Source organism: Dermacentor albipictus, chromosome 5, assembly GCF_038994185.2.
Source record: "Dermacentor albipictus isolate Rhodes 1998 colony chromosome 5, USDA_Dalb.pri_finalv2, whole genome shotgun sequence".
In the NCBI taxonomy this organism is placed as follows: domain Eukaryota; kingdom Metazoa; phylum Arthropoda; class Arachnida; order Ixodida; family Ixodidae; genus Dermacentor; species Dermacentor albipictus.
Window position 1 is genome coordinate 103414434 of NC_091825.1, and position 126210 is coordinate 103540643.

Sequence of the window (126210 nt, forward strand, 5' to 3'; positions counted from 1 at the left end):
GCAGCAATACTGTGAAAGGCAAAACTAGCTCTTATTGGGCGAACCTGTGCCCACAAAACAGGCTACACTTAAAGCACAACGAGAGCGGCGAACACAGTCGGCGATCGTCGAAAATTTGATCAGCGGGTCAAGCGCGTCGGCTTTTATACAGCAGTCGTCGAATGTTCCAGACTAACCGTTCGGACCCGCGTGCCTTCCACAAAGTTTTACACCATTCGCGTCGGGTGATCAAATCAGATAACATAAGGTTCGGCGACAACAGACAGCGGATAGAAGCATCGATAACTTTCCAGAAACTTCGGATACATGCAGGCGCGTCCCACGCTGTGCGATTACATTTGCTAGGCGGCGAAACGTGGTTGCCCGATAAAGATAAGTACACGTGTCAATATGGTCCGTGGTCCATCGTATGGCATGGTTCATGGCATGGAATGAGCGCCGTAAGCGGGGCAAGAGACCAGTCAGAAGTTACTGGGAGATAGAATAAAAAAATATATGATTTCCAATCGGGAAGCATGTGTGTCATGAAGGGTCGTCGGAAGTGTGCTGGTGAACAGGATGCACGGGGTGAGGTGGGGTCGGTGGGTGATGCGAGACGCACGAGAAGGCGCTCACCTGCTGGCCATTCTGCGGCCTCTACTGTCCGATAGGAGTATCCACGATGACGCGCATTTCGCCAACAATGTGGTGACGAGAGAACAAATGGCCATGTGATAAATCATCGCAGCAAAGGGCGACCAAGGAATAGCTAGAATTGTAAAGGACAAAAAAAACCTGCACGAGTGCCTTTAGATTTAATGGGCGTCCATTGCGGCCCTGCGATGTGATCGTGAAATCCAAAAGTGAAGAACATTGGGCTTGCTGGTTATTCATAACTGTGTGCTTGAGGTGCACAGTACTTGAGGTGCACCGGTACGTTTGAGAGAACGTTTACGGTGCCCCTGTGCCTCCTCCCCCATACATGTGCTCACTCTCTTGATATTTTCTTCTTTCTATTCCCCCTTTCCCTTCGCCCACCGTGGTGGCTTAGCGGCTACGGTGTTGCGCTGCTAAGCACGAGGTCGCAGGATCAAATCCTGGCTACGGCGGCCGCATTTAGATGGGGGCGAAAACGCCCGTGTTCTGTGCATTGGGGGCACGTTAATGATCCCCGAGTGAGTAGTAGATCCCCAGGGAGTAGGAGATCTTCAGGGGGCGCGCAGTAAAGGTGAGACCCTCACTACGGCGTGCCTCATAATCAGATGGTGGTTCGGGCACGTAAAATCCCATCATTTATTTTCCCCTTAGCCCTTGCCCCTAGTGTAGGGTAGCAATTACCGGATGCTCATCTGGTTGACCTTCCTCCCTTTTCTCTCTTTCTCATAACTGTATGTAAAGCAACATTCATGATCGTGAACGGCTGTAATTGTGTGCTCTCAATCTCTCTCTTTTTTTTTATTTCTTCCTCCGCCTCCTCCAGCCTAGGGTAGCAAAGCAGATATTCTGTTCTTGTTAATATGCTTTATTCTCCCTTTCTAAGGCTGCTGGAAGTTGTGGTGCTGGGGAGGTCACACTGCGATCCATCTTTCTTCCGACGCTATATATACCAGTGTCCCAGCATTCTATGAGACGTATAGCGCAGAACTCGAGGGCGGTTGTTCGCGCAGAAGCTCCGTTCGACCACGCGCTTCGAGCACTCGTTCAAAAATCCATGCAGAGGTAACTGCGTGCGGCACACACGGAGTTCGCATACGAAGATGCTGTCGTTCTCTCTCTCTCTCTCTCTCTCTCTCTCTCTCTGCGTGCGTTCGCTTTGTTTTATAGGAAGCCCACACCGTACACGTCTGTAGCCCTGGCTCACTTACGTGCCCTTCAGAAAGGGACCTGCGATCTTCTCGCCGTTCCCCGACTTTCAGGGAACCTTCATTGACCTACAAGCTGAGTATAGGAATTAGAGCTGATTAGTCGGCAAGCTGTCGTCATGGCTCGTTATTCTCTAAATATCGATCGCATAAAACGGGCGACACTGTCAGGCGGCTCGATCGAGTGTGCAGTGCTCGGACGTTTTTGGCGTCTTGCAACGAAGCCACCTGGATACGAATCTCGCGAGCCCGCAGGAAGTTCTTGCGTACTTTTTCCTTGCGTTACGTCTGCACCGATGGACCGTCATCTACGGTAGGGCGCAGGGAGGCTTGACGCAATGCCTACAACAGCAAGAGGGAGAAAGGTAGGACGGTTGGCGAGTGACAAAACTGAAATTGTCAAATAACTGCACAAATTCAATTAGGTGTAGAATTATTGCACACTTTGATGTATACACTAACGCACCACTGGCGCTGTAAAGCAATAACGTGCGAATGACCGCAATGAAGTTATTGCTTGGTAAAGCCATTGCGTAGAGTAATGCGTGTCTGTTCCAAGATATTTGAAAAACGGTTTTGCGGTTCTGGGTCCTTTGTTTCTCGCACAAATATTGCAGGAAGAACTTTTCGTCCACATTCTTAGTTAGAGATACTCGACAACCTTGGCAAATCAGTTCTGCGGAAATCCGCAATGTGGGGGAATATTCACGGAGGGGGACAAATATTCATCCACCGGACAGTAAGTAGCCTGAAGCTACAAGGGAAACCCGGGATTCTCAGAAAGAAAGCTTTCGCAGTTGAAGAAAAAAATTCCTCCGGGTCGACGCGCAACGAACTTCTTTCCAGGGCGGCGGCTCTACCACCTGAGTAAACCCAGGGGCCAGCAGCTGGATGGCGACGTGACGATAAATTAATCGGCGATTCGAAGCTCGGGAGCACCGAACATGGCGGATCACGTTTCTGGCTGAAATCGGCACCCAATGAGAACGTTTCATGAGCTGAAAAACAATTGTCACTCAGAAAAAACAAAAGATAGGCGAATAACAATAGTTTCTTCTCCTTCGCAAATTTTCACCCACCTTGAGATCTGTCCTGCAAAGTGAGCGATTGTGGTGACTGTCCACTTCCTTGGTTACGCGTGGTAAATTGAACCCTCGGAGTTTTAGTCAGCGACACTCAGGCCCAAATGTGCGGTGTGGCACATCCTTTCAACTGCAGACGTCAGGTAGTGTACGTGCACTTTCCTAGGAGCAAGTAACTAATGACTATACCCTTGCGTGCAATCTCAAAACACCCAAGCCAGTCACAGTCGAGAACCTCGCAATGCAAGAGCGAGACTGAAGAATCATCGAAACCAGAGGGCTTTGTTTAGCAGCGTTCAACCATATGAAGCCAGTAACCTATACGACATTATGCGGCGAGGCAAGGCACTGCATTCCAGCGCACAGCTAAATACCGCTGATTGCACGGATGTGGAGGCCCTCCCACTGCCGATCAGATAACGACTTCACTTCTACCGACGCGCGTTACGTAATTGGAGCCGCTGTACGCGCAAGCCAAATGGAACGCTTTCCGTGCACCAGATACCATTGTTCACGCGTCTGGCGCCTCATATCGAATACACGCGACTCCTGACATTTCTCGTCGCCACGCACTGATGCAGAAAAGCATTCACCAACGTCCCTGACTCGCCAACGAGCGCGCGAGTGTCTATCAATAAGCTCTGACCTATAGATAACATCTCTCCGTTTATCATTTCACTTATCCCCGGACGCGGCCTCAGTGCATGACGCACACTTCCCTTCTGCGGATACTGACAAGTGCACAGGAAGCGGGTGCGCAGATGCATGAACGGTAATTCCAGTGGCACGCAGCTAAGTGCAACTCGTAGGTATACGCACCTTGTGAAATGGCTGACTTGCGCAAAGACGCTCTTGTGGCGAACGCCCTTGTCGGAATCCGATCCAAACAACCGCTATATATAGCGGGCCCAGAAATGAACGGAATATATGAAGATGACTGCTATATGCAGGGGTGGCCATTTCTAAGTTTTATGGAATTCTGAGAAATCGCTTGTACCAGGGTAGCCTACTATTCTTGGGATTCTTTGAAGGGGCAGACATTACGAGCACGAGAAATAGAAACACATATTCAACTAATTAACAAAAAAATAAATAACTTCTTAATTAATTACGGTACGGCACATATTGCAATTTACGAATTGTAGCCAGTGAGCTTGCAAGGCGTATCCACTTGAATTTCCAGGATGACACCAATTTCGAGATGATATTACCCAAAGTTTGGGACGTTCCATGGGCGTTCCAATTACTTTTGGCGTCATTCTGGAAATTAATTCCAAGTGGTAACTTGCAAGCTCACGGGGTACAATTCATAAATTGAAATATGTGCCGTAAAGTAATTAAGTCGAAATATAATTAGCGGACTTTTGTTAATTATGTGAATATGTGTTTCGATTTCTCGTGCAAGTAATGTCCGCTTGTGAATAATCCAGCTCAAGAGACAGAATTATGTTATCTGTAACAGGCTATTTTTCTTTAATTTCATAAAACTTAAAAATGATCACTCTGTATACTCTAATTATAATTGATGCGCAAAAGAAACGAGCACCCAAATATTGATTGATTGATTGATTGATTGATTGATTGATTGATTGATTGATTGATTGATTGATTGATTGATTGATTGATTGGGAACATTTGGGCTTTGACAAAACCCTCAGTTGGGGAACCGGACTAAATTCAACCAGTTGAGCTTCATTACAGCGCACGTATTTCCTAAATAAACAAGGTGTTTTCGCATTCTGCCTCCACCGGAATTTGGAGAGTGCGGTGGCAAATCAAGCCTGCCAGAGCCATAGCCACTGCATGGGCAACAGCGGATAGACGATGCGAAATAAACTTACGGAAAACCGAAGATGACTTGAACGGGCACGTGGCTGTCGAAATTTGTCGCCTTAAACACAAATAAAGCCACTACGCTCCGCAATGGGGGCACTACAGCCCACGCAAGACCACGTTCTTCTCCCTTTCCGGCTAATCTAAGCAGCACTCGGCAGAACATTTTCAAAGGAGGAACAACAAATCTCGACTCCGATCTGGCAAGGGTCAGAGATTGATCAAAAACGTAGCAGTTTGGGCGAGTTGGTATGTCATGACTGTTTTAGGCTTGTAGCGCAGCTCGGAAGAGCAAAAAAGGAATAAGGTAGGGGTAATCAAAGGGAACGGGAAACAGGTAGCGCTCACTCTGTTTCCCGTTCCCTTTGATTACCCCTACCTTATTCCTTTTTTGCTCTTCCGAGCTGCGCTACAAGCCTAAAAAAGTCAGAGATTGACTTGCACGTAACCCTCCAACAGGCATACAACGATCGCTGTTAGCGCGCCGAACAAAGAGACGGATTCTGGCACAACGCGTCAAGCAGGAATGCTCTCGCGCTCAAAGCCGTCAGGGGCACTGACGTGGCCATTACGTTATACGCGCTCCTGGGGCGTGCTCCTTCGTTCCGGATCCTCCGATGACCTCGCGCCGGGGGTGGCTAATCTCTTTGTCTTTTCGGAAGCGCGGGACGCACTACATACACGGGAGAAGACGGCTATAACTCGCGAATCGCTCCAGTACACAATGGGGGTCAAGCGGCTATGCCGGCACCAGGCAAGCCCGCCTCCCCCAGGTCTATCATCGTTACGCATCTCCTTATTCCGTGCCCTCTATACGTCGGCCACGGCGCGCTGTCTGCGCCGTACACAACGGGCTACTTGAAAGGTCGCCACTCCGCTCCGACCAGCTGACCCCCTTTGTCCATCCACGACGCGGCCCGGCTCTGCCTCGAGCGTGGCTATGGTGGCTCTTGTATTTTTGCTGCTATAAAGCTGTAGCGTCTCGTCACCTAACGACCGTCGAGTAGAGCGGCGTGTCGCAGCAGCGGAGCTCCCGTTCCTCCACGGGGACTGACCCGCCTCGAGAGGTCGCTCCTCTTAAAGTACTGCATACCGTGACACGCTTTCGAGCCAACCGGCACAATGGATGGACGGCCGTGTCCAGGATAAGTCGTCCCCGGCCAGCCGGACGGAAGTCATTGTAGGCGCACACTTCGAGACGGTTAACGAGAACGCGCGCGGGCGCACTTTATTGCTAACACTTGTGGGTTATATACTCAGGTCGTGCTTACTTTATCTATGCGCTGCCTAATAAGTAAATCGTGCATCTCGCCCCCATGCATAAATATATAAATAAATGAACTATAGTTAATAAAGGGAAAATGAGACATCCACCAACTTCGCACTGCCGTCTGCTGGCCGCCTGCTAAGCTCAGACGGTAGAGCGGCTGCCCCGGAAAGGCGGTGGTCCCGGGTTCGAGTATCACAAATATCACAAATAAATACTCTCTCTCTCTCTCTTTCTGCATCAGCTTAAAAGTCACTTCCCTGACGACACGAATTAAGTTCAAACTTCCCTTTCTTTAAATTTTGTGCTCTATGCGCTATGTCTATGACGTCACGCAGGACATCACGTTCTTCGCGCTATTTTCACCTGTTATTCCGGACACCTTCTGAGGGCATGGAAAAAAAGAACTCTTACAAATTCCGCTTTCGTTTTATCTTCTAACGCAGTGCAATCCCTATTCTGAAGAGATAAAAGCCCCCCACCAAGCTCTGTCGAAATTTATGACATCACGCAACGTATATGCATGTAGTGCAGACACTTCGACGTGGTGTCGCCGTTTAGCATTCTCATAAATAATTACTGGCACACGACGGCTCTTCCTTGTGTGTAGTTAACGTAATGCAGCTTTAGATGCAGCAAACAAACTTTCTGTAACTATTTATCCATAACAAGGTCCCACACCTGTCGTCGATGCGCCAAGTTACACGGTAGGCGGAGTTACACGTCAGGTAGCAACGCATGGACAGGTAACGACGGTGATCCCGTTGGTTTTGCGAAGCGTTGATCTAAGACGCTGCACTCACAATTCAAGGGCAGTTGCGCGAGGAAATTAACGGGTACTTATTTTACGTCTGATGCCACCAGCTAGTATAAATGGCGGGCATAATCTTTAGGCGTCAACGAAATGTCGAAGCAACTTGGATCGGCTCCGCACACTCCGGAATGCCTTTGAAGACTTTGGAGGATGATCGCTAGACAGCCTTCACGTTTTACACACACCTGATTTCCTCCAATGCATGCAACGCGATGTCATGGTCTTTCTTTCTTTCTTTCTTTCTTTCTTTCTTTCTTTCTTTCTTTCTTTCTTTCTTTCTTTCTTTCTTTCTTTCTTTCTTTCTTTCTGTAATATGTGCCCCGCATTGCCGATGTAAGCCCGATGCCACAGGTACAATTCGTTAAGAAATACCAAAAGTGACAGCAGCAGTAGCTTGGGCTCTCTGTCAAGTGACTATTACCGAACGTGGTTATTTTTTAATAATTTTTCATCTACGGCCACTATAATTTTTCTCAGATTTGGTTCCCATTGGCTCCACATATGAAAACGACAGCAAAAGAAACAACAAAATAAAGACAAGAAAGAAAGAACGGGTCGCTAAATTCGAGAAAACGCGGCATTCTCTGGACCCATCCATTACTCACTTCGTTTTTGGTAAGTTATTCCGCATATAGCCCTCTCACCTTTCTGGGCCCCCACCCGCCCTTTTTTTAAATGAGTGAATGAATTAACTAATTTTTTTTTTCTCAATGCGAGATACGATGATACCATACAAACAAGGCATGACGAGAGAGAGAGAGAGACGACTAGACTAAAGTCATCCGGCGGCGACAACCCCAACTGGCTTCCGAAAGATGCCCTTAATGATCGCTTCCACCGCGCACTGTGCACGAACTAGTCAAAGAATTAACGCAGCAGGACGTTAGATACGCAGCACATAGCCGTTAGCTATGCACTTAATTATCGCTTCGCTCAGCCAAGGCTATCATTGTTGAACGCCTTGAGTGAGACGCCGTCCAAACGGCGCACAAGCGGCAGTCGCTCCCCTGTATGCTAATCACCCACGGCAAACTGTTTCGCGCGTGGCTCATTATTGGAATGACTTCCAGCCTTAGCGAAGTCTTTCTTTATTTCACTGGAAAAAAGAAATGTAGAAAGCCGGTGGTTCGGCATATCTAAATCTCGCCTCAAAAAACGAATAAAGCGTGTTATTGCTTCTTTTTCTCAATTCAACAGATTTCCCCCTTGAATCGTGCACCAATACTCTATATACGTGTCCCTGCAGTCTTAGGATCAGACTCATCGACTTACCTGTTCTACTGCGCTTACGCCCAAGTTCTTCAAGTCGCGCTTAGTAATTTTTTCGTGGGCATCGAGCCAATATTCGAAAACGAACCGGTCTTCTGTTTCGTGCCGAAGTGTTAGATTCAAGAATTCGATATTTGATAATGACCGAATATGCGTGCTCACTACGTTATGCTCTACGTAGGAACATGTCATTTGACATTCTGACCACTGACATTTTTTTTTTGCTTCTTTAATATACCAAGTTATAACGGAGTTCTACATATTATTGCACGTACTGATCAAAATATTTAGTGATATTTTTACTTTCTCCATCACGCCAATTCTTTCTACATTCAGAACCTTAATAATAATAATAATAATAATAATAATAATAATAATAATAATAATAATAATAATAATAATAATAATAATAATAATAATAATTGACGTCTCAAGCCTTTGTCCATCGAAAATTCGCGTTTCATTCGACGACTTAATCTTTTTCGAGCTCCCGTGATTGTAGCAAACGTGCCGTTAATTCCCTTGTGCCTACCTGTCGGTAAGCACAAGCACGTCTATAGGAGATAACCCGCAGGCTGTAGGTGCGAAACATTGTGTCCAAGTTCACGATAGCTTCAGGGTGCAAACCAAATGCGGCTCCTTACGGAGTTGAAGGTTGCTGGGCGCAGGAGATTCGGTAAGACATTTAGACGAACATCTGCACTCTGTATACGATGGATGTTTCACCTTTCAGGTCTCGTCTCCGAACGATAATCGTCATAAATCTTGTCTGCATTTCCATTCTTTAATCAACCCTCTGCTCTCGGTAAATTCAGGTCACGAACGACAGGCGCCTGGGAACATAGCATTCCTAACAGGAAACTAGCTAATGCAGATACATTTATATAACGGCACATTTTTTGTTCTCGATTTTTGTTTGCTAGACTATTCGGACATGTCTGCGTGTATAAGCTCTCGCTCACGCAATTTTATCGCTCCCTGATGCGTATACTACTGGGTTAAACTTGCGTGCCTTACAGATCTATAACGCGCATACACGTTGCGTAATATCGTCTTGGGGATCGACCAACGGCGTACACGCGAGCCAAGAACGAGCGAGTGAAAAAAAAAAAAAGACGGCTGTTCTGGCGTGGGCCAAGCAGGGCCAAGTCCTGTTGGAGGCAAACTTTTCACTTTCGTTTCGACAGCGCGAAGACGTCCCCGCGATAAGTGGCATAAGAACGAAACTATGCGCAGATACCGATCAGAGAAGCCATGCTCCCGCTTATCTCATCTTTGTCGAAGGCCACTGCGCCTGCGCGGGATGTAATCAGCTGCTCGCAAGGTCGTTCATTCGCACCGGTCTCCCCCGCGCGCCAGGAAAATAAACGGATAGATAAAATTCGCCGCCGGGAGTTTGGGCGCGACCCATTCGAGAATCGGACGACGGTCTCTCAGGTGGACAGTAAGATTCGCGTTTTATTGCAGTGACCTTTCTTAAATTTATGCATGCCCATTTTTGGACGAAGGGTAAAGGCCCATTGTATCTTTATTATTTAGCCTGGCATAGGCTCTGTATGCATGTGTGCGTGTATATGACCGCTTCAAGCACAGTCCCATGTCGAAGGGACGGTTATTCATACCGAGGTATCTCCGGCAACGACCTCGCTGACGACGCTGCTAAGAAAGCACACGAAGGAGCAACCCTTGTTTCTATACCTTTATCGCGTACTGACGCAGCCCAACACTTAGGCAAGCTAGCGCACCGTATGACATTGGAGAAGTGGCACACACCTGATTTCACTCAACATCGATTGCATTCCCTCGATCCATCTATGCAACTGCGGCTGTTACCAGGGCTTCCGCGTAATGAGGAAACAATGTTGTGCCGCTTACGCTTGGGCGTCGCATTCACGAATGCATATACGTTTTTGATTGGCATGGCTGATAGCGCCGAGTGCAATGCCTGCGGTGTCGAAGAAACTATCGACCATCTACTGTGCTACTGCCCATCATTTGAAAATGAAAGACAAGATCTCTGCACAGCTCTCAACAAGTTAGATAGCAAACCGTTCACCTTGAACAAGATCTTGGGACCATGGCCTCGTATATCGCAGCTACAAAAGGCCACAAAAGCGCTGCTGCGATATTTGAAAGATACAGGATTGAGTGAGCGTCTGTAATCCGGACTGAGTGACTGGACGATATCCCCGGTGGACTTTCTCTTCTTTCTTTCATCTTTCCGTCCCCATTTCCCTTTCCCCAGTGTAGGGTAGCCAACCGGGCTCAGTCCTGGTTAACCTCCCTACCTTTCATTTATCATTTGCTCTCTCTCTCTCTATTCATACCGAAGGCGTAGAAGTGCAGCGAAAACTGCATTAATTATGCGCCTAGCTAACACCCCAGTTACGTTGTCATTAACATTTTCTACTATTAGCCCTTTTCTATCATGCCTTTGCTTTGCGTGTGTGTGTGTGTATGTTTGTGACATCCCACATTGTAGGTTCTTTCTTTTCATTGCTAGTGTCGTTTGTATTCCGAAGTGTAGAAAACGCCACTGCCCCCGCTTACTTATTCAAAATTAAACCTGATGATAAAATTATCGAATCAGCAGCCATAAGATAAGCGTTCCCATCGAAAAAAAAAATTTTATTAGAGCGTAGGGTTGAGGAATGATATGGTGAAAAATTTCCGACGATTCTGCAAGTCACAACGGAATGCAACCGTCGTAGCATCACACATGACAACGACTAAGCTAGCTTATTTCCTTTTAACTTACCGATAACGGCGTCTTGCCTTAAAAGCGAGTTAGAACGCCTCAAGCTTGTGCAGAAAGCGTTGGTTGAAGCCTCAACAGCTTATGAAATACAAAAATATGATTTAGTTTGTACTTTCTGTATACTGAGTGTGTGAAGTATCGTCAGATGTGCAATACTCGTGCTTTTCAAGAAGCCTTCCGAAATTTCTGCACGTAATCGGTGCTGTGGGTCTGCGTAAGGCAAGTAACAAGATACAATACCGTGAGAGGCGCTGCTCACAGCTCGCCTGCAACGAGTGTGGTCTTCTCCGGCAACCATTAAACTATTTTGCATTTTTTCCCCTTCCTCGTTCTCCTCAGTTACCTTCCTCGTTTTTGGTAGTTCCTTTGCAAAACTCGCGCCGTTCAACGACGCATCCTCCAAACGTCAGTCGCAACGGCGCTCCGCTTGACACGAGAAAACGCGAGACAAAACAGAGAGGTGTGTCGTCTGCTCACCTCGTGCGAGGCATCCCACACGGGCCGGCGTTGGTGAATCCGTGCGCTTTGTTTCCTCGATGCTTCCGCCGAAGCCTCCTTTGGTTGCAAAAGAAGAACGAAGCACTAGCCGCAGGCTCTGTTTCTTCCGCGTGAAAGAAAACAACGACTTGCGCCCACCCGGCGAAAGAAACACGGCAGCACAACTTCACGCACAGGCAGTGGCCGGCGGAATACCAGGAGGAAGGTAGCAGACGAAAACAGCAAGCACCGGTTCAAAAGCAGAAGCGGCCGAGAAAAGCCGGCCGTATCCTACGAAGAGTGAAGGAAGAAGCTCGCACGCGCACACGACCAAGACTTCCTCGTCGCCTAAACGTCGGAGAGGCGCGAGGCAACCGGCACGAGCGAAGTCCGCTAGTGGACTGATCCGAGGCGGTGGCTAAGCCGAGGCTGAGCGGCGAGCACTCGTACCTACTCTCGCCGAACGCGATCGCTCTCCACGCGTCGGCTCCTCCGCCGGTCGGCGCTCCCGGAGAGGCGTTTTCGTGACGTCGGGTCACATGCTGTGACGTCACGTAGCGGCCTGGAGCGAGAAGGTGCCTCGCTGGCTGGCGCTGCCTTGGCTTTCCTTTCGACGCCTAGCGCTCGGTTCCGTTTCAAGGTTGGGTCACCGGTCACACACTTCCTGCTCGGTTCTGCGCGCTGCCAAAGGCTTTCTCTTCCTGCGCTGGGGTGGGCTTTATGGTGGAGGAGGTTTCTCCCATCTTCGTCTGGGAGGTGGCGGAGGTGGAGGTGTTCGTCAGGGCAGCTGTGACCAGGCGTTCGGTGCTGTCATTTTCTTTCGCATACTTTTTGTGTTCATTCCGGGTACCATGTATGTACATTATGATATTTCCATAAGACAAAGTTCAAATTCTGCTTGAATTAGCTTATTGCTTTCCATTATTATTGCGCCAACATAGCCACGTTAATGAACCTTATGGCCAAGCTCTGCGTACAGCAATCCCATGTGAGCACATGGGAGCTCATAACCCCTTCCCCGGTCTTAGGGTAGCCAATCGGGCTCAGTTTTCGTTAACCTTCCTTCCTTTCATTTATCATTCTCCCTCTCTCTCTCTCTCTCTCTCTCTCTCTCTCTCATAACCACCAGCATCGTATAACACACATGTTCCCCGTTCTTACTGCACACGAGCGTGCGCACCGAATTTTAGAAAACTCACATTTCCGCTGCTTCGTCTTCCGCTTATCATCGTTTACTTAGGAACGGTTGCTGCAACGCACGGGCAGCGCATGACGCCATGCATTCGACGCTCAGCTGCGGCAGTACGCGCTTCTCGCTGCGGAGGGCACCAACATGGCGCGCTACCCACGATGCGCCTGGACATCGCTGCTTGTGCACGCCCTACAGGCGCTTCAGAGTCGTTTGGGGTACATATTGAGCTTGAGAGACGGGTGACGTAAAATAAAGGGTGCAAACAAAGTTACGCCAGTATTTAGCCTCCTAAATATATCATTCTGTCTGCGTGACTCAAGAATCGCAAACAAAATGAAAGCGGACACGCAATGTCTACCGAGACGCCATTGTATGGGCACTTCGTCTGAACGTTATTCGCAAGTTTAGTAGAGTACTATAGGATGAGCTAGTTGACGGATGACTTAAGAGGAAGCTTTCGCTCGGGTGCTCCTATCTAAATACATGTAAAAGGAGAATTCGTATTTCTCGGCAACCACTGCACCAAATTTGACGCGGTTTGTTGCATTTAAAAGGAAGCCTTAAAATCTAGTGATGCTTGGTTTCGAATTTTCGATTTAGATTGTCAATTTTTTACTGAAAATAGGCGAAAATCAAAATTTTTCGGAAAACGAAGTCATCAAGTTTGAAACCCTGTAACTCTGGAATCAAAAATGATATCCCGATTCCGTGAATTGAATTTAATAGTACATCTAAAGCCGACAAAATTGACATGCCACACGTGAATCTCCAAAAATTTGGTGATATGGAAATACAGCTTTTGCAGAGCCCTTGTAAACGACGAAACAAATTCACGTAATATATGAAATGACATATTCAATTTGTCCGCTTTTAATGATCTAATGGGTGCTGTTTACAGAACAGCGATATCTGTTTTTGCTGCAGAGCTAACCATTTGTAAACTTCGTGTTTCTATCATTTTCAAACCTGATAATTTTTTAATATCTCTTTAACAAAATTCAGGACCTAAATCAAAACTGCGTTTCCAACAGTCACTAGAATTTAACTTTCTCTCTCAAATGCGACAAATTTTATTGAAATTGGTCCGGGGGTTCTCTCAGAAAAAAGTTTTTGCGTTTTACATGTATTTGAATAGGCCGCGTCGGGGTTGGGCCCGATCAAGGTTCAGTGGAACAGGGTCACACAAGCCCTTCCACTGTAACTCATGCGGCTGCGTGCTGCAGTTTGATAGCACGCGACTGCTGGGAAAGAGCCGGGTATGCGGTGGCTCGAGAATTGCTAGAAACCTTTCACACAAAGAAGGAAAGGCGATTCCTACCTTAGCCTTCCTTCGCTTTCACTTCGCAAGAGCGAGTTTCAAATTTTAGATTCGGGTTGCCGACAGTTTTTTTCTGGCTTTGGATAGCTATCTTGTCATTTCAACTATCTTGTCAGCATCCTTGCGCGTGCGGCGAGTGTAATTATTGTGTCTGTGCATATAATGCAATTAGCTGCGAGTATGGCGCTCTTTCTGCCTCCTTCTATTTCTTCCAGTAATATTAAACTTGCGTAATTCAATTATTAAGTCATTCGCGAGACATTCCTTTGAATGAGGGTCACTGAGCCCTATTAGAACAAAGCGCAGTTTTCCAAATGCAGTTTGCGATAACATATTATGATACGATGTTTGCGGAGAGTCGCTGAACTCGTATCATGTGTTTGTCAAATGCCGCATCAGCTTAGATCACATACAACAACAACATCCTTAAGTCCATTGTTTAGTAGCCTCACGCATCACTGCCATTCTTTGTCTACATTGCTCCGACCTGGATCCCGCAATCGTACGTCAACCGCGCATCCTCTTCGGGCGAGAGCGGCCCCTTCCTCCTTCTCTCATGACGGAGCCTGTCGTGAAGTCATGGCAAGCGTAAAGTTCGCGTTTACGGTTACGCTATGAAAAACGTTTCTATTTCGACGCCGCAGTACACGGTAAGTTCAGCTACCCTCAGTAACAAGAGCATTACAGTACATATTTATGATCTCACTCAGGGAAAAATGAAAGAGGAACCCATTTCTTTTACCTCAATCGCTCTGTTTTGCGTTCAAATGTCACGTATACAAACCGGTTGTAAGTTTACAATGAAGACGCGTGTCGGAGAGTAAGAGAGGGTGCTGACACGAGTTCAGTTGTAGGAGGATGGCGTTGGGCTAATAACTTAACTGGAGCACTTCCACGTCGACACTTTTTATTTAGTGCCAGGGGCCCGACGCGCGGAAATACATGCTATGCTGTGAAAATTGCTTGGTGAGCCTGTTTGAACACTTCGAGCGTAAGTCGGTAGCTGTGACCACCAACCGCAGCGAACCATCAAGGCCCGTGTTCACAAAAGGCTCGTGCGCTACAATTGTTCGTAAGAGCAAATTACAGCCAATCCTGATGGATAATGAATATGTATAGCCTTAGGCGGCGGGCCATCGACAAATAACCCTCACGAACGAAAAGCTTTGCGAATGCGGCCCCAATTCTTCTGTGACTTGGGAGAACTTACAATCAGATGGCGGGGGTCGACAAGACAGGAACTGGCAATGATGAACGAATCGAAATCGCAACCGTCATCAGAGGCATTGTCACGTCTACAACCGCGAATGACTTGTCCGGTACGTCGGAGACGCCCACAAAGGACACTTTATCTGTGATGGCACGAAGAGATTGCCGTCCTCCCTTGGTTTACGCCTTGCTTGGTTAAACATCCTCACTGGGTTTACTTTCACCTTGGAAGCGAAAGTAAACGAGGGGAGAATGTCAACGAAGTGACGTAACGAACAAAGGAAAGACGAACGCGGTGGCGCAGTAAACACTCGTTTGTCATTTGTTTACGGAGTGGCTGAGAAAAATAACTCACTGTTCAGGAAATAAATAATATGTGTGCGCCTAAGTAAACGTGGCATAGGTAGAGGAATAATAGCCCCTCTCAACACGTTCACTATAGGTGCCGTTGTCGATCGTGCGGTATCGAGCTTGTCTTTATTGACACTGTATTATGTTGGAAAGGCGCAAATGTATTGCGCTACGGGGATAGCTATAGATGCTCTTACGTCACAAATGTGGAGATTCAGTGCACAATCCACACGTCAACTACGTACTATTCAACGCACAGCTATACCGCAATATACGGAGCACTTCGCTGAAACAAAAACACTTCGCTAAATGCAGTCTTGAATTAACGCAGACGTCCGGATCTCTGCTTCTGGGTTCCGAATTCGAAGATGAGCGCAACGTTGACGAGCTCCTCCTTATTACACTGCATAAGTATAACCGAACCGACAGCGGTGGAAGTTGGCTCCGCGAGCGGTGAATGAAGCGTGTAAAGAAAATACCGCTTCGAGAGTGTTCGTCGCAGACATTTTTACACTATAGCCAGCATCTTGCGAGACGCCTTTTTAGTACGAGGAGCTGAGGATGTCCTGCGCCAATCATAAGATGCCCTGCTATCAAAATGCTGAGTCGTGCTACAGCAAACAACCAACACTCGGATTTTTTCTGATTGCGCCGGAGCGTTCCTGCATGCGACAGTCATCTGTAGATTCGAAACCACATATTAGGAATATATTACAGACACTTCAGGCACTGCACGACGAATTCTACGTGCGCTACGAAACTTCGTATAATGCAATAATACAAAGGTGACATTCTCAGATTGTGGTCCACGAAAAAAACCAGGAGTGATCGAGAAAGTTCAAGGTATACCAACAATGACCGCTCTGTATAGACGTTGGTGGGTGTTGGCCGTAAAAGACCTGACAAGGCATTTATTACAATGTTTCGGTAGACGCACTCTCCACACTGGCACAGATCAAATAAAAGACAAAAAGCAGGGCTTATGTTAAACTGCGCTTGCAAGCGCATTTCAACATAAGCCCTGCTTATGTTGGCAAGAAATAGCGTGATATTTCTTGTCTTCAACTGATAGTCGCACCAGGGCTCTAATTTCTAACACGCAGGGTTTCCTCTCGCACTGACCTCAGATTGCGTCACATACATAAAAGTCTTAGATGTGATTCAGAAAGCAGATAGCACGTGTTTCCAGCTTAGGAAATTATGCTTCGCAACACGTACGAAGACGAGAAGGCGGAGACGCGGACTGTCGCAAACTTGCAACTAATTTTATTTCATTCAGAAACCGTCAACTTAAGAAGCTAGGTTACTACATTAGCGCAGTATGGCAGCAGCATATCTAAAGTATGCTGCAATATTCTCAGTGCATGTGAAAGTACGATTAAGACGCGTGTCTTCTCTTTCTCTCTTTCAGTCTCTCATACCCCTCCCCACGTTTAGGTTGGCAAACTGGGCAAAGTCTTGTTAACTTCCCTGCCTTTCCTTACTCCCTTCTCTTTCTTATGGCAGCACAAAACAAATATCACACAATAAAGAAGAAGAAGAAGAAGAAGAAGAAGAAGAAGAAGAAAAGAAGAAGCTCTAAGCATTGTGAGTCAGCTAGCCAAGTAACAAGCTTTATAGATGTGCTTTCGCTTATCACCCAAGCTTTTACTCCACATCCAACAAACAAAAATGAACACCTGGGTAGCCTTAAACGACTTGCTATAGAAATAGCTTTGAGGGGTCCTTCGCGACTAAGAAGTCGGGGAAATATTGTCGACCAACTCAAATAATGCCTACGACCCCGTAATGCTACCCATTTGAAAATTATTTTGAATGAAAAGTTCAATCGTTCGAATAGGTAGGCGAGCGCACTACTTGCAGGTATACAGTTGCCAGTATATGACGACGATTTGCGTGTGTGTGCGTGCGCGCGCGCGCGCGCGTGTGTGTGTGTTTGTGTGTGTGTGGTGGGGGGGGGAAACTTTATTGAAGAAGAGAGAAAATAACGAAAAGGGAAGGGCTGCCTAAGGTTGGGGCACTTGGTCCAGAGCGCCACTGGCGCGGGCTGCCCGCTGGGCCTGATCTAGGAGAGCTGTTTGCCCCCTCTAGATCGTAATCCGCGAGTCGCGTCTCCCATGGCAGCGAGATGTTTGAGGTTACGGTGCAGTATACCGAAACAAACAGCGCGGGTCATTGACACGAAGCTATGGGAGAGGCGCGGCCTGAGAGCCACTTAGCATCTTTTGGGTCGAAAGCACGAGACTGCTATCTGTCGTAAACCGCCGACACATAACGCGGTTTCTTTCCTTTGTTAAGGTAACAATAGTTGTGTTGACAGACCCAGCTCTCGACAAAGTGAGTCAAAGGTACTTTTCCGCATGTAGGTGGTCTGTTAAGGAATCATTGAATAATGAATGCGGAGTCAGTGAGTAGGCTAAAGTCCGTTAATCAAAACAAATATCAGTAATAACTGTTATTCATTTTACCTTTGTTTGCTGTAGTTTACAATACGCCGTACGTTATTCTCTCAGTGACCATGTGCACTTCTTCAACAGGTCGTGCTGGTTCCTGTAAAGCCTGTTTCACATGATGCGATTTTCGTCGCACCGGAAGTGCGATTTCCGTCGTTTGCGATGAAAATCGCAGTCGCAGTGCCGACCCCCCGATTTTCGGCTGCGACCAACCGGTTGGTCGCACAGTCGCACCGTCGCACCGATCGCTGCGATTTTCCGTCGAAATTGCGCGGAGAGCTGTCAACGGAGCTATTTCGCCCGTTTGTTTTGGAAAATGGCGTCTCGCCCGACAAGTGCAATGCGCGGAGACGTGGATCGTCGAATTCGGTACGTACGCGAAGGGAGAATAAAAGACTTGTACCGCAGATTGCATTCTCCGATTGTTATGCGTTTGTTGACACGCTACACAGCAAATGAAGTGCATTTTCACGTTTGCTTCGTACGCCTTTGCGAGTTGTCAGTGCTAGGAGGTGTTCGATCCCCAGCAGACGACGAGGTCGTCACAATTTTCTTTTGTTGAGTAGCATGCAAAAATCGCGCTTATGGAGCAGCTTGAATTATTTCAACCTCGGCAAGGGCAAATGACAAGACAGCAAAGTAGCCGAAGTTTCAACGTTGCGCTGAAGGCGGTACCGTTCAGTTGCATTTTCTTGTCGGTTTTCAAGCACGAATTTCCCGATGCATCTTGAAAGCTTATCTTGCCTCTTATTAAATTTGACAGAGCAAAAGTGTAGGCTATCGTAATGAATTTGCTACGACAGCATTAAATCCGTGGCTTTAAAATATTACATGCACGTTAAGTTGCACCTCTTCTATGGAGAATTTTTTTTTCTTGCACAGAAACCAATTAACATTGACTATGTTGCGGACTTTGTATCCTTACTGCATCTGTATGAACACTTGCTCTGCAAGGTAATTAACTGTACAGCTAGTAGATTAAGTAAATTGCTTGCTATAGTGGCACAGTAACAACGTACCCCCCTGCACAATTATGTAGAACTCGTGCAACAATGCGAAAAGCAGGCAAACGGCCTGTTCTTGTGGGGATAAAACAGTATAAAACGACACGCTGAAGAAAAGTAAATCAAAACTGTGCAGTGAAATCAGCCAGTACAAGCAGTACTTGCACGTTCACAGCTGATCACGTGTGCAGAAACATTCATGCCTTACATGTTTCTAGTAAGTTTCTAATAAGTTTGTGATCACATATATTAGTGTGTAAACCCATATAGCGATATCCGCTGCGATTACTATCTTTATAAGTAATGAAATACGATGCTACTTGCAAGAACATATATCACCTGAGGATGTTAGAACAAATTTCTGCATTTCAACTATACAAAATATGTGGTTTATTCAATAAAAGACCACAAACTGGGCTTTTTTGCAATGACAAACTTATTCCAAACTTTACTTACATACAGGCAAGAAAAAGAATTATAGACAGAAATATTGTTCTTCAATTTGTTCACCTGCCACTGTGGCTATAGCATTCTGCGGCTAACACAAGGCGGGGGATTGATCTGCCAGCCATGGAAGTTGCATTTTGATGGGAGTCATAGGTGAGAAAAAAAGCTCTTGCACTTAGGTTTCGTTCATCACCTTTTATTGAACCCTTACACTTCAAAATACTATTGCATAGGGGGGCATGCTTATGCAAAAGCTAACAGCAATAGAAAGCAAAGGGCAGGAATGTAAAACAACCATCTTTCGTGATAATTCGAGTGTGTAAATATTCATTGCATCAATATGTATTGTTCAACAGCAATGCACAAATAAGCATGATCAGGTATAGCAAGTACTCTGTCAGGAAGCTGGTTCTACAGATGTATAAATGTCAAGGCATGAATGCTCATACTACGTCGCACACATATCACAAAGAAAACCTTTTTCAAGAGTTGACCCTTCTGGCAGATATGAGTGGGCCATAAGCAGCAGAACCTTTATTGCAGGACATTGTGTAATACCACTTATGAAAGAATGAAGAGAGTGAAGAGGCTTTTAACAGCAGTACCTCATGCTGCTCTAATAAGAGGAACGATGAGCAAAAACATTTCTGGTAGAGCACTTACACAGCAACTTTCTGAAAGACAGAAAATTCCAGGTGAGAGTTGGAGGTACATTTGGCCCACACACACCAACAACACGGGCATACTACAAGAAACACTACAGCCTATGGTATATTACAGTCTATGGGAAAGCTATCTTATACAGAAATCAAGAATGATGCAACAAGCACTTGACAACACTGCAGACTTTCTTGGCCAGTCTGGCCTCTCGCTTTCTGATAAGTCAGCTCATATCGACGTCGGAAAAGAAAGAAAGACTAGAATCAAGAACTACCCCAGATTGCACGTTGTGATCCACATAGCTGGACAAATATGCCCGCAAGTCAACATCCACAAATCCTCAGCTAGTGTAAGCCCATGACGGCAGAGCCAGCATGTGGGTGAAAAAATTACGCAATGCCTGGACGCAACTTCCACACCTGGTGAAAAGAATAATCTCGAAATAATGGGGGTGGACGAGTGGATACTATAGAAAATCGCAGATGATGTGCTTGTGTCCAAGGTATGGTACGGTATGAATTACCAGCAGCACACAAAAAAGACAACTCATCGAATACAGGCATCGGGTGGTAATAACAGGTCTTACCAACTGTACCATGCTTGAAGACCTCTATGAGAAAGAGCTAACGAACAAACACCTAGACAGGGTAGAGTTGCAGCCTGCAGCACAAATTCTTTTTCTCAAGAGGTCAGAACCTCGTCCCAAGATACTATGCCAGCTAGCATATGAGATGCAAAGACGACTACCCCTCCCTTCAGAAACACAACCTCGGGAGTACCTGTACTTGAAACACAACAGGCCCATACTGTGGAATATGGGGGCAAACAATTAGGCCAGGAGACTATATGCAACTGCCAAACACACAGAGGAGGTTGCTAATCATGAAGATGCAAGCAAACATAAGGCACATATAGTACACTCATCTGGCAATAGCAGTGTAACAGTAGTATGACACTACATAAAACTAAACACCATATAAGTGAGTACCATTCCAGGTCATCCTACACCTACAAAAGCTGAACTGAAAGCAATCAAAGCAGCACTTGTAGTGCAGATTACACCCTGCACAACACCCTGCATGGATTCACCAGAAACTGTCTGGGCCTGCACATCACACAAGATTGTCAGGAAAATCAGGAGATAGACTTGCAAGCACATGGCCAGAAATTAAATTACAGGATACATAGCCATGCAGATATTCCAGGACACAAGCGGGCTTATAAGCCTGACATAATAACTGAAAACTAGATGAGTTTGTGTGTATTCATTTTTAACTAAAGTGCAACAGATAGACAACAGACAAGAACAAAGCGCTCTGTGTGTTCACTTCGTTCCTGTCCATCGCATTTCTGTTGCACTATAGTTAATGAATTCATAAGGCTGCACAGGAGAAGGATGATACCTCTGCCCAAGGGCCCGATCTCGCATCCAAATCCACGCGTGTGCACACACACACACGTTGCAAGAGTGCATAGCATGAAGCAGTATCAACACGATGACACTAGATATAGATGAGGACTAACTTTCAACTGAGGTTCATTTGTAAAAATGTGGCGAGTTATATAAATTACCAGAAAAAAAAAAGGACGATGAGCAAAACGAGAACAAGGTAAAAGCAGGAGCCAACGTTTCGACAAATGGACTTGTCTTCTTCAAGGTCCACGTGTGGAAACGTTGGCTCCTACTTTCACCTTGTTCTCATGTTGCTCATCGTCTTGAATTCCCATGTCCTGCCTTCCCCGAGTTTCCCCCAGAAAAAGAAAGACATCTTTGAAAGATAGATAAAAATTGGTGCTTGATGCAGCCAAGCATAAATAAAAATGCTACAGAAATAAAATAGAGAAAAATTCCAAGTGCAGGAAAAAATCATTACAATTGCCAATCCTGCATGCCAGCACTTTTCAAGAAACACTGTTGTTATTGCAATAGACAGACTGACAGCTTGCTTATGCAAGCACATTCTTCCAGTTCCATGCCATTGGGAAAAAAAATGAGTTTCCTGGAAGGTAGCCGCATGCACACTTGGTGATCACAATGTTTTTTTCCCTGGACTTGTATTTCTATATGTATTTTCTCCCTTTCCTGCTTTTATGTTTGGTTTCATCAAGCACTAGTCTTTTTCAGGTTCTATTGCTATACTACTTTGTGGTAACCTTTATAGATGACTGCATTTTCGCAATAAACCTTTTAATTAGAAGTTAGCATACCCTGTTCTTACTGCTTCACACTGTACATTCTTGCTACATTGGCCAAAGAATAGATTTTATAAGGTATCATGAGGGCCATTAAAGTGACTTGTTGCAGTCTAAAAAAAAACGAATAGCCTGGCTGCAAATGGCACCAGAGAACACATAGGACAAACAAGAAAACCAAGATGATCTAACAATCAAAAGTTTAATGTACACACCGAGTAAATGCTCGCTGACAAGCAATAGACTGAACATACACAAAAATGAGAAGCAAAAATTCATGTGCGTTTACTGACAGGAAATGCATCCATTTCTAACGGAGGCCGTGATGACAAGATTAATCCAGCATGTTTAGATCTACAGCTTCCGTAATTTCTCTAGGCAGCCGATCTGCACAGAATGCTAGCTTCTTCCTCTACAATGCACGCTCAGATGTGGAGAGTGCATTGTAGAGGAAGAAGCTAGCATTCTATGGAGATCGGCTGCCTAGAGAAATATGGATGCTGTAGATTCAAATACACTGGGAGAATTTTGTGTCAGCATGGACGCTGTTACACTTTCAGAGATGGATGCGTTTCCTGTTGGGATCTGTATGGACACACATCAGATCTTGCTTCTGCTTTTTGTGTAAATTCGATTTATTGCTTGTCGAACAGCATTTACTCGGCATGCTCAATAAACTTTCATTTGTTAATACACCTCATGATTGTCTTGGTCTCTAGCAGAAAGGTGTTCATTCTTTTTACAGTGATGCTGTGTATGCCTAGGCGAAACACTCATGGTCCGATACCAAAAACCCTAGTGTAGGGGTATGAGCCATTGCATTCCACTTGCATGATGGACGGAGACATTTCTTGTTGGGTAGACATATAAATGCTTATGCATTTCAAACATACATTTATCTGCATATTATTGCAGGGAAGGGACACAGAGGGGGATGGGGTTAAGACAAGATCATGATGTCATTATTATCTCACAGCAAAGTTGTGGTGGGCCATTGGCTAGACCGACAGTGACGTCTTTTCTCTTTAGCAGCAGAGCGCGCGTGCAGCAGTCTCTCTCCGACTTCCCAATTGGTTCAAAAATGTGTCCCTGTATTTAAATAAATGAAATGTGCAGCCCCGGTGTGTCACTTCGTAACTACAGTGCATAACTGAGTCATAAACATTATGATTAACGCATTACAAAACACAAGTGCGTAACATAATTCAGAAAGACTTTGATGGACCTGCGGGATTAACACAATGAACCACTCATTGCACTTTCCATGATGGTGATCTTGCAAAGTGCAATGTGTGGCATTCCAAATAAACAATGTGATAAACCCAAGCCAAACATGTGCATAATCTCATTAAGAAACACAGACATAACCAATAATATAGAAAGACTTGAATAAACCATTGGAATTAACCCAGTGATAAACACCGGGGCTGCACATTTCAGCTTCGCTGGTTTAGCATCTGTACAGGGTGCATGGGCAGTAACTTTTTCTGTTATTGTTTGTTAAGTGTTGTATAATGCTGTGCCAGTAAAACACGTTGGGCTAGTTGATGCAATGTATTGGTACTGCCTTTTTTGCTGTTTTTTTTCTTAATGTTGTGCCCTTCTTCCTTTTGTAACAACTTTTTATTCCCCCTTGCATAATACTCCAACCTTGCAGCCTGCGAGGTATATAAATAAATAAGTACATAAGCACGTCATTCATTCATCTGCATACACCTCGCACCATTCCTTGCTCAACAAACATCACTGCGTTGATGTCTCGCAGCGTGCATCTACATTAACTGCCGTTTGCGTTTCGGTATGGTTTGTGAACAGTGTAATGCATAAAGATTACATGACATTAAGGTTGTGACCTATGCGGTGCATAAGCAAACCTTGCAAAAGATGACATGTTGGATTGTTGAATATAAGACAAATTGTATATATTGCAGTTACTTTAACAGCATTTAATTGACCACTTGACAAAAACTTCACTTCGCATAGTTTCCAACACGTACACTGAATGTGCAGTTTTCTTTTTTGCTTATTAATGCAGTCGTTACTGCATGGCCACATTGTAGATTTGAAAACAAAGTGAAATAAATTCGTTTGTTGCAATATAACAATATGTGTAGATCACTGCGATTGTAACACAAGAACTTGATACAAACATGCACACTATAGGATGCAGACAAATGCTCAGGACAAACTCCAGAATGTTTGCATTCTGATACTTATGAAAGTGAACGGTTTAATTCCCTGGCTGTCAGTGAGAGGGAGAGAGAAAACTTAATTGTGTTCGTGGAACAAAAACGCATTGATAAGCTTAGACATGTAGTCATTGCTTAACAATTTCGAAATGAATAATTATAGCTTGCTATTGACATTGAAGCAGCCATTCGGCAGCAAGAAAAGGAATTAGTTTTTCCAGCTCTGAACATTGAATTGCAGGAAATGCAAGCAGGCATAAAATTCTGCCAATATAATCTGTTTAGGAATACCAAATTCGAATAAACATTGAGGCTTGCATTTGTACTTTCTCTGGCTGAGCAATCTAGTTTGAAATGACTCCCGTAAGCAAGTCGTAACAATGTTTATCTAATACAGGTTAAAGAAATGACTAGCTTAAGAAATCTGGATGATTGCTATAAATTACAGTGAAGAAACTATAATATCTAATAACATTAATAATATAATAATAATGTTTATTTCCACAAAACAGGCTAACCGTGAGAGGCGTGCGAGGCTGAGCAGAAAGCTGAAAAATTCTACGGCAAGTGCGCCTGCCGTGGGCCTACGATCCTGTATTATGAATAGCGCGTATTGATATGGTCTTCTTGTTAGAAGTTCCGAGTATACTACCAGCGCGAGACACAGGACAACAAAGTGGACGAGAAGCGTGTCTTTTAGAATGCTATGTTACAACGTACAGGTTTCTACAAAAGTGACGGTAACTGTTCGAAACATTTGATGCGTCAGCTTTCGCGCCTTTAAAAATATTTAGAGAGGGCTCCCATATATATATTCGCAGCGCAAGCACGGCGATGGACGAACCAGGCTAGCGCTAAGGTTGAATTTCACAACACAATTTTCATTCCACGTCGTAATCACACAGATCGTTTGAGGCTTCGTTCAGGGGCATACGCGGGCGTTCGGGTTGGTGCTTCTTGTTGCGTTTGGTCTAAGAATATGGCTAGGAGCAGGCACCACACATACGCAATGACGGGCAATATACACGCATCATTTCTCCAGAAGCTGACGCCGAGCACGGGTAGCGCGAGGATCTTGTTGGGCTGACACGACAACTTCGTGGCAGCCGAATTCCGAATACTGCATATACGGTGAGGGTAGCTATATGAACTTGTCGATAGGTCATCTTATAGATTGTTGTAGCGCAGGCAGAACGAAACGGCCGTGGAAGGTAGATAAGACAGTTAGTTGACACACAGCGCTGAACCACCTGCGAACAGCTGTTTACGTGCGCGATGTCGCACTGAACTACAGAAACCGCCGTCGCGCACCCCAAGACAAATCTTAACTAACGTTTTTAAATTAGTAAACGTACATATTATTTGCTTCTAATCAAGAGAAGTCAATAATATTATACTGTAAACGTTTTATTCACTACAATAAAATAATTATGCAGCGTGTGCCACGAAACCTGGCACTAAGCAACCCTGGGCGTCGCACCAGTCGCATTGTTGAAATCGCAATCATGTGAAACGAGCCCTCTAAAAATCGCATTGCGACGCGTGCGACAGCACCGATTTTCGTCGTTGCAGTCGCAGCATGTGAAACAGCCTTAAAACGTTTGACTGCCCAAACCAGGACATCAGATACAGTGGTATTTACACTTCTGCCAGCAGGTGCGGCTGCTGTTTCAGATTCTTCGAGCAAGTGTTCGCAAAAGGCCAGCGCAGATTGTAAACGCCAGACCAATGCCAATTCTCGCGCACGCGTTTATGTGGGTTTGCGGCGCGCCACGCAGGACCCGGCCTTCAGTCAATGGAAGATGAATCCATTCGGCCACGAAATCCGGAGCCCTCTTGAGAGAAACTCGAAAAATTAAATTTCGGCGTCAGCGCTCCTTCTACATTATACTGTTCAGATTGCGTGCTTGCAAGCAGGAAGCGAGTGAGTGATGTTTATCTCGGCGCGAGCGGCAGCGGGAGCTCGCACGAGAGAGACAGCGCAGACGTCGCGAAAATCTCAAGCTTTGAGAGCGAGAAGCGCAAACAAAGCGCCAGCGGAGGGGAGCCGCTACCGCCGAGGATCGAGAACGGAAAGCGCTGGTGGAGGCAAGCCAACCCCAGTTTCAAGAGAAGGCATATCCAAGCCAAGTGCCAGCAGAGGCAAGCTAACTCCCAACTTCCAGAGGAGGAGACCGAGCAGAGACGTGGACGCAGAGAGATTCCTCCCACGGAAGGTGCCGATGGACGGTTCAAGAGAGAACTCCTCGACTGTGAGTGCGGCCACAGCTGCGAGGTGTGTGACAGACTGTGGTTCGATCACAACGTCGCGCAAGAGAAGAGCGTGCGCCATCCGGAACCGGAGCTCGAATTTAGCAAAACGACAACAACGAGACGAAAGACTTTCGTGACAATCGCAATGAACAACGAGTTGAAACTTGAGAAAGCGACCATCAGCTTCGCTGTTTTGACAGCTTTCAGCGTGTGCAACTGGCTTTACTTCTATTGCGATAGCAATTATATGGACACTCCAGGCGCATTTCTGCCGTCAGCGTCGCCATGAGGTTCCGTATAAAGTCAAAGGGCGATAAAACTGTCGCCATGCTCCGTATGCTGCTTGCGCGAGCGAAAGCGTGGGAGGGTGAGCCGGCGAATGCGATTCAATCTCGCGTGCGCGAGCGAGGAAAGCGGCCCGGATGCGTTTTTACAATGCGCCCTTTTCACGGCGCGACGAACCACGTAGTTGCCGCCTTGCATTGACGGCTGTCAAATTTATCGATAAACCCCTACGTGTTACACTTAGGCGACACTTCAAAAATGGCTGTGGCTTAGCTAAGGTTAAGCCCAGGATGCGAAGCATACTAGCCTTTATTTTAGTTGTTGAACCACTGTTTAGCCTGGTGAACTGCTGTTGCTTGGCTATATTTGGTTCGGCTAGACGAAGAAACAACTCATGCGTTACTCTGCTTCGCCTTCAAGAGTGGAACGCGACAGCGTTCCCGTCGACCCGCCAAGGAGTGTAAGACAATGGGCTACCGCGCAGCGACTACGCGCCCCGCATTGGACGCGGTGAGCGTCGAGCAACGCAGCGTTCGGCGCGGCAACGAAATGTGCGCCTGAGCAAGCGACGCACTCCTGAGCCTTAGAAACAGCTCGTTTCTAAGGCAACACCGCATTCACTAGAGGCGCTTTTGTACCGCTTTGAAGCATCGTACTCGTGGCTCAGTGGTAGCGTCTCCGTCCCACACTCCGGAGACCCTGGTTCGATTCCCACCCAGCCCATCTTGCAAGAGTTGAGCCAAATCCACATAGAAAATCAGTCTCTGTAGCACGCCGCAACCTTCGCTTGTCATTCCAACCAGCAGCTCTGCCTCCAGGAGGCATCTCACCTCGTGAGTGTCTAGCAGAGGCAAGCGCAGCTGCTTATATACCGCCGCGACGCCGCGAGCGACGGCGCGAGTTGGAGCCCCGTTTCTCCTCTGTCGTGACGTCACGGTGCCACGTGGTATTGAAGGCGACACCGCCGCGCCTGAGGAGCTGGGTTGAGCTCTCGTAATATGCTTCGCATAAAAACACGTTGTCGACGCAGTCTTCTTGCAGCGTCCGCCCACTCTTGCTGGTGGTGGCAGCAGCGTGCCTGACTTCACGTACTCGTTTAAGGCGAGGTAACACTGAGTCGATACGAGACCGACAAGACGCTGGCGCCGACGATTCAGCACTGTGTCACTGAGACCATTTGATCATAATAGGGCGACAATGACGCAACCGACGGGTGCGAGTTGTCATATAGCGCGACGGGCTTTCTTGTCAACGACGGCACCGACAAAATCAGCGTGCCGACTGTGATCGCTAGACCGAACCCTACGCGATCAGCCGTCCAACCGACAACCCGATAGCGCTGCAGCTCATTCACTTGTAAAAAACTGGCTGTGTCTTAGCTAAGGTTAAGCCCCGGATGCGAAGCATACTAGCCTTTATTTTAACGCGACAGCGTTAAGGAGCTCGTGTCGCAGAAAAGCCGGTGTCGTCGGCGTCGGCTCAGGCGTGCGGCGCTTGCTCAGGCGCACATTTCGTTGTCGCGCCGAACGCTGCGTTGCTCGACGCTCACCGCGTCCGATGCGGGGCGCGTAGTCGCTGCGCCGTAGCAAAGCCACCTAGAAACAATCTCTGTAGCACGCCGCAACCTTCGCTTCTCATTCCAACGAGCAGCTCTGTCTCCAGGAGGCATCTCACCTCGTGAGTGTCTATAGCAGAGGCAAGCGCAGCTGCTTATATACCGCCGCGACGCCGCGAGCGACGGCGCGAGTTGGAGCCCCGTTTCTCCTCTGTCGTGACGTCACGGTGTCACGTGGTATTGAAGGCGACACCGCCGCGCCTGAGGAGCTGGGTTGAGCTCTAGTAATATGCTTCTCATAATATAATTATTCGTGCTCAAAATGCGTCGACATGCCTTCGAAGTTGAAATGCACAAGAAGCTTCAGTCCTCTCAAGCCGTGCACTTGAAGTTTGAGCCAATGTTGATCCTGTTTAGCGAAGGTTGGGTTACGCCTGACCCCGTCGAGTTCGTGCATCTGCTACCGATGGATCTGAACTTAAAAATTAAGCAGTCAGGACGAAGGAAACCGCTCTTATAGTTCACTTGTGGCCCTATAGCGATTTGATAACTAGTCTTCAATTCGCACGGCACGTACACAATAAGCGGTAAGCGGCGGAACAGCGCTGCAGTGTGCCAACATCTTTGGTCACCGTTCCCGAACGCTGCCTTTCGCATTCCCGTAGATGGTGGGTCTGTGTGTGTTGGTATGCTGACACATTTCTTAACTGCACAGAAGCACTGTTTACCTCTGCGTCAAACGGGAAAGAAGAGTTAGGGCATTCGGCACAGCAGCATAAGCTCGCTCAGTAACCAACGGTGTCAGCGATGGCATCCGCGTTTTCGCGAGAGAACTACGCGGCCTATAAGTGGGGGCTTATGCCGCGCACAGTTTTCTCTAATAATACTTTATGGCACGCGCAAACTGTAAGTAGGATGATGTTAAAGAAAAGCGAGAATCAGTAGTAACATCCCACAATATATATGTGTCGGGATCACAGTTGTAGTTGTTTATGTAGCTCGGCCGCTCATGTTGACTCATCTCAGGGAGGAACAAAGCGGCTCATATGTGCATATATATATGTTTCACTACGTTTTGAGATTATTTCACACCAGCGATGGAGCGTGCCAGGGTTGTTCGCATAATTGGACAGCCGATCTTATACACAGCTGGCACGCACAGGCCTCGGCGAGCCCCAACCCATGGATCAGTCCGGGTTCTAGCTTTGGTGTCCCCGTTGCCACTTTCGTGTCCTGGAGGCGCCGCCAATAATGCGAAATTATGACGCGTTGTTTCAATTAGTAAAAAACCCGATTCAATAAATATAGTTACGTCCAGCCGCCAACCTGCGACGCTATATAAGTTCAGCACTATATACCGCGCCCTGCGACTTCTGCCGGCACGCCTAGGGACAAACGCATACAACACGTGCTAGGAAACTCCTCCGTAGTGCCTAGGCAGTCATATATTTCAAGTTTCCTGTCTCGCACCCGCTCTTCATCACGCATGCGCGCACAAGTCCAGTGCCTCCGCAAGTGCCACGCCCCGCTGTACCTACTAGCAATTGTAAATATGCGACCGGTATACCATATATGGAAACAAAGCACTGCATGAGTGGAGGTCTGTCTGCGGTGGCTACATGTGAATCGCGCCCACGCTTCACCCTCGCGCTGCCTCCCGCGATCTCTCGATTAGCGAGGCAGTCACGCCACACTTCGCTCTGTTTGCAATGGGCCGCACGAAACAGATTGTCCGCGCCAGCCAATATACCGCGAAATGAAAACGCCTATAAATTTCGCATTAGGGAGTATTGTAATCGTCGGCGAATTTTTTACTCCAGAAAGAAACGGTACAGCCTGGGCCGAACCCGAAGGCGGTACAATGTCTCGTAGCATCTTCGTAGCGTTCAGTTACGGGGAGAGGACTGAGAAATGAGAGCCGACCCGGAAGGTGGGGGGTGCAGTTTAACACAGTGTCCCCAAACCGCTAGCTGCCACGAGGCGAGAATGAGACAAACCACACACTCTCCCGATTGTGACGCAAGGAATAAATTCATTAATTCTGTAGTGGCCGAGTGGGAGGTAGAGCGCATACAAGTGCTCTACTTCGTGCTATGTGGGCCGCGACGTATACATGCCTATCATCTCAAAGAAGTGTAATACAGTCGAACGTCTTTATGACGAAGTGCTTTAGGCGTCCGAAATCATTCGTTATACAGATCATTTCATTTTAAAGGTAGCGCAGCGCACAGCTCACACAAGAACAGGGACAGGGTTATTCGTTCGTTATACAGGTCATTCCGTTCCGTAAAGAGGTGCTCAACTGTAGTTGGCGTCGGCATGAGTGAAGCAAGCGTATACGGTTCGAACATCGCGCAGTTGTGTGTGTGTTGCGTCAGTGGTTCGATCCCACGCTCCATGCGCGGATTTTCCGAATTGTGCGTGTTATCGCTCAGAACCATTGAAGTCACTCTGCCAATATTTGTAGTCTTCTGACACATACTTCTTGTGTGCTTAGAAAAAGTTTATTTCGACAAGAGACGATACGAACACTGAGTCCCAATCACGGCACAATTCCACCAGGACGATAACATGTATAAAAAAACAAAGCAATGTATACACAGCACGTTCTCAAAGTAGTGTCCGAGTCCTCACTCATCAACATATAACAACATAGACCCACGGGAAAGCACACTTAAACATAAACTAATTGTCACATGTGTAAAATGATGATCAATATATAGTGTACACAATTGTTATGTACAATGATGATATGACAGAGACACTTTACATAATTTTAAGTGATGCTATGAGTTGTGTACGAGGTCTGTTAGAAAAATATTCGACCTTTTTTTGCGAACACCTGATGGATATGAAACAAGCGCGCTTGCATCAATCGACCTTGAACCTTCATGCTCATGCACGAATTTTCCCCCGCCTGCCGTTAGCGTCAGTCGCTGGGACGCAGCGTTTGAATGAGGTAGTGCGCAGTGCTCTCGTCGGTTTTTTTTTTATTGCAAGGAAAATGGCAGAGCGACTGGAGCAGCGCTACTGCAACAAATTTTGCCACTCGGCGAACCCCAACCCATGGGCCAGTCCGGGTTCTAGCTTTGGTGTCCCCGTTGCCAGTTTCGTGTCCTGGAGGCGCCGCCAATAATGCGAAATAATGACACGTCGTTTCAATTAGTAAAAAACCCGATTCAATAAATATAGTTACGTCCAGCCGCCAACCTGCGAAGCTATATAAGTTCAACACTATACCGCGCCCTGCGACTTCTGCCGACGCGCCTAATAACAAATGCATACAACACGTGCTAAGAAACTACTCCGTAATGCCTAGGCAGAGTCATATGTTTCACATTTCCTGTCTTGCACCCGCTCTTCCTCACGCATGCGCGCACAAGTCCAGTGTCTCCGCAAGTGTCACGCCCCGCTGTACCTACTAGCAACTGTAAATACGCATACCGGTCGACGCGCTCTCCGCATGCCATCGGTGAACAGACGACGGCGCACTACTCTGGAGCCATCTCGTAGCGGCTGTCGCCGCAGAGCCCATCTTGCGCGGCACTACGCTTTTCTTCTGACGCTTTCCCCATACCCTCCTTCTCCGCTTTCCTCTTCGCCCTCTCTTCGCTATCGCCGTCATTTCATGCCCCGCTGTGCTCCGCATTCGCTCTTTCATCCTTCGCTGTGCTCGCTCGCTCGGTTAAGCCAACGCTGACGGTCAACTTAGCGGTCAGCTTAGAATCTAGCGCAATCTTCAGTCATGGTCCATTTCACACAGCTTAGCGCGACGAGAGCCGCCGGTGGCGGCAAGTGTGAACACACCGGCGCGTTTGCGTTCGCCGTCGATGCACAGCAAACAGTCGTGTACCTGACGCAACTAGAGTTGGGAAGCGCGAGGAAGGAAAATATACCCTGAAGGAAGACTGATGCACTGATAAGATGGCAAAATGACGACTGCAGATCTGAGTGTTCGCCTTCGTAGACCAAGCTCCGGAGCTGTTACAGCTGCGTAGGCGAAGACAGGTGATTCCCATGGGACACGAAACCCTTGTGTATTAACGGTTCCTTCAATAATGTCAAAACTACCAGACCATCGCAAAGCAGCGTCGGAAATTTACACTGTTCAGCGATTGAAGCGCAATATTCGGAGCGCGCGGCTGCCACCGTCTTACTTTACAGCGAAGCTGTTTACCGCAAACCCCCCCAACGGCACAATCGTGTCCGCGGACAGAAATATGCTTCAGAAGAACTTCAGTTTGTCCTAGTTCGTGTTTACTGCATATCATACTTACTGCATACCGCCCGTGTCGTTTATGTGTTCTCTTCCGCTGTCCCCGTCTATATTTGCGGTCAATATGATATGCGGACAGAAAAGTGAGAGCAAAAACTACCATAATCAGAAATGGCTCATATCTCCCTAAGCAAGCAAAAAATGCATCATAGAGAACATGTCCAAAACTGTGATCATCAATGGCTCGCACCCGCGGGAGCAATGGCTCGTACCCGCGGGAGCAATGGCTCATACCCCGTAAGCAAGCAAAAAATGGCTGTGGCTTAGCTAAGGTTAAGCCCAGGATGCGAAGCATACTAGCCTTTATTTTAACGCGACACCGTTAAGGAGCTCGTGTCGCAGAAAAGCCGGTGTCGTCGGCGTCGGCTCAGGCGTGCGTCGCTTGCTCAGGCGCACATTTCGTTGTCGCTCCGAACGCTGCGTTGCTCGACGCTCACCGCGTCCGATGCGGGGCGCGTAGTCGCTGCGCCGTAGCCGATTGTCTTACACCCCTTGGCGGGTCGACGGGAACGCTGTCGCGTTCCACTCTTGAAGGCGAAGCTTAAGCGTCCGCTTTGCAGCTGTTATGACGTCATATGGTAGCTATACGCGGCCGTGCGCGGCGCAGCAAGGAAGAGCGTGGTTGTGCGGCTAGTATGCTTCGCATAAAAATGCAATGGCCCATAGCCTCGTAAGGACACAATGTATGTACATCTCCCCTAACACGCCCAGATCGGACATCGAGTGTTTCATGCGAACGCGCTTCTCGGCAGCTGGCAAGTGACAGGCGATCATTGTCGGTGATATTAACGTGGACATTGCCAAGCCACAAAACGGGTGGTTTGTCCAGTTCGTTGCCGACGAGTTTAGCTTGATGTCCTTCACCGATGCCACTAAGCCAACAAGCACACATGGAACGCGTATTGACCTTACGTTCGCAAAGAACGTTTCTGCGGATAAAACTGAAAAATTTTATCCCTATATCATAGTGACCACTAGCAGTGGGGACGATTGCTATACAAAGTAAAATGTTAGCCAAAGTTAATGTTTGTCTAGTCGCCACATCGTAGGTGGTGGTCCCCCCACATGTAGCTTCGCTGTCCAATCACCTTCACAGGCTGGAATGGGTCCTGTCTTTTTTTTTCTTTTTTTTTTATATAGAGCGCAGCTCTCATACGCCCGTTCTGGCTTGAGCGTCGGCCTTCCTCGGCGTAACCGGGCGAACGTGCTCGTGCCACTGCTCGCTCGTTCGTTGTCTTCTTCCACAGCTGGCTTCGATGCCGCTCATCATGCCAGCGTTCCCGTATGTGCCCCTCCCTTTGGGAAGGAGCTGACGGCACTGGCCCACTGCCAGCCGGTGCGGTGATTTTGATGTCTAATTCTTTGCCTCAATATATCGCGAAACGGAAACACGTACACAGCTGCGCTCAAATTTCTCATTAGGGAGTATCGTAATCATTTGGGCTTTTTTTTTCCTAATGTGCCAACGCTTACTGCTTGTTTGCGCATGAATTGCTAATGTGAGCAGCTCACTCTTGACGATGTCGACATCCTCGCACAAAGTTTCCGTATCCGCGTTTAAAGGTAAAATAATTGAGGAAGAAAGAGTGCTAGCTGCATAGCAGCAATTCTAGCTTACAGTCGTTATCTCTTAGAGTGTACGACTGAGTTAAGCATCGGTGACTGCATTAATTACAAGTTTCGTCACCCTCTGCACCGCGTGGTCGATCACGCAAAAGCGTCGTCGCAACGATATTCATTCGCACAACTCCCCGACGCCTGTCACGTTCAATCGGTTTCCCAACGCCATGCGCGCCTAACATCACATACATATACCGTGGGAAGGTCAACGTAGCACTTGCACGGAACGTCACTGTTCGGAGAACTTGCCACCCGTTTCCACACAGTAAACGATCACCAACTTTCCGAGACTCGCAAACAAAGTTTGCGAATAGTATACAGAAAAATTGCGAGATGAATTTGAAACGTATAGTACTAGCAAGAATATCTCAGTCTGCTGCCGTTTCAAACGTATCAGCGTAAATGTAAGAAACAGCGCTCAGCGTCATGACACAAACCTGAAAAACAAATGCGTCTTCCTAGCCTGAGCGCCGAACAGCTGAACAAGCTTACACATAAACATTTAGTATCTATGAGCTTGTCATTGCATCAATCAATTCTTTGAACATGCCGTTCTGCACGAAGGCGTTAGCTAGGGCGCTGGGCGCTACGAGCTATAGTCGTTGGGCTTAGGTCCTGGGGCGGCTTGACTGAACATTTAATAACGAAAATAATAACGAATTTAAGAACGCGTTCTTAAAGCCCGATAGACAACGCCTATAGTCCGCAAAAGAACGCGTTCTTAAATTCGTTATTATTTTCGCTATTAAATGTTCGTGAAAGCCGCCCCTGGGCTTTCGAGTTTTTACCGGAATAAGACGACTACCATGGGCCGAGGTCAACGCATTCTACGGCTTACAGTGCTTGAGCAGCTTTCGAGCACCCGTCCTGAGCTTCAAGTCCATTATCATGCAAGAGAGAAATTGTTTTCTTAAAACGAACAATACTACCAATGGGTCGAAACTCATCTTCACTAGATGAACTTTGTTGGGCCGGGATAAATTGGTAATCGCAGGTATTAAAGTGACTGTTTCAGTACTTACGAGTATACTGTTCAGAATTGCACTTTCGGCAAAAGAATACTGGTCTTGTCTCCCAGTATACACCCACAGCCAAGAGGCCCGGTCGCTGACACGACAAATACCATACACGGTGTTTTGCGCGTACACACGATATCGGTGTGGAAAGCCCCAGGGCGGGAACCGCACTTAGACGTGCAGGAGTACCCTACTTCGGTCTGTGTCGGAACAAAAAATAAATAAATAAGAAACTCTCGGACACATACAGCGGGCGAGAAAAGCAACGTCCATGGGGTCGTTGGCATCAGGCTATGACTAAACACCGTGGCACCACACAGTGTATTTAAGCGGTCAGAAGCACAGGAGGGCATCCGTTATCTTCAGCATCCTATTGATAGGACGCAGCAAGCAATGTCTTTTCTTTTTTCAAGTAACAATATCGCTACAGCGACGTGCCTACTGCGAGTCAACCGTGGCGCGCCGCGTTATCGGAGGCTTTTACGAAATCCGTAAACATTATTGCGCGGGTATTGTCTGAAGCAATCGAGGCGTAAAAATCAAGATGCCACTCGTGAGTGAACTCCAAACAGTACGTATAGCCGTTGGAATTCGTCACCTTCGTTCCACTAAAAGGTCAGAATGTCTTGGTCATTCGCTTCTGCGCGGCTATATTATAGTCGGTGACACAGGTCAAGAATGCAATGGCAAGTGCCTTTCAGAGGAAACCCGTATGCATGACTTCGGGCTGGCTTACCATCCCTTCGTTACACACACACACACACACACACACACACACACACACACACACACACACACACACACACACACACACACACACACACACACACATATATATATATATATATACATATAACTCCGCACATGATCAACGTCACAAAGTAAATCGGCGCCTTCACTCCAACAAGAGTTCGATGTACTCTATGCTATGCATATACTGCCAGGAAGGTGCGCGCCCAATTGGCCCAGTGCGCTACACGGACTTTGTGTAATCGTACAGTTTCGTACAAGAACTGCTAAGAGGATATATGGCGCTAGTGTCTAGAAGAGCGCGGTCCAGTCAGCAAATGGGAATGACGGTTAGTGCACGTGGATTTGCCTATAACTGGCTTTAGATGGCTTTGTGAAGTTTGCAACGCGATCATTTTCGACAACTTGTTGCGCTATAAGTTCTATCGTTCGCAATGATTACGCATAGATTACGCATAGGATTAACAAAATAAGGATGCTCGGAAATTTCGAAAGACAAAACGAAGTAAATAACGTCACAAGAACAAGCTAAGGCCATAAGCATGAAGATTAGACAAATTCATGTATATGCTAACCATCATTCCCAAGATATACCTATACGGCTGAACGCGCTGAAAGATCGCAGCGTCAGTGTTTCTTCTGATAATGTTTGCAGGAAACTGTATACGACAAGCTTGCGGAAAAGCCGGCCCGGCAACTCTTATTATTTTATTTTTTTGTGGATATAGCGCTACTGTTCAATAAATGCATATGCAAATTACAAGCGCACAGATAGGCAATATTTACAATATCTCTAAAAAACATTTTTTTCCCTCAAATTATAAACATTGCATTTATTCAGAATTCTAGATGGTTTTCAAGGAATTGCTCGCCGAGATGCACAGCAGAGATATTCGCCGTTATTTTTGCGAGCGTTTCAGTGTCGATCTAAAATTGGAGTCCTCATTTAAGGGATAATATATGCTTGCTTTTTATCATTGAGGCATGAACCTCAACGAACATCTGTTCTAGGAATTAATCGCCGACAGTGAATGCTGAGCCTTTTTTTTTTTCCAACGGAGCCATACGACTTCCCTGGTGCACCTCGGCGGTAGACAGCAAGGGGTTAATGGTATTGTAAAAGAGGTACGTTTGTAGAATCGGTGAGATCACTCTCGAAATCATTTATTCAAACAATGCGTTTGTGCTGTAAGCTGCCTTCTTCGTCCCCATATACTTGACTTGATTTAGGCTGTCTGTGCAGGTATAGTGCCTAGAATATATTCTAGGCACTATAGTGCAGGTGGATGTGCCCGACCGCGGCATGGTCATTCTTGTCTTGTCTTGTATCCTAAACAGTGGCGCATAACCACTATGGGGTATTGGCCAAGAAGTAGGTGGTTTTCCGTATGCTTTGAAGTAAAGCAAAACTGGATTTTAATAGTAGAGCGTGGGACTATAGAACTGTAATTCAGAAGTCTAATGAAAATATTGTTAAGAATTTTGATAAGATAAGTTAGTGTAAAAAAATGAAATAATAGAAATTATTTATAATTTTAGAAATTTAGCAAGTTACTCTTTTTGTCTCTCTAATAAAATTATAATCTGCGAAAAAAGCACCCCTGTGGCTGGATCCCAGTGAAGTCGCCCCAAACGAGGTTGGCGCGTTTAGCGATATCCCAAATTTGAGAAATGAGTTTTTTAATAGTTTCCTTTGTCTTAGAAAGCGGCTTCTGAACAGCTAAATCTCAGACAAATATGATGATGTCCTCATATTAAGGAATCATATTCAGAATCGGGGATTGGCCGAAAATTTTGTGCTGAAACGTTTACTTAAAATTCGCAGGTATGACATATTCGATTAAAAAAGAACAATACAAAAAGAATATTCAAAACTTATTCGTTTAGTTGAATGTACGTAACCGCAAACGGCATCAAACACGTCCCTGTGGCTAAAATCTATAACTGACGCGCCGAAATATTATTTCTGATGATAAGATTAACCCTAATTTAGCAAGCGGCATTTCGACAACTCTTTTTCTCAATTACTTGTATCGGCGGCTTAACAAAATATAGTGATCTAGGGATTCTGTTTTTTTGGCAGTATGGACGCAGAGGCGACAACGTCAGACCAGTCCTGTGTAAATATAGTTTTAAAGGAGTTGAAAACTTGTCAACTTCTCCTTCCTTCCTTAGTCTTCTTCTTCTTCATCATCATCTTCTTCATACTACTTATGCCCACTGCAGGACGAAGACCTGTCCCAGCGATCGCCGATTCCACTGTTATGCGCAAGCTGACCATATCGTATGCCTGCAATTTCGTAATTTTATCGTACCGCCTACGTATAGTTTCATGCACTCCTCAACTGCATTTCCCTTCTTTTGGCACATATTCTCTAACTCTCACTGGTCGTCTGCCCTACGCATTACTAGGGATTGTCGATTAATATTTTTTTTACTCGAATAACGATTAATCATTCATCGTTTTAGCTGTTAATCGATTAATCGCTTTCGATGCAGGGTGTTTATGGGATTGATTGATTAATCGAAAATTTTGCACGCCACCTTAAAAAGGTTGAAACACAGTCATCCACTTTTGTATGAACCTATTTGCATGAACCTAATGTCTCAGAAGTGGAACCACGTTGAAAATACAAGTGTATAAAGTTTGGTACAGAGTAATCTTTACATTCCGAAAGACTAAATAGAATTGGCACAACAGTGGCCAGAAATTACAATATGCACAGGGGAAAAGAAAAATACTAGTTTAGGATGTTAAGACGCATGCTCTTTTCTATACAGAGCGAAGGAATGCCGACACCTTCTTTGAATGACCACACAACCAGAATGCGGGAATAGACACTCGGAAGCTATGTATTTGCTGGAATCAACATGTGAACTCCATCGCTAATGGCAAATAGATGCTCTAAACCAGCGGCAATGCTGTGCCAGGCGTCTTTAGTGGACTGGCAGTGGCACGACCATCAACGACTGGGTTGCTATAGCCCCTTTAGTCACGGCGTACACGTGTATGGAAGCGACTTATTTTTTACATTTTACATTTTTTACCTCGTTTAACGACTCGGGAGGGTACTAGACTGAAACCTGACTTAGTCATTGAGACTGCGGACGAAGTATTAGTGATCGATTTGTCGGTCGTATGGGACTCCAACGTCGGGGTGCTCAAGGACAATACACGTGAAAAGTCAGCGAAGTATGCTCCATTGAGGAGCTGCTTTGATCCACACAAGAAATTCTCCTCCCTTGGATTAGCTTTTGGAGCTCGAAGCATGACTTGTTCAGAAACATTGCGGTTAGGTAAGACCTTGGGTCTTTCACGGGGTGATCTCGCTTGGCTAAGTGCTTGCGTCCTTCGTGGTAGTTTGATATGTCTTAACAGATTTAGAAAAAGAGTGTAGAAGTTCCTGGGAGATTCGCTGAGCAACTATTATATTTGTCGTTGTCGTTCTTGGTCTTATTAACTTTTTTTTCGTTTTTTCTACTTTTTACTACTATTGTGTTGCTCTGTATGATGTATTAAGTTCGGAGGTCGGCCACAGCGTAACAAAATAAGTACAACAAAAAAACACTATATATGTAGCCATGGGCACTACAATTTGAGCAGACATTTTTTTTTTCAGAACTGGTGCTACGCTCAGAGTACTAGATAAATGTCTTCGTATCGAGTATATATATATATATATATATATATATATATATATATATATATATATATATATATATATATATATATATATATATATATATATATATATATATATATATATATATATATATATATATATATATATATATATATATATATATATATATATATTATGGCCTTTGTTGGCCGTTTTTTATACTCGCTAAGCTAGGCCACTTTCTCTTGCGCAGCCGAGTTGCGCGGGACACGTTCGTCTACGAACGGGAAACTGTATTCTCTGAGGCGCACGTGTACTGTCGCGCGAGTGCTTTAATCGTGGCGTCTGAAGGTTTAGATGATTTGCTCGGCGTTGGCGATGCGTCTCGCTTCTACGCGTGGAGAGTTGCACACACGCAAGCGCTGTCTTAAGGTGCTGGTAACCTTTGTAAGGGTACTTGCCACCGACAGCTAAATTGAGGTGTGAAACTTTTCGATAAATTATGCGATGTGTGCCACAAGATGGCCTATGACAAGTCACACAGGCCACGTTGCCCGCAACCGTTGGTGATGTACGTGAAAGTAATAAACATTTTTCAATAACTTTCGGGCTCCGCAGCCAACGACATATAGCGTATGTGTAAGCGCAGTGCACAACACGTTTACCATTCAGTTCCACAGGCTCGTAAGCGCAGTCTTTATTCACGCAAAAATTTGATAGTCACCCTTTATATTACTCACAAGTGAAGGTCAACGACAGTGCTTGATGCGCTATCACATTCTTGATGCGACGTAATGCTACTAAGAGCCCGCCACCATGATTGAAACTTGTTGCTTCATATGTGCTGCAGGACCGCAATAAAGTTTTCCAGTCCAGTGCAGTTATATGTTTCGTGCGACGAAGAATTCAAAATAAATAAATTTGGTGTGGTAAAATAACGCAAGCAAAGTCAACATACATATTGAAGATGTATGCAGGTTACCTGCGCTTATCGATATAAAAGTAAGTTAAAGAAATTTCATAAATCGCCTGCCAACACGGGTACATTTGAGAGCGTAACATAAAAAAGAAAGAAAAGGCAGGAATGCACCGCAACTTCTAGCGAGATTAGGGGCCTAAATGACTGCTCGCGAAGTTTGGTGGCAAATGGCGGTTAAAATATCGGCATTACTACTTTAAAAATGCCTTGCATTTCAGATCCCTATATTACTCCGCCACCTATAGACTAACGGAATCTTCTTCCGTGGGTAATCCACATTTGAATGACTATACTTTCAGTGTTCTCCTTTGATACTCAGTGCCCGCAGCTTCTGCGGTAACCTAATTTGGTCCATAAATAAGATATTGTGCCCGGAGTCTAAATGAAAATGACACGAGATAAACCTTTCGTCCCTCTAGATTTCGCGCCATCTTTATAGGGGCAACCAAACCAAAATACAGCTATGCAACGCAGTGCGGAGTGCCGTGACCAGGTATTCTAAACAAATAAGAGCGAAGTAGTTATGTAGTCAATACCAATCAACATGACAATGTGTCTAAGTTTAGCAAAACGATTTCATCTCAGCAAGCGTCGATTATGCTATCCAACGCCTCGTGTTTCATGTCCTTATTGATGACAGTGCAGTCCTGTCCCAAAATATAGGAGGCCGCACAACACCTGCCCTTGCCATGCTTCGTGAACCAGAAAGTCCTCGATAGGCTTATTCTCGCTAGGCCTACTTCTTAACACGAGGGAAAGGAATAAGGACCCGTTCTCATTTCTTACGATATAAGTGTTCGTTAAGAGCAGGTTCCAACCTAGCTTGACGCTGGACGTGCACCATTTAAAGCGATCAGTGCGGCAGACCCAACGGCGAACAGTCCTCACGAAGGAAAACCTTCGTGAATCCTGCCCAAGGACAGGACACAGAGCGCTGCGCGCTCCTCGTTATCATTTGCACTTCTCATGACGCGGTGTTGCACTCGCCCTGGTGAACCCGGAAGCCGCCTGTAGCGCGTCCCGATTCGAACGGAGTCACGGACGCCCATTTTGACTCACAACTTCGAAATCTCAGTGAACTAAACAAACTGAAGGGCGAAGTCACCACCCACAAAGAAGCGCCTTTCTCGCATCTATATAGGCTCGCTGGCTCTATATTCAGAATATTCGCACGCCCACGAGCTCGACAGCTTCCACGACCGCTACAGGGCGAAGACGCGCGCCGGCGCTCATTTCGGCGCTGCCACGGGACGGCCGAGAGAGACGACGTCGCTCCGTCTCAGACGGCAAGTCTATTTCTGCTTCCCATAAGCAAGGCGGTGCCGCGCTCCGCGCGACATTTAACCGTTCCGCCGAGCTCCTGTAGTCTGTTTTTCTATCTTTGTTTTTTTTTTTCTATCTTATTTTAAGAAAGCGCTGTCGTCGTCGGGCGCGTTCCGCTCGCGAAGGGTTGGTCACCTCGGCGCGTGCAACCACTGGCTGCCGGGCGCAGACGGGCGTGTGAGGTGCGTGGCATGCAGTCAAGCGGGATCATGTAAAAAAAAAAAAAGAAAACGGGGGGGGTGCGAGAGCCGGTGGCACGGGGGCGGCTGGAAAGAAGAGAATGCCGTGTGGGACAATGGGAGAATGGGTTGGAATCATAACAGCGTGGCACTGCGTGATAGCTAACAGGTAAAGAGAGAGAGAGAAAGAGAAAGAAAGGCAAATACAGGAAGTTGAAGCAGACTTTGTCCAGTTGCCCCCCCCCCCCCACCCCTTACACCTGAGAAGGAGGGTAAGAAAGTGAAAGAAACATAGGCGCGTGCATTAGGAGAGAAAAAGAGAATCACCAACCTGCCCCAATCAGCCACCACGCCGAGGAAGAGACAGAAGGGGGAGATATAAGCAACTGGAGTTCAGGAAGCCAGTTTCAAAAGCGGATGTTGGGAGCAGCAGTCCTAAAACGGCGCCGAGCCCTTTCACGCTACGTACACCCCCCATAACCTCTCCACCCTGACTTACCTCTCCTCGAAAGGTAAGCATACCAAAGGTATCAAAGCAGAGCGGCAGGTCTCGTGCGCCTGCGCTCTGAATTACAGTAACTACAGGCGTACGAAGACGCTGTAACTTTGGCGGGGCCCGTTCGTATTGTTGGCTTCAGTCATAGCCTCAGAAATAGGGCGGCCGCACGCTGTATCTCAGCGCGCCGCCCGTTCTCGGAGGCCGTGCTTTAGCCGCAGAGCTTCCCACTAACGTTACTAGAAGGAATTCTGGCGCTGCGATCGTTCAGTTACCATGGAAATTCTGAATATACGTGTATATGGATTTGCCTAATCTTCGTGCTTTCGGCTTCCGACGTTGCTGTGGCGTTTTTTATTATGGTTTACTTTCCTAAATTTCCAAGGATTCGTACATTTCTAAACGTACACTGAGTCTCTGTGCGTGAATAATCATTGGTAATTGTTGCACTAATCTCTTACGTTTATCTTTTACTGAAAACGTTCAATTTTCAAAGCCTCAGAGCCGCAAGTGCGGGAGGGGGGAGGCAAGACGATGTGCGTCTTATATATATAGTGAATTAGAATAACTATAGGCTTATCCCTCTTAACGAGACGGGCCTAGCCGCACTCGATCCCGATAAATTTAGCAACGCTGGATGCATTTGTTGTCGCTATGGTGATCGCATGGTGCCGAGCCACATGGTGTCCGGCGATCTCCTGGTCATTTAAGCCTCGTGAGCCTCTTTCCTGTATTCAGCATCTTATATATCGGGACCACTGCATTTGGTCTAGATGTAACCTATACCACTTTCAATGAGCAGGCCAAATCAATGTGCAAGGGCTTACGAATAACATTTTTTTTTTTTTGCCCGGCATCATTAGGACATGCGCACCCGCCATGGTTGCTCAGTGGCTATGGTGTTTGGCTGCTGTGCACGAGGTCGCGGGATCGAATCCCGGCCACGGCGGCCGCATTTCGATGGGGGCGAAATGCGAAAGCACCCGTGTACTTAGATTTTGGTGCACGTTAAAGAACCCCAGCTGATCCAAATTTCCGGAGTCCCTCACTATGGCGTGCCTCATAATCAGAAAGTGGTTTTGGCACGTAGAACCCCATAATTTAATCTTTTTAGGACATGCGCTCCTGTGATTTCCTTCTCGTTGTGGAAAAAAAAAAGAAATGAAAAGATAATTCGGGCTACACATTTTGTAATTCTGGTAATTCGTGAAAACAATCTACACACGACTAAGTGAATGTGTGATAAGATATTGAAATAACAAAAAATCACATGACAATAACAATTGAGAAAACGCGCCGCATTAGAACAATAAAATGAGACAAATGCTATAGAGGGCATGCACGATCAGGCGCGTAATGTATTAACATGGAAAGCTGGGCGAGTTGGTGATTGAACATGTTCCTAGGGGTTTGGCAGCGCAACCCGGGCGAAGGACAAAAGGAAGTACACGATAGGAGCGCAGTGTCACAGTGTCGTAATTTATGTAAGCGTTAGAGGTGGAAGGCACGGTAAATGCCTTCCTTTTGAAATACAAATCGACTCTCGATGGCAGCATGATAGAATATATGTTTACGTCGCAGTAACTTAAGAGCGCAATAATGTCCTGAGACTCATAATTCTGCGCCGGAAGAGTGGATTATCTCTGATTAGATTGTTCATATTTCTGCTTACAGCACAATCTCCTGACTGCCGCATTGTAGAGCCAGTCCATTACGTGTTTCGCGTACCAAGCACAGTGTAGGTTCCATTAGCGCTGTAAAAACAATGGGATAACAAATCTGTCCTACGTGTTTCGAGCTTGTACAAGTTCCGCACGCCGTCCTATATAAGCCGCGCCAATTTCCTCCTGTTGGCTGTCATTCATTAATTTAATAGCTCTCCGCGCTCTAACTTGAACCACTGCAACCTCTCTCTACCTCCTTGTCTTCTCCCCAATGTTCACTGAGCATTTGCAAACCAAACAAACCGTACTGTGAGTGCAAAAGGAAATAAATAGAAACAAGAACTACAATAAAGATACTACAGGACCAGCACCGGCGCACTCCATTCTCACGCCCTAGTTAACCGTTCGCACAATATTACATTCACGTCGCGCATGCAAAGCATTTGCGCACCACCTGCCGTTCGAATAACAGAACTCACACGCACGGCTTTACTGTGCGGCTTCGATGTGAAGCACTGAGCGCGAAGGAGCAGTCGAACAGAAAGTGTTCGAACGAGAGAGAGAGAGAGAGAGGGGGGGGGGCTCGCACAATAACGTTCCGTGTAATCATGGCACTTTGGCTTAAGTGCAAAACAACTTTGGACAAAAACAAAGTCTATATACGTGGTGGCGTCTGTTTCCGTGAATGTGGCTTTAAGCAGGAGGCCGTTTTGCCATCGTAAAAGCTAGTACTGCGACATTATTTCAGCTTGACCCCAGTGTCTTCTTTGTTTGAATATTTTAAAAGAGCTTAGAAATACATTTAGGCTATAAAATGTGCAGTCTATTTGCACAACACAAATAAAAGTTTTGCATAGCGGAAATCATGTCCACAAGCTGAACAACCACGTTTCGCACAGATCTGGGGAGATCTAGGGGCAATATTTATTCAAGTTAGGGGCAGAACTTGTTTTCGAGGTTGGGAGCACTGTGTCTGCTTGGACTACCCCATGCATGGTCAGTCTTCTGTGATTCCAAGGCAGCCCTACGGAGTGTTCTCTCAGCACTGCGCCATGGATCACATGAGCAGGGGTTGTGCAATATATACAGTATAAATGCGAAGATACTATGGAATATACAAATGCGAACATACAGCTCGATAAAGGGCAAAAGAGTGTCACTGGAAACAAAGTTCACTGCATGCATGCACAACACCACGCAACAAGATATCTAAATATACGTATAAGTCTCCAATAAATCTACGTATCTAAGCAAAAGTCCTGTATATAATGCGTCAAATAAGGCAAATAAACATGTTGCACAATCATAGATTCAGAGATCACAGAATCCTAAGGCCCCCCCCCCCTGCCTCCACTCCCCCCAATGCATCGCGCGCGACGGAAGGTGGCGCGCTTCCTTCCCGTTTTTCTCCCTTGCGCACAGAAGACTGAGCCACTATCGTCAGCTCAACGCCCCCCCCCCCCCCCCCCCAACACACACACACGCTTTCACTTGCACATACAGCATGCGGCGCGCGGTGACGATGTAATCTTCCTTGGACTTTACGCGGAACGTGACGGCGACGGTAGGAATGCGCCTGGTGTGTACATATAATTGCTATTGCAATAATATAGAGCGGATCCGCAATAACGCTGCCAGACGGAGCGAATGGAAGTGCAGCTTCACAGTTCAGACACGTAATATGACGTAAACACACACACACACGGAAGCGCGGCTATTTCACGACAAAACAAAGTGTTCTGGTTTTTCTGCAAATAAATCATTAGCTTCCGAAAGTGGCACTGGAAGAAAAATAAAATCACTGCACTCTTGGTTATTTGAGTCTGTATAACATATCACGCCACACGTATACGTGTTCCACGTAATTTTCTGACCGCTCCTCCCGTATACCCCTCTGCCTCTCTCTCTTCCATTAAATATTGGTTGTAGTGCTTGTCAGCGTCTGTTTCTCGTTCCTTGTGTTATCTGCTTCGCTCTGAAAACACTTCATCTGAAGTATAGCAAGCACTGCGTACAGGAACGCTAGGATCTTCAGATTCAATTAAACTTTCTCGCACGCCGTAAAAAAGAGAAAGCGGGAAAGAGGAAAAGAGTATGCAGCGATTGACACAAATTTGCCCACCAGCAAGCTTTTTGAAATGAATTATTCAGTATCAGTTTTTGGAAGTTATTTCCACGAAGTCTGAAACAGAATTGGAAAGTCGCCTGTCGACGTGTTTGCTGTTGATTATAATTTCGCCACGACAACGGTATAAGCCTGGTTATAAAAGCAAAGCAGTCATCCGTCTAGTGTAATTAATAGACCAGACATAAGCACGTAATCTTATATACTTGCTTGTTATTTCTCTGTTTTATATGCAACTCGCATTCACGTACATTAGATTTCCTCACCCACACTTTTTGTGCTCATGTCCGGGTGCGAACTTTAGTCAGCAAGATTTTCCATCCATCCCTACTATAGCCCTGCTAGCCTAAAGTGCAACCCCCCCACCTACACGGCTCACTACTCACTCTCCAACTTTGTATTGCGAAAGAATTGAGGAGCAGCCGAAAACCTGCGTCCCTCCTAAACATCCAGCGTCCTCTCGGGAGCACGTAGCCACTTGCGCTTCTGTGCAAGGCGACTGCACGTTGAGAAATCGCCTCAGCTCTTAAAAGTTAAGGAACATATTATTTCGTTCATTCTTCTATTGGTCAATACGTATGTGCGCTCACATTTTCAGTCCTTACCTGACCAGTGTCTTTTCAGCAGGTGCTCTTGTGCTCCCGCCCTGTCACCTTGTCTCTGAGAACCCTTGAACCACCACAGTAGGTTATGGCCTTACAAAAAGCTTCGATACACTTGATGCTCCGTAGCGTGGTGTGCTCAGTGTGCAATCGCTTGTGCCTTGTAGACAAAATCTGCGCCGTCAAGCCGGTGTGCGTGGCACTTTCATACAGACGCGCTAACTCCGCTCGTATTTCACCAGCAGCTGCTACGTCCTTACTGAACAAATTAATAATGGACATTTGGTGTAGCCACAATTTTCGTGCAGGTGAAGTACATGGGACATCTCGGCGATGGCAGCGGAGTCGCATATATGGGAGCGCCAAGCCTTTTCGGGACCACCGCAACGACGGTCGATCGTCACTCCTCAGAGCTTGCTCTGCAGCGCACGCACTTGCTCAGCAGATACGACCCGCCGAGCGCATGCTGCCGCTGCTTGGTGTTGTTGTGCCTGACGGTCCTTCTGGACAAATGGTGCGTCATAAACGAGCGTACAGCTATGGAATGCCCTCCAGGCTTCATCGTCTTTTCAACGCCAAAGAGCTGGCGACAAAACCATGAAGAGTCACCGATTATGTGTGGCGCCTTCACCTATTCGACGACCCAGAACTGACGAACAGGACAAGTCCTTGGACCCCAAACTACAATGGGTCATCGGCAATGTGCGTCTCTAAACGGCAACGCCGGTCTTTGTGTGCTCTAGTCGAAGCACCAGCGTACACCTGTGTACAACGACGGTGCCCGGTGCAGGCTACTGAGAGTCAGACGAAGAACCTTCCTTCAGGGTGACCGCAACAGTCAAGCCTACAATGAACCAACGCTGACAATTTCCGTGGAATGGCGTTCACCCCGGTTTCACCTGAAATTGCCTCTTCGTTGTATCGAGGGCAGGTCGAAGGTTGGACACCAGAGGCGGAGTCCGGCGAAGTGTGGCGACGCCGTGGGTGGAGTTTTACGGACTGTGTTGCAATTCCAATTGGCCGAGAGAAGGACACTGCATTCCCTCGTTGAGCGAAAGAAGGAAAAGAACTGCATAAGAACCCGCAGCGCGGAGGTGTGAAAAAGCCATTCCTCGGACTTTTCAAGCCAGTGCAGGTTTTGCTGGTGTCTTGTATTTCTTTTCATATTTATTTTTCTTCTTGGCCTAACGCCGGCAAAAATGTGAAGTAAACCAAGTTAATTGTTCATTCGCACAGCGTCAGCACTCTTCAGCACGCAGCATCTTCTCTGGCCGAAGAGCGTTGAAGCTTTCCGGTCACCGACCTGGCAGAGGGAAGTACCAGGCGTAACGGAGGAAACTTCCAAGCTCGGAAATTCATCGATACGAGTCCGCTACTTCGCTGCAGGCAGCGCCTGTTCTATACCGTATTGGTGTGCCCCGGAGGTCTATAAACTTTTATGCTGTTTCCTGCGCATATTGTGAAGGTCGTCGACACAACAACGCTGGAAACTGACAACGGGAAGTCGCGGCGCACGTGGCAGAGGGATGAAAATATATTTAAAGAGCCAACAAAATAAAGGACACACACCGCCAATTGTCAGTGTGCGTAAGGAAGAAAGAGAAAATACGCTTTCGAAACAGCTGTGCTCTCTAATTAAGAAGGCTATTATTTCTGCTCAGTCACGCATGAACGCTGCGCAACGGCTGGTACGTATATATACGAAGCTGATAATCCTGCCCAAAACGTTTCAAAGCGAAGCTGTCTTTGCATCTCCTCCCGAGCGCTGCTCCAATGGTCTCGCCGCGCGCGCCGCTGGGTTCCTTGCAACACCACCAGGTGGCGCTCGCCTCCGGGCATCCCTAGAGTTACTGTATATGCTACCGCAGGTAGCATATACAGTAACTCTAGGCATCCCTACGCATCCCGGCCGGCGGCGCCGCGGGCCGAGACGCGTAAATTGCGCCTATGGCACGTGCTGTGCTTGCTTTCCTATGCGACAAAAATGCAGGTGCTGGGCTGTGACAGTGTAAGCGTTACAATCGTCCATATACTGAAGAGAGCGCTTGGACCTAACGTCTCAACAGCGTGCTGGTCACGTATGCACAAGGAGCACGTGAGCACGTGCCAGCAAAATGGCTCCAAAGCGTGCACTCAGCGTCGAGGACACCCAGGTCCGAAAGAAACGTGCGGAACAGGAGCGTCTTCGCTACGCAGCGAAACGTGATGCAGACCGCTAATACATCTATACAGTGTATACATACAATTTTATAACAATTAATTCATTTGCGTAGAACGCTATAATTCAATTAAAGTTTAACACTTCTACCTCAATGCGATGGGCCATGTGAGGCAATGATAATGACCAACTCTCAGAGATTATTAACGATGACGCACAAGAACGCCTCAAGAAAACACATCCCCTTGTGGGTTCTGTGGACTGCGCAGACAAACAGCAGTGGCGCACGCAAGGTAAGTTTTACCATCAACTCACCACTCTCGTATAGGACTAAACGCCGAAGAAATTACACATTCGCCGCCAGCATACCGCTGCTAATTATCGTCAATCAAAGCAAACAGCATAGAAAGCTTCGCTTACGTCGATTCCCACAGTGCGCGGGATCCGCATATTTTCTCTCAAGTCATATCATATTACGCATGTGATCGCGCGAGAACTTCAGCATAGTGCGACTAGCACGACATTCTGTACTGACGCTTAATTCCTTGTTACAATGCATGCCCCCATGCAGGAAGAGATAAAGAAATTGCACTAAATAAGCGTGCATGTCACGTTGGCTGCATGTATCGCCACGTTGCCGATCGTCAAATAAACATTCAACTTCCAACACATTTTTTGTCGCCGAGCGGATGTTGCGGTTTACCGCTGTACTCTGAATCGCATATGACGCCGTGCAGATAGCCCGCCAACGCTTCGCCTTCCTCTCTCGCATTCAGTGGCAGCAACGTGAGCCTCCCTCGTCCTTGGCTTGCAGAGCCGCTTCGATACGGCGGCGCCCTAGAGAGGCGAAAGTGTCGCCGTCATCGTGGGAACTGGCCCAAGGCACAGACGACTCTGCGACGCGACGGAGAGGTGTCTGTGCGCTCCCGGCGGCGCGGCATGCGCTATACACCAGTCCTGGCGGTGGCTACTCGACTTGCGCATATGCTTGCGAATGAGGCTGAGTGAAACGTTTCCAATGCCACCTGCTCTCGCTTCTCCTGGCGCTCGAGCGTTATGGTGGGTATTTCTCAGGCCTTGGCATATGACGCTAGCTTCCGTTCTAGAAATGTCATTTTCTTTAATGCGAAGCTTCCTTTGCGAACTTCAGGCGCTGTGAATCTATCTATCTATCTATCTATCTATCTATCTATCTATCTATCTATCTATCTATCTATCTATCTATCTATCTATCTATCTATCTATCTATCTATCTATCTATCTATCTAATTTTTTTGAAGACGAAAAGATTAGGGGGCGCCTGCCCTTTATTGTTATTTTTAAAATGCGCTGCCTGCCATAAAACGCTTAAGTTACATGTAGATAAATGGTAGATCGAGTAAGATAAGAATTAAGCTGTGTGTTCTGTCTGGTAGCCATTACTGCCCCAATGTTCTTCCAGTCGCCAGGATAACGCGCGGCCATCGTTAAAGGGGCCCTGAACCACCTCTCGGGCTTGGTGAAATAACATAGTCCGCGGGTAGCATACGCTGTTGTGAACATCTCAGCCAAGTTTTACTGTCGTACGCGGTGCGTGGAGCCGCCTTTCCCTCAAACGCTCTCTTTTCAATAGAAGGCCCTGTTATCACTCTCTTCTGGGCGCTTTATTTCATCACCGAACGCTTTATTTCGTCATTCCCTTAGACGGCTGCTATTGGCCGATAGCTGACGTCAGAAACTGTGGCCGACTACATGGCATAGATACTGCGGCCGCCGTGGGGTGCCGCCACGAGTCAACTGACTAAGCGCACTGCAGCTCGCTGAGGACAGCCGCGTTTGGCTGATGTTTAGCGCGTTTTAGGCGCACCAAATGCGGAAGTCGTGGCGTCTACGTCAACAGTCAAAACTAAATTTGAACTGCACGCCACAGTGACATTTAGAAGGCGGAGCGTTGTGGGCACGTCCCACTGCGCCGTAGCCTTCGCAGCACTAGGAATTGAAGAAGAAACGGGAGCACAAGGATGCCGTGTTTGATTGCCAATAACTCCGCTTCTGCTGAACGCATTGAAGTAGTTTTTTCTTGCGGCAAAGTATTTCTGAAATAGCCTATTTTCACTTCAAATGCATTTCTCCACTTCGATCGATAGTGCTTGAGGGGCCCTTTAAATAATATCTGCACCATTACAGCAAACACTGGCCACCCTGAGCATGACGACTCAAGGCAGCCTCGTCGCTTTCAAGTTCAGCGAGATGATAAAAGACAGACTTGTTGGAGAATCGCGGTTTGATCTCCTCGAAATCCGAGTATATGTATACCCACTGCTTCCAGTTGGTCGCGATGAGGCGATCCCAACACTATCTCGCAGAAATCTTTGAAAGGTAAAAGAAAGAAAGCATGATTAGCCACTTCGCTACATTTTTGTCGCTACAAAAAGCGCTTCGGTCAAGTGTCTTAGTGCTGCATTTTTACTATGCTTCCACACCGATGGCCCTGCAGCACTTATTCTGTACAGTCGAACTCCGTCACAACGAACGCCTTAAACTAACGAAAACCGTTGACGTTCGATCTTTTTGATATGACACGACACATAGGGGTATTTAAGGGCATTGACAACGAGCCTGGCAAGCCAAGTGGACAGACACTTGCGCATATACACACTTGCACACAGGACGCCCACTTGCGTACAGTAATCCTGCCGCTGACAGCGGGGGTGGCTGGAGCAAGCCTCGTAAAACGCGCTTTGCAAACTGCTATGAAACTGCAGAGATTGTTGCCGTGTGCCAGAGTCCACTTTCATGCGGAAAGTTTTACGTAGGCCACGACGGGACGCTGTCTAAAAACAGCAACAATGTAAAGAAAGTAAAAATTATTATATTCGAGTTTGCCAGTTATGACTACACACATATACACACACAGGACATATTATTTCTAAGAGTGAAGAGTGTACACTCTTAGAAAAATTTACACCCTTTGGGGCTTATCTTGTCCCACAACGATAATCGTCATCTGTCTTGCCCGCGTTTCCTTTCTTTAACGCTGCGAGCCCGGTACTTCCCAGTCACGAACAGCATGCGCGTTATCAGTGTGACGCAGCATTCTCGACAGGAAAGTAGCGAGCGCCGAGTTTTCAAGAAAGGAACGCAGGCAAGGCAGGTGACGATTATCGTTGTGGGACAAATATACATCCCAAAGGGTGCAACCGTTTTAAGAGTGTACGGCGCCGCGAACAAGTACAAAAATGGTCGATGTCGTATGTTTACGGCGCCGTCTGGACGTTTAAAGAGCGCGCCAATTTCCAAACTTTTTCTTTACTGTGATGTGCTGCCACCACGTGGGAATAGAGGGAATTTTTTTCGCACACCTCCCTTTCCCGGTTTTCGTTGCATGGTTTTACCGCTCGCGCATTGGCGCGCGCGCGAGCGGGCGGCGGATTGAGTTTTGTTCCGCGTGCGGTAGATGTTCTTTATTCTATGGTGCGGTTTCGCGCTTGCAAAACTGATGGCTATCTCGTTACTAATCGCTCAAAGGGCGATCGCCTGTCTCTCGCTCGTTCAGTGCTCACCGGGGTGCGCATAGGAAGGATGCCGCCGTGCATGCGTTTCCGTTGCTTTTTTTTTTTTTGACACTTGCGAAAACTAATTGCATACGGCGCAAAAAATCCACCCTCAAAAGGATTAAAAAATCTTGAAGTTAACTGGGACACCCGGTATACGGATCCTTACGGCGAAGCCGACGGCAGTAATTTGCTTGGAGTGTCCATATAATTTCTGTTGCAATAAAATGAAACAGTAGCGAAAGTAAAATTATTTCAAAAAAATGTTGAATAAATAGGCAGATCACCTGGCAACAATGTTGACTAATTCCTCCAATTCTTCTGTGTTTCAGTACAGTGTAACCACACAGAATACATTTCCTAGAGAGTGGCTATGCAGTTCAGAAGAGCCAAAGTGGCAGAAGTCACACGGCCACACAGACTGTGCGAGTGCCTTTTATTTTTGGTTCTAAGCCTAATGTTCGCTGCCCATTCCAGCATTTCACAGTGCCTACCAATGGCTCTTCTCCTTCAGGTTTCACACTAAGTCACCACTTTGTGTAGAGCTTTGCATGTTACATTTGGATGTAACATGTTACATATTACAGCCCCCGACATAGCCACATGATCAATGGCAGCTCCTGTACACCCATCATATTTTCGGTCTCAAACGACACGCACTTTGCCTCCCTGCAGATGACACCATTGTGCGAAAGAGAGCTGTAATAACTCTAAGGCACACAGCAGTACAATGTATGTGCATTAGCTGTGCCACTCATTTTTATGAAGCAAAATATACAATTAAGCATTTCGAACACAAACCAAAAGTAACGTGCCCAAGACAAATACCATAACTGTGAGCCACACGTTGCCAAGTGAGAACTTGTAGAATGATCATATTTGTCCACTGCATGCTTGAGCAGTATGGTTGCACATTTTTTCCAAGCCCACTTAATATGCAATAAATGGAATTCGGAAGAGCCGTGATCGAAAATATGAAGCCCAAGCTCACTGCCACACTTTGACAAAGCGACCTGCAATCAAGGAAACATTACCGTTATTGCCAAGGCAGAGACTCAAAGAAATGCCTTTGATACAATTTAGAACTTCTACCTTTACCTCTATAAGGCAGCTTACATCTGTAAAATTTTAACACTAGTAGTTCGCGACTACTCCCTACCTCGAATATGCTCATGCAAACATATGCTACAAGAACTTTCAGCCGACTTTTTCTTTTCGCTCGATAGTTTTATCAGAGATACTAAGTGAAGTAGATATGGAATATTTGAGGAAACACAACTGTTTGTGCCATGTGGCCGTCATAGGCAACATATGGTGAGTGACTGGTCTGAACTATAGGGGCAGTGCTTGCAATGAAGTTGAACCTTCATTATAGTGGTCGGATCCGACAGGAAAATACATTCGTTACGAGCATAAATTAACTGCACACTGATACCTACAAGAAAAGCTTTATACTTTCTTCATTACATCCAAAAATTCGATTTATCTAGATGTGTTTGTTATGCCAAGGTTTGACTATATTTGAAACTAATCAGGTAACAGTATCAACCACTTAGATGTATTCATATGTGGCATGAACTGCCCAAAAATGGTCACTGATAAATGTCCATTGCGTCACAGTGCCAGTCAAGTCCCAATGATGTCACTCTGGAAATGTGCGGCTTGCAAACCCAAAAGTTTCCACTGCACACCTTCGGCCACTCAGTTTACATTGCTTCAAGACAAGGTTCACTACTGTTAGTGTGACTAATGGCACCATGGTACTCAAGTAATGTTCGCACAAAGCACTTGTTGAACATTATATCTCTGCATTCAAATTTAAGAAAGAAATAACATTTTTTTGGTGTGCATTTTGTTTATTAACAATGTTTAGATCCAGTACTGTGCGATCTTGTCCTGCTTTGGATGTGCGAAATGCCTGCTGCAGAGAGGACAGGGTGATGCAGTTTGGCCCTATTGGCAACAGATGGCACCAATCTTCCTTCCGCTGATAAAAATTCAAATTTTTCATCTGCTCTCACAGACAATGTGTACTTCCAATTTGTTCTAGATGCAACGGATAATTACTGCATCAGAACATGGCAAACAAAATGTGCTGTGAAGAGCCGCTTCTGTTTAAAATATGTCTTCAAATGAGCCAGTAGTTTTACCACAAGGCCACGTATACACAGCTTCATAATGGCTGCAAACAACAACAGCAATAAAAACCACAGACAGAGCAGAGGTTGCAACATTTCTATTCATTTAATTGTCCAGTGGATGACAACCGGGTACAAGAAAACTCAAGTGTGTAGAAAAACAAAACAAGAAAAATTGAATCAACCTCATACTTAACACACAACGGCAACAGACAAAGCATGGCATTGCGCCAACTCGTACATATCCTTTATTTACAATTGTACTTGATGCCGCTGATCACAGAAACGGTTTTTCATAATCTCGCTACAAAAACAAGTGCAGAAAACAAACTGCCACCGCTTAATACGATTGAATCATCGATGCACATATTTTTTAAATATTATTCACCTTAAGTTGCATCTCTCTCACGAGAGCAGGAGATTGCACGCTATCGTTTCTTGGAGAGAGTGCCTACACCTTCCAAAAATCCCTAAACGCCTACTCAAGAGCAGAATGGTTGAAAAGAGTTCACACCTTTCCATGGAAGAACTGTTTGCTCACAATCTGCGCAGTGAAGACAAGGGTCTAAAGAACAAAAGCAGAGAGATAGCTGCAGCATTTGTAGTCTACCGGGAGGTTAGAACAGAAAACAACACTGCGAAGAGCGCCTCTACGTGTCTTGGCAAATTGCATATATGGGTTTCAAAGCCTCTTCTAGAAAAATACCTCAGGAGACTTTTAGCGATAACACAAGTGAACAAGTTAAGTTGAAAAAGAAAAGAAAGGACACAAAGAAGAAGAAAAAGGCATGTCGTATTTTAGACCCCTGCATCTTGCCTTCACTGACTTCATCGAAACACTGATCCCCAAGAAATACAATACAGGAAACGGCAAAACACTACAGAAAAAGTGAGTGGAACCACTTAAACAGTCAACATTTCTGATGCTACATATATACACATCGTACACATCCAGTTGGTGGAGTGGTGGTGCTGGTGATTCTGCTGCATGGCGGGACTGTGTGGTGGTTGGTGGTGCGCATTACGTTTTTTTTTTTCTTTCTTTCGTTTGCTCTGGGCACGTGAAACAAACATTAAGGTAAAATAGAAAAATTTCAAAAAGCAGAAATAAGACCTGAACAAATGCTCTGCAATTGATTTTTTTTTTTTTTTAAGAGGTAAAGGAACGGGACACACAGCAGTGGAATCAAGTTAGACCTTCCTACTGAGGAATGTACGTTACAGGGCAGCAAACCGCAGTAGTCGCCAACTTTCGACGCATCTCCAGCAAGGAAACAGCGCTAGACACCAACGGTAAGATGTGGGAAGAAACACCTCGAAAAGGCATGACGCATGCAACATTCCCACTCTCCAAAGTATACTCTTAAACAAGCTTCATCAATGATGGCACACACCGTGCAATAGCATAGTTGTTTCTTATGCCTATTTCAGCCAATGAGAAGTGTGCAATGTGTCATAGCAGTTGCTTAGCATCAATGAGCTGATGAAGGACTCTTGTGCAGGATGGTAGTCCAGACACTGAATACATAAGAAACTATAAAGGGAACTGTCTGATAAAGGATTGCAGTTTATAGTGAGGGATATTATATGTTTCAGCAATATCGGCTACGAAGACATCTTTTTTTTTTTCTTTTCGTTGTAGCGTCCACCAAGAGCCAGTTATAGTCGAGCCATTCATAAAAAACAGTTTCTACATGACAGCTCAGCTGCGACAGAAGGTGATCGCTGTCAAGGTAGCTGCTGCCGAGATGCGCTGCTTGGACATACACTTCTTGCATCCAAAGCTAATGCTTTTTCCACAGCTATACGAGACTCCGTGCTTTTCTGCAGAGCCGTGCACAAGTCAGCAGGCAGAAAAAGCAATAGGCTTTTGTTGCGTAGGCTGTGTAAGACCACTTGCGGCCGTCAAGGCTAGAAAAAATTGCCAACATGATCATGACAAGCGCAGTTTTGATCTCGCTCGTTAAAGAAACAGAGCATATAATATGCTTTTTGATTTGCTGTTTAGTACTACATGCGCTTCTGCTTTGTGCCACTGCTTTCTTTCCACAACTTTACATTTCACAACGTTCCTTTTGTAATAAAGCAGCAGACAAGGGAGCACTCGCATGTGATGCTAAAGGGAAAGAAAAACAGTGCCTTATTTATTTGTGAGGTATTTGCTCAGCGACTGAGAAATCTGAAGAGAGCAGATCTTCAAGTCATGCACTTGCGTTCCACATGCACGATGAAGTTTCTCAGCCAACCACACGTCAGCGTGACTTGCATCCAGACAGTAAAAAAGCAGGCGAAGACAGCCTATTGCTATTGGCATCATACACACAGAATTTCAGCTCATTTCTCTCCAGCCCCTAGCGCATTCCCTCCACTACCCACAAAGTTTGCTTAGAAAGCCTTACTACAACTTCTCACACTCTGCCAAGCCAGCCAATACTTTTTTTTAACTCTTAGCAGTTGGCAATGACAGAGGAAATACATGAGAATATGCAATATATAAAGAGTGCATGCAGTGAAGGTAACTCCCTTTCTATGGCGCTATATCTGTCCTGCTGCTGTTATTCGGTACTGTTTTGAGCCACTTCAGTAAAAAACAGCAAGCGGGTCCAAGCCGGTAAAGCTCTCTCAAGAGAGCACACGACAAGATTGATTTGGCCGTGCACGAACTGCTCCTGCTCTCGCCGTCCAAATCACTGGGTGATGCAATCTCCCCATTCTGAGAGATGCGTCGAAAGCGTCAGCGAATCAAGCTGGCATTTGTCACCCTGTTGTGAAATCACAGAGTGGAGGCACACACCGAGAGAGCGAGTGAGAGGGAGGGAGTTTGCAGACCTCCTCCTCCTTTTTCCCCCCTTTAAAACTGGTACCACTTTTTATCCTTGTACTTGTTCATGAGCTGGTGCGTAGTGTTGGCATAGCTCTCGGCCTCAGTCATCATGCGAGCGGTGCGCTCTTCTAGCTGCGAGAGGGCCTCACCACGTTCTACCAGCCCCTGAAAAGCAACAACGGAGCAAGTTGAGAGATATATCGGGCAACAAAAAACAAGCAGCAAGCATTCGCACTCAAACACGGGCTCCACCCTGGTGGATAATGTACAGCCCACATAGTGCACAATCTTTCGTGACCGCTATGTCACCTAAACGTAATGTGCAACTATATTTGGGTGTTGTTTGGACAGTATCACCTCAAGGCCCTATGGTACTACAAACCTAGTACAGCACAGCCCATTTCTAACAATGGATATCATCTATTACAATGCATATAAAAGGTGCACAAAACCAGCCTGAACATAATGATATAGAGTTATAACAACCACATTTCCTGGCTTTTTCATTACAGAATTTCGGACGGCTTTGGTCTTACTTCAACTTCATCCTAAACAATTAATGCCCAATTCTGACAAAAGAGAATCATTTGCTAAGTGTTAGCTGTTAAAATTGAAATTTAAACACTGATAAAACAAGCCAGGAGTTCAGTATAAAGCCAGAGCTTCCCCACTACGACACCACTGACAGGCGAATCATAAGTACAGGCTTTCTTCAAAAGTTCTCAGAACACTTAGTTGAGTAGGTCATGCGGTAGTGCTTGATTTGTGTGCCAACTGCTCAAAAGCAACATAGGGCGAGCATAGCTATTGTCCAAACATTTAACAGTTTTAGATTGGGAAAAAAACGCATGACTGAAGTCATGCCAAAGGGCTTGATGATGGTCTGCACATCATCTGTTCAGCAAGAAGCCAATCGTACAATGTGACGAAATGGCAGGCCATACTGGCAAAAAAAAAAAGTATAATGTTTAGGGCAATCATCATGCTGACAACAGCAGACTACTGCAGAAATGCCCATAGATGTTCTGATGCTTTGCTCACACGGCCGTGAGCCTAAAACTGTGCACATAGCCTTACGGTGTACAACACTGGAAGTACCAGGTATATTTATTTGAAATTTGACAAATCGGATATGAAGCAAAATGTCTTGAAAACTCACCTGCCTAGCCTTCATCACTTCTCCAGCCAGTGTGCCTGCCTGTGCCCTCACAGCTTCCATGTTGCCAGTACTCCCAGGAATGTGGCGAGCAACAGTCTTTGATGGCTTGCCGCTTGCCTCACCAACTGCACCATGGCGAGATCATGAATGTGAGGAATTAGAAAATAAATGCCTGCAGATAGCTTCTTTTTTTTTCTTGTTTCTTCTTTTAGATAAATTCGCTCGGTCAGGTGAACAAATACCTAAATTCAGAGTGTGTGTACACAGAAAAAAAAAGCAAGGACACGGCACCACATTGCTAACTTGCAAACTCACAGAGTTCCTCTCGGTCCAGTACACTTGGTCCACCTCCAAATAGACCTTTGAAAAAGCTTTGCTTCGGTGCTTCTGGCATGTCTTTGTTTAAGAATATGGTGCCAAGCATTTCCTGCAAGTTGGCACTGAAAAAAAAAAAGAAACACAAATTCAATTTAAGCAACAACAATTAAAAAAGAAGACACGGAACTCTTCTAAATAAAGAAGGGCACTGTGTGCATGAAATACAGGTATATCTTAAGTTAACTTCTTAACATCTTCAGGGATCATTTCAATTTTTACTAACCACACACAATAAGAACATTTTGAGCTACAGCCGTTTCACTGCACAGAAGCAGTAATGGCTGAGTACCCATGCTGAAAAAGTTGGATCTCAAATTGGATTTGTAGCTTGTAGAATCTGTACTGTACACAGAAAGGCAATATAATTAACAGTGATACAACGTAGTGTTTGGTGTTTACCCAAGTGCACGCTTTCTGTGTTCACTGCTCCACAGAGGCGCATTCAGTGTGACAGAGAAAAGCTCACCAGAAATCAGAAGAAATGGTGAACTTCTGTAACTCTGATGGGGAGCGTAAGAACATTCCATGCCCATTCTTGCTAAAGCAAAAGGTCCTCGCAATTCTGCAAAGGAATGTGAAAGCCATTTTACAGGCAATGGCCATGACATGACTGAAAACATGTACGGTCAATCCCAAAATTTTACAAAACATGAAATCTGAGAACAAGCTGAATATCTACGCAGCGTCACAACGCAGCCTAGTATTCGCATTTACAGCCTCTACCAGTATATGCGATGTTCGGTTTTGCTGACTGCTATTACAGGCTGCTCAGAAATTGAACATTTTCTGAGATCCCGTGGTCCGTAAACTTTTGGAGCTGACTGTACAATGTAAACATTCAAGCAGTGGGATTACTTAACATTTTATGTAGGTAGAGGAGCACAAAAGAAAGAATAACAAACAGAAACAAAAGGAGGCAGACACAGAATTTCTATGATGAACCCATGTAAAATTATCATTACCCACTGGTGCCAACAGTAACAGCAATTGAACTTTAACTTTACCAATAATAAAACATGCAAGACCAACAAAACTTTCAAAAAGCACGCACCTCATATCAACAAGTGGCAGGAAGTCTGTCTCGTAAAGTGGCTTAAGGCTAGGAAGGCTGTACACAACAATGTTGCCATTTGCAATGTAACACACCAAACATGCAGTATCTGTAAATGAGAAAGCAGGCGAGAACATAATGTTATGGCAGGTGAAAACTTTAAAACCCATCCTTGCAGAAATTTTACAGCTCACATCAAAAGCACACATGATGGTAGTATGTACTCTAAAGCATAAACATTGCATGCCTGAATGTTCAGGTCATGCTTACTGGTACACCACGGTTACTAGACTTGCATGAAATATTTTGAAGCTATCTGCTGCACAAGTCACACTTAAAATTTCAGTACAGGTGCCAGATATTGTGGGAGATTCACTTTACTTTAGTTCAATTCAGTTCACTTTATTTCCTTAAAGGAACCCATTTCAGGGGGTGTTACATAAGGGGTGGGATTACATTTAGAATAGGAAAACAAACAGCGAAGATTATTTAACATTGAAGGTGATCAGTTATGCATTCTTGGAAAGTGGACGATGTAGCGATGGAGACGGTGTCAAAGGGTGGGCTGTTCCAGTCTGTCTGTAGCTGCTCTAGAAAATAACGAAGCAGAGAACGTAGTAGTGTGCGATGGCAGATGAGCAACTTGAAATTGATGACTGTTGCGGTAGGATATGTGTGCTGCGGCTGTAATATACAGTGCTTGATTGAAAGAAGAATAAAAAAACTTGTCAAAAAGTACGAGGCTAGCAATGCAGCGACGATAGGAGAGGGACGGTAGTGCAGATTGTGCTCTCAAAGAATAAATACTGACGTAGTACGAACATGAGGAATGAATGAATCGGGCAGCACGATTTTGAACAGCTTCCAATGCTGTGATTAGATACGCTTAATACGGGCTCCAGATGGCAGATGCATATTCTAATTTGGGTCTTACAAGTGATTTATACCTGAACAACTTAACATTTGGTGGGACAAGGCGGAGGTGGCGCTTAAGAAAACCGAGTGTTTTGATTGATGCTGAAATGATGTTACTAATATAGGCGCATCATGATAAATTAGAAGAGAGGGTGACTCCTAAATATCTATACGATTGTACTAGCTCAATCGATGTGTTAGAATTTGAATAACCAAAGCGATAGGGATTGTGACGACAAGAGAAAGACATGAGTTTATATTTGGTAGGATTGAGGGACATTAGCCAATCATTTCACCAATTTAGTACGCTGTTAAGGTGTGTCTGAAGGGTATGTTGGTCATGACAATTAGTAATGGCATGGTAAATGACACAATCATCAGCTAACAATCGAATACTACAGGAAACATGCAGGGGTATGTCTTTAATATATAAGAATAGGAGGGGGCTAAGGACAGCCCCTTGCGGAATGCCTGAGGTAACTGGGAGGGGTTTGGTCAGGTGGCTGTTAAAACATGGCCATTAGAGAAGAATGTGAAGAGTCAGTGGAAACATATCTATCCCTTCAGGAATTTATGAAGGGCAGTGTTTTTATAAGAAAGTACGCAAAAACAATCAAAAGTTCCCCAGCTTTACAGCTTATCAGTGAAATCAGCTCAACAGATTTCAACTAAAGCGAGTCTACTTAAATAAAGTTTTTGCTTCCTTTCATTCAGTCAGCTCGACATATGCACATGAAATGCTTTCCTACCCTAGTTTTATGAGCACCAAGCACATGTATATCACTCAGTGTTAGTTCAATGCCCAAGAAGTGAGCAACAATAGTCACCATACATCCTGCAACTGCTGCAAATATCAGCAGCATGCATTGTGGAACGTGCAATCTCAATTTCCAGACATGGCCACATCAGTTCTGCGGAAATCTACAGGAAAGAAGAAGTTCTACAAAGGGGAAAATTCTACAACAGGAAGCCTCCCGAAAGAGAAAATTTAAGACAGGAAACCCTTAGAGGTTTTCTTTGCAGCTTCTTCCTATTCTAAGGTTTAGGACATTTTTCCCTCTTAATTTCCAGACATCTGAGTCAGTTTGGTCACATTCAACACAGTAGCCTTCTTTAAGTGAACCTCCATAAGAATATGAAAAAATGGAAGCTTCTGTCATCACATTTCGATAGTGCTTTTATCACTTTACCACATTACAGCACCTGCCAGGAACAGCCACGAGTTTTGTTATGGCAAAATGCAGTTCGATGCACTTACCAATGCTCTTGATGGAGAGCACTTCAGCACATACAACAAAGGAGGTCTCTGTGAGGGTCGCCTTGTACAGGCACGTCTGGGAGGGCAGGGCCACAATGCGTGCCTGCTTCTCCGAGGTCATCACCACAAACTGGGTGTCCCGGGGCTCCAGAGACTGGGACGTCGTGGGTGAGATGCGGGCACCTCGCGACGGCATACTGCGCAACCGCCGCTCATCCCGCTCCCGCGAGTCTGGTCTGTCCTTCCACTGTTCGCTCAGTGGAAGCATCAGCACACCGCTGCTGTCCAGAAAAGAGATGGACAGGATCGGGCCTTTCAACCGGAATATGCTCCCTGCACACAAAAAGACAGAGACATTTTAGGTTCTACTTCCACTTCCTTGGTGCGAAATGTCAAAAATTACAGGTGTGAAGGCCAATCTTCCTGTTTTGACTTTGCTCCCCAACCGCAGCCCCTTTGGCGTCAGTGTAAATGTAAAATATTTCACTAGAGCTTCATGTGTTTCCAACCTGTTGTGGTACCTACAGTCATGAGTACTGACACAGATCTAAGTTCTGTACAATCAGCATGTTGTCCTGCAACTTTAACGTTCTGCTAGTCAATCATGGAGCCCTTAAAATAACAAATGCATTCAAAGATTATGGTTCAGTGCACTCCTGGAATCCTAAAAAGGGTTATAGAGACAAACAGATGCAGGCAATTACATAGTGGTCATTAGGATTGAAAGCAAAAAAACAAAAATTCATAAAGTACGCTTTAACTAAAGAATTGGGTCTTCTTTATTCGAAGGCACCTTAGTTGAAAGCACATTGGCATTAAGTGATGCGCAGTGGCGTAGCAACGGTGGGGGCGTGGGCCCCCGATGCAAGGGGTCAGTGGGGGGTGTCACATACTGTATATGATTTTAATCTTACTGTTATCTTTCGCTTGTTCCTCACAATCTGCATGTCAGTTCCATCATGCGAAAGGAACTTTTCCAAGTTAAAGCTGATAAAAAAGGATCTGCGCTCCACCATGAGTGATGAAAGGCTGTCAAACTTGGCGATACTGACCATAGAAAAAGAACACGTAAAAAATATAAACTTTACTACTGTAGCTAATAAGTTTGCAGAAGCGAAGTGTCGGAAAAAGAACTTCTGAAGGAAATGTGTCCTTACCGGTCATTACTTTAGTGCAAAAGGCTCGATGTCCCACCATGGTTTGTGCATCGGCAATATGTATACAATGTTCTATTTATCAATTTTGAATCGTTGTTTTAGTTTTTTATCAGTTTTGTAGTGTTGAATAAAAGATCTTTCTCCTAGTCCTAGCTAACCGCTTCTTTATCATTTTGTTGTTGTGTGATTTCATGCCACAAGTACAGTGCCTGTGTCAGCTGCACGCAATTTTATAAAAAAAAAAGGTGACCTTTGTAAGGATATTTCCCAATATTCTTCCAAGTTATGTGTCTTTGAAATTACTAGGAACACGGTAGCATGAAAAATATGGCAGATAAGTAAAAACCATATCCTGAATAATTCCTTAATTAGCACTTATAGAGAAAGTACTTCAATTCGTGCATTGAGGACTCAGTCATATTATTAACTGAACAAAAACTTCTTAAACAAAATCGTTTTGGGTGTTACAGCCTACAGTACTTTGGCACCGCAGGTGGCGCCCAGTATGGCAGCAGCGAAATACGAAATAGTGGACCAGTGACATCGATCCCTCAATCCTCTCCATTGCGAGTGCAGACCAACAGTAGTGCAAGGTTTCGCTGGCACGAGCTTTCGTGGCCTTTTTTTTTTAATGGTGACGCCAAGAATCGACGCGAAGCGTGCTCTATTCTGTTTCCAATCTTGTGGTGGTACTGCAGCTCAGATAATCACATTTGTCCATATACCAGCAAATAAAAACAAGGCTTTATTGATCAGAATGAAGAGAACTCGTAATTGTCATAGCACTGGCGCCCGCGCAGCAGGGAGGTTGGTGGTGTTCTATAATAGGGTGGGGAGATCAGCGTCACTGACACACAATTTAATTTTCGTTTTTGTTCAGGGCAGTCCACAGCCAGAATACTGCGCGCCATGGTACCTACAACAATTTTTGTAAAGTTGTTGGGCAAGATATGAATGTGGGGCTTTGATTTTGCAAATGCAATATTGCCGCCAAAATTGGTAATTAAAGCTTTATAAAGATATTTTTAGTTACTAGTGATGTGAGCCATATTTTCCATGATGCCGCATTTGTATTGGCTGCCAAGCCTTACAGTCTGACAGAAGATGTGCACACATGCGCTTATCACAAGTTATCAGTGCAGCACCCTGTGTTATTTGGTGCAGAAAAAACAGCACGTATACCTGCTGAATTTGTGATCTCTGGGAAAGAAAGCGAAGGAGAGGGAGACCCGGGGGACATGCGCAGTATCTAAGGCGGCTGTACTGGTGCTGAAACTCGGAAATTGTCAATATCCTCGCCTTCCTCGACTACACCCGGGGGGTGGGGGGGCTACAGAAGAACTATGGGCCTCAGGTGCCAGACGACCTAGCTACACCACTGGTTATGCGTTCAGTCCCAATGAAACTTACCACTTGGAGAGGCAATGACAGGTTGCGTGTGCCTTGATTCAGCGGGCACACTGAGGGAAACAGCGAGCACAGATCCAAGGTGGGTGCCAACCCAAAGACTAGGGCATGTTGATGTGTCTGTGTGAAGCAGGCAAAGGGCATCTTTGAGTCACAAAACTGTAACATGTATCACATTTTCTGATAGTATGTAGTACTTCAAAAGGAAGAACTTGGGGATGTACTTTGGTGTTTATTTAATTTCCAACTGCCCCTGTATTCTGGTGACTTGCGTCATGAAAACACCAAAAGCAGTTATTGCCAGCGAAAAAAAAAATACAACAGGACATTGAAGCAGAAGCTCAGCACTACTGTTAAAAGTCGCAGCTGTTTCAAGACTCGACTTTTGCAACAACTTGTTTTTAAAGGGTCTGACAACTGGCCAGAATGTGTTGTGGGACGTTGGTGGAAATGAAATTACCACAATTTATAGTGATGGAATCCAGCACGCTGTTTGTGATTTAAGTAGGAATTATAATTCTAAATTGGCAAAGAAAGTCTCAAAAACCAATAAGTGGTGATACCTGGCAGTGAAATCTCGGTACTTCGGATGTATTCTATGAGATTACTGTATGTAAGTACAGTAATTATAATTATTTAAGCATAACTATTGCTTAAAATTGCAGTTGGTATATTATTAGACACTCGCACATTATTCTATGCTTCAGAAACAAGAACACATGCGTGGCTATGGCAACACGCTGAACTCCATATCATGTGTAAAGGCGTTGTTTCATTTTCGATTCGACTGGTTTCATTTTGACTGGTTAAATACCAAAGCAGTTGGACAGGAAACCATGAAAACATGTAGCTATTATCGCAGAAATAACTTAACAATTCGGATAACATGAATTGAAGGAACATCGACTTATATACAAAATCATACTTTGTTACAGCTATGACTATATTTGTCAAATGCCTCCCGATAATGCTGGCTTATAATTGTTATCGTGCTCGCCTGTTACCGTTTTCAGCGTGCTTCCAGTCAACGACTACATCCTCACTGCCTATCGAAAAATTCCGATAAAAAAATTTTCCATGGTGTTTTCGGTGTTAGCACTTCATGATTAGACACTCGCAGCAGTAAGCACCAAAGGGCACGTGAAATCTTGGGAGCTTTCTTGATAGCAAGACATGACTCAGAGAGGTGCGTCAGCAAACCGTCAGCGTAACTTTTCAAGAAAGAGCTTCATTTTTTGGTGTAGATAGGGGCTTGGTGAGGGAGTGTTCCATGGTCACGCAATTGTGATCTGGCTTGGGTAAGCACATAGTTCGAAGAGGCAGCTTGTGCGATTTCAATAATCCAGTTAGTCTGTGTTCGTCCTGTCCTCTTCTAGCTCAGTGTCTCCTTCCTAGCGCAGTTTAAGTTTACAAAATAATGTCTTACCAACTAGCCTCCCAACACACTCTCCTTAAGACTAAGAATAGTTTTTGTGTTTCTGAAGAATGGTTCACTGTGAAAAATCATGGTGCAAGCAATAGCTTAACAACACTCATGCTTGCCTATGCATTTGCAGGCCTGTTTTCTTTAAAGTGACCAGTGGCATATCTACCCGCCTGACTTGTACACTATTCCACAAGACAGGAGAACAACTTACTATCAATATAAAATTAAATATAAACAAGTCACAACTTATGCTGATGATATACACAGCATAAGCCCCATAGTACATACACCATACTTTGACATACGCCTCATGAAAAAAGTTTAAGTTGTTCAAGTTGGAGCCATCAAATTTAAGCAATTTTTTTTTCCCCTCTAAGGGAAGTCCTCACTGCATGCAACAACACTGTTTCTTGCATGGTTTCGGCAGTTATAAAAGTGTGTCAAGAATGCAAAGACCTTCGCAAATGTAGGTGCACGGGATGACAAGAGCAGATAGTAGTATCCTGCAGCAAATATCTCCTTGTCATGGTACCAGAAGAGTGGCTCAGTTAAATTTAAAAGCAAGTGAAAGGGGGCTTCAGTTTTATGATGACAAAGTGTAGAACTACAGAGACATTTAGGGGTGCACCGAGATTCGCACAGCAAGAAGTTGCACTGACATGTGCAATATATGCATTCTCTAATCCACAAAGAGCACTTTTCTGCAGCAGTCATCTTCCCAACCTTTGGTAGCACCAGTAGTCTCTCAAATAAACATAAAGTGTGAAATACACATGGTGGTGTCTGTCATTTTGCAGATAGCTTCATCATGAGAGCGACATTTTCATTTCTTGTGTCATAAGGTGTACAAATTGTGCATTCACACACTGACTGCAAAAATGAGTTTACTACCAGCAGAAGATGGAAGGGTATGTTCAGAAAAGCCATGCATCTGCAAGATGCCCTTAGATGTAGCTATCTTTAAAATAATTATGCTTTCTATGCCTGGTATGCATTCACACAGCCTACCGCTGCCCTCTTCAGAAGAACAAATTTTGGGCAGTCCACTGCTTTTTCACATGGTCATGGGCAACAGCTACTATGATGGAGCTGCGTAACACCTATTAGAAGGTACTGCAAGAAGTCATTTTTCTTTTAATATTCAAAATTTCAGCATGTCTTCAGGATAAAACAGGAAGAATTCTAGACCTGCATGTATCTAAAAACAAACACAGAAGTTTGACATACATGCACAATTTAACACCAAACCCACTCACGCTACTTTTGTGAAATTTACAACAAAAGAAGACGTCTCCAACTCACCACTTTTTCGACAAAAGGCTTCTGCAAAGCTAAGACAAAGGATTGCTTCAGAACTAACATTTTCTAAACTTGACATGCTTGAGCTTCGTGACCGGGAGAAAGAGCTGTCGAGCTTGTCTGAAACAGACATTACAGAGTAATCAGGCACCCCATAATAAACCGAACAAAAGTCTGCTACAACAGCATTGTGGCTCTACAGGGATAGGTGTGCATCTAATCTTTTCTACAACATGCATTTGCTCTCTGATGTGCGAGAATACCATGTTGTGCCAACATACAGTGGCTAAATATCCGACAGCAGCTACATATCCTGACTAGAAAAGCTAGCTTCTGCGCTAATGACAGCTTGTCTCCTCCAAAAGGGCAAATCGTTGACCAAACACATAACATATGCAAAAGGTGTTAGCAAGCCTTAAATCAGGGTGTCATCCAACAGTGTAATTATGGTGTAATGTGGGCGCCACGAAGCTCATAACACATACTAAGCAGAATGTGCGCAGATGTTCATGAAGCACAGCACTCTAAAAAAGTTTATAGCCTTTGTGGCATACAGTGTTTGTCCATAAAGTTATGAGACTGGGTCTGCTAAAGAGAATGAATTGATCCGATTGGTACATATTTAAATTCTTCAAAATACTCTCCTTGGGCATCGATACACCACTGCCAATGCGATTCCCACGCTGCAAACGCTCCCTGGAAGTCAGCTTCCATAACCTCTTTCAGAGACTCTGTGACAGCCAGTTTGATGGTGGGAACATTGTTGAAACAATGACTTTTCAGGCTTCTCTTGAGCTTTGGGAATGGGAAAAAGTCTGCCACGCTCACATCAGGGCTGTACGGTGGCTGCGGCAAGGTTGCAACCCATATCCGTGCCAGGTAGGTGGTCACAACGAAGGGGGTGTGGGCTGCAGCATTGTTGTGGTCGAGCTTTGTGGTGGAGCACGGCTCTGTGAATGTGCTCAAGGATTTCATTGTAGAACACGGCATTGACAGTTCGTCTCAAAGGTACGAATTCCTTGTGAACCACCGCACACTTGTCAAAAAAGACAATGGACATTGTCTTTACCTTGGACTTCAACGTTCTCACTTTCTTGGGGAAAGGGAGCTTGCAGTGTGCCACTCCGAACTTTGGCGCTTGGTTTTGGGGTCGTACTGGAACACCCATGATTTTTCACCGTCTAAAAAGTCCCATTCACTTTCTAGCTGCACCAACATCTCATGGGAAATGTTAACTCGTTGTTTTTGTTCATCACTCAACAGTTCTGGCACCAATTTTGAACAAACCTTCCGCACATTAAAATTCTCAGAAATAATATTGTGAACTGTTATTTTGCACATGTTAAGGCCTTCGGGGATTAATCTGATACTCAAAACGACGGTCACAGTCCAGAAGATTTCTTACTTTGGCCACATTTTTGTCCAAACCACTCGTTGAAGGACATCCAGATCGCCCCATGTCTTCAACAGCCTCGTGTCCTTTATTGATCTCACTGAACCACCAGAAAACCTGGGCCCTTGAAAGGGCGTCATCTTTGCAAGCCCCCTTAACCAAGGCTGGCGTCTTGGAAGCGGTTTTGCCCACGTGAAAACAAAATTTAATCGTGTATCGCTACTGCAGCGAATGCTCCATTTTTGATATTTTCTGCTGCAACAAAAACGCGAAAACAGCTTTTGCGCCACATCAGATGCAACTGCCACCCAGTGCATTACTTAGCTTAAACCCCCCCCCACCAATCCTGCCTTTGGGGAGCGCACTACTGGCGACTGCAGCACCATGCAGCAGGCAATCTCATTACTTTATGGACAAACCTGTATCATATCCCTAAGCAATAATCGTCATCTGTCTCCCCCGTGCTTCCATTTCTTGAAAACTCTGTTCGTTACTTTCTCGTCAAGAATGCTATGCCATGCTTATAACAGACATGCTGTTCAGGACCTGGAAACACTAAGCTCACAGCATTAAAGGAAGGAAAGGCATGTATGGACCCATACACTAGCTCGCTAACACAGTCCTTAGAATCGGTTCAAAACAGCTCAGTTAGGTTTATCCTCTCTAATTACTATCGCTGAGCCAACATTTCTCGCATGAAGCAAAAGCTTGACCTACCTCTCCTTTCTACTAGACGTCAAATTTCCCGCTTATGCCTGTTTCATAAATTATACTACACTAATAATGACCTAAAAATGACATTTTTTCACCTCTGAGCCATTTGTCATTCCATATTGATCATCGAAAGAAGGTTGGGGTGCCTCAGTGTAAATGCAATGTATACCTCGAAGCCTTCACCCCGAAAACAAGTCAAGACTAGGATCGCCTTCCCGCCTCCAACGTCACTATCACAGATCATGTGTCCAAGCTGGCTATCTGTGACCATGCGCTGCCTCATTAGCCTTTTTTTTTTCTATTGCCACTCCTCTCTGTAATGCCTATACTGCCTTGAGAGTAAATAAATGAAAATGAAATTAAATTAAAAGATAGATGATGATTATGGTTTGGGGACAAGATAAGCACCGCTGGTGCAAATTCTCCTTAGCATGAGCAGTTCAATATGTATGGGATAATGAACGAACACTTGTCGCTCACAGCCTGAGAACTACATGTAAAACTTAATAAATGTTGAGTTTCACCTTGTTGATGCAATACATGTTTAAACATATCAAGTTTTAAAAGGTTAACATGCAAAAATACAGAAGACAGTTTTAGTGCTAATGTAAGTCCATTCTGTCCAATTGCCTCCCTTTTTTTCTTTTGCACTAGGAGGTTTAAATTTAGGTGTAGAACACTTCACAGTGTCATAACTGTTATGGCACATGGCTAGATGACAACCTCCCACTGAGGCTAGCTCACACCTTTTGCACACGTTACTTCCTGTAATATTTAAGCTTTTGATGCCCACTGGCGGGAGACATTAAGTTGACGACACAAGCACTTGGGAGTCCTCCATTGCTATGATTCTTGAAGACTGTGGTAGCATGTTACCTCAGTAGGCTTCCTTTAACTGATATTTCAAGCTACCAAGAGATCGCACATTATAATAAATAAACAATTAATTAATAATAATACATTAATTAATAATAAATTAGTTAATTAATAACAAATAAATAAATAAATGAAGTTAATAAATTTCCAAAATATATTCAGCAAAAGTCATCATGAACACACACAGCTCACATAGGCAAAGGCCAGCAGCCGCTGCACAATACATGCGTAGCATCACAAAAGCTCCATTTACTGACCTAACAACATCAAAAGCTCCAACAAACGTATTACAACTCGAACAATAAATACACTTGGACATCTACTGCTATGCTAGACATGTACAGGGGGTGCGTGTTACATGACACATGCAGTGCTGGCATGTTCATTAAGGGATTGCATCTAATGCACTGATGATGTGAATGAAGGTTTCCTTTTTTTTCTTTTTTAGGATGCATGTCATTGACAGTGTTGCAAGACTAAGCATTTCTTTATGGTAGCAAACATTTTGCCTGAACAACAACAAAAGATGTATTTATGAGCCTTGAATACTTTGCAGCTGTTCCAAATGTACTTGAAAAGTCTATACAGGACCACTGGTTTAGTATAGATGAGCTGAAGTACTTATGTAACAAAACAAAAACAAAAACATCTTGCAAAAGGCCAAAGTAGCTGCCACTATGGATCTGCACGTGTGATTAGTCCTAATTCTACTAAAAAAAAACTACTAACAAAAACACATTTACATCAGCACCTAGCACTCACATGAACCTCTACAACACTTGCATTCATCTGGCCCTTTTTCTTAGTTCTTAACAAAGCTGAAGCCCTCAATCAAAAATATCCTGAAATTTGTGATAGCTTAACTCAATGATGACTACATGCAACACAAAGAAAAGGGGGAAATGATGAATTTCGAAGTTGCGTCATGTAGCAGTTCGCTTGTTAACTTAATTTTAATTTCCAGCACTAACGTGTGCCAGGAGCACTAACGCTGAAGCATATAATAAATTATTACACCAGAGGCAGTCAAACAAACTTGTGGCAATGAAAATGAAGAACTGCTGCACAGCACAAGCCCCATGTTAAAAAGGAGTACTGACACACAATCTCGAAGTTGTCAAACTCTACCAGGTGCTCCTTGTGCATAAAAGGGTGACAGTTGGCATGTATAAAGCCTGCGACCTACTTGTAAGATATTTTAATGTGATGGTTAAAGTTTTCCTTGAAATGTCAGACCTGGCATCATCATCATTTTAGTGACATTATGACATTACGACATAAAGCAAAATTTGCTGACACGCAGCTCTGGCACTAGTAAGTAATTTCTCTAGGATTAAAAGGATATTTAGGCGCTCATTTGCTCTGGACCTTACTGAATTTGGGCCTCCATTTAATGAAAAACAGTGACAAGTCGAAAATTCCATGCTAGTACTCCTTTAGAATACACTTTTTATGACCGTTATGCACTGAAAGCCCATGCAAGACAAAACATTCACAGCTGGAGGGCCAAAATGCAACGCTGCACTATGGGTCAGCACAGCCGTGGGGGTAGGTGGTGGTGACACAGAGAAAGCAGCACACCAAAAGCCTGGCCATACCCAGCACCAAGAACGAGTGGGGCGTACCATCTCGCTGATAAGCGACACTGGGAGACTTCAGACCTTGCCGCTCATTTCTAGGTGTTTGAGGATTTCCTAACAAAAAAGCAACACTTACGAGTGGCCCCTGACAAAAGCCACACTACACACTGGTTTCATTAAAACACAAGTTCACACAACTCAGAAGACAAGTGTAACTGTGTAAAGTATGCTCCATAGCAAAGCTAAATGAGACAAAACTATAGGCAATGACAGGTCAAGAATGCTGTGGAAAGTTCCTCTCAAAAGGAAAACTTGCACATGTAGTGGCAAACTACCTCATCACATTCTCCCGCACCTTTCCTCTCCAATGCTACCCACATCTCCACTCCTCATGACTTTTTTTGGCATTAACGACCTCTCTTTAGGGTAAATGAGGGAGGAGTGTTGCCTGTTTGCAAGGTGAAGACAATACCCATGCCTTCAAAATTATTAACTCGGCCTTCAATGGCGAATCTTTTCAGCTGCAGCGCGCACCTTGCGATTCATGTTCTATTGAGGTGAAGGGTAAGTGAACAGGTTCTTCAGCCATCAGACAAAGTCAGTTACTAGCTGACTAACACAGCTCTATATCATTCTACCCTTTTCAAACCTTCCCATATCGCTATAGTATCACTGCTTGAAACTTGTGCGTTTGTGCTATAAGTTTCCTTCCCCATTACGCTTCCTGCTGATAATGGCAGAACTTGGGAAAGGCCTCACCTTCAAGCTAAAACTCGTGTTTTGAAGCCATGTTGATACAACATGTTTAACTTCATACCATGCAATTCGCACAGCACAATTGTGCGGGACCACCTATCCTGCATTCTTGACCTGTCGCCATGACTTCACACGTCTACACAATTACCTTGCCATGGAAGCCTCAGAAAGGATCACAGACACACATGTGCACAACTCAAGTCTCAAAAGTAGGTACAACACAAATATTTTATGTGCAAAGCACAAGCTTTAAGGTATTCTAACTTCTGCTCCCGGGTGCATATTTAAAGCAATGAATGGCTATCTCAAAATGTGAAAGCTTCATAGCACTCAAACTGCCATTTGTCCTTTAGGATACATTAAAGCTGGCATTGCAACCTAGCCTTGTGGAGCATAAACGGGCAACCATTAGCATGCTCAGACATATAACTAAAAGCTATTGGTATTGGAATCTCCAAAAAGTCAATACTACTTTTCAAGTGAACATAGTACAATATTTCAATATAGTAAAAACCTCCTGGTGCATATTAAGTTAGACAATGTTAAACAAAGCTATTATAGAAGAATCAGTGTGAAAAAGGGACAAGCAGGCAAACACTACCAATGAAATTTTGGCTAATCTCCGCATTAACTTATCGTTCTTGTGAACTAATCTCTGCTTCTAGAAGGTAGTTCAACATGTAAGTTGTCGAAATTAAAAAAAAAGAAAAGAACACTTAATAGTAGTTTTAACAGCTTAACCTAGGCTATCTATAGTCTATAAAGTAACTATTAAAAGGGGGAAAAAAGAAACTACAGCCCTTACATGCTGCTAAAAGACTTCCAAGGCAACAAAGCAATTACATGGAAAGAGCTGTCTTTGCAATTAATACTAAATCTTTTGGACAGGGTATTAGCAAAGGCATTCTACAAAATTTTCCTTACCAACTTGGCTTGAACCAAGGCACAAATTAAAATTGATCTGCAAACTGTGCAATACTGCTGTGCAGCAAGGAAATAGCAGCTAGGCAACTGATCTTGCATATTCTTTCTCATCTCATGATTGAAACTGGATTAAATTATCTGCTTGTCTCTTAATGCAACAGCTGAAACAATGTGTTGTTGCTATTAGCCAGACATGTTACTTTATGGGCGTGTGCACAGGCCAGTACTTAATATGGCTCTGCACAGTTAAAAAATGATTATGCAATGCATACTGGGTGTCCCAGCTAACGTGAAGCAAGTTTCAAGAAGCGAAGAAGGCTTTGGTGTAGATGGAACCAACTGCATGTTGTGCAAAATCTCCTGGACAAACCTCCACTATCTGTTGTGTCCATAATAATAGAGTTTTTAGTACTGATTAAATAACTATCTCTAATTATTATGGCCAAAATGTCAATATAAGGTTGCTGGTATATTCACGACATGTATTGTTCATGTAGCTCCCATCTTTCTTCAGCTTTTCTCTCTTGCTCCCTGTTGCCGCATTAAATAATTTTTTTTCGTGCTTTGATTACTAACTCTCCATAATTTCATCTGCTCAGCAACTACTACACCACACCCGCTAAACCTACACCCGCTGTAGTCGGGTGCAACTTTAGAAAACAGGGGAGGCCCCGCCCGGATGACCAAAGCAGGACAGCCGATTGTCTCCGTGACTAAAGTAGTCCCGCTCAAAAAACCGTGCTTCTAAAACGCATAGTTTTCTATATAAACAAAGACTTTTGTATTTTGATGACTGGTTTGGTAGCGCTCTCATGACTGCAATGCTACAGCACATGCAGGATTGCTAGAGAAAAATAAAACTCCGTGCCTTCTACAACGCTACACGTTGTTTGCTTTTTAGCTTCATTGCAAGGGACAAAAGAAGAAAGAGCAGCTCTGCAAGGCTTTTGCACTGGTTTACATGTACACAGCACATTTACTACTTGTTTTCAGATCTCAAAATGAATCAGTTGCTATTTAACAAGTACTTAAAGAAACAATGCATTTATAGAAACCATTACAAACCTGTAGCGAGAAGACGATCGAGGCAGGAAAGATACAAAAATGCTTCATTCATAATTTTAAATAAATACTATTGGTTTTATATAGCATAAGATTTATATATTTTTGGTATTGTGTTTTCACAAACGTATTTTCAAGAATGTGATAGTTTTTTTTTGTTTCATTCCTTCTAACTTTCTTTCTTTCCTTTTTTTTTTTTTTTTTTTGCAGTCCCAGAGTCTTGCCACTTCACATAGCGAAGCATCAGCGATGCTTGCTGCAATCTTTCGTCGCCGCATCACGGCTCAGAATAACCACACGCAGCACAAATGGTGCATCGTAATATCGCAATAATATTTCCGACATGATAGGCCACCAGAAACAGTTTGGGAATTCACTCTGATGACAGGCAGACGCACATGACTGATGCAATTCAGCCCAGTTCGAAGCATGGGCGGCCATCTTCTCCATCGAAGATGTCACCGGCCGTCCGGCTTGTGACATCAAGTCTAGACTGCACGCCCATTGGTGGAGGCTCATGTGCATCTGGCTTGGAGGAGTAAACGCCCCTTTTTTCTAAAGTTGTGCCCGACTATAGGTACTATCATGAGTTGAATATATTTTCTTTTCCTCACCACACTGAAGCACTTAAATAGTTTTTTGTTTTTTTAACATGCTATAGAATATTGGAACACTTTACCTGGTCATGCCTGATCTTTATTACCAGCTCTCAAGTCTCCTAATATGTTGTTAATGGTTGATATTGCATTGTATCTTGTTTCTATCTTTGCAATCTTTGTATCACAACTTTTGCAATAGCCCTTTGAGGCTGCAGTATGTTGAAATACGTAAATAAATAATCAGTATTATTCACTCTTTTATTAAACACAAGACATAAACAAAATATCAGAAGCTTCTCCAAGAGGTTGCCAGCACACAATTGATTTCACCCACACAAAGAACTTTGCTTTGCTTTATTTTTTAAAACTTGTTTTGCATTAAACGGGACACCCTGTACAGTGTTTAATACAGCTAATGAGATGCACCAGTAACCATCACTAGACAAGGCTGCACAATACCACGCAGCTATTTCTATATCACTTTTTTTATTAATAATACAAAAAGGCTACCATGAGTTTTGTAGCCCTACCATCACATCACGCACCCACTTTATGCACGGCGAATCAGTTACACAGGCTACGCACTTGCACAAAGCACCAAACCTGCACCAAGCCTGCACCACATAAAAGACTTTGCCAAGAAGGCACCACAGATAGAAAGCGAGAGAGGGTAAAAAAAAAATAGAAGCCGAACTCTTCAGCCACCTGGTAAAGTGTTGAAACATGGTGGTTCCTCAGTGGAAACCAAGTTGGGAAGTTTCTGAAGTTTGCGTGACTTATTGCGGCGGGAGTCTGCTTGCCGCTTAGAGTGAGTTGGCTGGGCTGCAACCGTGCCACTATTGCAAAGACCATTAATCTGAGGAAGGAGGAGGACAAACGTCACCAGTCAGAAACACAGCCACCCATCCCCTACGATGGCATTGCAGTCTGTTAGGGTGCGTCAAGCACAACAAGCGCTTCAGGACACAGATCAAGGCACATGGTTACATTTCTAACTCATGTGATGCAATGCAGAACGAGTTAATTCAAATGGTGCTAAAACGATTCCTGTGCTTAAGGTAATACTGAGAGGGGTTTCTTTCAGTGCCAGCTTATCCATTTTTGGCAAAGTCTGCCGGTGCTAGGTCACAGGCACTGTATTACAGTAACAATTTCACCAGTGCTGCCTTAGGTTATTCCTTATCTGATGCTACAAACCTGACTGGTGCACCAGTGATAATATAATTCCTCAGAACGTAATTCTTGAAGAGGAGAAAGCCATCTAATATAAATAAGATCCGTGTCTTGAATGCTTTCTGCCTTCGCACGCCACATCATTACACCTTCGAAACCTTGTGCTGCTTCACCTAACGCATGGTTTATACAAACTCACAAATGCTGTCTTTGTCTCAAGGTTCTGAAAGCAGGTGCCACCTACCTATAGACCTCTGCTCCCAGCCAATACAGGAGGGCACAATTAGCACGGGACAGTCAGGAACCAGTGGTGGTGTGGTGGTGGTGGTAGTAGTGGTTAAGGTGATGTGAGGGTGATGTGACAAAAGATGAGTGGGCATGAGGTGATGGCGAGGGAAGTGGGCAGAGGAGAAAAAAAAATGAGGCACACGGAGCACGGAACAGGTGCCGGCAAGGCAATGCACACGCATGTGAACTCTCCACTGTGGGTCACAGCACAAGGGAAAGAAAAGAGCGGTGAGTGTAACTTGCACAAGCTTGGTCAGAAATGACGAAGTTTTGTTATACGTAGCCTCGAAGGCCTTCAGCTGATAGCGTTGCCAAAAATAGTTTGTGAAGAAAACGAAGTATTCAAGAGGAGTATTGAAGCAGTGCCACATTTTTTACCTCAATTCTACGGCCCCTATTAATACAGTTTTACAAGCTGCTATTTGTAATGGAACAAATGCCTTAAATATTCTAAGAGTGATGATTGTTTAAAGAGTAAATAAAGGCTGTTTGAGTATAACGATTTGTTAGCCTTCCAATGCACTTGTACTTACAGAGGCCTATTTTATTTATTTTTTCTACGTCACTGAAGCTATACATTGAGTTCAAATGTGCCTTGAAGATTTCAATAGCAGTTTACCACACATATACTGCATGTTCTGTTCAATCTCAGCATAACTCTAAGCATAACTCTAAGCATAACTCTCACCATAACTCTCACCATCACATGTTAACGACAACAGTGGAAGACTGCATAAGATAGGGTGACGCCTTAAAAAAAGTGGGCCAGAGGCTTTTTCTTGCCATTTCACTGAGCAAGTTGGCCACAACTTCCTCTGTAATTGAGAAATTCATGCCCTTCCAAATGCAGTGAATGCACTGAAGCATTCAGGTTAGCTCGAGCAACACCAAAGCCACACTTGCCCAACATTGGTGGCTGCATGTCTCTTCGAATCACCTAGCAAAACAGAGCTCCCATAGATACGGGCAAAAATGTATGCAATGAAACATTTGATTTCACATTTCACTTACTTTACCCGTCAAACAGAGAGCTGCTTTACCCCCCCTCACAGAACAACAGTTGTACCTCAACATATCAATGTTCGGGCCCAAAAAAGTTGCATATTTGCATGTGTGTAGCATAACCATAAACTTAACAAGGGCACTGACTTTATTTCCTAAGCACTGAGCAAATACATTACTACAATTCTAATATATTCAAACAACGAATGTGACCCATGGTTCGACAACACAGCCATGAGCTTGGAAAAACTGAATTCGCAAGCACAGGCACTTGGAAGGTAAGTGCCCGTAAGATAATTGCTCATTCTATTAGTTTGTGTCGCTTCGCTCCTTATTAGCCCTGCTACCCAGGAAATGAATTCGGCCAGCATTGCCAAGTTCTCACCATTGCATTTTTGCAAGACTGTGCGTACCAAATATGTAAAGAAGTTCAACAATATACTAAGGACAGTTATTGGTTGGCCTTCTTTCCCATCTTAGGTGCATGGTGTTTAAGCCAAGGGCATTGAAAAAGGAAGACATATGTTACATTTGTAGCATCCCAAGTATTGCAGGAAGCAGGTGCTATGTAGGCCCTACACCAGACCAATGTAAGGCAAGTACTAAGTGATATTAGACATTGGTCCAGCAATAGATTAACATTGGTCTGACAATGGGCCAGAATTGGTTTCACGTGCAGGCTACACTGGCCCTGTCCCAAGTAGGGCTTAGATAGGTTTTGCTTTCAGTTCTACTTAGGACAGTTTCCTAATGTATTGAGAGGGCAACATTTAGACCAGACAGTTGTTTTTAAAGGAACTATACTAGTGCAAATATGGCAATTTCTCGAACCAGGGTAAGAACCACATGTAGCTACAGCACTGCAGGCAAGCACATTGATGTTATGGGCAGCCGAATTCTAAAATAAAGGTTGCGGGAGCAAGGGAGAAGGCCACAGTTTACAGATTAGGGACAACACCGAAAGCCATGCACTTGTTTAAGCAGAGGTTCTGCGTGCAACAGCTCGTGACATGGCAGCAATGGCATTCTCATTATTCATTCAAAGCATGTCGTGTGTGCAGCTGTCACAAGTGCCGCTCACTAAAGTTGCTTTTCTGCTCCCGAGGCATGTGAGGCGGAATGTCATGCTTTGCTTTCAGAACCTCCACTAATGCATGCTTGACAACAGTCTGGCCTATCAGTGGACCCTGATATAGTTTCTAAAGCTGTTGTTAAACGAGCTCACTCAACGTGGTACTGAACTCAGCACTGAACAGTGTAAAAAGCATGTGCAAGGCTTATAAAACTTTCAGTAGAACTCTGAACCCATGGCAGACTTCCAGCTCAAAATGACAGTCACGTGGGGATTTAAAGAACGGTAGACTGAGTGCTGTCTTTCAGCTTACTTTATTTTTAAAAGATGCACACATTTGTGCGCGGCACATCTGTGCATGTTTGTGAGAAAGTTAGCCGAAAGACAGCGAGTGCTCCATATTTTTTCACACCTGCATATTTGCGTAATTCTGTGCTGAAGCCTTCCATAGATTTGCAGTTCCAACTCACCCAAATCAGTACTCTCTTTAACCAACTTCGAATGACTGCTTTTGTGATGTCACTAACTGTAAATACCATAAGGAGCACAAAAACTAGCCGGCACCTCTATGAGGTGCCAAAATCTTCTGAATATATATATATATATATATATATATATATATATATATATATATATATATATATATATATATATATATATATATATATATATATATATATATAAGTAGTACGAGCTTATTTTTGACTGCGCATACTTTTCATTTACCTCAAACCACATCAGGGTCTCTTCAAGGAATGTCCAGTGGAATAAAGAGCATGAATTAATCCTTACCTGTTAGCACAATAATTAAAATAAATAAGCCAGCAGTGCACAAACCAAAAATTAAGAATTGACACAACTTTACACAGAGCTTAAAGCAAGAATGAAGCAGCCCTACTTTCATTCCTTGTTCCACTGGAAATTCCTGCCGAGTATTTAAGCTGTCTTATAAACAAATGTCACATACATTAAGAACCACAATTATGCAGCACAGCTTCGCGACAAAACTGTTTCCAAAAAAGCTTGAGTGTGTTTAACAGAGCTTGTGAGAAACCATAAAAAGCCAGTGCAATCAAACAGCAGGCACCTTCCACACACCACAGCAAGCCAGCCTCTCCACGCGGCGCAAGTGTAACAAAGCAGCCCTGCTTATCCCCCCACAACGGGAAGATGTCCTCGAGCTGACATATACGCCAGCGAAATGATGAAAGGCTTTACACAAGAACAACGGAAAATTTGAAAACTATGTGCAAAGTGGTGGACTACTAGTGGATAAAAGGAATGGTAAGCTTTTGTTTCTAAAGCTTTACCGAAAATCTGATATCACAGACTTATTTTATATTGTTATGTATTAGTCCCTTTCGTGCGAGAAAAGTTTCCAAAAGAAACCCAGTGCTGGGAAGAGCACATAACAGCTATTGCTGTAATACAAACAGCAGAGTCCAAGACAGCCCATCCCTGCACAAAAATATGATGCAAGCTGTACAATAAGCTGGACTTTCATCCCATTTAGCAGCACAAATGTCAGCTTTTTTCACACAGTGTACGGCACATTGGTAATAACGTACACACTCCACAGAAAATTTATTGATATGAAATGCCAATGCAACATTTCAGGAATGCTTAGTCATTGCTCATATGTTGTGGACACCCGCACTGTATGGGGAAGCCAGCTTGCAGGTTGTGAAAGATGCACAACACACAGCAGCAACGGCATGCAGAAAGCCATTCAGTACACAGTTCTACATATGAAGTGTTTCAGCAACAACGTTAGGCAATTCTTAAACATACCGGAGTAAAAAAGAATAGCCTGGTTTTTCTACACACAATTCACATTGGTAGATACCAGAGGTCATATGATAATCACTCGATCACTCTTTAAATATCTTATACTTATCGATCGACTTTTGAAGAAATTGCTTTATAGAACCCAGTGCAATTATAAGATTGCGACCAGTCAGTGCTTAGACATGCCCACATAATAGGGGACAAGAGACTAGCAAAAGTTTTGAAAAATCCATAATGCCAGACTTGAGGAGAAAAGTGCTGGCATTCTGCTTAATAATTTGCGAAGAAATACTGCTTCCACATTGTGGGATAAAATTATGCAAGACACCAACTTATTTAATAGCAAACATTGGGGAGCAATACCTCGAAACTACTGCAGTCGAACCCACTTATAACGATACCGGTTTTAACAATATATCGGTTACAACAATGAAAAGCTGCTGCACCGTCAACTTTTGTATGTTTTCTATGGAGAAATAACTCGCTTACTGCGATGTCCCCATGCCGCATTATCGGTTATAACGATGAAGTCTGGCTGCTGGGTGCCCATGCCAAAAGGTAATGGAATGCGAAATCCTTGAAAAGAAAAAAAAAGTGATATGTGAGCCGCTGCATGATCGCCCCCCACCCCAACAGCCACCGTGTGCTTCTCTCCATGAGAGACGCACCAGCCTTCTCTGCCGTCGCCCTTTACACCCCTCCGAACACGGATGGGCTGTGCCCATAGCTCTGCACCGCGCCACCTTCCGAAACACGAATGGATTGCCCAAACTGCGCCGACAATGCTCTCGGCGCTGCTCCCAGATTGATCGCTGGGCCCTCATTCTGCGCAATTATGCTGATTAAGTTGCTCGTGCTTATCTTTGTTCGTTGCATCAAAGTCGTTCCTGGCCACCTAGCTTATCAGCCTCGTTCAACTAGCCGCCGAAACGTAACATGGCTGATCCACACACTGATCATCGGCAATGCACGACGTCGCCGGTGAAAAGAAATTGCACTGCTACAGATTTGGAAACGAAGTGTTTCTAACCGATGAGGCGATCGTCATGAAAGTGCTTGCATCGGATAGCGACAGTGATGGCCACAACGGCAGCGCTGATGCGGTAGGGCAGGCTGCCTCAACATTCTCTCCGTGGGACGTCCTGCAGGTGATTCTGTCCCCTCATGGGCTTGTTTTCAAGAGGGACCTTCCACTTCACTACGTGGAGCACCTGGATGCCTTGGAGAAGGATGTCGGCAAGCTTCGCGTAAAGCAAGCAAGGCTGACGGACATGCGGTTTTCTTGTGCAAGCCAGCGGGAAGTACATGGCGAGATACTTGTGGCGATCTCGTCTCAGCAGTTCTTCTGGATTTCTCAAGCTGAGATGCTGCCGTGGCAACCTTCTCGCATTTTTCAAAAAGCACCTTTTGGGGCCACCAAAGCGATGCCTCGGCGGAGCTCGTATGTCACTTGCCGCCCGTGACCCCTGTTTGCAGTTGTTACAGCAGTGTCATTCTTCAATGCCGACAGCCGCAGCTTGTTAACAATACCAAATCGAAGCACGCAAGAAGCACAGTTAAACAGCTAAGTGAGTCAACACAATCAGAAGTCAGATGGAGGAAGGTGGTGGGGAGGAGAACTGGCCTCCCCGCCATTATAGTTTCCTCGGAATAGCTATGCGATCCCCCATTTTGATTTCTTTTTTTTATGCAATCCAGTTATAACAATTTTCAGTTATAACAATGGAATTTTCGTGGCACTTGAATACTGTTATAAGTGGGTTCAACTGTAGTAGGATTCCCGTTAGGCAGGCATGCCTCAAATACTGACTAGTACCAATTCTGTCATCGGACTGTACATCATCAATCTTTATTAAAAGTTAATGCAATTTAGTTAAATAGCGAGCTTATCATGATCCTCACATAATTTCTGATGTCCACCACTGCTATAAATCTTGACCAACAAAAATAATGTCTCAAATTCTAGTGCCTAATCATTACGGACAGCCACTGCTGGGACACTTCAAATACACATTGTCCTATCGTTTGAGCCAGGTTATAGGATAAGTTGATGTATGCTGCAGGGGCCAAATTTAGGCAGTATTGTTGATGGCTGTCACATGCAAATTGAATTAAAGATTGATAACGGGCCAGACAGTTAGTGCTAATCAACCTCCAAGCATCAGACATACATGATAGGTTTAAATTAGAAAGTTGTAAGGCACAAAAAAAAAACACTGATATCGGCATTTTTGAAACGGCACATAGCTACAGAAATCTGGCTTCACACCCTGACCATGGTTTACTCAGTGGTTAGAACAGCTAGTGTCCACTACTCAACTAGTTAACAATAGCATCATACATAGCATCACTTAAATACTTAATAAAATGCTTTTCACTTTCTTCTTTTATAATGGCTCAAGCTATGCAGGGGAAACAACAGCACAGTTTGTTCACATAGAACTTAACACATGAGGATACTGTAGGCTCAAGATCTTAACGCAGTTTCAGAGCTCGAGCAACCAAGCATGACTTATAAAATGGGGCAGGCAAAAAAAAATCTACTTTGATAAGAAGCCAGGTTCTAAAGTGAGCCCTAGCTTAAGTTAAATTTGCAAAATCCAGCCAGATAATCCACACATTACCGCAAAACAAGGCAATAAAATTTTCAAGTGAACAAAAGTAGTGCGCCAAAGACCTGACCTGGTCGGCACTAGGAGAACGGCATTGTTCTTGTTCACCAGAGTTGTTGTCACAAGAAGGCAGTATTGCATTCCGTTTGGGTGATCGGGCAATCCTTTGGTAGGGGTCAGACGAACCTGTGGACAATGCAGACACATCCCTGAGAAAGTGGCCTTATTACTGCACAGTTCTCAACAGTCACCAAAAGTAAGTTCCCTAGGAAAGCAGAAGCTCTGGTGGCGTCACAGCAAGGGGTGTTACGGTTCTCACCCAATGCATATTCAGCAGTATTATTTCCCTAATTAATGGCTCTCAGCAAACACTTGAAGTGTTCCATACCACAGCAAAAAGACACCTCGGTGTGGACAGATGCAAATTTCTTGGCAAGCACACAAGACACACTTCAATTTTTTAGGCATTACAGGAGAAGGAAAAAAAGTAATCTACCAATAAGGCTTGCTTGAATTTGCTTCAGTCTTTCCATAATATGTTACTTCAGACATGACCTCTGCCGTGTTCTTCCTTTTATTTGTATATCAGTCATATTTATTTACTAACTATACACCATCAATGCACAAGGCACTAGAGCTGCCTTTACAGAATCATTGCTCAAGTACACTTTCTGTCTCCGTAAGGTGCACTACAGGAACACCACGAGCACAAAGAAAGCACCGGCTGAAGCATCTATTGCTAACAACATAAAGGTGATTGTTTCCAGGTGATGGTCAGTATCATCACTGTCTTAACACTCTCATCACAGCCATTGTATTCATGAAGACAATGGTGATGAACGTACTATATCTACACAAATACAAGATGAGGAGGGGTACTACAGGCGGCTCTGGCAGCTTAAAAAATAATATCATGGTTATAATGTGAACGAGCGACCATAATTTGCGACAGTATCGCTGGGTTTCGAAGAAGGCAATTTATCACAGTGTCATGTGTGATACGCTACAATGATACGCATTTGTGCAGGACTGTTCTCACACACACAAGAGCATGCGCAGGCCCGCATCACAGTAGAGTATGGCCCATCACGTTAAACATTCTAAAAGGACTACAATCATCACACTGGGGACCTGATGAAGGCACAATGGCACAGGTGCACTAACGAAGATGCGGCTGTGTAAACATGTGCAGCAGTAGTGGCGGTACTGCCGATTAATTTGGACCTGCAATCTCCGGACAAGGTTTCATTAAAGTGGGACCACAGTATGGTTACTTTGCGTCCTCACATGTTTCCCTTTCATAGCATTTAGTTGTGTACTCCGTTCTTCAATGACCCGAGTTCGATCCTCCTTATGTGCCTCTGTGTTCAAAAACGAATCCAGAGAAGTTGGCTTTTCCGAACAGCTTAGTTGCCTAGTGGTTGAGCTAAAATTTGGGGTTAAAGAAAACCTTGTGCTGTACACAAAACGTAGCTTCAAATATAATGCAAGGTGCTTTCTCAGGGTGGTAATTAGAGAGAAAAAAAAGAGAGAGAACTCGCATTATGTTCGCGCAATTATGGTACTTGCCGAGTGCTTTAGTGCAAAAATGATGAAAACTCGAACACATGGCATGTTCTTGTACAGCACAAACCAAGAGAGACAAGAACTCCTGCAGCAAACTACTCACCATACAAATCGGGGGTACCAAGGTTTAACACACAGGTTTTCGTACAAAGGTCCACAATAACCAAGCCACACTCATTGCCATAGGCTAGTCTGCAAGACAAAAAAGAAACAAGCACACAGATGGTTAGACACAGGAAAGAAAAAATACAAAGGCACTGACTTCAGTATCTACGATGCTCTTTTATAGCACAAAACAAGACAGTTATGATGTGAAATAGGTTTTGCTAGACACAAATTGCAGCTGTTGTTTACTACGAAAAATGTGGTCACCCAGACATGGTAAACCCACCCACAGAAAACCCAAGCACAGTTAACCAATGCACTGTAAAACCACATACAGTAAACCCGCCCACAGTAAAACCATACATGGTAAAAATCCACATATTGTAAACCCACACATTGTAACACATCTGTATGTTAGCATGGATCAAACAGCAAATGTGTGTAATGGATACTCTAGTTAAATAAAGATAATTGATACTCTAGTTGAGAATTAAAATATAGCCAGGAGGGTACTGAAATTCATAGAGAAGGTAGCTGGTGACCTATTAGTGATTGAATGTTGGTCAAGGGAAGGAAAGCGCAGTCAATGGCAGCAGAGGACTAGATGGGGCATTGAGATAAAAAAATTTGCACGCATAGGGTGGAACCAGTGATGCAGGACTGGCAAACTGGAGATCACTGTGTGGTACCTTCATCCCACAAAACTTCGATGGGTTGATGACAATAATGATACTAACAAGACAATGTGACAAGTTCTACATTGTTCTAGAAGCTCTCAGCTTATTATTTTCGTTGAGTGCACAACTCTTTAGTCACTTGTTGCTGTTTTTCAGGCAGCGTTATAGCAAGACTCCACTGTGCAAGCAGGCAGGAGTAATGTACAACAGTGAAACGCACAGATTGTACGTAGAGTTGACGCTGAGAGAAGTGATGTGTCCAGGTGTCTCCCCCCGCACCCATGGGAGCATGCACACCAAAGATGGCTGGAAGCCTGTGCCCCACTTCTGTGGGCCCGACTTGACATTCAATGAGGTGTAGCTCTCCGAAGCAGCCTGCGCAAGAGAACGGGCAAAGAACCATTAATCCTGCTCAGCTGTGAATTGCAACACACATCTGCAAGAAAGTCATCTCTGTGGTATTAATGTTTTTAATCTTATGGTCCCCATCACATCTTCATACCTGCAAACCTGTGAACATTAAAATTCATGAAGACCTAGAAAGAAAAAAAGACAACAAAGGTGAGAGGGCGAAATAGCACGCATTCCTTCCTAAAGGGACATTTAAGAAAAATATTAAGACAAGTTAGATGGACAGATTATTCATCTAGGAGTCTAGTATAGTTTTCTGTATGGCAATATATCACTCTGTTGCATAGAAAATTGCTGCCGAAGGTCCCTCTGCTGCTCCTTTATTTGACCCGTCCGCACCAAAATAATGGACGAGTTGAGTAGCGTAATCTCCATGTGACCTCCGTTTATGCCACCCTTCTGTGACTCGGGCAGTGCTGACGTCACAGGAGAGGTACCATAAGCACCAAAAGTTGGTCAATTTCGTAGGTAGTATATTCATTGTTGGGCAGTTACAGGCAGCGCAAGAAAACACGGACATAGGGGCTGAGAACAGACAAGACTGTGTTTTTTCCGCATTTTCTTGTGCTGCTTGTAACTACCCAACCATGGGATACCATAGTCCACAACAGGTGGTGTCAATTCACCACTTAGAACTTTCATTTTTTCACTTACAAAAACTGTGGAATGATGAACTCATCATTAAAGTACTCTAATCTTTCAATATAGCTTGACTTAATATTTTTTCCTTTAGTGTCCCTTTAAATATTACCCCGGCAACATACCTTAAGCATTATACATACACATTTTATAAATAATAATTTACCTTTAGATAAACCACAAGAGCATCAGCAAACTAGAAAAAGCAGATGCTGAAGAGCAATACATTGTTTTTAGATCAACGTGACTTTTCTAGCTAATATGCTTTTGCTGATTTCGCCTGCTTCTGGAGCTTTTCTGAATAAGCTTGCTCTAAGCAAGTGCTGCCTTTATCAGACTTCCAAGGGCACGGATGAAGACCAACGAGCAAAACCTTTTCGCGGACAGATTTAGACCCAGTACTGAAGGCATGTGCCAGTAATGGCATGTACAGCTTATAAAGAGCCTAAATAAGTGCACTTTATAAGTGAGTGAGTGTACAAGCCAACAAGTCCTTGCAGTCATGGTGAAAAGCAGTGCAAACAGAACACGGAGGGACAGAAGAAACACACACACGAGCATTGGTTTTTACCATGAATGTAAACCAACTTGCCCAACTTCCAGAGAGAGATAATTTAATTGAAAGAAGGCAGAGAGGTCAGCCTGAGTTAAGGTGCTCTAGCCTGCTACTCTGCACAGGGGGAGGGGGAATGGGGACATAAAGCAGGACATTTTGCGCATCCCTCTTGCTATGTAATCATCATCCCAACTTCCAGCCTTGTTATTGAAGTCTTTGCAGTAATAAAATCCGCTTCCAATTTCCAGCCACATGCACTTTTCAAGCTACTTTAAGCCCACACTCAGCATTCATTCATGCGCACATGCTGGCCTAGCCTTTTGAAGCTTTTGTAGAGATGCAATAATGCGTCAGAGCCCTGAATCTAAACAACACCCTTTTAATGCGAGAGTGCTAAGGGTGTGGTCCAAATTATTCCGGAGTACTCGGGACACTACAGCGTGCCTCATAATCAGATTGTGGTTTTGGCATGTAAAATGCCATAAATAAAAATAATTATAAGCGTTAAGGGCCCCATGTCACAGAAGATCCGGTGTCGGCAAAGTTCACGATGAGAGAAAATTTCCGTATATATTTAGCTATATGTATATGCCACGCCTTGCCATATGATGTGCAGCATATGCGGGTGATATTGCCACACCATTTTATCCCTGAAGTTGCTCATATCTTGTCTTACATTCCTGACAAAGTTATTTCTCGGGATTTTGAGAATGACAGCTCACAAACGAATGTCATGAACCAAAACATAGACAGCGCATGCCTTTTATGTTAAATCTTCTCAGACTTACATAATGAAAGTACGAAACAGTAACAGAAACCTGAAAATTATGTAATTTTGTTGGCGCAGCTGTGCACTACACCCGAGATCAGCCCATGCAAGAGGCCGCATTTCTACCCGAAAGCTTGCCTTGATGCATAGCATCTGCCACCAGTGTTCCCCAGTAAACATTACAGTTACATAAGCTGCAGTTGCCTGGAAGCGCGAGAAGCAGTCAGGGATCTTTGACTGCTATTGCGTTTAACTCGAACGAAGCTTAAGCATCCTTAAGTCTCTCTCTCTCTCTCGTCTGAAGCAGCGACAACCCTGTGGTGTCGGTGAGACAGCAAAGGACAAGTATGAAAGGGCTGGGCAAAAGTGAAAGGCAACCAGGACATTGCAGTATTATGTGACATAAAGGCAAGTACACAAGAGCATGCTTATGGAAGTGCAGTAGACCATGTGCACATGATGATGACAGCTTATACGTCTATTTCTACTGACACTTTAACCCTTTCAGAGTCGACCTTTTTCGCCATATGCGACCGCCCAGGGTTGATTTTTTTTTTCTTTTTTTGCAGATTCAAATTTTTCAAAGGGTTCTATTTCGAAAAAGGATGTTCTGTAATGTTTCTAGGGTTACCGTAAAGTGAGAAAAACTATTTTGCCTTGGTACATATGTACTGGTTTTTCATGAACAACAACAATAAAAAAAGGAAATAAACTAATAAGAATGAAAAATTTGATGCATTGTTATACACATAGGTCAAGGCTTAGAAAATGCGTACACGAGAATATTTTGCAGGTCTCAAATATTCCTGCTCTTACACTAATATTTATGTCCATAGTGTAATCGAACTGTGTAGCTGGGCGCATTCAAGAAAACTGTGTGGTTGTGTGCCCGTCAAAAAAGCGAAACGTGTGACAAACTTCCGCTAATCTTCATCTTATCGCCAGCCAGAGGCAATTAGTTTTCATGAGTCTTCAAAAAAGGAAACACATGCACGGCGGCATCCTATGAGCAATAAACGAGCGACTAACAGGTGATCACCCTTTGAGCGATTAGTAACAAGATGGCCATCAGTTTTGAGAGTGCAAGAAACCGAAACCACCCGCGGAACAGAACACAACTAACTGCTGCCTGCCCACGCACGCTAATGCATGAGCGGTAGTATGTAGATGAGCCGGAGCAGACAAACCACACAAAGAAAACCAAAAGATTCAATTCATTTGTAGTCAGAGCAACTGAAGGGGAACTGATACAGTTATCAATGGCCCTTGCTATCAAAGCAGCTTCAACAACTTCTCACATAACTTTTACATTTCTATACAAAACAGAGCACTTCTTAAACAAGGGTTTACACCCACAATCACTGCAATGCACAGACACATGACGATCCCAGTATCAGTTCAATTTTTGGTTATGTTCTCTTTACCTATCATTGAGGCAACTCCCAGACAGCCCAATCTAAACCATCCCGCACAATAACGGAAGGTGATATACCACATTCTTTACACATGACACAAGAAGGGGCCGATGATTCTTTTTACAACCTCCGCATTTTTTTGGCAAAACGGATCTGTGGCACTGCATAACCACAGCAATCTCTGCAGAGCAGAAAATACATCTACTTTAACCCTTCATCCCAGTTTCTTTAGTGCGTGTTATTTGTTATGCAAATACGGCACAAACACTTTTTTCATGTAGTCATGACTACTCATATCTGTGCCATTCTCTTTCTTTAACTAAGCTACATTAACTCAACTACTTTAACTAAGCTAAATGTTCTATGAACTGGTTTGCATTCACCACTGGAAAGCAGCACTACAGACAATATAGGAACAGCCCCACTTGAAATACTGCCCCCATCTCTACATGTTCCTTTCTTTTTTTTTTTTTGCCCCTGGATCGTCGGTAGCATTGCTTTTAGGTTATGAATACAAGGCACTAAGAGATCAGGAGAGAGAGAGAGAATGTGGGCAAAAAATTCATACTGCGCACCCAGTTTAGGCTTCCTTTCACCAGTGCCTAATGCACCACCACTCCTCTCTCTCGCTTTATATTTCTTACAACACCATGTGTACAGAAATGTGACTGTGGGTGGCTCTTGCCTTTCTACAACCCTCTTCCAAGGCACTGGGGCAGGAACCCTGCTGCGAAGATTGACGTTGATACTCGCACTCAGGGGAACAGTCACCATCGTCATCAACCTCATAGAGAATCGGTGTCTCGAGAACCTGCATGGAAATGCTACATGCAATGAGCGCTGTTGAGATGAACAACCTGCTTATGTTCACTCTTCAAGAAAGATTCCTGTAACGCCATAGCCATAGCAAGTAAGAGAACAGAATCAACAATATGTTCACAGCTTGAAAAGGATAAACACTACAACTACTTAGCCTTCATCATGTCCACACCAAGCAAAACTGAATAGCAATAAGGCAACATTTCTGTCGAAGTTACTGCGGCAAATGTGACCCTAATGTAAAAGTTTATGGACGGCTGTGAAACCGTCAGTAACTAAACTGTGTGAACAGCAAATAGTGGCCACTATCCTTTAACTTCTTTCACCATTTAGCTGATTTACACCTGCCTTGTGCACCATGTCCAGGCATGGAAAGGGCTTTACTGCAGTAGTTAATACAGAGTCGGGTTAGCTGGAAATGTGTATTATGAAAAGTTTCCAGCACAAGAGTAAGGAAGGCTGTAGAAGTCAATTCTGTTTTCTATCCTTTCACCGTCCTTCCTGTTTTCCACTAAGCACTGGAAATTTTTAATAAGGTCGCTGTATCGCATCTTGTCTTAAGCTTATAAGAAAGTGAAGCACCCTTGGCAAATAGGCCACTAGCCTCACACAAGGTGCGAGTGATGAGGAGAGGAAGGGTATCAATGCGCAGACAGAATGTAGACATGATCAGCACTTAGGCATTGTGGCAAGGACGGCTGCTCACTGTGGAAGTATTTAGAAAACACACATTTAGAAAAGTAACAAACATGGTAAAAGAAAGAAGCTGCAAAACACACTGCACACTCACATCCACTTCCACAGAGGCTTCCTGCTTCCTGAACACAAACACAATGACGTAGAAGCTGGAGCCAGCCACAGCCAGCAGACGACTGTCTGCACAGAAGGCCACTTTCTCCACGGCAAAGGGGTCTTCATCCTGCACCTCCTGACTGCCACGGTTTTTGGGCTTCTCAAACACCTTGGAGGTCTTGAGCCGGTACAACACCTGAAGCGTCACTGTAGGCACAACAGCAGCAATTGAATGTGGTTTTAACAGAGGGCTGAAAACCCCAAATATAGAATGTTCGAAAGTACAGGTATACTAAAGGAAAGCACAAAGCATGGAAATACACAACATAGCATGATAAGAAAACAATGGTTCTACTGAACTTATTTCTATGTATGGCATGGACACAGTTGACTTCTCATAATTAACAAAAACCTGGGACGACTATGGAGAGCTAGTATAAGGGAGGAGGTCAAGCATATTGGTCTATTAGGAGCCCTAACATTACTAGCAGTATCTTTTGTCACCAAAAAGCCCTAGACCTGTCTTCACGTGCTCGCACATGTGGAGTAAACATAAGAAAATTAAGCTGAATGAACAGTTTCTACCTGAAGATGCATCCCACACCTTTAGGGAGCCATCAGCATGCCTGGAAAAGAAAAGTCACAAAGATAAATGCATTATTTTAAAAAATAATACAGAACAATGAATGAAGACCAATTTTCATTTCACATGCTCTGAATATATAAATGCCCTGTCACTCCTCAACTAACATGTCCTTCTTGTACTAACAATCAGCTGTGCTATGACTTCAGGTCAGCTGCACTGCTTTTATTTCAAGAGATACCGAGAGATATATTGTACCTTTGGCGTACACATAGCAAAAGTTTCAGTGAGCGAAAAGTTGAAGCCTACCCAGTGATGATCACTTCTGGATAGCTGACTGTTGATGTGCCCCATTCACCCCCACTGATTGGCCACTCCTGTGGAAACAAGATGAAAGGAGGTCAGAAGTCATAAGGCTCAAGTACAGGCATCTAATACTACACAATCCTGCTTTGATTACATAGAACTCGAGGACCACAGGTAACAGCTGGGGCTGTGCAACTGCTTTTCTAAAGGCCTCATTATGGTTACAAGAGGTGAGCGCAGGTTTTTGCACACATGCGCCGAGTGCAACTTCTGTTGCAGATTCAAAATTGCTTCAGCTCTATTTTATTGGTGTGCACGGCTCGCAATATAACCAAATGTATCCAATACTATTGAAGCACGTCACTTCTGAAAGTGATCTCAAGCAAAGAAGTAGGTTAACAAATGTTTTTCAGTCACAACTAGCCAAGTTGCCCTTAAGAGGCCACCAGTGCATAGTAATAAGCACATTTGGCATGCTTTCACACGTTAGGAAGACAGCACAGCACCGATATTTTTCACAAGCACTTTAAATTCTTCTACATAATGTTGCTTGTTCCTTATTTCTTACTGAACACATTGCTAATACATAACTAGTTTTTGCAGGGACCCAGATGTACTCACTTAGTTTGCATTAGTATATCACGCATCATTGTCAGTAATGTCCATTAGCATAATCATAGCCAATGCATGTAATTGTACTAAAGACAAATAAGTGGAGGCTATTTAGCCAATGCGATGTGCGCACCTTTTCCGAGAACCCTCCCCTCTTGTTGGCCTTGCTTCCCACTGAGTAAAAAGCAGGGATGAGGTCTGTTGGACAGTCAGCCAAGTAGGTACAAAAGGTGACAGGAGATTCATGCAGGTCCATCGAATAAGGGTTCTGGAAACACGGGTAGCTGCAACCAGCAACACAGGACGTTGTCACCAAACGCACTCACTGGTGAGTAAAGATGGATTCACGTGACGGACAGCATTCCTATTTACTCTGTATGTCGTGCGTGAAGTGGCCCGATGACACCTAGTTATACACTGTATAAGGGCATCGCAGACAAGCTGCTTGTGTTGAGACTGGTGGTACATTCGAGTGGTCACGTTCAAGTGTTCCAGAGTGCTCTGGTGGCATGCTTTACAATCGGCTGGTAGAAATTGATCACTTGGAACGTGTTCACCTGTTTCATTCAGAGTACTCAGAGACACTTTCATCTTCAAGGTGAGAGTATGACCTCGATCTGACAACCTTCTAGTCATGTGGCTCCTTTGATTGCTGTAGAAGGAGCTTAATATTCAGCTCAAACAAGCTTTCATTGGTTCGGTTCCTATCTCAGGAAGGCACTGTACCATAGCAAACCAATTCGGACCACGGTAGAGACCAGTCGAATTTACCATAAATGTAGATTATGCTATAGTGAAGTTTAAGGTTTGACAGAAACCTGTCTGGTCGGTACGAAACATTGGGAAGGGTAGAAAAAACCCAGGGTACTATGCCAACCAATGTGAACAGTGAACCAAAGTGAGCTGTGAACAAGGGAGCCAAAATATGTGGGAGCCAAAACATTATTTTCTATTAAATCTATACTTTGGTCGCCGTGGTACCGCGTGTTTTTTCTACCCTCCACAAATCAAGTAATACCTAGCTCAGGTAAAGAATTGGCAATGCCATTGATTGTATGAATCCATTTAAATGGTCGCATCTGCAAATTGGCGTTGACACAATGCATTCCCTTAATTTTGTCAAGAGGAAGCCAGCGCTGTCCCTCAATTGATATGATCTACGGCCTTAAATAATGTTCTCAGCAATTACCAATTCCACATTAACAAGTAGTACTCTCAGTGTCTGCTCCAAGGCATTCAAGTAGAGGAGCATTTCTAAAGCAACTCCTTATCGGATTAATCGCCGAAAAGCATGATTGACGCACAATGCGTACTTCAGTCAGAGCGCAGCACTGCTCTTCACTCAGCAGAATTATTAAAGAGGTCAGAATCAGGGTTGCTCGAGTTGGCATACATTTGTGAATTAAGGGCATAAATGCGGCCAGTCTAATCCGATTGCAGTTTCAGATAGTGACACTTGAAAATTCTGGATGTAAAGCAGCCCTAATGATAAATGCAATGTGCAAAACCTCAAACGATCCACTTCTAGTGCCTTTGCATTAAAGTTGGAAACACTTCAACAGACGACAGGTGTTTTGTCACTTTATCCAACTGACACATTTAGGCGTATTAGGAGGCAAATTCAGCATAGTTCATCCAATAACATCAACCTAGCACTCCAGTGGCACCAAAACACAAAAAAGAAAAGAAAAAAGATGCCTATGAAACATACCCTTGGCTTGTGAGATCAACCACCACTAGATCATTCTGTAGAAGAACAACAACAGCGTAGGGTTCATGGAAATCTGCAAGCAAACAAGATCTGTTGTTCGAGTCTGGACAACAATTAGCTGAGCTGACTCACTATATGCTGGCCTTGCCAAATGTTTCAACTAGTTATACAGCACTCAACCTAGGCAACGCTCTGCAGTATATGACCAACTATAAAGATAAATTACAGTGCACACACATTGCAGAACGTACCACTTTGGAATGGGGTTTCGCAGAGGGTAACAAAATCAACTATGTTGTGCTCCATTTCCAAAACTGTTGTGGTTTTTCCATGAATAACGGTCAAGGCTGGTGTCTGGCCACTCTTGTCGAAGGGGAGGCCTCCCGAAAAGATAACAAAGGAGTCCCTGGAGAGTAAAAAATATAAATTAACAAAAATAAGACACACATAAGAGGTGATTCGCAGCCGACATACAGCGGAAAGTAATTTCAACTTTCAGTTCGAACATACTATGCCACAACGCATTACAAAACCAATGTAAAAATTACCAAAACTGGTAATTTTTTAGGACAATTTCTAGGTTGGCCAACAGGTAACCAGTGCTGACTGTTACCACGTAAGCAGCAGTAACATGCAGCCTAGCAAACAAATGAAGATGATCACCCAGACAGTATTACTGACATCTGCTATCATGCTGCACTCAGAAACGCAATATTAACCACCTATAATGCTGTTTAGCGATTGCTAACACAATGGTTATTGCTTAAATGTCTCATTTTTAACTTGGCATAATAAATTTTTCTTGTACAATTACATGTTTTATAGTAACTAAAGAGTGTTTCTGTTATTGCCTTCAGCCTTTGTACAATGTCCGTTCCTTTCTTGTTGTTAGCTTGCTTTCATGTACTTCATATTTTTACAATACTAATGTACCATTCGCACTCACGTGTTACTTCGAATAGGAGCCAGTGGGAATATACAACTAAATCACTGAAAATAAATAAGTAAAGAAAAGGTGCAGGAAGGGGCATTTCCTGCCATTGACACCATAACTGCCTCACTTGAGCCGGGCACCTTAACTATTCCAAGGCAGAAAAGGAGCCATGAGTACATCTAAAACAGTTGCATGTCGTGTTGACTCGTTTAAATGCTGGTCGTAAATTGTGGTAGGAAGCCATGAGTGGTTCACATTTCCAAGTGACTAAGTTTATCAGCGACTGAGATTCAATGACCTGACAAGAACCAGCACATACGGCAAGGCATTGCCAATGACTTAAAGAGATAAGCATTGCTATGTTCCACGATAACATCTGTTATTACTTCTCTGGAGCTGCTGTTGCCCAACTTCTACCCAGGATACAAATGTACATCTGTCTTGTATGACTAGGCACGAAAGAGCTCAAATGCGACAGTGTTTGTATTCCGCCATTCAAAACACCAGTGCAAACAACAGCTGTGCATAGCTTTTTGTTTAAAGTTTTGTTTCACTCGAATGTGCCCAACATAACTGCAGTCACAACACTAGCTTAAATCCAGCTTTGGTTCACTATTCCCTAAGCAAGTCAAAACTACTGCAACAAGAAACTTGTTGGCTATCTCACTCAATGCAAGCATTCATATTATTTTTTTTTGTCATGTTACATAGTCATCAAGTACGTCAACAAATGCCTGTTGCTGTATTGCTGCATATCATTGGATATTACAGTATGTGGAAGTTATTATAAAGATGGTTGAAAAATACATTCTTTCATGTAATCAAGTGCCTTCAGGGTTAACAATATTCTTCTCCTACATATATAAACTGTGCAGTAATGAGCTTCTGTTGTTCATTTCTTACAAACACAAAATATGTGCACACTTGCCACTTTGAATAGTACACTATGAATACTTAATCAGGAGAATTTCTTGAACTGCTGGGTACTTTCCAAGTACATAGTGCACAAAATAGCAGCTGACTTTGCTTCCTTCTCAGAGCTGAGATTTGTTACAAGCTACATACCAGCATGCGTACAACAGTAGCATTGGTGTCATCTGCTGAAAAATGCCAACGCTATTGGTGAGGGCGCAAGCATGTGCTGCAAGAAGTACACAACTGTCTTGGGCAGCTTCAAAACATATCCGTATATAGGAGTATCTGAGGAAGTTTTCAAAAGCACCAAGTGCAATCCATGACGTAAGCGATCATGCTCATAAAAGAATTGTGCCATTAGTTGTGTTATTGGTTCTTGGAAGCAGTTACCAGCAGACAATGCCGACAGTAGTGTCGACCATGTTTTACCACGTAGCTACTATTAACAGCTTTGAGCTCTGTACCTGATAATTCTCAGAGTTTAGACATGGAGTCCACATTCAAGGATGCAATAAAGCTCAGTGGAATGTTAGAAATCTCTCATCTGCTGACACGGCACACAACAAGGCACTCTACAAAGCCAAACATTACAGAATGCAAAATGTAAAGAGCCTCAGCTAGGCGAGACACACATCTTTTCCTGGGCAAATGGCAGCATGCAAATCATTTCTGTTACGGTACTTGCATGTCGTGCTTTCCTGTTCAGAAAGGAAAGAACAAAACAGTTATTGTACTTCGGTCAGCCACAGAGACCCAATGACAAAGGTGTTACAGGTGATAACAACTTGGATATTGAACAAAACAAAGAAAGAGGTGTGGAAAAACAAAGAAAGCGAAGTAAAAAGGAAAACTTGCAGATACATACGCCCCCCTCACTGTTTTCCATTCCACCTTGTAAATGGGCTTGCATGGATCAGGCTTGCCTTCTTTAGAATTCCGCACTGGAACAAATGAACATAAAAGAGTGAGTGAAAGTGACTGTGCATGCAGCTATGGGCATGCATAGCAATGAAGCAAAAGATAGAAAAGAATGTAGATTGTCCAAAACACCTCATTTTTCTCTCTTCACAGGGCACACCAAACTACACACACTGAGCTACAACATTTTCTGGCTGCGAACATGAAGCTATGAACACAAAGCAAGTGTGTGGTGCTGCTGCTGGAAACAGTCCTAAAATTTAGCTCACCTTTACAATGTAGGAAATCATAACACATTTCAATAACTACCAGTACCAGCAAGCAGTAAATCAGGTGGGAAGCACTCTCATATTTGATTGAACATGTTTCACAATATTCTAAGCACCTGGTTAGGTTCACACTCACAAAACCGGTAAAGAACATAATTATTTGCAGATTGCATAGGCTCAGTTGAGAATCTCGCTCCTTCTGGCATAGTACTAGCTTTATCATAACCAATGTAGGGACTAATTTCCTTGATTCAAAGCAACTAGAATTTTTTTTTTTAGCATTTTCCAGAACCAAAACATCCCTTAAAATTTCAGGTTTTTCTGATGGTAGATATCCTGAGACAAATTATCTCAGCATTGGACAGTGGCATGTCTGCCTGTGCACTTTTAGGTTATCAATGAATATAGGGACCAGCCAAGCTGGCACAACATTGACATTCACGACAGATCTTACCATGCGGGAAGATAATGTTCATCGGTTTGGCAGGAACTCGTATGTTCCACGTTGTGAGGCTGCCATCAGAGTGGCTGCACATAAACTGCTTGCCTTCATGATGCCATGATACAGAATGAAGAGCCTGTTACAAAAAAAATAAGAAGAAGAAGAAGAAGAAACAGCTTACGTGAGCAGCACGCAACCTCCACATAGAAGCGCTATGTTTTATACACATAAGAAAGCAAGGAAGTCCTCGGCTAAGCAATTCCAGAGCTCAATATTCATTTGAACAATTGACCATATTAGTTTGTTTTTTTAACATATTTGCCTATTATTGCATACTACAGCCCTTTGTCAGGGCTAATGCAGTGTTGGGTACATACAAGATAACAGACAGGCAGTGTACTAGTTCAATTTAACAAAGATACAAACAGTGCAAAAGTACAAGTCAAGGAAAAAATCTTACAGCATTAAAAAAAATTGTGTAATGGAAATGAGTGGACATTACTGGATATTTTACATCATTTCTCACTCATCCAGGTAGACAAAATGTATGAGAATGAACCGTTGCAGGATGAGTAAGACACGTAAGTTAAACACACGATTGCTTCTTGATGTGACGTGACTGCTTCCTGAAAGCTTGGTGCAGCATAGCAAAGAATGAATGCAGAACTTCCAAAGACTTGACATCGCCTTGCCAGGACGGCGGAATAAGAGTTGCTAAATGGGCGTGTTAAAGCAGTAAGCGCACCTTAGGCATACTGCAAAGGCTCCGCATCGCAACATACAGCCATCATTTTCATTTCTGCGAGTTGAACTGGGGTGTAGATGGTATAAACCTAATGTCTCAACGAGCCTTTAAAAATCTATGACATCTTCACTGCCTATGTGGCACACTGCAATGGTTGTATAATCAACCTGTCACATTACTTTGGCAAGCCAACCTTTGAATTGCATGAGAGTTTCATTTAGCCGAGTGGTCAACACAGCGGAATTCTATTGATTTGACCATTTGGGTAAATCGTTTTCAAAACTGAATTTTTAGGAAAACGTCAATAAGCGCATGTCTATAAAATTGTTCAACTGGCACCTTGCTACATGCTAAACTTCCCTTGTTGTCAAGTGGAGCATTTTCATAAACAAGACCTCCATCCCATCTTGTCATGCCGCATTACCTCAGAGTGCTGAAACCTTGCATCGGCAGAACGGTTGCGCAAGTCCCAGAGAACCAGTGCTCCTGTCTCAAAGCCAACCAGCAGCTGCACATTTAAAAAAAAACAAGAAAGGAGCATAATGACACACAGCTCTGTAACATAAATGCATAAATGTCGCAATAGCTCTACCTAAATGTGTAACAAATACACGTGAACTAAGCTGTAATTCACTACCCAACATGCTTTTTAATGTGATAGACAATGTGGGACCTGTTACGATTGGCGTTTAGCATTGTTATATCCGGCCTCCTTTCTCAATGATTAATGCTTCACCGGCGAGCATGTAGCTATGAAAGGGCCTTCAAGCTGCATCATCGCTTTCTCAGGACCAGAGAGCTGGCGACTAGGTCAACGTAACCAAAGCTGACGGGCGAGACGAGCACCCACCTGGATTAGACTGGAACCAACATAGACTGTGACACGTAAACAAAGGCACTCGTGTCGAGGCGACAACAGCCGCCGCTCTTCATGGAAGCAATGACTTGAAGACCACTCTACCCAAACCTGTCCTTGGCAAGCGGACAGTCACTATGGACCACTAATTGATAAAAGGGGCCAACATCGAGGACTTCCGTGGGAACAACTTTGACAACAAGTTCCCAGTTTGCCATGTCGTTGCCTCATATGCGGAGATGAACGTTCAACATTGGAGGCACAGCCCGGCAGAACAATGTAACGTGATGGGCCGAATTCGGCGAACAGTTCAGCTATTGTGGTTGGCCAAGAAGAACAGTGACTTTCCCCGATGAGAAAAGGGGAAAAAGAAATGCATAAAAAGCAGATCTTGAGTGTTGTGGGAGTGTCCTGCGACCTGTACTGGTGCTCCTAGTCGTATGGGTGCTCCTACTTGTGCTCATGCTCCTACTTGTGCTCATGCTCCTACTTGTGCTCATGCTCCTACTTGTGCTCATGCTAGTACTAGTACTCGTACTCGTGCTATTACATGTAAACTCTCATCATGCAAAGTTGTAAATAAACCCTTTTTCTCATCTCTTGGATGTCACCCCAGACCCCTTAATCATCCGGCACCTGGCGCATCATCAGCCACGGAACCATAATGGCTGCTTGGACACAGAGTCGCAAACTGTATGACAGAGGTGGGATACGTTGCTCTGGGTTCCCCCTACAGACTGAGCAACATGCTTCAGCAAGCTTGGACGAAATGTCGCTGATACTTAATGTACTAAAAAACACACAAACTGAGGAAGGGGGGAAGAAAAGCAAAGAAACTAAGAAAGAGGGAAAAAAGGCACTGAACATAAGCTAGTTGGTCCCGCACAACAATCTTCTCCTAACATAAGTAGCCTTTGTATTATTAAAGCCATCTGCCACATATAAAGCTTTATTATAATTTCATTTGTTTGCTTCCACAGAATAGGTCAAGTTGGCTGCTCCCACCAGAAGTCTTTGTGAAGAAATATCTAAAGGATATCCTCCCGATGAAGAACTGCTATGATAAAATTTGAAGGCCTCTGGTCCCACAGTCTCTATAAAGCATGGTGAGAGTAGAAGTGTAAGGAGTGTGCTTGAGGTGATTCTGTATGATTTTAGGGACTGCAGGGGATCTGTTTCTACTATATGTGTGGGCGAAAATGTGCCATAATGGAGAATCAATAGGTGAATTACCAAATGATGGCTAGAGCTTAGCCTTAAATGATAACAGCTCTAGCCTTACTTAACAATATGTTACTGCAACTGAGTGAAAACTGTGTTCAAATGGGACAACAGCAAAAGTTTAGGACAACATGCTGCTCTGTCCTGATCTTCTTGCACCCATAATTTCTCAGCATTGTTATTTCCAGCCGATATGAACTAACTGGTCTAGCTAAGCAGCATTTTAAACAATTTTATTATTGAGATGTCGAGACCTCTTCTCACAAAATATAAGGCTACACCTGGCAATGAGAAAAAAAAAATGAAACCCAGGATTGACCTTCTCAGTTTCTTCAAAATACCCTTTTCAGGTGAAAGCAAACTAGATACTTCGTAAAATAATGCCCACTTCAAACAGATTGCCACCCACTACTCACACACTTGCAACTATTCCAAAAATACTAGATGCCTTTTCTTCTTGGCAAGGATAAGCAGAAATACGAGATGTGACTGGGTTCTCATGAAAGTGAGGCCCAAATGAAAAAGGTTTAGTTTGGTTGTCGACACGTTACAAGTGTCTACCTGACGTGTTTAAAAAGGAAAAATACTCCATCGCCGTTGTCCCACTTCTCTTCTACCTACACTCAATGCTGACACCAGAGCACTTTGTCAGTATTACCAAATATGCATAATTATCCATGTTTCTCACACAACTGCAAGACCAATCATGTAGTGGTTCATACATACAGTAAAAACGAAACACTAACCGATTCCAAGCCAAGCCCACTACGTGGTTCAGTATTCACTTGTGTGAGCAGTTGTTGTCAAGCTACAGTTAAGCAAATGTGTATACGTCATAGGCACAGAAGGCGTCCCATGTTTACTTATTCCTTTCCACTTTCTCTTTGCAATGCTCTAGAGGTAATGTAATGAGATTTAAGAAATAAATGAAATAGCAATACGTGCAAAAACATCAATTCCGTGGCACTAGCAAAAAAGACATAAGTGTAAAAACAAACAAAGAATTAGTGAGGCCTATCAAGTGGCAGTCAACTTAGCTTTTCTCTCATCAACCATACTTTTTTCTGTAAAACCAAAATAAAGCTTTTGATTGCTTGACTGATTGATTGATTGAATTTTGTGTGCTTTGATAAAATTCGCTTCTAGTCACAATGCCTCCACAACTGTATGTCTGCCAGATAGCCTGTGTAGAATCTGTGCCAGGAATTCATGTTTCTCGAGGAGCAGCGTGAGGCACTGGGACTGATATGGCAGGCCAGACCTATTTGCTGATTAAAATTCTATTCATGTTCAACAAATTTTCGTTTGTTTGTTACTGTTACTGGTAACAGTAACATTGTGATCATTGATAATTGCATTGTGATCACAACACCTTCTCTAGTTGCCAATTAAATTTGCATGTTGTAAATTCATTTTGACGCATTTCTTGCACCTTCAGCGTCGTTAAAGATATACAGCAGCAGAACAGATTAGAAGTTTTGAATTTTACTGTAAATTTTTCAGTTATAGTTACGTTGCATGCAAGCATGTGAGCTCCCTACAGTACCTCAAGAATACTACAGGTACGGAAATACAGTTGATTATTTCACTTTCAGTGTACACATGCAAAAATGGCCAGATACTTCAGAAAGAGCGCTGCACGCAACCAATCAGCTGTGTTTTGCCCAGGTCTGCAATAAACATATGTTCGGCCAACTGCTCCCCTTGGTTCCTCAATGTGAGAACAACTGATTCCACCAGCACACGTGACTGTGGAGCATTTCCACTAGTGCACAAAAAAAGAGAACAAAGAGAGCTGGTCAGGTGCCTCACAGTCACACTGGCGTCTACTCATCGTGCCAGTATGCATGCGCGCAACCACACGTGCATGTGGGAAAAGGCCTGAATGTGCTCAGCCAACTACCCACTGCAGAGCCTCAGGCACACACAATGCACAATGCTTTTTTGCAATTCATCTCTGTCACTGCAAGTGGAACAACTGCGTAGTTTGAGAGCAAAAGCAGCACAGCAACAATACGCCCAAATTTTTGTGTCGTGGCGCACTTAAAAATATGGGCTTTAAGAGTTTGAGAAAGACGGGTTTCAAGGGCCGTTACAAGGATGAGTTTTAGTGCTTCAAGGCAGGTTTCCTGTGACCATATCTGAGCAGCAAAGACTTCCATTCCAGCACTCTCTACCATAAATGCCCCAGAAAGCTAATTTACTGGGAAATTATTGAATAGTAAAAACTGAATAACCACAAGCAACAAAAACTTTTGAAAGCAATGCCAACTGGAATGAGTTATCTTTACACAGTAGCCACAAGCAAATAACACCTACATTCCTTCTATGCCAGAATGCTTAGAAAAAGGACACAGGGGCAGCACTAAACAAAATATCTTTTTTTTTCATTTAATACAGCTAAATATAAGCTTACTGGTTATCAAATGGTCATTGATGCAGGTTGGCTGGTTTTTCCTCAAGTATGGCTCATACCTACTGTGAGAGATTTGTCAAGGAACAGGTGGGACTAGGCTTAATGGTATACTGTTAGAGGTCATCTAAATTTTTCCTGTTACATCTTACAAATCAGAAACAGAAACTCGGGGCAGACAGGACACACTGATCAAAGGTAACTCGATGGCATCTTAACAGCAAACACTATCAGTTCTAGTGAAGTGTGATGTGACATTTGCAGCCCAAGTTGGCATTTGGCATACCCTTGCAGCAATGATGCCAGCACTTTCTTGCTTAACTTGCTTAACTACTAGGCAGGCTAGAACAATGTCAAGATCCTAATCAAAATGCTAAGTGTCCCAACAGCCAGATAAAAAAGTCCAATTTAATTTAGTGATCATAACTCCCATACAAAAATTTTGCATACAATATACGCAATCGGGAAAAAGTCTGCAGAAAAGTACAATCCGTTTGCACTATGGTAAGCCCCACCAGCCATGCAAGCAAGGTTTCAGACACAGACCAAGACACCAGATGCAGTCACAAGCAGATGGTAGGTTCAGCGCAGACTGTTAACACTGCCACATGTCATTTGCATATGCTGCAGAATTGCATTTTTCATGCCCCAAAGTGGGATGCATTCCAACAGTCAGATATGACACCAGGCATGTCACATGGTGCCATGCCCAACTCACTTGCTGAATGTGCTACAATAACAGGTAGTCATATCATACCACAATATTCTAGTCATGGCCACATCAGCAGTGGCTCTCGATTTGATGGCCATTGACAGCATGCATAACTTTTGCCACTGCGAAGTGCTCCACCCACTTTACCGGCATAAGTTTGTCCAAAAATCAAGTTTCTTTTGAGCTTGCATATATTTACACTAAGAGCAGTTCCTGCTATGTTGCAATATCAAAGACGGTATAATGCATAAAGCATATCCTAGCCATATTCAGGACCTTTGGATTACGATGCCAGTTCTGACACTTTGTACATCAGTATTAGGCAGTGAAGCTAAGTGAAGTTCTTTGTGCTTGTTTCTGATGTCATTGACTGATAACATCCCGTTTCACTCTTCCAGCAACAATGCAGGTCATCAGCACCAGATAGACACAAATTCAACACATACAAGGAGGTGTTAAAAGTATTTACAGCTCCACTCAAAAGTTTGGTTTCAGCAGCTTCTTCCTGCAAATGAATCACATGAGCCAACTTAGACCTTAAGACCTTCCTCCACATTTTGATATACACAACATAATTTTTTTATCCCGATATCTGTATGACAGCAAAAAGAAGCAGCTTAGCAGAATGACACTTGTCGAGCACTTCTGCAGGGTGCCATCCATTGACCATGAATACAATGGTTGACCACGACTAACCATTCCGTTAATTTATGGCAAGTGGGCACCGATTTTAAGACTTCTTTTAGGCCAGGTTGCATCTTAACATCATTGCAGCCCAGCTTTCTTTGTAGAGCTGCTCACTCTACAGGCACAGCTTGCAAAACAATATGAAAATGGACAAAGAAAAAAGGAAAATCCATAGTCATGTAGTATATCACACTGATCAACTGTTAGCAACAGCAAACTGGTTAACGCATTTCAGAAAGTAGAGCTACAAGGGACGTAAGGTGGCATGAATCCAGGGAAAACACAGAGAAAGCCGGAGATGTTCACTCAAGACGATGAACAAAATGAGAGGAAGGTCAGAGCCAGAGCCATTCCGGAGTTCAGTGCAGTTGTCTTTTTCAAGGCAACATATGTTTTTGCCTTGAAAAAGACAAGTCCACTATAATTATATGTCACCTTGAAAAAGACAAGTCCACTAGTCGAAACGTTAGCTCCGGCTTTCACCTTGTTCTCCTTTTGGTCATCGTAAGACGGTATGGTGATGTGCCAATCACACTTCAGCATTTCCCAAGGGAGTCAAGCGAGGTATGTGCACAAGCAAATCAGAAAAATCAAATGGGGAAAAGTGAGCTTGTAAAAGAACAGGAGCAAATAAAGCAGAACTGACCTTATTAGAGTCCACAGGGTTGTCGCTGACATGAACAACTGCGCCAGGATGCGTCTTACGAGATCTGCATAGATGGAGCATATAATGAGCTTCCTTCTGCACACCATTTTCCAGTAAGGAGGCAGAACCATGTACAGTAACTTCTTTACTGCAAGCGCCAGACACTACAACTAGCAACTGAACTGCACTTCATAATAACTTTCCGACATGACCCAATTCGTCCATTTTTTTGCGTTGCAATGAAATAAAGTGCTGCCAGTTCACTCCCACTGACATACAAAAGGTATCCCAAATTCTGTGCCACACTGTACTTTACAGGAACTTAAGACCACATGACATCAGCAGAATGTATAAAAGAGAGATGCAAGTCACTTGTCTGTACAGTTGCAGAATGGCTACACAAGTTGTGAAAGACATTTACAAGTGTGCTGTGCCGCACAAGAGAGCTGTTACATATAAAAGACCCCGCCAATCTTACTACGGCAACCCTTTTGCTTGAGTATTCTCAATGCCTCTGCTACTATAGCTTTTGCCCCTTCAGGGAGACAAACTGCATCCTTCCAAGAATATTCTACTAAGCAAAAGCAAGATAGCCACATGAAGTCATCGTTATTGAAGTGTCATCTAGAAATCCACGAAGCATCTTATTTATCTTTGACAAGCACACTCACAATTCTATAGCCTTGTTCCAGTTGATGACATAGCCAGAAAGGGTAAACGATTCTATGTTCACTACGTGCAGATTCCCACGCTCGGTGCCAATGTACAGCCATTTGCTCCTGAACGGCAGGTGACAGTGGGTGATCCTAGAAAGAAAAGAGGAGAGAGAAAGGGTTGGCTGAACGTCGGCACATTCCGTTCTATTTTCTTCACCAATGAAAATGCAAAAGAGAAATGGTTTACACAATCATCGATGGTTCTTTCGGGTGCCAATTACAGACTTGAAGGCAGGCATAGTTTTACTGTTCTTAAGTCTCACCTCTAAAGAACACCACAGCAAGGGGTTGGGATACTGTCTGCAGATTAAGCACTGCTGCCTGTGCAAGATAAGCTTTGTACAAGCAGCCACAATCCACTATTCTTGTGCATGCAGCTCTTCTAAACAACCAATAGTTACAATACTTTACCATGAGCTGACAAGTGGCCACTGCATTTGAAACTTGGGCACGTGCATCATCTTAGGCTTCTTCTGGTACTGGTCGCATAAACAGAGAGCACCTTATAAAGGCTGGGGCTGAATTAATCATTTCAACAGACCAAATCTCGGAAAACCAACAAAGGAGCAGTATTAATGGTAGTGACCAAGTATGTGCGGTAGCTACCTGCAAAAGGTGTTGGTTTTCGCAAAGGCATCCCCATTTCCTTAATTAAAAGAGAGAGAGAGAGAGATAGACCGTACCAGAAGATATGTGGAGAACCCATATAGCTAATACAGTCAAACCCGGATGTATCGAATCTGAAGTTTGATATATAGGCAATTCGATATATAAAATAAAGATTTTATACAAATATTTGCAAGGGGATTTTACTGCTGTTTGTTATATACAATAATAATAAGTTCATTTCTAGCTGTGGCAACTGCATCTTTATATTCTGAAATGCAAAAAAAAAAAGACGTCTGTGTCTCCCCCAGTGCTTAGGTTTAGATGCACACTAAAGGGACACTAAACAGAAACATTAAATTCAGTTTGTATGGATAAAATTTTCTTTCACTAGTCTATTTTTGTTAATTTTATAGTAATAGGTTGATTAATAGGTGAGAAAGTAAAGGCCAATGTTTTGCTTTATGAATTTCGTTCTGAAATGCCACCACCAGTACATCAGTTTGAAGTCATGGGTTTCAAAGTATTTCTTCATATTTGGAACACTGTGGCTCAGTGAAAGTTTTAGACTTGCCAAGTACAATCTCCGACTACAATATGGTCTCTGACTACAATTAGCATACAATATGGTCCATCTTTGCCAATAAAACAATTAACCAGGCTGAAGCAGACACCGTCGAAATCTATGATGTCAGGGGCGAGCTGGTGCAGGAACTTTACAGTGGCGTGACCTCCAGTCTTTTGTCTTTTCTGGATCACCTAGCCTTTTCTCGCTGTAAGAGTGGCTTTTTTTAGTTGCGCAGAAGGGTAATTGACCGATAAACCTCAAACTACCTCTCTTATTAGCGTCCCATTAGATAAGTCCAGATGGTCCATCGACACAGCACCTCTCAAGAACCAGTGCATATTCTGAATGAAAATCACCCCTCAAATGTCATTATTAGACGTAAAAAATAGGCAGGAAAAATTGGGACTTGCCGTTCTTTTTGAAACTTGAGTGTGTGCACCACCTCAGGCTTCTTCTGGCGTAAATTCCAGAGGTGGAGAGTATCATCTGCACACACGCTAATCAGAGCACCCTGAATGAAAAGTTAACACACAGTCATTAAGGGCGAATGGTACCGCAGTGATCTAACTCCCACACTATAATTACAGCTCCTCCTTACAACAGTATTTTTTTTTCAGACGTGCTGAATAAGAGAAAAGCCTCACCTCATTCACCAAAAATAAAATCTGTATCACAGCATACTCCAACACATGTTGAATGGTACAATCCACACCAGGTCTGCCAAATCTTTGGGACATCGCAAGTCAAGGTTCAGTTACAAAACAAACTGCACATCATGTGAACATATGCCAACCAATAGCAGTGAACTAAACATAACTCTACTGTACTTTGTGCATAACCAGCAGCCCGCATGGTTGTTTCATACTTTTGACCCTAATGTGTACATTTCTCAGAAAATGAGCCACAAGTGAGGACAAAGATGTGCAACATTAGGAAGGATAGTTGGGCGTGTTGGCTAAGCATGATCTGGAGTGAAGGTGCGACGACGGTGGACGAAGAAGGAACACAAATGCACACACAAGTGCGTAAGTGTTGCATCCATATCACTATCACGCAAAGAACTGCTTTACCTGTAAGTGAATGCGCACTGAGAAACTGTGATTGGCTCTCTGTATAAATTAGCAGCGTTTTTTCCTGATTTAACATAGTTGGAAGGCGCCCTGTGTGTGTGTGTGTATTCCTTCTTCGTCTACCATCGTTGTCACACCTTCACTTCAGATCAAAGGTGTGCAAGCTTGTGTCTTTTGCACCATTCATAAATATGCATAAACAACTTGCCTAGCTTTCTTTTATTTAATTACAGGCATTCTTGATTGCCCTGTATGGAAGTAGAGTAAACCACATTATAACAAAATGATATATAACAAAATGATGCATATAACTAAGTAAGTGAACTTCCCTTTGAAATCCTCTTAGAGATTCATATTGCAGTAGTACAAGCAACAATGTACTTAATGAAGTAATGAATATAATTAAGTACTTCTGGCTCCCCTTTCGACTTCATTACACTCTATTTACTGCACTTACCAAAGCTGGGAAAATTTTTCAGGCAATTACCATGTGACAAGAAAAGTACAAACTAGATGATTCAAGTTTATACAGTGCAGGCAGAAGGCAGTAATTGAGTTTGATAAAAAAAAAAGCTGATGATTTGAACTCTGTTGAGTTAGACACTGCTTTTATGAAGCAGCGAAAAAGAACACAAGTTAATGAAGAACTTGCAGATTTTTCGTCGTATGGCTGAAGTGTATGAACCAGGTTTAATTTGTTGATCACAATATGCAGCTATTTGCATCAGTACATCGTAGACAATCACTATTCCATGGGCCTAATTTCAATGCTGGGATGTACAAGGAAAAGAAATAAAAACTACAGTATGATAAGTTGACCTCAAGCAGCCATGGTAAGCTGGTCTAAATGGTGCACAGTTCGTATTTCATCTGTCAATGACACCACACAGCTGACTGTTTCAATACAATGCAAAAAGTTATTGGCACATAAAACTAACTTTAACCCCTCCATGTGCCAATTTATTTACATTAATATTTTAGTTTTGCCAAGTTTCTTGTATCTTCAGAATCGTAAAACAAGTACAGCTTTAGAAAAAATTAAAAATTTTGAATTCTTCAAATAGTTCTACCAATTTTACAGAATGTAGACTCTGTATGAATTCTCGTAGTAACACAATTTATTTTATGCTTAGTGCACTTGAAAAGTGCCTATCCAACCACGTAAATATGCCAGATGTAGAACATTGTGAAAAAATTTAAGTAAATCTGCTACACGACGACATATTGACACTGAAAGAAAAGACCCAGTATTTTCAAAAACACTTTACACATATTATTCAGACTTGCAGCACATGTACAATCAGAATGGTTTCAAGATGTATAGAACACATTATAAATATTATTTTCAGCAATAGTTTTGCTTCCGATGCATTAACTTGACATAAGGATTGTGTGCACAGCATCTGAAAGGGTTGATCAAGAACAAGGAAGACCATTGCCCTAGAATATTGTGCCTGTAGTACAACAAAAGAAATTTAGAACATAAGAAATTGCAGCACGCTGTTCCAGTTAAAGATTAGTTTTAAAGAAAATGTATAATTGAAGATTCATCTACCCAAATGCTTCCTGCCACAGTTAACTGAAGTGATGCACGTATGTGCCCGTCAGCATCATTTCAACAAACATGCACAAAGTAAGCTCACTGTTCACCCAAACTAAAATTTGACATACCTATAGCTTATATAACGTACACAGTAAGCTACTAAGCTGCATACATCTTATGGTTGGATTTTACGACAAGTTATGTTCCACGACGATCCCCATGGGCAGCAACTATGTGTGCATACCTACCTGATCCAGAAACTTCTGCGTTCTTATAATGCTAAACAAATGTTTCCATAGCAAGCCAGTGTTTAGAATAAACTGAGGCAAATCCTGATAAATATTAGGTACTAAGGAACATAACATTAAGCAAAGAGGAAAACAAACATGCAATAGCTACTAGGAAATTCCCAGCTTGCATTTTTTTTTTTTTAGTAAAGCAAGAACAAAAGCCTCTCAGTGCAGATTTCTGCACACTTAATATTTTACACAACATGTTTCATTTGCAGCACTGTGCGGACACTACATACAGTCAAAAGAATTTGTTCAGTCCAACTGGTCTATATTTACCGGCTTGAACAGGTATGTATTGTTTTAAACTGTGTTCTGGGATGGAGACTAATTGGACTTATTGCAGCTGATGTAATGCACAATACTGGGGCGTTTATTAAAATGAACAGCATTACGAGTTACAGACAAACGCTGATGATTTAGGCCGCAGTGCAGGTGTCACTAAAGTATGCAATGTAATGCCAGTTCAATAATTCAAATACATTTAAACCACTCGAGCAAGGTAGAAGATAATGAACTATTGTGACCTCAAGTTCTTTTAACTAAAAGCCTACTCCCAATAAAATGTTTAAGAGTTCATTAATGACACACCACGAACTGTGAAACAAAACACACAAGTATTTATTAAATCAAAACAAAGTGCATGAACACAAAGAAATCATACAACACACTGAAACATGGACAAAACAAGGCAATGAAAAAAAGTAATAAAACTCACAAAATGAACATAACAGGCCAATTATAAGTGCGTGCTTCAGAAACAAATTAGGTGGTGGAAACAGAACCTAGCTTAAGTACAGTAAAGCGTTTTACGTACTAAATTCCCAAAGGTTGTGAAGAGGTGTGCCAAACAGCTCAGAACACAAACATGGTGTTTGTACTTGCAATGGAGAGTTGGCATTCACTTGACATACACTTTCTACATAAGCCATTTGCTTACACACAGTGCCGTCTGTAGTAAGTGCTACAGCTGACACCCGTCCATGTTTAAAAATGTCCACATACAGAATTTATATTTGAGCTTAAACATCCGTCCAACATTTTCAATCTGTTGCTTTGGGCAGTTCGCTCAATACCATATGTATTCACAAAATAAGCCATCAAAGCGTCCACAATGGTATCACAAGTATCACACAAGATGCAAACACTTGGAATCTTTCAAGACGCGGCTAATGCCCTGCCGCACATCCACTTGTCTGCAACTGCTTAAAAAGCTGGTGTGGAAAAAATAGAAAACAAGCTGTGTAGTGATATATAACAACTGTTCAATACCAACTGCCCAGATATTAAAGAAGTACAGCGATGCAGGGGATTCCCATTTGAACACCACCATGAAATATCACTTTGTAATCATGTTCGCTGTGTCATCTGCAAAACATAAAACGCAGCCTTGGCTCTATTTTAAACATAAAACTTGGAGGTGATAAACAGAAGCGGTGCTTTGATGCAGACCATTTCAAATGTTAATTTTTGCTGCACTTATGTGAAGTGCAAGTCCTCGTATGCTCACTCAGTAAAGATAGAACGTACCCACACCTCGAAGGATACAACCTCAAAGAGCCGTTTTTTGTTCCAATGGCAAGTATCCGTTGCACAGGATCAAATGCCAATGCTGTTGGTTGGAAAGGAAATCCATGGCGTACAGTCTGCCAGACAAGAAGAAAAATAGGAATTTAGTGAGTGCTTTATCAAGTGAGCAAGCCCCCTTCTGTTTGCTTTTGACCACTACATCAGAATGAGGATCCAAAAAATTAATAATCTTCGGAGACAGCGCATTTCCCCTCTTATGTACCCCTTTTGACCCCACAATTTCAGCTAAGCAAAGCTTGCCGAGTAATGTACCCAGTACAGAACCGACGAATCTCAAAGCATCAAATGCTCACCTATCCACGATGAAAACTACGTGCAACTCAGTTAGTCAAAGCCAAACTCAACTTATGTTAAGAAACTTTTGCATGTTAAAGTGTGCCTGGTCTAGACTTTGGATCCCTATTTGAGCAATGAAACAAAAGTGGTACATTTAATATAAAGCCATAAGGACTAAAAAAACTCAAGCTGTATTATGATTGCTAGTTCACCAATGACTGCATTATGATAATAAAATTTGTTTACTAAGTGTGATGACATTCCATTGTGTGTAAGCCCCAGTGAGCGGGCAACGAACTAATGTTTGCACGACACATCGTGTGCGCCCTGCGACTGGTATTTTGAGTTGCCACTGAAAATTTACACGATATTCGCCGAGAAATGTATTTTTCTTTTTTCGCGTGTTAACTCCCACAGTCGGAAGATTTAGAAAAATGCCCAGATTTTTCGGACAAAATTGTGACGTGCACAGAAAACAAACGGAAAAGAGAAGGTCGCGCCTCTGCAATGATTAATGTGCTTTCAGGAATTCAACAGATCTGCGTCACTTGTGTTGCGTCTACGCCAGATTGCTAAAGGTCGTAAGATTGCTATTAGCACGTTCAGCAGCCAGAAACCGGCTTTGAGGGCCGGGCCCTGCTATTTTACATGAGCTCAACAGAAATTAGGCCACCTATGTGGAACCTCGGCAACATAGTATTGACATTTCTAACCAAAGCTGCTTTCTAAGTATAACCACACGAACCCGGCGCGACTCGCAATTTACCGGCCGATTTTCGAGCAAGATATCAGATCGAAGACGGTGGGCGATCGGGAACCAATTCGATAATCAACAACCGCGCCAGCCCCTACGACATTTATAACATCTGCGACCGCCCTTTACGCGTCTACGTTAAGCACGCACGGGTCATGCCGCGTTGGAAATGCCGATCTTGAAGCTGACCGCGTAGGCACATGATAAAAGGACGAGTATTTCACGTTTGTGGCGAAGCAGTTAAGCTATAAGCAAATGACGTTGCAATGCTACACGAGTAGTGGAATTCTGCGTTTCCTGAACATAACGAACCAGTAAGGTGCGAACCGAAACAAACGGGCAAGTAGCAACGAGGCCCTGCAGAAACAACCTCGGCATTAAACGTATCGGCTAGGCACCGGACAGCGTAGCAGCTACGCGCAGATAACACGAATTCATGCATTACAGACATAGAAGCGAAGCGAAAGGCATGCTACATGCCGAATACAACCGCAACCCGCACGCAAACCGTTTCGGTCAGTGTGATGTGGCCGACTTTTTTTAAAAATAAAGAATACATCGCCGTCTTTCACAATCGCGACACAAGAGCTATTCCAATGCCATACTGCATAACCACGGGGGCTGGGCCATTACTGGAAGCCATCCTCGATGTAGTGCCAAGAAAGCGCTGATTTAATGCAATCCGAGCAGCTCTCCGCACGCGAGCCCGTGCGCAATCCATGCGTCTACGGTGGTAGGCGGATTCTTGTCAAGCACACAGGAACCCGCGAATGAAATGGCCGACTCCCGTCATAACACAAATCACACCCCCTTTTTCGGACCGCTGCGCGCACTGAAATCAATTATGTCCCCGCAACGATCGGTGGTGCAGTCCATAAAAATGTGTGTTCGCTTACTCTGGAAACCTTAAAATGTTCCGGTCGGAGCGTCTCTTCGACGTCGGCTTCTGGTTTCACTGGTTGGGTTACCGAGGACCGTAGCCCATCGAGAACACCCTTGAAAAATCCAGACTTTTTCGTATCGGATCTAGGCATCCCCGATGAAGATGCAGTCTCGTTATCCTACTGGAAACATGAGTACGCTGCACTCAGTGCATCGGAAAGCAATGCCTGAGTAAAAGGACAAAAACAAAAACTACGTGGACACAGCCCGTCTCGCGAAGCGTGAACTGTTACGGAAAAAAATTCTTTCAGTTCCTAATAGGGGTCGCTGGGTGCGTTATGTGTTGTCCAATGGGCGCAACGCCTCCATCTCCCGGATGTTCATCACGTGACTGTTCAGCTAGTTTTGGTATGCAGTCAACGCTGAAAATAGCTGGCGTACGCGAAGAAACCGCGTTGCTTTCGTGTTTGGCGCTTCGGAAAAAAGGAAAAAAGTCTAATGTTAGGTTGCGCACAATACGAGGCCTCAACTGCAAATTGGAAGGCGCACAACCATATTTTCAAATAGTGTGTTCGATACCGAAACTAAATCGGGCGTCCTTGATGGCAGCATTTAGGGCGCGCTCAACGACAGATTTCTTCGCATAACTCGCAGCTTCTTGCTCAACCATGCGATTCTACACAATGCATAATTGTCCGAAAGACGGGACAGGAAGACGTTCGCACGACTCGCGGCTGAAAAGTCACGAACGCCGTAGTCATGCTTCTAGCGCACTTGAAAAATTCCAACTCCGCGGAACGGAATGCAAAAGCAGTAATGATGAGTACCGAGAAAATTCAGACGCATACAGCAATGCCAGAATTGTCAGAAAATTGGGAGAAACTGCGTATAAATTAGCAATTTAGTCATATAAGCATAAACGCAAATGTTTATATCGTATTGTTTATTTATTTGTTTATTCATTTATTGATTCTTACTCTTTAGCAGTCATCCAGCTGTTGCAATGAAAGACTCGGTCTCTCCACTGCCTAAATCAATATGCATATTTAGGGAAATTCAAATAATATCCTCGTCTCTATTTTCGAGCGAATAAAATAGAGCGTCCTCAAAGCGAAACAACAAAACAATGTGCCTGATTTGTCGCGGCAGCCAGAGCAGTCGAAGAGCGCCATATGCGAATCCGCGTCCAGCTTAACTGCGATCCCTTCTGTTCTTAAAGGAGCACGCTTAAAGCTTCCTACTAGGCACTATGTTTTCTAGTTTTTAGATTCAACGCGGTTTTCACAGAACTACAGCTCACCAACGCAACGCAAGAAGATAGGGAAGTATTTCTATTCAAACATCTAAATTATATGCAAAACCACGATATGCCAAAACTATGAGACCCCCACTACGGTCTCCGGATTAATTTCGACCACCTGGGGTTCTTTCACGTGCACCCAATGCATTGTACGCGGGCATGTTTCTTTTTTGTCTCTCTCTCTCTTCTTAGCTACGCAATGCCGTAGCTTCTTTTTGTTCGAGGAGGACGTGTTCAGTGTATTTATTTAGCTGGCTTTCTTGTTGTTGTATTTGTTAAATTAAGGTAACTGAAGAGCCGATCGATAAGCTAAAAGTGAACGACGTAATTGTTTCGCAATTACGAAGAAACCCAACGTACTACTTGCGCGTTTGCTTGTTCGATTTTCTTTATAATTTTGGTGCTCCTCTAAGAGATTTAGTCACATTCTATGGGGGTGCGAGGGCTTACCCCCTCCGAGGTCGCTCCTGCCAGCTCTTTCAGAACAGACGTGGGAGGAGCTGCTCTGCAGAACGCCGGATGGAAAACTACAAAAATCCCTCGTTGCCTGGGCCGAAAGGGTCGCTCCTCGTGAGGGGCCATCCTAGGACTCGGGCCTGCCAGATCATAATTGAGCAGAATCTCAATAAAGTTGTTACCACCCCCAGTCGGAACTGCCAATAGCAAAATTTTACAAGCTAGCGAAGGTTATACTTCCAGATAAGCTGCTCTTTTATGCACGTGTGTGAGCGCGCGCGCGCGCGCGCGTTTATGTGTGTGTGTGTGTGTGTGTGTGTGTGTGTGTGTGTGTGTGTGTGTGTGTGTGTGTTTGTTTGTGTGTGTGTGTGTGTGTGTGTGTGTGTTTGTGTGTGTGCGCGACGACGACAATGCAGTTAATTCTCTCCTTGAAATGTGCATGTACTATACGTTTACAGTTATACAGTTATCGGGCCAGTAGTTCTCCATACACAGCGTTGCAAATTGACTCGTACGAGACAATCGCACAGCGCGACAGGAAGTACTTCCTGCTCAAGTGTCTCTTGGTTAGTTTTATGCTCTTTATCTCTCCCATGCTTTCATTATTTTCATGTTTCGTTTAACTAGAGAACGGGGAGGAAACGGACGTGTTTCCAAAGCCAGCGCTGAAGCGTGGCGGTCGGTCTCTGAATCCGGCCGCCAAGAAAGAAAGAGAACAACGGGTCGCGATCCGCCTGTTGGGAAAGTGGACAGCATGTCGCCAGCAACGTTTCCGTCTCAGCAACTCAGATCGATGGAGCGAAGGGTACGCGCCGCCTGCCAAGCACCAACGAGCTCGGGCTGTGTGCAGCAGAAAAAGAGAGGCGCTCCAGTGCGAGTCGCTATCCATCAATGGTCCTCCCATTCGGCCGCTAATGCACAATGTGTGTGTGTGTGTGTGTGTGTGTGTGTGTGTGTGTGTGTGTGTGTGTGTGTGTGTGTGTGTGTGTGTGTGTGTGTGTGTGTGTGTGTGTGTGTGTGTGTGTGTGTGTGTGTGTGTGTGTGTGTGTAGTGGGGAGAAGGGGGGCGGGGATTGTTGAAGAATCACGGTCGAGCTATACGGCTTCCGTTCGTCGTTGACTAATTAACACAACCAGCGCCTCCATTTCGCTGCATTCTCTGGCGATCAAACGAGCAGAGAAGATACAAATGTACTGCCATACCAGTCTAGTTCAACCACACCCACCCTTACCTTAATTTCTTTTTTTTTTCCCGGCACCTTGGCAATTCTTGCAGTAACTAACAGCGAAGGGATAGGAACTTTAAATGGTATACAGTAGAAAACGGTTCGTTGCGTCCTTGCCCTGCGTTTGGATCAGGACTTCGGTATTCAGCACGCCGTGTGCGAGCAAATTATGCGTCACCAGGCGCCGCAAACAGTGCTTTCTGCCACCGGTCGTCCTAACTGATGGCAATGGGATGTAGCGAATAACTCTGAGGAGGTGTATGGACGAGAGTCACTGCTCTTCACACGGAAAGCCAATACGCCGGATGGTGCATACAATGGGGACTAAAGCTGGTGCATGTCGTCTAGGCCCGAGTTCAGTCGTCAGTAAGACGATACGAATCGCAGAAGCAGGCTTCTCCCCACAAAGCCTGTTATTACGGAGAAGCCAGCTTTGCAGAACGCTCTCTAGCAGACCGCGCACACATGTAAGGACAGATCTTGACTCGCATCGAAAGTACCACGCTAGGAAACTGCTTAAAGCAGAAAAAAAAAGATAATAAAAAATGGCTGTGGCTTAGGTAAGGTTAAGCCCAGGATGCGAAGCATACTAGCCTTTATTTTAGTTGTTGAACCACTGTTTAGCCTGGTGAACTGCTGTTGCTTGGCTATATTTGGTTCGGCTAGACGAAGAAACAACTCATGCATTACTTCTTCGCCTTCAAGAGTGGAACGCGACAGCGTTCCCGTCGACCCGCCAAGGGGTGTAAGACAATGGGCTACAGGGCAGCGACTACGCGCCCCGCATTGGACGCGGTGAGCGTCGAGCAAAGCAGCGTTCGGCGCGGCAACGAAATGTGCGCCTGAGCAAGAGACGCACGCCTTAGAAACAGCGCGTTTCTAAGGCAACACCGCATTCACTAGAGGCGCTTTTGTACCGCTTTGAAGCGTTGTACTCGTGGCTCAGTGGTAGCGTCTCCGTCCCACACTCCGGAGACCCTGGTTCGATTCCCACCCAGCCCGTCTTGCAAGAGTTGAGCCAAAGCCACTTCTCCTCTGTCGTGACGTCACGGTGTCACGTGATTTCATGGTCACCGCCGCGCCTGAGGAGCTGGGTTGAGCCCTCGTAATATGCTTCGCATAAAATTACTGAAGAGAAAGAAAGAGTTTGCACAAGCAACGAGCCGCGAATATGGAGTAGGGCTGCACTATCGAATCATTAGATGGCGCATTTAAGGGGACATTGAAGAGGCACATTATAGTTTAGACCATGTAACGTATTCTTTCAAAAACCAATTCTCGTAAATATGTGGCAGTATGTCGATTATAGGAGAGAAAATGAAGGGCGAACTTCCATTTGTTCAGAAGCCTCAGCACCGGTACGTCAGTGTGACGTCGTGCACTACAATGTTGTTACCGGTATTTGGGCCATTGTGCCGAAGTAAATGTTGTCGAAACTCTCCAAGTTAAATAGTTGGCTCCTTTTGAATACAGTCAACCTTTAGCGACAACAAATTCAGTGGACCCAAGCTTGCAGACGCCGTCAACGTTCATGACGTCATGTCGAGCTGGCGCGAGAAGGCGGCGTCAACTTTCGTTTCTGCTTCTTGTCTAGTTTACCAGGCCCCCACCAGAGTAAGAGGTTTCCTTTTCCTTCTCTTCTTCTTTTGAATTATAGAAGCGTAGTTTAAGAATACAGCCCAACTTATTTTTTACCTTTAGTGTCCATTAAAAGGGGCACCGACATACTTTCAACTGTTCAATTGTTTTGCGTTTTCCCCCTCCCTTCAATAGAGGGAGGGGGGCGGCCCTTAGGGCGACGACCAGTATTATATATATATATGTGTGTGTGTGTGTCAACTGAATGCACATGCATGCGTACGCAGTTTTTTTTTTTTTTTAGCTGCATCAATTTTTTTTACAAATTGCCTGCGGCAGATAACACAATTTTAACCCTTGATCGAAATTACTCGATGAGACCGACATTACTTCTACGAGAAATAAAAATGCTTAAGTGAATAATTAACAGAATTGCAGTTATTATTTTTTAAATTTACTTTACGGCAAATATAGCAATTACGAGTTGAAGCCGGTGAGTTTGCAACGCGTATCGCTTGGAACGAATTCTCAGAACTACAGCTTCCAAGTATTAATTATAAATGTGTCCGACGATATACATTGGCGTTCTAGTTAGCTTTGTGCTTCAATGCACAAAACAGCGTTTTCTGAGAAAAGTAAGTAGAAGAACAGTGCATTTTTACCGCAAGTTTGACGCCGCATATCTCGAAACCGGTGTCATCCTCAGAATTCGCATCAAGTGGATATGCTTTGCGAACCCAGTATAGCTACAATTCGTAGACTGTAATATGAGCCGTAAGCTAATTAAATATAACGTTGATTAACGTAATTGTGTTAATTATTCAATTCCGCACTTTGATTTCTCGTAGAACTAATGTTCGCCTCAACGATCAACGAATAATTTAGCTGAAGGGCTAGAACTATGCTGTCTGACAAAGGCGATTTTAAAGAATGTTCTGCCGCTAAAAGAAAAGAAAAAGAAAAAAAAAACACTCTATACTAGGCAAAAACTGCCAAAAATCTTTAAAGACCACCTCTGGTAGATAGCACAATTTTAGTCTTGAGTTGCATTACTCAATGAGGTGGACATCATTTGCACGATAAGTCATCGATATAACCGACTAATTAATAAATTCGCTAGGTACCTAAATAAATCTTACGGCACACACGCGGCCTAGACGTAGGCCATCAATTTCAGGATATTCATTAAAGTTGTCACACACATACACACATCGGAATTTACAAATTGTAACCGGTGAGATTGTAATTGCTTATCCACTTGGAAATAATTCTGTGGATGACACAGTAATTTTTGAGGTATGTGCCATCAAACTTGCGGTAAAAATGCACAATCGTTCCACTTACTTCTTAAACGAAACACCGTTTGATGCATTGAAGCAAAAAAAAAAAATAACTGGACCGCAAAAGCCATCCTAAGAAAACTCACAATCCAGCTTTCTGTTGCCCAACACAAGCCGCATAAGTTTCTTCCAAGCCTGAAAGACAGCCCGCTAAACAAGATTGCCGCGCGACTGAGATGGTCTGCAAATTTCTAGTTGATACTTTGGTGTTGATTAGTTACTTTGCAATCGGAAAAAGCTCCTGTACCACCTCGCAAAAAGAGGTGCTTCGGTATCTAAGTGGTATGCTTACCGTAACGCAAAGAAAGCTTACATAGCAGCTGAAGAAACTTGCTAGAAGTTTATTTGAAGAACATACTCTGCCTGCAATACTTGCAAATGACCCGAAAAAGGTTTGGCTTATTATTAACCTTTCCACAAATACAACAATCTTAACTGATTGTAGTGGATCAACATGCAATATACCCGACGCTGAATGGCCTCGAATCCTGAACTCCATATTTTGCAGTAATTTCATTCTATGCCCTGATCCTGTGCTTCCAACCGTAGAGAGTTGCAATTACCCGGCTGTTGATTTTATTACGATCGAGGCACACGGGGTAGAAAATGTAATTAAAAATCTGAAGGTGTCGTCAAGCCCTGGCGCAGACCTGGTTAACGCAAAGTTTTTGAAAAACACTGCTGTTTGCGCATCTTTAATACTTCCAAAAATATTCCAGCAATCTTTGGGCACCCAAGAGTTCCCTTCATACTAGAAAATTGGCAAGGTGGTTCCTCTTCACAAGTCTGGCGACAAAAGCTCACCTCATAACGACCGCCCCATTTCCCTCACTATATCATTACTTGCAAAGCACTCGAACATATCTTGTTTTCACATTTAGTCAAGCACTTAGACGATAAGTCATTCTTCACACACGCTCAGCATGGTTTTCGCAAAGGTTTGTCCCGTGAAACGCAACTGCCATCGTTCACTCACGATATTAATCTTATTCTTGATAAAGGTTCATGCGCAGACTGTGTTTTCTTAGACTTTGCAAAGGCTTTCGACAAGGTATGTCACAAACAACTCATTCTTAAAGCTTAGTAAACTGAATCTTGATCGCAATCTTGCATGGCTAGAGCACTTTCTTCTTTATCGATCACAGTTCATCTAACAAGCACTTCTCTCTATTTCGCCCTGTCGAATCTGGCGTTCCTCAAGGATCAGTTTTAGGCCCTCTCCTCTTTCTAATTTACATTAACGACTTACCCGATGAAATTTCTTCTAGCATTTATCTCTTGCCGACGATTGTGTTATTCTTCGTGAAATTTCTGAAAGGAGGAAGAAGAAGAAGCGGAGCAGTGCGGACGTTCGTCGCATGGGCTTCGTAGATTCCTACCCTCACGGACTATCTCGACCCACCGGGCCGCCAACTTTTGGGTTGGATCTGAAAGAGCTAACAAGCTGGATCAGCCGGACACCGATTTCAAGACGGTAGGATCATTTTTGGCAAATTACCGGACTTTGACGGGAACGCTCGCCGCTAAGCCTACCGAGGTTTAGCACGACTACGGGCGTTTGCGGGCAGCCAGGCCCGCTCAGCGATAGCGATGCAGCCTGGACCCGACTCCCGCTCCACGAAATATCCTAATGTTGAGCCATCGACGAGTAGACTAGCCCAGAACTTGCTAGAAGCACAAGAGATGGACGACGACCACCTCGGCGCCTCCGACTCCGAGAATTCGGCGGACGGGGAGATCGTGGACTCCGCCATGCAGGAGCAGCAAGACACTCACAAAGAAGACGAAGCAAATTGGGAATTGGTTATGACCAAACGCCAAAAGAATCGACAAAGAAAGAACGGACGGAACGCCGGCAGCACCGGGAATTCCCCGGCCCCACCGCCGACTGCTGGCGCGCCAGCTTCCGGCGCGCTGAAAAAAGACGGGAAAGGAGCGCAGCGGCAGTCTAGGCAGAGGCTGCCCCCGCTCCCCAGAGACGATTTCAAGATTATTTTGCGACCGAAGGGACTCGTAGTCAAGTCGCTCCAGCAATTTCAAGTGGCCCGGGCCGTAGCCGCGGCATGCAGCAACAAGTTCGAAGGAAGAGACCTGATCACGAGGCTCCGCACAGGGTCCAACATAATAATCGTGAGCACGCCGAACGAGGAGGCCGCCCAGCTCGCGAGGCGCATCACTAGCCTCACGCTCGAGGGACGCTCATATGACGTGAACGCTTACGTGGCCGCACCGGAAAACACCCGGCGTGGCGTGATACACGGAGTGGACCCCGGCGCGACACCGGAGGAACTGAAAGCCGACTTGTGGACGCGCACACAGGGTGTCACCATTCACAGCGCCCGAAGATTAGGCAAGACCAAGACGGCCGTCATCACCTTTGACGGACCGATCACACCGAAACACGTCATCTACTGCGGAGCCGAGTACAAGTGCTACCCGTACCGGCCCACAAGACAAATCTGCTACGTTTGCTGCCAACAAGGTCACCGCTCCGACGTGTGCCCCACACCGGACGCCAAGGCTTGCAAACAGTGCGGGATGCAGAACCCGCCAAAGGATCACCAGTGTACCCCCAGATGCCTGATCTGCGGAGGCAACCACACTACCGGATCGCGGGAGTGCCAAGACCGACTAAAGAAAGCCAGGGACCTGCGAGGCAAGGCCAACGGCGACAACAACGGCGGCGGACGCGGGAGCAGACGCCGCAGCCGGGACGACCGCGGCAAGAAGCCGCGATGGTTCAGCTCGGAGGAGGAGACTTCGCGGAGCCGTTCGAGATCCCGGGCGTCGCGGAGCCGTTCACGAAGCCGGTCACGGTCCTTCCCGCCCCTGCCGCCCCTGGCCATTAAGGGAGCAGGCCAGCTGCAGCAGCAGCAGAAGAAGAAGAAGACGAAGAAGGAGCCTACCCGAAAGAGCGGCGGCGTCAAGGTGAGCTGGGGAGCCGAAAACCCTTGGTTTGCTCCGCACTCGGGTGGGGTAGCTAACGAAAAGAACAACACAAACAGCCACCGCGAACAGCCTAGACAGGAGGACGCGGAGAAAATAGCGCTGAGACGTGAATTAGAGCTATCACGCGCTAAGCAGAAAGAGCTAGAACGCCAAATAGCAGAGCTAACGAAGGCAGTGCGAGACCTTAGGTCGAACAGCCCTGCGCAGCCACAGACCGTACAAACCCAAGCCCCATGGCAAGCAGGCAACGAGGATTTCGCCACGTTTAAAGCAGAGATTCAGCAAATGATGCAGCAGATGATGCAGCAACAGCAGCAACAAATGCAGCAAGTGCAATTACAAGTCACAGAGCTCCGGAGCAGCATCCGCAAGCAGAAGTTTACCGAGAACATTAGAGAGAAGGCCTACCACCGCCCCGCGCTGGCATCCCTCGCCGACACATCCGCAAACAACACCGAGGCTTAAACATGGCCAGTACAACTTTAAGCAAGCAAGAAAGCTTAGATATATGGCAATGGAACTGCAGAGGCTACCGTAAGAAGCAGGGCCTCCTCCAACAATACATTCACACGCAACAAGCACCGCCTGACATCATATCGCTTCAAGAGACGGGCACGACACCAACACTCGCCGGATACACGTGTTACGAGACTCAAGAGAAAGGAAGAACGGCTACCCTAGTCAGCAAGGCACTCATCGCCATAAGCCACGACAGGATAGCCGACACCGACGTAGAGCACGTGATTGTAGAAATTATACCCAAGAAGAAAAGAAAGAGGGGCAGTATATTTATTGTAAATGCATACAGCCCTCCGAAACAGAGGAAGGCCAAATTCTACGAGCTTTTCCATGGCGCACGCAAACTAGCGAAAGACAGCACGCTAATCATCCTAGGAGACTTTAACGCCATGGACAAAAGCTGGGGATACCAAACAGCAAACCCAAAAGGCAAAACGCTAGCGGAGGCAGCAGAGAACACCGACTGCAACCTACTCACAGACCCAGACACTCCAACCAGAATCGGAAACAGCGTTAGCACCGACACCTGCCCCGACCTCACGTTCATACGAGGAGCGGAGCAAGCAGTGTGGGAGAACCTGTTAGAGAACCTAGGTAGTGACCACTATACATACTCAAGACACAAGTAACTTCGGACAGGCTAAGGCGTCAGCTGGGATCGGCAAAAATTACGGACTGGAGCGCTTTTCGAGAGGCATGCGATAGGAATCTCGCCGAGAACGGGATCCAATCGATAGAAGAGTGGGGGAAAATTCTCATTGAAACACAGCGCAAGTACACCAAAGAAATCACGCGAACGACGCAGACGCCCGAGGTAGACTCCAGACTGCTCAAGCTATGGGAAGCTAGACGCGGGCTCACCAAGAGGTGGAAGAAACAAAAATACAACAGGAAGCTAAAGATAAAGATCGCAGAAGTCACAGCGAAAGCAGAGGAGTACGCGGCGCAATTGGCAAGGCAAAATTGGCAGCAATTCAGCGACTCCCTCAACGGAACTTTGAACACAGCGAGGACGTGGCATATCCTCAAGGCTCTCATAGATCCGACCAAGACCAAGGCAGAAAACAACAAAACCATCTACCGGTTCATCCACCAGTACGAGGGACCAGACTCCGAACTCCTGGAGAAGGTGCGCGTTAAATGCTTCGGGGACACAAATACAGCAGCTTACGCAGAGCGCTACCGAGGAAGAGAAAACGTTAACCTGGACAGACCCATCACGCGAGAAGAGGTCTACGCAGCGATTCGAAACACAACCAGAAACACGGCCACGGGTGCAGACAAGATAAATAACGCTCTCATCCGCAACCTTAGTGAAGAGTTAGTCGCAGAATTTACCGACTTTCTCAACAAACACTGGGAAGCTGAGACTGTCCCCGAGGAGTGGAAGCATGCGGAGGTAGTGATGATTCCTAAACCGGGCAAGAAACTGCAAATTGAGAACCTCAGACCGATCTCGCTCACATCTTGCCTGGGAAAACTGTACGAACGAGTGGTGACGCTGAGACTACAACAGTACATGGAGGACAAGGAACTGTATCCCCACAGCATGTTTGGATTCAGAGCAAAATTATCGACCCAAGACGTACTGCTTCAAATCAAAGAAGAAGTACTCGGGAACGTCCCCAGGAGCGGGGAGAATATAATAATGGCATTGGATATCAAGGGGGCTTTTGACAATGTAAGCCACGAAGCTATCCTCACGGGCATGAACGACCTGAACTGCGGGAGGAGAGTCTACGGCTACGTCAAAGCCTTCCTTTCAAACAGAACGGCAACGATTGGCCTCGGAGGGCTCCGATCAGAGAAGTTCCTTACTCCAAACAAAGGGACGCCTCAAGGGTCGGTCATCTCCCCCACGCTTTTCAACATAGCAATGATTGGCTTGGCAAAACAGTTAAAAGAAATCGACGGCATACACCATGCCATGTATGCCGACGACATCACCATCTGGGTTAACACAGGCTCGCTCAGACAGAAAGAAGAGAAGTTACAAGAGGCAGCCACCTGCGTAGAGGACTACGTCAGAGCAAGAGGGCTAGCCTGCTCCACTGAGAAGTCCGAGCTCCTGAGAGTTTGGAGAGGAAAGCAAAACCGCACAGTCCCCACCAGCGACGAGTTAAAGCTCAACGTCTACCTCGAGGGCAAGCCGATACCGGAAAAGACGCTCATCAGAATCCTGGGGATGTGGATACAGTCAAACCAACGCTGCACCCACACCCTCGCCCTACTCAAGGCATCCACCCTACAAGTGGCCCGCATGATCACGCGCATCTCCCACAGACGCCACGGCATGCGAGAGGAGGACACACTCAAGCTGGTCACAAGCTTGGTTGTCAGCCGAGTGGCATACAGCCTCCCATACTACAATCCCATCAAGAGTGAGGTACAACAGGCGGACGCGATTCTACGCAAAGCCTACAAAACCGCACTCCACCTTCCCCAGAACACCTCAACCGAAAAGCTCCTAGCCTTAGGACTACACAACGCCTTCGACGAATTGAAAGAGGCGCAACTAGTCTCCCAACAACGCAGACTACAGCAGACCCCATCTGGCAGGGAGCTCCTGAAGAAACTAGGCTGCGCCGATCAACTGCAAGAGATCCAGAGGACCGAAACAATTCCGGACGAGTATCGCAACACTCTAAAAGTAGCACCCATACCCCGGAACATGGATCCCAACCTCCACAAAGCACGCAGAGAAGCGAGGGCTGAATACCTACAAAAAACACTAGCACCCCAAGAAACGACGGTATATGTGGACGCAGCCACATACGCCAGAGCAACGGGGCAGAGCAACAGCAACGCGGTAGCAACGGTGATTGATTCGAACCTACGCGAGATCACCAGCGCATCACTACAAGGCTGTACGATAATTGAGGCTGAAGAAGCGGCCGTCGCTCTAGCGGCAGCGGAGGGATATCGTTCTAAACGGTCTTTAACAATCCTTACAGACTCGCAAACAGCGTGCCGCAACTACCTACGCGGCAGAATAGGGCACGGAGCGCTCCGCATACTCCGCTCCGGAGACCACATAACACAACAACAAACAAAAGAAGAACCAATTAGGCATACAATAGTATGGACGCCGGGACACACGGGAGTCGCAGGGAACCAAGAGGCGGACAGGATAGCTCGAGGGCACACTTATTACCGAGCATCCCACGTAGGCGACCTCGAGGAG

General features: G+C 44.5%; 2 protein-coding genes across 7 annotated transcripts in view; both read right to left on the reverse strand.

Annotated features, from left to right (window-relative positions):
* The window catches only part of bdg (sodium-dependent transporter bedraggled), a 196377-nt gene extending 184578 nt beyond the window's left edge, over positions 1-11799 (reverse strand). The window contains exon 1 of the mRNA XM_065437072.1: positions 11342-11799. The gene's annotated coding sequence lies outside the window, so the exon portion shown is untranslated. The remainder of the gene's footprint in view (positions 1-11341) is intronic.
* A 43220-nt stretch (positions 11800-55019) lies between these two features.
* Positions 55020-113971, reverse strand: Tomosyn (syntaxin-binding protein tomosyn). 6 transcript variants are annotated; one of them, XM_065437065.2, is made up of 30 exons: positions 113674-113971; positions 111706-111803; positions 107899-107980; positions 107665-107765; positions 106036-106170; positions 105365-105428; positions 99254-99337; positions 98097-98220; positions 97321-97396; positions 97088-97153; positions 94858-95012; positions 94607-94679; positions 93029-93179; positions 92287-92354; positions 91980-92020; positions 91393-91601; positions 90469-90594; positions 86214-86368; positions 85315-85403; positions 83716-83831; positions 76416-76566; positions 72415-72483; positions 67810-67926; positions 65085-65201; positions 62518-62850; positions 60345-60453; positions 59760-59855; positions 59231-59355; positions 58916-59040; positions 55020-57921 (listed from the first exon to the last, which is right to left on the reverse strand). In XM_065437065.2, exons 1-30 carry the CDS (start codon positions 113809-113811, stop codon positions 57784-57786), a joined length of 3531 nt encoding a protein of 1176 aa, XP_065293137.1. In that variant the 5' UTR covers positions 113812-113971; the 3' UTR covers positions 55020-57783. The 6 variants fall into 6 exon arrangements, with proteins under 6 accessions (XP_065293137.1, XP_065293136.1, XP_065293138.1 ...); XM_065437064.2 differs by having other exon boundaries at positions 72388-72483; XM_065437066.2 differs by lacking the exon at positions 97088-97153 and having other exon boundaries at positions 72388-72483.
* Positions 113972-126210: the final 12239 nt, after the last annotated feature.

Coding starts and splice junctions, on each gene's coding strand:
- Tomosyn (XM_065437064.2), bottom strand. CDS start 113,811: ATGCCTAGATCCGATACGAAAAAGTCTGGATTTTTCAAGGGTGTTCTC. Junction 95,013..97,087: donor CCATTTGCCCAGGAAAAGAT/GTGTGTCTCGCC, acceptor TTTACTCTCCAG/GGACTCCTTTGTTATCTTTT. Junction 65,202..67,809: donor AGCCTTTTGTCGAAAAAGTG/GTGAGTTGGAGA, acceptor TGCTTCACACAG/ACACATCAACATGCCCTAGT.